Source organism: Saccostrea cucullata, unplaced genomic scaffold (assembly GCF_032062105.1).
Source record: "Saccostrea cucullata isolate Sc308-1 unplaced genomic scaffold, CSIRO_AGI_Scuc_v1 ctg194, whole genome shotgun sequence".
Lineage (NCBI taxonomy): Eukaryota > Metazoa > Mollusca > Bivalvia > Ostreida > Ostreidae > Saccostrea > Saccostrea cuccullata.
This window is the reverse complement of record NW_026939778.1, coordinates 318,200-424,225: the sequence shown is the minus strand read 5'-3', so window position 1 is coordinate 424,225 and position 106,026 is coordinate 318,200. Positions and strand designations below refer to the sequence as shown.

Below are 106,026 nucleotides of genomic sequence, written 5' to 3'. Positions count from 1 at the left end.
ATCATACCTTTAACTATTTCTTATGCTGTGTATATCGTCCCCCAAACTCAGATGGCAGTTTTTGGACCAAACTTTCATGGAGTATTGATAAAGTTGGTGAAAAATCCAATAAGATAGTAATAGTTGGTGACATTAATGTTGACCTCTTTACAGCTCCACAAACACATATCATCCGTGAAATAATCGCAACACACAATTTAGTTAACAATATCCATGAACCTACAAGAACTACGAACACGTCGAGCACGCTGCTTGACCCAATTTTTTCTTCTGTTGATATTCAAGTATGCGAATCGGGCACGTTAGTAATGGAATCATCTATAAGTGATCATAGAGCTACTTTTATCTCGCTTTTCTCTAATATAAACTACAATCGCTCTTACAAAAGAAAAGTGTGGGCCTATAAAAATGCGGACTTTGGTAAATTAAATACTTTGATAGAAAACTGTAATTGGGATAAAATCATCAATGAAGCTGATACCATAGATTTGGCCACTGAAAATTTCACATCTGAATTTCTCACTTGTGTTCGAGAATGCGTACCGGAACAAACAATCACAATCCGCCCTCGTGACAAACCATGGTTCGATTCTTTATTAAGGAAAACAATTAGAACTAGAGACCGTCTTCATAAAAAAGCACATAAAACTAAAAGAGAATCTGATCGGTCTGAATATAGAAAGGTACGGAATTCGGTTAACAATATGAAGAAACATGCTATGGCTAATTATTACGACAATATTGAAACATATTTAGAGGACTCAAGTAAGAATAATAATAAACTTTACTGGAAATTGATGAAGGATTCATTCAACATTAAACTATCTAACGAGATACCACCTATTGAAATATATAATGATAAAGGTGGTAAAAAGTTGGCTTACTCTGACTTAGACAAAATTGAAGCCTTAAATTCTTATTTTTCATCTATTTCTACTATTGATGATACAAACGAAACACTACCAAACATGTACAGTCTATGTAGTAGCACATTTTGTAAAATATCAATTGAAGAACACGAAGTATCAGACATTATTTCAATACTTCCCGTGAACAAAGCTATAGGTCCCGACTGTATAAGTCATAAAATGTTAAAATCTACTCTTCAGTCTGTTGTTAAACCACTCACTATGTTATACAACAGGTCCCTGTCAGATAGAATATTCCCATCTTTCTGGAAAATAGCTCATGTTATTCCTCTTTTTAAAAAGGATGACCCCTCTTTGGTTTCAAATTATAGACCTGTGTCGCTGCTATCCTGTGTTAGTAAAATTATGGAAAGAATTATTTTTAAACATGTATACAATTACTTTCACGGTAATAATCTGTTTTATCGATATCAAGCCGGTTTTTTACCCGGACATTCTACTGTGTATCAATTACTAGAAACATATCATAGTATTGTACAAAATATTGATGAAGGAAAAGTATGTTGTATGGTTTTTTGTGATTTGTCTAAAGCATTTGATAGAGTATGGCACAAGGGTCTCATTTTTAAATTACAAACTTATGGTTTATCCGGAGATATCCTCCAGTGGTTTTCTAGTTATCTAAGTCATAGGTCACAAAAAGTAATGTATAAGGATTTGTTCTCTTCGAAACTTGATTTATATGCAGGTGTACCACAGGGCTCTGTATTGGGGCCACTTTTATTTCTGATATATGTAAATGATGTTGCTGAAAATATGATGTCCATGTGTAGATTGTTTGCTGATGATAATTCGCTTCAACAATGTTCATATAATATTTTAGACATTGAATACAAGCTAAACCACGATTTATACATTTTAGAATCATGGTCAGATAAATGGCTTCTAAAATTTAACCCATCTAAAACAAAGGTAGTCTTCTTTAACACAAAGGCCATTTCTATTATGCCAAAATTATTTTTTAAAGGAGATAGGCTAGAATGCGTACCAGTCCATAGACACTTGGGTTTATTATTGTCACAGAATCTCAGCTGGTCTGCATATATTGACGGTATTGTAAACAATGCATATAAAAAACTTGGGCTTTTGAAAAAACTTAAGTTTAAATTGAGTAGAAATAACCTTTCAAAATTGTACACTACATTTATTAGACCAATGCTCGAATACGCTTCTGTTGTATGGGATGGGTGCTCTGAACAAGATTCTGAAAAGCTGGAAAAAGTACAACTAGCTGCGGCTAGAATTGTCACCGGACTTCCTATTTTTGCATCTACAGAAACACTTTATTTAGAAACTGGTTGGGAAACTTTAAAATTTAGGCGTTATGTTGCAAAAATGTCTACTATGTTCAAAATACATAAAGGGACTGTCCCTGAATATTTAAATAATATTGTACCAAACAAGCATGGAAATGTATCAAAATACAATACCCGAAATAAAGATCAATTCATTATTCCAAGATGTAGATTAGATCTATTCAAAAAGTCATTTGTGCCAGACGCCGTGAAGCAATGGAATTTATTGAAATTAGAGACAAGAGAAGCCATCTCAATTAATTCCTTCCGTAAAAACTTAAGAGCTTGTACAAAAATCATCAATCCGCCAACATATTTCTCTTTTGGTAAACGCTACACAAACATAATTCATACTAAACTAAGACACAACTGTTTACTTAATTATGATCTATATAAACGCAATATTATAAACAGTCCTCTTTGTTCCTGTGGAAAGTACGAAGATGTTTATCATTATTTTTTTGCTTGTACAAAGTATGCAAATGCTAGAAACAATCTTTTTAACCACCTGTTCATGCTTGAAGAATTGGTTACAATTGACACTAATTTACTATTATGGGGTGACAGAGATTTGCCTGTATCAATTAATATTAATATTTTTGCTGCTGTCCATAGATTTATTACTGAAACATGTAGATTTTAAATTGATTTGTAATTTAATTGCATCACTTGAAAATATTATAATTATTATATTTAAATGTATTTTTTGCATGACATATTGTTATATTTATGGAGAGGAACTTGTAAGTTGCAAGAACTTGTTTCCAATCCATTTGACTCGTTCAATAAAATATGTTCAAAACAATTCGTAAACATCAACTGCGTTATACTATGCTTTATATATATACACCAAGATTTCTTTTAACTAAAACCTAGAATTCTCCTTTGGGTTTGACTTCTCTTTAACTTTAATTTTGCATAGTTATTCAAAATTCAAAAATTTTCATAAATTACATGGACATTTTTCATTTTTTGTATTGTTGATATACCGACTTCCTTTCGAATTTTATTATATTCAATTTGTTAATTTTGAATCTACTTTGTGGCACAAAATTAACACAATATGTAAAGATTAGGGGTGTACAAGGCAAGGACAATCCCCCCGCTCTGAGATATTTATCAATTTTCAAAGCTCATTAAAGATTAATTTCATACTCATTTTTAAGTCTTTTTTACCATTATGCAGAAAGAAGCTTGAATGCTTGATCGATCTATTCGTTATTTTCAAAAACCAATTTTTAGGGTTATTGTACACCCATTTTCCATTATACAGACTTGCACCAACAGCAAAACCTATCAAATTTATCGCGATCTTTTAAAATCTTCTTTAATTATGGACATGAAGCAAAATATCGACGTTTGTACATGTAATAAGCATGGGGTTCTCGATCTATATATACATATGTAGCTATCAAATTTGTAAAATTTATGGACTCAGTGTCAGGGATCCTAGCGTTAGGGTGGGGATTCTATTGGTCATATAGTGAAAATGCATGAATAATTCAATTTTTTTCTGCTCCTGAGTTTTAAAATTTTAGCATTAATAACCTGGAGCCCGTTTTACAAAAGAACTTACGACTTAAGACCAAATTTCATTCTTCGTGTAACTTTTTAATTAACATTATATCGAAAAGTATTTTAAACTGTTTAAAAGGAATGTGGTTAGATATATTTACATGAGCAATTTCAAAGAGAATGATTAATTTTGCAAAATTTTACAATAATCTGAAGTTTTTGGTCTTAGTCGTAAGTTCTTTTGTAAAACGGGCCCCTGGCCCCTGAGTCTGGGGTTAATGATGGAGTACGTTTTGGGTTGCTTTGACTATAGATGAAAATACATTATTTCTTTGAAAATATTCTTCTCCGCTCGTGGGTTTTAGCAAACACCTAAGTGCATAGTTTTGATGAACAAGGGTGTCTTTGTTAAAATTGTGAATTAGAGATGCTGATGTTAGTCGGGGCTCTATTAACAAAATACTTGAAAGATCTAATGAATCTCAAAAAGAGATAATAAATGTCGTTTCAAGACCATATTTATTATGGTCAAAAATAGTTCGGACGATTATGTCAATTTATCGGCCCTTTATACTGCTATACGTATCCTGCCTTGCATGTACAAAGAAAACTGAGGAAACCTTATTAACATTGATCGAACATCGTAACACAGGAAAAGGCACTGCAACTTTAATTTACTGTTAAATTTCCGACAACTGAAGAAGCCATCCAAGTTAATTGAATTCGTCTGTATGGAAAAACGCATGCATTTCCTGGCAAACTTATTATCAAGACTTGTATAAATAAAACTAAAAGGATAATGAAATTCCTAAACTGTTAACTGTAAATTCTAAAACATGTCCAAAATGACATCTAGAATGTTTTGAAAAACGCACTTTAAAATACTACAGTTTAAAGAGGTGGCACTTTGTTGTTTTTAAAGCCATCAGATCCAAGAATCCAATTCAATCCTTTTTCGTGTAAATGACAGAATTTTAATACAGCCTTTTCTCAAGCTCAGAGGTTTTTTTTCCAATCCTGTTTCAAACATGACATATATGTGCATGATCATTTGCGCAATGCAGAAAGTGATATAAAGATTATTGATCAAATTCTTTTTGATGGAAATGTATTTCAGTCCTCCTTCTTTATAGCCATCTTTCCACATTTAATTTATACATGTATATACAGTCAAACCTTTTTATTTCAAATTTAACGAAACTGAGATAAAAATTTTGAGATATCAGAGGATCAACAAATCATGAGTTAAATACTCAAAATTTAATTGGTTGCAATTTCAAATCACTTTATCATATCCCCAGTATTCAAGGTATCCATGTGTAAGATTCAACTGTACACTGTACATATTTGACTTTTACACACCTGTTTCATAAAAATAATATTTGAATATAACATTAAGTAAAAACAATCTGAAGAATGATATGCACAAGTTTTTAATTATTCTAAGTGTAAATTTATTGGAAAAAAATACGACAATAATGCATTTCCATTCATTCAACATCCATTCATTTCCGTTCACTCAACATTCACACAAATAAATATGAAAAATGTAACATAAAATATACATGTATTTCACAATGTAATGTTTATCCCCCTCACATCTTGCAGCAACATGGAATGGTCATCACTGAACACTTGAGCTTGGTGCTGCTTGGTCTTTGAATCGATGTCATCCAACTATATTGTCATTTCACAGTACACAGCACACAAATATAAAATCTGAATTGAATACAGAGTCTATAGAGAGCACAGAGAGAAAAGAGAAAAATCTAAATTTCAAGAAGTGATCTCCCTGGTGTGTTGCTGCAATGTTTGTTGTTCACGTTACAAGTGCAGTCAATTTTCTGGAGGACTTCTTCATCCTGGGAATTCTTCAGTTTTATTTCTGCTGAGTTAGAGTATTCGCAAGCCTGTAAAAAAAATACAGATGATAGTTTTTTGTTTTTTTAAAAATATTGTATAATTTTTCTTTCCACATCAAAAAGTGCGCGCGGCTAAATATATGTAAACTACAGATCTGAAACAGAAAATAAAGCCATGTGTATTTTGACTGATGTGACCTTGAGCCTTAATGTGACGTTCACATCTAATTCAAAATCTACCATACCCTGATGACAATCAAGAGATTTAAAAAAATATATTTATTGAACAAACAAAAAGGTATTCCTTTGTAAGTCAAAAAATCAAATTTTTGTTTCACCTTATTTTTGAGAAATAGCAACTTTTGCAAAAAGCCAGTACCTCCTTATTAAATTCTCAGAAATAAGAAGCGTGTCACCAATAAATAGAAGTGTGCCTCCAAAAACACAACAAAATATGTGAACAAAATATGTGATGGATATCACTGACAAATGAATCTTTTTGTATATTGTCATGAAGTAACCCTTAAAAAAATTGTTTAATGTGTGCTTGCATGTCTATTACTTATATCCACCCAACTGTATTTCCATATTGAGCCATAACAATCACAATTTATTAGTTTACATTTGCTACTCAACAGATAATCAGCAGTATCAGTCTATTATCATCAAATCTTAACAAAATCTGCTGCTTGCAGAGATAAGAAAACATTCTAAAATGCCATGGATTTATTTCCAATAGCAAATAATATACAAGTTAGTATTATTTAATCTATCAATCATACATGCTAGACTTATTCTAAAAATGCTTGTGCATCCTTAAATTGGCTGTATCAAAAGCCACTTGTGTGCACTAATGAGAGACAAATTGAGCATTTTTCCAGTGAACAGTTTTATTGCCCTGAAATCAATGAGTAACCAATATTGGGGACCAATCACAGGCCATGTGCTATTTCCTGGAGTGACCACTCCTTTATACAGCATTCACTGAGGCTAGTGACCCCCCATAACGAGGAAGTCATCTCCCTCAGAAATCGACCTGTCTCGTTGTGGAGATCTACTGGGTAATTTACAGGCTGACTGGAGTTCTGTTTAGGGGACATTATAAACATTCATCATCTAGAATTTGCTGTCTGTGACAGTCATTCTGTAATCAGTTATTAATAAAATATTGTGTTTAAAGAGATCATAATAGTTTCCCATCTATACGTTAAATCCCATAATGCTCTTCCTTGTTTTAGTGTAATTTCAGTCAATAACATAATCTATTTTAAGTAAAATACTAATTTAAGAATCTTTTTTTTCGTAATAGCACATTTTCAAAGTGCAAACTAAATTTGAAAACAGCTTAATTTATTAAAGTTTACAAATGTTTAATTTCTGAGGGTTTTTTTTCCACACAGGGGGGGGGGGTCAAATTTATTAGCAAATTTAAAAAAGACAGCTACTTTTCTGTCACAATTTAAAAAGATTATTTTGCTCATCATCTACCCAGTAGTTACATGATTCATGAAAACAATGAAAAATTAAAAATTCTATTTGATGATGAATCACAACATAGTATATCTTCAATCAACCAAGAAAAGACCCCAAGATATCCAGGGTAAAATACCTTAAGATAAGTGGGTGGGACTTTCAAATTACAATAACATATCCTAGTTTTTGAGATATCAGTGTTAAAGATAAAGAAGTTGAACTATATATTACTATTGTTTTGAACATACATGTACTTCATTGTATAATTAATACAAAAGGATTGGTTACAAGTTTTTAAAACTTAGAAAAAGATTACAGTGGACCTTCAGATATCCGGACGCCAGATATCCGGATGCTTCAGTATCCGGACGCTTTTTCATCAGAACAGAATTTCAAAATGTTATTATGTCTTATTTAACTGGTGATTCAGGTATCCGGACGCTTCACATATCCGGACAAATTGACTGGGAACCAAAGCGTCCGGATAAATGAGGCTCCACTGTACTATTATCTACAATTAGGGCTAGCAGTGTTCTAGTGTTCACCTACCATTCCATAGCCTCATCTAGCCCCGTGCCTTTAATGGCTGACGTCTTGAAGATCTGGTATTTATGTGTAGTAATGGAAGTCAGGCCTAGAGCACTAGCGACCTCACTGGGGGTCATGGCTCCTTCAATGTCTTGTTTGTTAGCAAATATCACTAAAACAGCTTTCTTTAATTCATCTTCCTGTAAAGACAGTGAGAAAAATAAATATTAAAGAGGAAATACTGTAGCTCCAAAATATTTCATCAATTATCATAATTAAAAGAAAAAAAATCGCATGTTTGCCATGATAGACCTGCATGAAATAACTGCTATACAAGGGATGTGAGATTTTATCAGTTTCCCGATATATCACGATTTTTTACTGCGTGATACTTATCGTGATACCGAGATTTAAATACCGGTATTTAGGTACATATTATAAAGTCCAGAAATTATTTATTCTTTTGTTCAGTCTTTGAAACTACAATTACAGAAAGTCTACAGAATGTTGAATAAGGTAAAAAGAACAGCATCTTAGCATCCAAACATGCCAAATACAATATTTATTATGTAAATAAAAATTTCAAAAAAGTGAAATTTTTTGTTTTTCTAGCATATTTTTAGGGAAAATAATGAATATTCATTTAAAATCATTGTAAAAATTGCTTGTAAAAATATGAATTATATTATGATAATCGTGATATCTTGGGACAAAAATCGTGATATATTGCAATATGAAATTTTTGGCAATACTCATCCAGATCCCTATGCTATATGTTGCATATAATTTTGTTCCTGTTTTATTCTTCAAAAAGTATATATTCTGAATATATCTAATGCACCTAGATAATTTTTCACAATATATATTCACTTGTCTTTATTTCATTTCCTTGATTTTGACAGTAGTGAAATATTGGAGATGAATCTCACCTCTAACATAGAAAATAATTCTTGTTTGGAAATTCCCATTCTTTCTCTGTCCATGCTGTCTACTACATATATGATAGCATCTGTATTGGAATAATAACATCTCCAGTATGGCCTGAAACGGACAATAGAGAAGGTAAATATGAAACAGGAAAGACAACTCAAAACTAAAACAAATTCTGATGAAAGTATCAAATCCTGACTTTACTAGCAAAATTAAACATTTGTACTCATCATATTCATGATGCTGTATAGTAAAATGTGTGTTCATCTTGGCATATTCAAAATTTAAAGCAAAAGTAAAGTCATAAGCTATTAATTTGATTTTGTTGCACTGTTCCTCCTTGCAAATAATCACACTACAATTTCCTCTTTGACCAGTGTCATTTGTTCAGTATTTGAATCATGTTAAGTCTATACTGCTTTATAAAAATTAACCCAATAGTCCCATTTAGTGTCCTTTTAATGTAACTGTACAAGGCTCTAAGAAACTAAGAAGACTTTAGCTCAAACTGAATAAAACTCTGTCGAGAAACAGTCAAGAGCACACCAATGTCTAGAGTCTAAATGTTAAAATGTGTTTCATTGTGATATATTGTGATATACAGTGTGATATATTGTGATATACAGTATTGAGGGAAGAACTTTGATTTTTTTTAATAATTCTTAAAATGCTTAAGTGAGAAAATATTTCTTACTGAAAAATTTCAATTCTTTTTTTCCCCATATCAATCAGCTACATGTATAGGGATTAGAGAAGGCATCTGCCTTTCATTGATTGAAGAATTAAGAACACCTGAGAATGAATTCTGCTTACACAAGTTTGGATTAAGAAACACAGTTGATAATATTTAAGCTAATTTGATCTACATAATATTAGTGCTACAGGTTCATTTTCCTGTAATATGTGCCTGTATTTGCCTAATTAACTAATTAATTACCTAATACTTGTTTGTCCTCCCAGATCCCAGACCTGGAATTTCAAGTTCTTGTACTGCACAGTCTCCACATTAAACCCAATAGCTAAATTTAGAAACAAACAGTATCTTGAGTATTAGAAGGTATTTTGTGCATACATTTTTCATATTTATAGCTATGAACAAGCTTAATTTAATTGATTACTTGAAAAATCAACAAATCCTAGAAAATTTATGCTAATAAAACATATTTACATTGTAAATGGTGAAGGTGGAAATTTAATATATACAATGTATTTATCAAAGTTTATAATTGCAAAAAAAAAAAAAAAAAAAAGAATTCAATATGATTTCAACTTACTTGGAATTGTTGTGACAACTTCTCCAACTTGTAATTTGTATAGAATAGTTGTTTTTCCTGCACCATCTAACCCCAAAATCAAAATTCTCCTTTCCCTTGATCCAAATAGTCCAGAAAAGTAACTCCATATACCACCTGTTAATGTATAAACCAGTTAGTAATTTTCATTCTCTAATTGTTTTGTGTTTTCAAGTAGGTGTTTTTTATACCCCCACTTGAAAAGCGGGAGGGTATATAGTAATCGGTATGTCCGTCCGTCCGTCTGTACGTCCGTCTGTCTGTCTGTCCGTCGGTCTGTTACGCTTTGGGGTACCCATCTCTTATCCACAACTCCTCTCATACCGCTGAATGAAATTTGATGAAACTTTCAGAGAATCTTTATTACATATTGCCATTGTGCACCTCCTATTTTACTTTTTGATCCGACACATATTTTGGGTTTCCCACAGCAAAACATAGACACCCCCATTATATTCATATGGGAGGCGGGGGGTATCATTTAGTGAGCTCATTGCTCACAGTACCTCTAGTTTTACAATTATAAGAGGGGTGATCAAAAAGTTCGCGAACTAATTGAATAACTTCCAATAAAGAAATGATATAGGGATTCATCATTCAGTGTTGAAAATTTTTCAAAGTAGTCCTCTCCAATTTTAACGTGCATCTGCAACCATTTTGCCCATGCGCGGATCACGTGACATGCTCCTTGGCATTCTGTCACAGAGGCTTGAAATTTTTTCAGACACTTATATTTCTTACCATGCAAGTCATTTTTTTGCAGCAAAATCAGTCTATTTGTCAGAAATGGCCTAATCTCCACAATAGTATGGATGGATAATGATATCCTTTTGCAGAATAAGCATTACAGGTGACCATCAAAACCCAAGTCCTCTATCTTTTTAGTGTCGTTTATTTCATGTGGATAAAGTATGGGTGCCTTCACTTTATCATATCTGATATGTTTAAAGTCTAAAGTAAACGATATTTTAGGGATTTGATAATTATATTATTGTAAAGATATTCATCTATTTTTCTAACTGTAAGTTGGCGATCTTTCATATCAAATTGCTTAACAAAAGACATGTCTCTCTCCCAGTTTGCTTTCACTGGGCAACAGAACAAACATAATTTTTAAACATCTCCCTACCTTCACTTAAACAATCAACCCAATTAATGACAGTCTTTTGTCTTCGTAAACCGTATACAAATTATTATAAACTTCTACAAAGGAATTTTCAAGATATACGTTTAACTTCACAGCCATTCGTTTCTTGAATACGACTGAGTCAACCATTTTTTGTCATGAGCGACCTACCTTACAACGTCATTTTTACACTGTGACGTCACAAACATGGGACAAACCGTTTCATTACATTCTAGTATGTTATTCATAGAACATGTGTATGACTCTATGTGTGCCAAATTTCATTCTGATCTGAATTGTGGTTTTGTAAATATAGAGATGGTTCGCGAACTTTTTGATCACCCCTCGTACATAGTCAGACTGTTTAGTGGTGTTCAAATCATCATAATCGAAAATCAGAATATTTTTTGCATAATCCTAGCTGCAGAACTGTAGCGTCATGGATTTATATATTAGTCTTTGACCATAATGCTACAGATCCTGGAATGCAAAAAAGGTGCAATTTTCGGCGTAAGAATTCCTGCGCTCGGTTGAGAGAATTTCTCCACTTTCCAGCATAGGTCAATCAACTACCTTTTGCTCCCTAGTTCTGGACATTTTCTCTAACCACTGAATCTGTATATTCTAATTACTTCCCAGCTCTTTATAGTTGTCTCTACATGGGGATAAACTAGCTTGATTACAACTGTCTGTTGGGTTGCAGAATATTCAAATCAAGCAAGTTTATCACTTGTAGAGACAAATATAAGGGGTTGGGAGGTGGATAAAAGATACAGATTCGTTAAATAATATATCTAGAAATAGGGATCGAGTTAAAGGTAGTTGATTGACCAATGCTGAAAAGTGGAGAAATTCTCCCCAGTAGTGTGCAAAAAATCTTTGCTTTACAGGATCTGTAGTGTGATGGTCAGAGACTAATATATAAAACCATAATGCTATATGATTACAAATTTTTAATTCTGATTCATCAATCTGTTAATTATTATTTTATTTTACAAGCGTTATAGTTTTAAGCCAAATTTTTCAGCCACTGCTTCGCTATTAACTTATTTGTGTATCGTAATTGTGCAGATAAACAGACAATTGTTTTCCTAATCAGTTAACAAAGCACATTCCCAGGTATGGACTCTACAAAATGAACAAAGGACCAGCTGGACCACCACAGAGAGTAGTCATATACTTATTGAAATTGTCTTTTTACTAGACTTTTTAGATGTCCAATTATAATGAAAGGTGAAAATCTGGAAAGTGTTATTGCAAATGATCTGATTATACAACTTCATGTCAATACTAGCAATGGCAGCCTGCTCTGAAGCTTATTAACCATTGCCATTTTCTCTCTAATGAGTGTCAAACTATTAAATTGAGATTAACCCAATCTATTTCAAGGAGTAACATGCAAGCTTTATTTTTTTAAAAATGCATCGAACTGAAAATCAAATATTTAACCGTGCAATAATATTGAACAGTATCAATATTTCAGTGAATCGTTTCATCCCTTCTCGCAATGCAAGCTCTACAGACAATGCCTGGGCAAAGAGAAAATATAGACTTCCATATTGAAACAAATGATTTTTTCCCAGTAAAAGTAACTTCTGGACCGTGAATACATTGCTTGTTTGAGCTACATTTTCACAAGAATAACAACAAAAAGTTCAACAAAAAATAACTTCACTTTGAATTAGTGGATAAATTGCACCGGCATACATAAGAAGCAATTTAAGTTGGGGGGGGGGGGGGGAATAGCTGCAGAAATTTTAGCTCTTTGACCCTAGTGCTATACAGATCCCGTAATGGAAATATTGTGCAATATACCGCGCAAGATTTCTGTGCACGATAAGTGTATTCTCTACTTTCAAGCATTTGGGAAATCAACCATCTTTCTTTATTATACATGTACTGTATGCCTATATTTAACTTCCAGTGCCCGTGTCTTCCAAGAGATAATTCGGGTCGCACAGTAGCTAACATTATGGACACAGCATAAATAAATCAAATATGTTTGGTTAAATATCATGATATGTATAGTAAGATTCTCTGTTGTTTGTATAAATATACAGAAAATTTGATATTTACCCATTTCGAAGAAGATGTAGAAGATGATCGAATGATGTTATCTGTCAAACGTGTACACAATTTCTGCGCATGCTTAGATAAATAGTAGGTAAAGCTATAAGATTACTTTCGGACGAAGATATTGAAAACACGGACCCGGTGTCATACTTTGTTGATGTCTAACATTATTTATAATATTGCATAAGCTGTTATTACTTTTTGAATTATTGATAATATAAACAAATAAATTTAAAAAAAATCCCATTTTCTCTAGGTGTAGAAAATAATCTTATAATCGGATAAATACGGAAATCAGTGATTGTCAGAACCACGAATAAAATTTATTACTATCACTTTTGATATTATTTTGCCCCCGTAAACAATGGTAAACGAAGTTTTTGCTTTGTCCGTCCATCTGTCTAGCTGACTGTTGGTCCGCAAAAACTTTAACCTTCCCATAACTTAATTTTGAATGTATGGTGAGGCTATGGCTTTCATATTTCACAGATATATTCCTTATGACAAGACCTTTCTTTTGGTACCACCAAATTTGACCTCTTGACCTTGGAGTTTGATCTTCTTTTACTAAAAAATACCACAGTTTTACTTTGGCCATAAGACCATAACCTTTAAAAACGGTTGGTGCTAGGGCTTCCATACTTCTCATACATGTATGTATCCTGTGTGGCAAGACCTTTCATTGGATTCCAACAACTTTAACCTTGACCTCGGCAGATTTAACTACTTTTTAAAAAACTTTAACGTTGGTCATAACTGTTTAGCGGTAAGGGCTATGGAATTCATAGTTTACATATGTAATCCTTGTGAAAAGACCTTACCTAGGATACCAACAACTTTGACCCTTTAACTTTGAACTAGGAGTTTGACTTACTTTAAAAAAACCCCTCAAATCTTGGCCATAATTTTTGAACGGTTATAGCTGCAATAATGTAGCCCTCTCCGATTTTTTTTATCTGATATTTTCTGGAGAGGGCTACAATTCCATCGCATCTCCGTAATGGTGCAAATATATTTTTTTGATACGGGTGATTGGAGGCAAAATAAATTATTTTTACATTAAACTTACTTCTTATAAAAATTTTTATTCACTGTCAACAACATAGCCTGTTAAACTCGAAAACCATGTAAAATAAATCTGTGTCTTTCCCAGCTGCAATATTCAGCAGCCATGACAGTTCACGCGTGACGTAGTGAGACTTTCGCTTGAAATTTGGAACAACCAAATAAAGCAAATGTCGATGTTTATAAACGACTGTGCTATAATATATTACAAAAACATCGATAAATAAAACATTTCAAGTTTTATTTTTGCGCAAACAGCTTTAACCTTTAAAATAAGGGAAATCCTAGTAGATTTATAGAACCTAAATTCTTTGGCTGTCCCAAAATAAATCCATCAAGGTCAGTAAACATGGCGGATAAATTCAAGTTAAGCTGTTGACACACACGAAAAATAACCGATATATGGATCGTTGTGAATATTTTTGGATATTTATGTTTTGCATAATTACATATATTCCAGTAAGAGATGATAATAAAATAGCCGTTTACTGATAATTTGAGACCTTTCCGTGCGGGAGTGATCCACTGCCGCATCTGCGCCATTATAACTTTGAAGTTTTAGCCCTCTCCCAAAAAAAAAAAAAAAAAAATCGGAGAGGGCTACATTATTGCAGCTAGAACGGTTAAAGCTAGGGGTTTCACACTTTAAATTACATGTATGTAATCCTTGTGACAAGACCTTTCTTTAGAAAGGTTTAGAAACAACTTTGACCCTTTGACCCTTTGACCTTGACCTAGAATTTTGACCTACTTTTTAAAAACTTAAACTCTGGCCATAACTTCTGAACAGGTGGTGCTAGGGCTTTCAGATATTTAACAATTGTGTATTTTTTGTGAACGAGAAGGCTTTTTGGTACCAAAGTACATGTATTTGATTTGCATTTGAGAAAGTTTAATCTTCGTTATGTTCCTATACAGGGGGTGGGGTGGGGGTGGGGGCATCAGTGTTTCACAAACACGTCGATCAACACATCTTGTTCATTTAGTAAAAAGGTGTATTTCGCACGAAAAGCCTCGAAGAGTCAAATGAGGAAAATAAAAAAAATAAATAAATAAAATAAGTATAACAACGACTTTTTATCTCGTAATTGTGACGATTTTATTAAGTCGTACTAACCAGGCTAAGGACTTTTTTCCGTCGGAGTGAAAGCTAGGGGGTCTACCCAACCCGTCCCCTTACAAAAATTTGGGGACTAACGTTGAATATCATTATTATGCCCATCTTAACAAAAAAAAGTGGGTTTAAAATTGTTGTTCGAACCAGGGATCAACCTATACGTAGTATATTAGGTCCCTGTAAGAAAAAGTGTTCAAATGTAGGACGACAAATCTAATACAAATATAAGAACCTAAATGGAAACCTAAATGGACCCAAATGGAAATCATTTAGGTCCAAATGGAAACCAAATGGAATATTAAATATGTATTGTTACTCATTTATAATGATGAAAAAGTGAACTTACAAATGGAGTTTATTAATTATTCATATCTAATATGTATTTCGAGATACGTACGAGTTATTTTTGATTTTATTCCAATTTCGGCAAAATTACGGGGAGGGGGGCATGGCCTCTTGTGCCCACCAACCCCGTTCGGTTCTTACGGCCATGGGTACTATGCACTTAAATTTTTGTATTCAAAGATTGTAAAAGTTATTACAAATAGAAAAAAAATCACATTTTAAAAAGTTTTTTAAGTTCTTTTTTTCAATATTTTAAATAAGTTACAACATGAGAATACGATAAATGATACATTAAATATTCCATTTGGGTCAATTTGATTTTCATTTGTCCATTTAGGCTCCATTTGGGTCCTTTTGGGTAAATCGACGCATCCGTTCATAAATATCCGAAGAAAACTTTTCTGTTTGGATTCGAAAATAACAGTTCAAACTCAAAATGTCGCGCAGAGGAGAAGGCAGTTTGTTTATTGGAAGACTCAGTAAAAATACCCAACCTCGGCATTTAGAGGACGTTTTTGAACCATACGGACGGTTAGCAAGATGTGATGTAAAATATGGTATGCACAGATCCAGTCTAGAACATTATATCTTTAAATTAAAGGGCACGCATGCTTTCAGTTGTTTTGTCAGCCATTTTGTTTTGTTCATGAAATGAATAAGAAAATTATGTCTTATTTAATTTATTACTTTTCAAACTTGTTTTTATTTTATGGGTTGACATGGGAAAGGTATTATATGAGTATTAAATGAATTTAATTGAATTAAACTTTCTTTTGTAGGTGCTGAAATGGGTAAGGCATTTTTAAAATGAGATCTACTTGGTATTTTCTTTCTCTTCCTCATCAAGTTTAAAACAATAACGAGGTTTGATTTATTTAATACTGGATATTATTTAAGAAATAAAATATCATTTTTAGAGTTTCATTGGGGTATCACATGAAGTTGGTCACGTTCAAATTCTATAACGCCTGAAGGGCGTTACAGTAGATTTGATCACGTACCAACTTCATGTCATACCCAATGAAATTCTAAAAAAGATATTTTACTTCTTATATTTATATTTTATGTTTTTAGTTGTGTTACCAAGAAATATAAGCATTATTTATACTGACTTTGCAACAAATAGCAACATACAGAGTTTTTGAAATCCACCGGTCCCACCGGCAAAACTGGTAAATATTTCAAAAGTCCGGTAATTTTCTTCATGTAATCGGTCAGAGGGACCAGTAAAAAAAAATTGAATTCTCCGGAATTTTAGTTTATTTGTGAGATTGTCAAAAGGATTGAATCTGTGTGTATGAAGGAATAAACTCAAGGGCTTTTACGACAGTTAGTCATGATTTTTTTCCTGCCATATCTGTGTTTGTTCGATGAATCAGCTGATTCAATTTGTACAGAAATGTTAATTGTAGCTTTATTTGGGGTGCAACATATGTCAACCGAATTGCTAATCATCATTTACCTTGAATTTAAAGGATTTTAAAAGAATCATTTTTGTTACATTAAACATTTTCCTCACATTTTGTTTTTAGTGTTGGGTTTCTACGTGTTACACCTGGTTAAGAAATATAAAGCATTAAAACGTTTTTTTTTTTTTTTTTTTTTGAGTTTGTTAAAAGACTTTGTGGACTTTGAAATAGCAACATAATGTTTTTACGATGTCATTTGATGCACAATCGGAACTTTCCAAATGGCTTGTGCAGTTTGCTTTCCATACTCAAGAAAGTCTGATCATGTGACCAACTGCATATCATTGGAAATTGAATATCCATTTTATTAGCTTTGTTATATAAGGAAAGACATCAGCAAATGTAAATATTTACTTTTAAACTTCTGGCTTCCTCTTCAAATTGCATTGTTTAATGACCTTTTTTTATTGCGGTATGGTTTTGATAACAGCCTAAGAAGGAAAGTTTTTAAACATATTATCTTGCTGAAATTTCTATTGAAGCAAGATAAGTATCCTTTTATATGTAAAGTTTTTTATGGTAATTACAAAATCTTAAAAGTTTGAACAAAAACACTTATAAAAAGAAGTCTTTTGTGCATTGTTTATACTGAGAAATAGAAATAGCCGTTTTCTCTTTGCCCATGCAGGCATTGTCAGAAAACTTCTGCCAGCAAGTGTGTCTCAAATTGCCTTTCCTTCAAAATACAGTAGTATAAATATTTCAAATATGCTAAAAATCTTGAGAGAGAAAAAAAATGGATAAAGCATGTGAAGTGTGACTATGTACTGTATTACAGATTCATTTTTTGCAGCTTATGGCTTTGTTGACTATGAAGACAGAAGAGATGCAGAGGTATAAAACAATACTGTAATATAATGTAGCAATGATGTGATGATGAAAGTCGAATGCTTTAATTATTGCTGTTTACTGAAAATATAATAATGCTTAGAATAGTTTTTTCACCGTCTTTTAAATATATTTAAATAGTGATGTAATATAGTGTACTATTTTACATGTCATGTAACCAAGATATTTTGGATGTGAGTATATTGTGTAAATGCCAAATTCCAGGAGGGTTCAGAGAGGTAAAATGGAGAGAACGATCATAGGCATTTATGTCTGCTATTCAATTCATTTCATTAATTTGAATAAATATATTTAAATCATAGAGGTAAAATAATGCATTTAACTGTCAAAGATTAAGAAAGGGTTTACAAGTGAAGTAAGTATTTAAGGTAGATCTGTGATGAGAATTCAAGTTTTATACAATGCACAGAACCAATTTCTTGTCTGTCCAGAGTCGGTGGAATTAGCTACTAGAATTTATGTTAACAAATTAAATTTTAAAAGGATTTTGCTAATTTTAATGATAAAGAGAAAAAAAAAGTTTACAAAATTATCTTTAAATGTACAAAGTAAAGTAAATCAATCTTAATATATTTGCGAAAAAAAATTTCTATTTCTCAATATTGTAACCAAATTAGGACATTTTTGCAATTTTTTTTACACACTGTAATGTCTTTAAACAGTTAAATAGACCAGTTCTTGTTTTGTTTTTTTTTATGAAGTTCCCTTTGCTTCAATAGGGGGAAAAGGAAAAAAAAATATGTAGAAAATTTTGTGTTGAACATTGCATGTTATGAGATTAAGTAGTTTGAGAGATTTCCAATTGAAAAATGCAAGAAACTTAGGCTAGCTGGAGTATGTTTATTCAATTGTTTTTAGCAATAAGGATAATTCAGTTTTGGCAGTGTGACTGCATTTTCAAGCATGCTGAGTCCCAGATTAAAAGAAAAGTTACAAAAAGTTATGCTCTTTAAGGGTTTTTTTACTATGTTCGTTATTTTACTTATTGTAATAATTTTCCGACATAAAATTTATACAATGTATGTGGAAAGACATTACTGAAGGCATTGTTTTAGTGCATGTTCAGAAAACCTAGAGCTCTAATCAAATTTTGAATTTTCTTATCACATTGTTTATCGGTACGGTAACTTAGCATCAGTAATTAATTTGAAGTACCCATGAGAGAGTTAAAAGTTTTTAATTAGATGAATGGTATGTGGGGGTAAGTGAATTTATTCACACAATTACTATTTTTACAGGATAAAGAGATAAAGATATCTAATGTATTGTGTATGTATATTAAAATATTGATTGCTATAAAAATGACAGTGCGACCATTATGGCCTAGCTGTGAATGTGGACAATTAAGTATTAGCCCATTGTTGCCATCACCGATTTAAAACTGGTGTAGCGGGCCATTATAGCTTCCACCCGAGTTGTTTCCCCTGGCAGCTGCCCAGGTCATCAGGTTCCTTAGTTATTTGGGAGTTCATGCTCCATGCTTTCCTATGCCTGCCCACCCATAGGGAGCCCCTTAGCCAGTTCCTAGTCAGTCATGTCCTATGAGCCATGTTCTGTTTGCCATTTGCCATGTTTGCCATAGTTGCCAATGCCAAAATTCAGGGTAAAATCTTCAAGCTTTGTTTTCTCGAAGCAATCTTATCTTTGGAGTTCTAGTGGTAATCTTTTTCTTAAACAGTCTTATTGTGCTGTAGAATTTCCAAAGATAATTCAGAAAACCAAAAAGTAAAAGTTATCTTTGTACAGTTGTGGTTGTGTGGTAATCTATTTTTCCCTCCACTGCATGATAAAGAAGACTGTTACTGACAAGAATTATAGAAGGTTGTGTTAAAAAAAAATCTTATTTTAGGATGCGTTAAAATATGAAAATGGAAGGGAGATTTGCGGCTCCAGTATTCGTGTGGAATGGGCAAAGGGAAATCCACGGAGGCCATATTCATCCTCATCAAGGGGAGGAGGTGTTAGTATACTTGATTTCAAAGATTTTAAGAGCATATGTATTCACTTTCAATTAAATAAACATGTTTAAAAAAGTTCAAGTAAACTTTTTATGTAATAAATATTGTACATGTACTGCTTACTTAGGGAATAGGCCTGACATTTGATTTTTTTTGACAGGGTGGTATGTATGATGAATGCTATCGCTGTCACAGAACTGGACACTTTGCGAGAGACTGCCCCAATGACAGCTCGTATGGATTCCGTCGCTCCAGGGGTGGGGGAGGAGACAGGAGTGGGGGTGGGGGACGGTACGGCTCTCGTCGAAGAAGCAGGTAATAATAACTGCTGCATACAGGTGAATTAGTTGTAACAAAACAATGTTTCAGATTTGTTCCCAGTGACATCTTTAAAAAGTTTATAGATTTTATGTACTATTTTCTTGTGTTGTCTATAACTCTTAGGGCTGGGCAAAAATATTGATATTTCAATATATTGCGATACAATGACAAAAAATATCGTATTGCAATATGATTTTGTAATAATGATATATTGGCAATATGCTTATAGATTAAGGAATTTTGTCAATAAATATAAAAATGGACTTGTGAAAGGTTTGTTATTAAGCCAAACAGTAAGACAGAAGTTGTTTTGTGGGAACATTTCAGAGCATAACTTAAATAAATCGACAAGATTTTTTTCCCGTGTTGGTTGCTTATCATAGTTATGTACATTCTGCATGTAAATTAATGTAAATATAGTAAGAAAATGGCATTTTAATTACATTGAAAATATTGCAATAGATATCGCAATACAGTAAAAAATATCACAATATATTGCAATACAAAATCTCGGGCCAATACCCAGCCCTAATAAACTCTATGGTATAAACTATAGAGATTGGCTGGAGGCTGTTTATAATAGGACTACTGGAGTAGAGAATGTGTAGTGAGAGTAAAGTGATGCGACCAAAAGAGACTCAGATGGCTTCAATTGAAGTAAAACAAAAACTCGTTTTCATTTCAGGGCCTAGAGTTAATGTTATTTTTAAAAAAAATCTGTAAAAATAAAAAGTGGAATTATTCCTGAAAGCTTGACCAGGATTTCAAAATTGGTATTTACGGTTTTATAGATCAAGGTCCAGATCCCCTTACAGACGCAGAAGGTCTCCCTCCAGAAGTCGCAGCAGAAGCAGGGATAGGAGAAGGTAAACCCTGTGTTTGTTATGGATAAGTAGACTAGAGGTACTGTGAGCAATGAGCTCACTTAATGATCCCCCGCCTCCCATATGAATATAATGGCATTGTCAATGTTTTGCTATGGGAAAATCAAAATATGTGTTCGGTCGAAAGTAAAATAAGAGGTGCACAATGGCAGTATGAAATAAAGATTCTCTGCAAGTTTCATCCAATTTCATGCAGTGGTATAAGAGGAGTTGCAGATAAGAGTTGGGTACCCCAAAGCGTAACTGACGGACGTACAGACAAACGGAATGAACATCCCTATTACTATATACCCTCCTGCTTTCAAGCAGGAGCTATAATAAATAAGTGGTACCACGGTAGTGTGTTGTGTGAATTAACACAGTGTTTGAATTGTTTCAAAGTAGTCTCTGTTTCAGACTTAGCTTTCTGTTGTAGGTCTAGATCTGGCAGCCCTGACAGGAGGAGAAGTCGATCCAGGAGCATGTCAAAATCTCGCAGCCGCTCCAGATCTATCAGTCGGTCAAAGAGCAGGTCACCAGTTAATGAGGGCGGTGACGCCAAGGGTGGATCTCGATCCAACAGTCCTGCTTCAGATCATGAGTAGTGCAGCGGTTTCTGTATTTAGTCAGATAGGATCAACAGCAGTGACTGGTGGTGTAGAAGACAGTGTTTCATTCTTTTCATTTGATATCAATATTGTCATGCTTTCTGTTTTGGCATTTTTAATTAGAAATCTCACCATTTTAGAAAACATATCTTCACAATAAATGTTTTTTAATGAATTTTTTTTCAAGTTTTTTTTTGTGAAGTACCATGCTTAGTGCCATGCTAGCAGAACTAGTATTGTGCAAAAGCAGTGTATTGTGCCTTGGTTGACACTTTTCAGTGTTCAGCTGTAATACCAGTAGTCATTCTTAAGACTGGATCTACATGATAAAATTATTGTCAGTTCTGACACAAAATTTATACTTTTGTCTGGCTAGTATTTGACTGAGGAGGAGGTCACTTTTCTAAAGCAATATTTTAAGCCTTTGTACTCTAACAACTGATGTAGAAGGCTGCATGCCTTGACTTTTCCAGTTGATTGGAACTAGAGGAGTGTAGTACAAACAGTATACAAAACAATATCTTTAAAATGCTTAGCAATATTATCAAAGGTTCAAAGAGTCATTGAAATGAAGTATTAAGATTGTGGAAATAGTAAAAGAGATGGGTTACCAGATTTTTTTAATCTTTCCTAGTCTCTGTAAAATCAAATTGTACCAATATACAGTCTGGAAGTAAGTCACATTTAAACATGACCTTGCATCAGATTAACTAGCTGAAGTCCTCAACCAATCTTTCAAATAATTTATTTAGGTGAAAGAGAATGTCGGGATATGATTTTGAAACACTTGGAAGCTCATTGGCAAGGTTAAAGCTTTTCAAACTATTACTAAGGTAAAGAGTTCAAAAATGGTGTTACATGTATCGAAATTAAGGTCTTATCACAAGAAATGCAGGTGAACTTTGAAAACCCTGACATTCGGAATAAAATTAGTATCAAAGGAAAGGTCACAAGAAGTGACATGAAAGCTCTATCAGCAACTTCCATGAGTTATAGAGAAGGTTCAAGTTTTTGCTGTGTTATTTGTCAAACTCGAAAGGTATGGACAGGAGGTAAAATATAATTAGGGCCCCGCAAGGATTTGCAGCACTGAAGACCTTCCTTGGAATACCGACAGTTTGAACTTTTGACGGCGGACCGTGATCTTAGAGTTTTGCATACTTTTGAAAAAAAAAATATACTGGCCATAACTTTTAAACCCCTGGTGCTTGGGTTTTACCCGATAATATTTAACAATGATGCGTGTGTCTTAATTGTGACAAGGCCTTCCTCTGGGAGTTTGACATGTATTTGAAAACCTTTAAAATCGGCATTAGTTATGGTACGCCATATTCACAAAAATGAGCTAAACATAGTTTCACAATTCATAAACTAGGTTTATTGATTGTAAACTATAGTTTACGGACTGTAAACTATAGTTTACGGACTGTAAACTATAGTTAACAACGTTTGATCTAAATTTTACATCAGTAAACCTTAAAGCCCACATCAATGATGGAATTTTACGAAATTATGAAAAAATAATTAAATTTTAGATGACTTAATTAGGAATTGACCACTGCTCTATTTCTTAATACAAGACTTAGCTGACATTTATTTCTCAACCCATGAAAATCATTTACCCAAAGTTCAATCTATTTTTATTTGTACACCTCATTTTCATATTTTACATGCAATCCTTAAACAGATAGGGTTATGCAATAAAACAGTGACCTACTTATCGAGAACAGGTGAAAATAAACACGAGTATGTTTTCAGCGTATCAGGCATGAAGGTGCATTTTTGTGAAGAAAATTATTTTCATTGATAAAAATCAACGATTCTGTTTACTGAGGTAAGAATAAAACATATAATTATAGTAATGTAAGCGATCCGTTATGGAGTAAAGTTCTGTGATAAATCTTGAGAAAAGTAACGATCGATACTGTAATATCTAATTTTAGTTTCACACGACAAGCACGTGCATGATAAAGCCAAACAATGTTATAAATTGTGAAAAGAAAACGAAAGTTTACGAACGAACGGCACTAGGCGATGTGGCCAGTCAGCAGGGGATGCTTACTCCTCTATGGCATCTAATTCCACTCATGTTTTTTTTTTTTTTTCGAAATTCGTGTTTTCTCTGCTCAACTTGTATTGTTTCAATGCACTTTTGAATTTGATTTTTGTTCCTTATTTTGATATTTTATTACTCATGACCAGGGATATATATGATTCCCCTTTATTGTCCCCGTAATCAAAGAATCGGGGGTCTATAGTTTTTGTCGTGTCTGTCCGTCTGTCTGCCTCTCTGTTTATCTGTCTCTCTATCTGTCTGTCTGCTGGTCCGCAAAAACTTTAAACATTGCCTATAACTTTTAATTTAGTGGAGCTATGACTTTCATATTTCACATGTGTATTCCTTGTGACAAGATCTTTGTTGGGTACCACCAATTTTGACCTTTTGTCCTTGTAGTTTGACACACTTTTACCCCAAAAATCCAAACTTTTACTTTGGCCATGACTTTTGAACGGAAGATGCTAGGACTCTTGCTCGTACTTCATATATGTATTTTTTGTGACAAGACCTTTCATTGAATACAACAAGTTTGACCTTTCGACCTTGATCTTGGGGATTTACGTTATTTAAATAAAAATTAACTTTGACCATATATTTTGAAGGGTTAGGTCTAGGGCTTTCATACTTCTCATATATAAACCTTGTGGCAAGACCTTTCTTTAGCAACAAACAACTTTGACCCTTTGACCTTGACCCTAGAATTTGACATACCTTTTAAAAACTAATCCTGGGCCATACTTTTGAACAGGATGTGCTGGGGCTTTCAAATTTCACAACTGTATTTCTTGTGAGAGGACCTTACTTTGAGTACCAACATATTTTAATTTGCATTCAAGAAAAGTTTAATCTTCACTATGTTGCCGACATTGGGCATAAGTGTTTTACAAACACATCTTGTTATTGTATTCTATTCTTTAAAATCTATTTCAGATGTTATGATGCAGTGAAACATTTTTAGCTCACCTCAACGAAGTTGGGGGAGCTTATGTAATACCCTCGGCGTCGGCGTCGGTGTCGGCGTCGGCGTCCACGTCGGCGTCGGCGTCCCAGGTTAAGGTTAAGTTTTTTGGAGCAGTTTTCTTTTTAAGTACTTCTATGTCCTATATTGATTAGACATGCATGGAAGATGGTTCTAGTGTGTTTCATTGTACCAGTCAAAGTTTCAGATGCTGCAATTTCAGCAAAGGAATGACCAGGTTAATGTTTTTGGACATTTTTGGTGCAGTTTTTGGTGTAGGTTTCATTTCCAAGTAACTATAATCCCTATGTTGACCAAACTTGCATGGATGATACATCTTAGTATGGATACTACCGGGCTTGCTTCGGATGCTGAATCTGACCTACATTTTCTGGTTGAGTGAACAGGTTAAAGTTTTCGATGCAGGTTTCATTTCCAAGTAACTATGAGACCTACGTTGACCAAACTTGCATGGTTGATACATCTAAGGATGCATACAACCGGGCTTGCTTCGGATGCTGAATCTGACCTACATTTTCCGGTTGAGTGAACAGGTTAAAGTTTTTGGTGCAGGTCTCATTGCCAAGTAACTATAAGCCCTACGTTGACCAAACTTGCATGGATGATACATCTTAGTATGGATACTACCGGGCTTGCTTCGGATGCTGAATCTGACCTACATTTTCCGGTTGAGTGAGCAGGTTAAAGTTTTCGATGCAGGTTTCATTTCCAAGTAACTATGAGACCTACCTTGACCAAACTTGCATGGTTGATACATCTAAGGATGCATACAACCGGGCTTGCTTCGGATGCTGAATCTGACCTACATTTTCCGGTTGAGTGAACAGGTTCAAGTTTTTGATGCAGGTCTCATTGCCAAGTAACTATAAGCCCTATGTTGACCAAACTTGCATGGATGATACATCTAAGGATGCATACTACCGGGCTTGCTTCGGATGCTGAATCTGACCTACATTTTCCGGTTGAGTGAACAGGTTAAAGTTTTTGGTGTAGGTTTCATTTCCAAGTAACTATGAGACCTATGTTGACCAAACTTGCATGGATGATACATCTAAGGATGCATACTACCGGGCTTGCTTCGGATGCTGAATCTGACCTACATTTTGTGGTTGAGTGAACAGGTTGAAGTTTTTGGTGCAGGTTTCATTTCCAAGTAACTATAAGCCGTATGTTGACCAAACTTGCATGGATGATACATCTAAGGATGCACACTACCGGGCTTGCTTCGGATGCTGAATCTGACCTACATTTTGCGGTTGAGTGAACAGGTTAAAGTTTTCATCAAGAGATGAAAATTCTCAAATTTGCTTCAGATGCTGGATTTTGATTACATTTTCATGAAGAAGAACTAGTTTAAATTGTTTATGTAGGTCTATTTCAAAGTATCAGATCAAAATTGCTTAAATATTTTCATTTTTGGAATGTACACTTTTTGTTGGTTAATTGTGTGACTTTGCCTTACTTAAAGACAACATTCGTTGAGGTGAGCTCTGTAATCTCTGATTACCTATGTTTTGACTGTACCTTCAACTCATATTGAATTCACCATCTTTATCTTAATTTATGAAAGAAATTTTTGCAAAGTACATACATTATATTTTAATACTTATGTTTATTAACAATAAAATTTCCGAGCCTTACAGATAGAAACAAAAATGAGCTTTGCCAATCCTCCAGCAAATCCGGTTTCTACAACACGTGTCATTCTAGAGTACGTTTTCACAAATCAAACCAATTTCCAGTTTTTGTCCAAATTCAAAGTCGTAAATTTTGAGCCAAAGAGTGCAGAAGGTAAGGGATCAAATAAAATATATTTTAAAACCTATTAAAAAAGACAACATATAGGCAATTCAAATCACTATATAATATAGTACTGTTCTATATACAGTGCTACATGTATATAGAAACAAATAAGAAACATTCTTTCATTTGTTTAATTATTCCACTTTTTTAATTTCTTCCATTCCTAGATTGCCCATTAAATGACACATACAGCTGGAATGATGCATATAGAAAAGAACTTACTCTAATGATCATGAAACCGGTAGCCATGTTTGAAAATCCCTTTCTTAGTAGTCCCCATAAGTTAGTTCTGTGTGACTTGTGGCTGACAATGGACAAACAAGCTGGTATGTGTCTCATTAAAAAAATAACATGCACTAGGCTAATTAGTATTTTTTCATAGTATACTAATTTTTACACAAAATTTTTAAGGTATTTTTTTATCTTGTAAGTTGTATGTACATTAAAATATTTATCTTAAAATGTTTCATTATAGGTAATTTTGTTTGTTTGTTTTTTATTTGTTTTTCCCTTTTAGATATTAACACAAGGGTCATATTAAATGAAACATTAAACAGACTACAATATGATCCGACAACTGGACATGGTCCAAACAAGCCTCACGAGCCGTGGTTTGGATTCGAACAAGAGTACTACGTGGTGAATGATGAGGGCATTCCTGTCAGCTACGACCCGATAAAATTTGACTATTCTACACTATGTATGTACATCTTTATGTTAAAGTCTACATAAATATTTAAAGACTGATAAGTTTTGAAGTATCTCACTGAATCATTTAATTTCCTTCTAGCTAAGCGGTGGAAGTGTGGTATGTTTGAACCGATCCACTTCACAAATTGATATCGCAGTTTTTCTTGGAGTTCTCAATGTCTACTTTCATTTATTCAATTATCCCTGTCAGCAAATACATTGAGTCAAATGACGACTAACGTTTTTCATACCATTTGTCCATTATTTATAGACTGAATTGACCGACGGCTTTTTATACCGAGCGGTCGGCAGGGTAATCTAACTCCTCCCTGGCACCTGATCCCACCTTTGATGTTTCGGAGGTCCGTGTTTGCTCTGCTCCTATTTTTATAATGTTTTATGGACTTTTGAGGTTGAATACTGTTTGTTATATCTCCATATCCTTCATTGAAATTCTATTTGCTGACTTTCCTGAAACTTTTAATCACATTCTAAGAATTTGTCAATACTTCTTCACAGGAACAGAACAGAACAGAACAGAACATTTTATTTCTAATTTAGAGCCCATAACAGACAAGTATGAAATTGTTACAATAATTAAGGAAAAGATAAGCCAATGAATAGCAAAACAATTATACAATTAGCAGTTGACATAAATCATTTCAACAATAATCCTGTCTAAAAGGAATACATCAAATATGCATGTTACTATAATGTGCTATCATTTATAAATTTGCCCACAAAATTAAGAGTTTCCTTATCTTCTGTATTGAGTAACCAATAAAGTTTTTGTTCATCATCTAAAGCTGAAAATAGTGGAAATTTATGATTAATTAACTGAAACATTTCTTTTCTTTGATGATCAAATTTTTTACATGTTATTAAAAAATGAGTTTCATCATCTATGTTGTTAGAATTACATCTATTACATAATCGATTGTTAGAATTACATCTATTACATAATCGATCTTCTCGAGGAATATTGGTAAATCTTCCCACTTCAATTTGTAATCTGTGACAGGAAATTCTTAATTTACATAAAGATTTTCTGTGATGAAAATTTTTAACAACTGATAAATAATTCTCATAACCCCAATTTTGTTTGAGTTTCACATATGTGGATAATTTGCCATCGGTGTAACTTTTATAACTTGTATACCATTTCTTCACATAATAATCTAATAAAATTTTATGACAAAATGACTTAAATTTATATTTCCCATAACAAATAACTTCATCTTTAATATTCAGTAATTTTCTTAATTTCTGTATAAATGCAAACCATGAGTTCTTTCCATTCACAAAAAGCTTTTTACTACATTCATATGCATCTTTAAGTAAAGGAAATTCTATGGACAAATTCTCAAATCTATACCAACTTTTAATCAGTAACCTGGCAATATCATAATGCAGAGGGAACCTTCCCAATTCAGACAGTACTGCAAAATTTGTGCTTTTCTTATGAACGCCGAGAATATATTTACAGAATTTAAGGTGTATTCTTTCACAGGGTAGATTTTTAAAGCAGTCTTCAACTGTTAAATTTTGGCAGTTTAGGAATTTTTTAGTATTTATATTACTTGCACCCCACACCTCTGCATTATACAAAAGAATTGGTTTAATGGTAGAGTCAAATACATGTATACTGGTTTTAATCCCAGGGTTCAAATCAATAAAATCCTTTCTTAATTTATAATATGCTTTTAATGCTTTTTTATAAAGCTCTAATCTTGCTACATGAAAGCTTCCAGATACACTTAGGTGGACTCCAAGATATTTGTAGCTGGGCACACATTCTATCATATTATTTTGAAACATTAGTTTTTGTGTAATATTACGACCAGCCTTATTAAAGATCATGACTTGTTTTTTGAATGTTTACCTTTAAACACCAATCAGAGCAATACTTTTCAAGTTTAGCGAGTCTTGCTTGTATACCTTTAGCTGATGAGGATAAAATAACAATGTCATCTGCATACATTAAACAATTAACAGTTTGTGTCTGAAGCGATACTTCATCAATACATGAATCTAAATATGAAGGAAAGTCATTGATAAATATTTTAAATAAGGAGGGGCTCAAATTATCCCCTTGACGGACGCCTATAGCTATTTGAAATGGATCTGAGAAGAATCTCCCAATTTTCACACATGCTTGACTATTTTTATATATATTACTAATGATATTATAAAATTTAGATCCAACATTCATGTTAACTAATTTTAGCTTTAATCCTGTATGTATAACACTGTCAAAAGCTTTATGAAATGAGGTGGGGCAATGCAATGTTGCTCTAAATCACATTGTATTATTTTTATTTTAACGTGTATGTGTTACAGTTCCGTTTTACACCGTCGGACATGAACACGATAAGAACACGGGGGTGGAGAGAGATTTGTCCGTGAAACACCTACAAGCCTGTATCTACGCAGGAGTTACCGTTCATGGTTCTGTACGAGAGAATGGTCCATCCCAGGTACGCCTAGTAAAACTGTCAATCAAAGGTGGAATCCATCAGTTAGGTCTTAATGTTGGGTAAGTATGATGCAACAAGAAAGGGGGACGAATCAAAATGATATATTGAAGAAAAGATAACAAAAAGGGAAGTAAACAAAGAGAATACAAACAGAAAAAAGAGAGACCCACGCATATATAGACCAGAATGCACTCTTCAGTTACTTTGGGAAGTAGCTGTTTGGCCTCGTTTTTTGCTCCCAACAAATATAACAGATGGATGGAAGGAAAATGGAAAGAGGAAAAATACTCAAATGAGCCCTTGAGTCAGATATGCTTGAACGGAAAAAAGAAAATAAAAATGTTGTGAGGCGAAACTGTTAAGAATAGAAAAAAGTGTGATAACGGTACTTTCGATAATTTGTGCGTACAATATCATGAAGCTGTTACATTATGTTTCACCACTGGCTTCAATCTAAGAAGGAGTGCTCCTCTGCGTTCTGTGTAGAAAAGCAGTATTTTCGAGAGATGTTGAAGTTTTTTTCATTCAATTTAAACTTTGTTGTTTTGGTGTCTGGGCTACTGTAAAAGTGGTTATTTACACTGGTTAGCTCTACTGGTCAGAGACCAGAAGAGCTTATGCGATAGTAATGCGTCCGTCGTCCGTCCGTCTGTCTGTCTGTCAGTCTGTCCGTCTGTAAACAATTTTTCAAAATGCTACTCCTCCTACAGTTTTGGTCTGATTTCAATATAACTTGGCACACAAGTAGACTAAACTAAGATACATAATTCTGTGTATCGGTTTCTGATTTGGATGAACGGTGTTGCCGTGGTTACTAAAAATAGAAATTTCTGTTAAATTCTTTCAAAATGCTACTTCTCCTACAGTTTTGGTCTGATTTCAATATAACTTGGCACACAAGTAGACTACACTAAGATACATAATTCTGTATATCGGTTTTTGATTTGGATGAACGGTGTTGCCATGGTTACTAAAAATAGAAATTTCTGTGAAATTCTTTCAAAATGCTACTCCTCCTACAGTTTTGGTCTGATTTCAATATAACTTGGCGCACAAGTAGACTACACTAAGATACATAATTCTGTGTATCGGTTTTTGATTTGGATGAACGGTGTTGCCGTGGTTACTAAAAATAGAAATTTCTGTGAAATTCTTTCAAAATGCTACTCCTCCTACAGTTTTGGTCTGATTTCAATATAACTTGGCACACAAGTAGACTACACTAAGATACATAATTCTGTGTATCGGTTTTTGATTTGGATGAACGGTGTTGTCGTGGTTACTAAAAATAGAAATTTCTGTGAAATTCTTTCAAAATGCTACTTCTCCTACAGTTTTGGTCTGATTTCAATATAACTTGGCACACAAGTAGACTACACTAAGATACATAATTCTGTGTATCGGTTTTTGATTTGGATGAACGGTGTTGCCGTGGTTACTAAAAATAGAAATTTCTGTGAAATTCTTTCAAAATGCTACTCCTCCTACAGTTTTGGTCTGATTTCAATATAACTTGACACACAAGTAGAACACACTAAGGTACATAATTCTATTTATCAGTTTCTGATTTCGATGAACTGTGTTGACGTGCTTCTAAAAATAGAAATTTCCGTGAAATTCTTTCAAAATGCTACTTCTCCTACAGTTTTGGTCTGATTTCAATATAACTTGGCACACAAGTAGACTACACTAAGATACATAATTCTGTGTATCGGTTTTTGATTTGGATGAACGGTGTTGCCGTGGTTACTAAAAATAGAAATTTCTGTTAAATTCTTTCAAAATGCTACTCCTCCTACAGTTTTGGTCTGATTTCAATATAACTTGACACACAAGTAGAACACACTAAGGTACATAAATCTATTTATCAGTTTTTGATTTCGATGAACTGTGTTGACGTGCTTCTAAAAATAGAAATTTCCGTGAAATTCTTTCAAAATGCTACTCCTCCTACAGTTTTGGTCTGATTTCAATATAACTTGGCACACAAGTAGACTACACTAAGATACATAATTCTATATATCGGTTTTTGATTTCGATGAACGGTGTTGCTGTGGTTACTAAAAATAGAAATTTCTGTGAAATTATTTCAAAATGCAACACCTCCTACAGTTTTGGTCTGATTTCAATATAACTTGGCACACAAGTAGACTACACTAAGGTACATAATTCTGTGTATAGTTTTTCACTTCAATGAACGGTGTTGCCACGGTTACTAAAAATAGAAATTTCTGTTTAATACACTCAAAATGCTACTCCAAATACAGTTTTAGTCTGATTATAATGTAATGTGGCATGCAAGTAGACTACACTAAAACATAAATAGACGAAATCAAGGATCATTTTTCTATTGATTGCTGTTGAAAAGTTTCAATTCCCAACTGCCTAAGTACTTTTCTCTTCTTTTGCTATAAGTACAAACCAGTAGAGCTTCAGTCTCGACAGAGACTTCTGGTTTTTTAAGTACGCGTTTGTGACCATCAAACATTACAGTGTATATATTGATGAAATATTTGAAAGCAAATCAGGTACACATAGGCGGGGATTCTCTTTCTTTGTTTATGCTACTCTCAAATTCCATGAGCCAAATACATGTACTACTATCTGGGTTTTTCATAAATGGAAAAACTTCTGAAATCGCATTTTTTAAACTGTGTATGAATTGAGAATTCATTTTGAATGAGTAAAAACTGCTTAAGTATTCGAATTATTGTGTTTCTGAACAGGGATGGGGTAATTGAAAAAAGTAATTGTAATTGACTGTAATTAATTATATTTTTTGATGTACATGTAATTGGAAATAATTTGTAATTCGACATTTTTTCAGAAAATTCTGAAAGTGATTTGAAGAAAAGTTCATATTGCCTTTTAATAAATCTGAGAGAGAGAGAGAGAGAGAGAGAGAGAGAGAGAGAGAGAGCTGAGTACTATGAGTGTACATGTAGATGGTTAATGTTCTGCCTTTGGTAAGTAACACATAGAATGAATTCATATAGATTTTGTTTTATGCTTCTGTTCATGATTAATTTTTCTTCATCTCTTATTTTTTTTAGTGGGAATACCAAGTAGGACCGTGTGAAGGCATAACGGCAGGAGACCACCTGCAGATGTCACGTTACATATTATTAAGACTTGCAGAACAATGTGGACTGAGGGTCACACTAAATGCAGTCCCTGTAAAAAGGGGGATCGACTACTCCTCAGGGCATTTGAATTTCAGTGTCATGAAAATGAGGGAAAAAGAAGGAATAAGGTTCGTTTTTTTGTTTGTTGTTGTTGTCTCTTTTTTTTCATTTCAATTCATAAGAAAAAGTTTCATTTCAGTATGAGAAAAAAAATCAAATTAAACTTAAAAAGCATTAAGTTATTCTGAAAAAAAAAATATAATGCGTAATGAACTATAGCCAAACAATAATTGTATATGTACAATATTCAATAGTAAGATAAAATATCATATAGTTACTAAGTCAAAGCATCTACTTTAAGATTTATCCATCATGCAATCGATGTACTGTCCAAATCTGACCAAAAGCCTCTATTAAAAATCTACGACCAAACTATTGATGAAGCTAACACAGTCAGACTGTCAAACAACAAGATAGAAGGACACCCCATCATTGACGACTTTGTATTTGACGGGGCACATAAAAGGGTTTCAACAGTCAGGATCCCCCCTCTTGTGGCCTGGGAGCGGCGGGGGTACATGGAGGACCGCAGACCCCCCTCCTCTGTGGACCCCTATGCCGCGGCAGCTGGTTTGATCCGCGCCTGTATATTTGGGGATTTCTTAAAGCCTGGGAACGAGTCATTGAAAGATTTGTCTATCTGGGATAAGGAGGCACATGAGTTAAAGGAATTTCCTGACCCCTCATGAACAATGCTGCTTGTTTTACATATACCTAAAACATATCATAAATATATGCAGAATAATATTACACTTCTGGAACTTTACTTTTTTTAGTTAATCGGATAGATTCAAAATCACATCATTTTGTATTTAATGACACCCAGTAAATTTAAAATTTTTGCATGATGCTTTAAATAAAACTTGTCTTGTTTTCTTTAGATTTGTTGCTTAAAAAAATGTTCTTTATTTTTATGTTAAACTTAATACAGTATAAGCTACTTAGATTGTAAAAAGAGCATATTAACATACCTTTTTCTATAATTAAAACAACTTGTATCAGCCCCCGCAAAATATCGTCATTTAGGCCCTTGGTCTCTGGCCTCTGGCTGATATTGGTTTGTGGGGCTGATACAGAAAACAGAACAGGTTGCATATTTCAGGACTAAAGAAAACTTATGATTTATTTAAGTTCACTGAATGTCAGTCCCAGCATCATTTTTGCGCGCGCGCGCGTGCTTGTTTTGCTTTCTTAATCGAAAAAAGAAACATTTGAAGTGTAAAAAATGTTTTTATTTTTCTAACTCATTTAAAGATCATTTGACAATTTGTAAACACAACTTCTTTTTGTTCATGGCCTATGGCTCTACTCCTGAACATATCCAGGCGGGTAATTAATAAAGTAGTTGGCGGGACATTTTGGTACCTTACAGCACTTTCCAGCAGCAGGAGGTTCAAGTTTACACGCAGACGGTAAATGAAATTCAACACATCTAAAATACATGTAAAATTTACAAGTAATTTTTTTCCTTCCTTCATTTATTTATTACCGACATTTTTTTCTCGGAAAATCATAATGTATGTACAAGAAAAAATGTCAAAGGAGAAAATGAAAATTACGATGACACTAATTAAAATTAGGAGATATTTTTCCGAAAAGCTTAATATCTTGAGCCTTTAGTATTCCTTACCTACTCTCACAGTTGTAAAATCTGTTATTCTGACAATAACATCTCAATAGACAACCATCATACCACATGTCCCCGAACTGATAAACCGACCCGTCCTTATAAACGCATCCATGGAAGTCACCTTAATCAAGAAAAGACTAGTTAAAGAAATGACAATCTTCTGATTTGATATCGATCGTTTGACAGACAGAACTTTCTTAAACGATTCGTTTTCTTATCGTTAGTGATGACCCTGGTCTTACTTGGTAGGGCTGATGTCGTGTTTATATTTGGTATGTTACAAACTGATTCTGGACAACACTTTCCGTTTTTCTTCACCAAAGAACATCCGGCGGCTGGTTGAATTTGAGGACACCTGTACATCAAGAGGGTCAAATAATATTTTGTACAATAATTTACAATGAATTGGTTCATGATTTTTGCCAGAAAATAGGAGCTAGGTGCATTTTATGATTCTGCACACAATGAAAAAGGTTAAAATCATTATAATCTTAATAAAAAAAAAAATTCAATCTTGATCTAATTTTGTTTTCTTATGTCTTTGAGGTTATATATCTTGTCATTTATTCTAAATATTGTTATTTGGTAGATATATTGTCATTTGATCCAATTGAATATACATGTAATTTAAGAGTTCGGCTCATTGATTATATGATGTATTATATGTGTACATGTATATTTGATAAACTCAAGGTACACATAGGACATTAACGAAGTTAAGAGATGTTACTGTAGTTTGTCTTTAAAAAAAAAAGAACAGTTTCTTGGGCAAATGGGGTTTTTCCTTTCTCAGAATGAAGGGAGATATTTAATTATTTAAATATTCCAGTATCGTTGTTATTTTGTATAATTTTGGTTTACAGTTCATTAATCAAAGAGAAGAAACGTTAAATTAAAACAGCTTTTCATCAAATGTAATTATACAAATGGAACAAATAAGTAATTGATTGTTTTTATGAGAAGTATGTTTTGAATTCAAATTTACAAGAAAGCAAAGTGACGTAAACAATAAATAACATCACGAATTCATGTTGATTTAAAGATATCTAATTTATTTCTGGAATGAGTTTAAGATTTTATACAGCTTTAGTTATGATGTTAATTGTATTGGTTGTATTTTACGTACGTGCTCATGCAGTTGTAATGTCCAGTTCTACCGTTCTCGCATGTGCAGTTGATGGAACAGCCATCTTGCCAAGTCTGTCCTGTCTTGTAAGTCTGATTTTTGTATGTACAACCTCCGCGGTCAATAAGTGAAGCTTAAAACAAAATTATAGATGACTCTTTATATTTCTCATCATCGTAAAAAGGTATTTTTTAATATTACCAAATTATCAAAGTTTCCAAACAATTTTAAAATTTCAAGTTATCATGTACATGAATAACTTTCAACCAATCAGAATACATACAACCACATTGACAGTAATTGTAATAATGAGCATATGAATAATAATAATAAAAAAAAAACTGTGGATATATGACATTTCCCTCACTATCAACACCCTTAACAACTTTAATTGGAACAAAAAATTAAAGGATGGTAGATACATACAGCTTGTTGTGTTCAGACAGACCAACTTCTTACAACATTGACCTGGGACAGTCTCGTAATGACAACTTGGAGGAAGGTGGCTGAACAGATTGCATCTGTAAAAGGTTTAGAATATACAGCCATGCAAACAGGGATTCGTTTGTTCTAATGTTCCAACTACTAGTCTATTTTAAATTCTAGTACATGTACCAATTTCTAAATTAAGTCTCGAATAGAAATTGATTTGGCTATGACCATGTTTATTTCCACCTACAGAGTTGTACAGTGGGTAGTAAGGCCAGCCAAACACGTGCAGTTGTAGTCACATCCGTCCTGCCACCACTCTCCCACAGCATACGACCTGTCCTTGTATACACATTTGTCATTGCCTTGTATAGCCCCACTACCACTGCCTAGAATAGAAAAAAATGTTTGATAACTTTACGTTTTAGTTCACTGTGTTGTAGGCTCATATTCTTCAAACGTAATGCGATTCTTGAAATACAAAATAGTTTTAATTACCACTTAATGTACAGACAACTTTTTTGCAGCAATCCCCGGGAACCGTTTCATAATGACAGGATGAGGGAAGGTTGGTGTAAATAACACAGCTTCAATATTAATCAATTTTTTTAAAAACATGTCATTTCTATGTACATTCTATATTATCAGTCATGTGATTTCCTTTTTTCCGTGTTACAGATATTCTGTAACAAAGATAACATTTCAAAAAGTCAGCGAGAAACTAAGTACTTGCATGAAGAAAAAAACTACTATAATTATACTCACGGCGTCACACACTGGACAATATTGTTTCTCTCGCACGTACATTTATAATCACACCCATCCATGAATGTTTGGCCCCTTGCGTAACTTTTATTTTTATACAGACATCCCTGATCTAGATTCAAAGAAGTATCTATTGGGCTCGCCGATTGATCTGTCGGTTAAAAAGTGCTTTAGTTATGCATTGTGTTTACTTATTTAAAAATAGGCATTAAGAAGTATATGACTAATAAAGTTGAAGGTATGCCATTTTTTCTTATACATGATGTCTAATCAAAAAATGTTCTTTTATACAATAGAACATTCTTTGAACTCATTTTCAAAGAATGGACTTTTGCCTAAAGGAACAATTTTAATTTGTTTAAAAGTCAATTCCTTGAACTCATATTCAAAGAATTGACTTTTTTCTATAAGAACATTTTTATGTTTAGGCATAAGAAAAACATCATCAGTTTTAAATCTTTATAAACACTGTAGTGTAATCGAACAAAGTGGATGAAAATGGGGTTAAACTGATGCATCTTATACATTCATATCAAGATTTGTAACTTGTCTAATACACGTATGTTCATACTTACTATAACTACATAAAACTCGTTTACAACAATCGCCAGGAACAGGTTCCAGCCTACAGTTGGTTGGCAAATTGGAATACACCGCACAACTAGATATAATACATAGATTTAGATGAAAGAAAGCAAAACATTGTTGAAAGACGATACATGTAGTTTGCTCATAAGATATTATTGGTGACTATGGATTAAATTTCAAATATCAAATAATTTAAAACATATATCTTGGAAAATGCTTGGAAGATGCTTAATCTATGTTACTTTTTATGAGTTTTGAATCTGAAGTGAAAAAAAATAAACCGTTGATGATTGCATATCAATTAAAAATGACTTAATCGCGTCATTTTCCTCAAATCCTGAAAATTTCTATAAAATAGTAAAAAATTTAAGCTGTTTCCCCCAAAATTTTGCACTGTCCCTACCTCTGATCTAAAATGTTTTTAATTATAAGAAAAATAATGAGAGAAGTATTTTAGAAGATTCTTATCTAGGAGAACTTCTTTTTTGATCGCAATGTGGGATTGTACCTTAGTTATTAGCTGAAGATGCTAAAATCCATCCATTTTCTTTTAAAATTCAAGAATATTGCAATTTCACAATAGCTTATTTCACAATAGATAAACTCTCAAATAAATTTTTAAAGGAAAAATAAAGCAGTAAGTTTGTACTTTATATTGATGTTTAAAAAGCAACATTGGGACTTCGTCAGTTAATTTGTATAGGGACAAGGTCATTTGATGGAGTTATTGAAGCTAGCTTTTAATAGTCATAAAGATAATTGGATTGTAAATTATTATTAAAATGATGAAAATTTGTTAATGTTTCTTTTCTCTAAAGATGAGTAACGTACGGTTGCACACATTGTGTAAGACCCTCATTCGTACACGTGCATCTATAATCACATCCATCTAACCAGGTTTCTCCTACAGCATGAACTTGTCCTTTATATGTACAACTTCCATTGGTCAGTGCTATTTGAGCGCTTTGGGTGGTTGCAGGCTTTTTTGTTGGAACTGATATGTCACCTTTTCATAAGAAAGTTTTTCAATGGTTAGTGATAGTTGGCTCTGTAAAGGAGAAAGGCCGAAAACTGTCCATTCTGTGAGAGAAAGAACTAATCGAGGGCCGTAGTCCCGAGATTAGTTCTTTCTCTCACAGAATGGATAGTTTGAGGACTTTCTTCTACTTAAAACATGCTAGTATTTATATAAGAATGCAACTCGTCAAAATTAGTTTATATTTTGCGTTGTAAAGGCAAACATGTTTCCCTCCGCTGGAAAGAAAATATGACAGAATCGAAATCGAATTGTTGAAACCAAAAGATGCATAAAACCAGTGATATTTTGACCTGGAATCAGAGAATAGTAAGCGTAAAAGAAAATATTGTCCAAACTTTGATCCAAACTTCATCGACGACAAATACATGTACAGATATTTCAAACCGGAGATGTTACTTTTTTAATATTAATTGCAGCAGTGTAAAGGTGAAATGCAAATTGTGTTCCGAGTGTTGGATAGCCATGAGCCAAGCTTCGACCTGAAAATGTATTTAAAATCAAATCTGGAAATGTTTCAATTTTATTTTCTACCGAAATATTCACTACAGCATTGTAGTTTTCATTGTGCAAACTGTTTTCTGGGTGATGGACTTAATATTAGCCAACTTCAAGCTTAAAATGGATTCTTCTCGAGGGAATGATACTTCCAAACTCTTAATCAAATGTGTGAAAAATGTTTTCAGCATTGAAATAATGTGCACTATTCATGGCTTTAAATGTGTAAAATCAAACAGATGCGATGCAGACACTGTGTTCTGGATTAACTTAAATCTCCAAGTTCTTTTTGTTATTTACATGTACATTAAATCATATTTAATGTATTTGTTTTTGTTTCCCTCTTGTGCACATGCCAAGGTTTACCTGTAACTCTCCATTCTGTTTGTTTTAACTGTCCATTCTTTTTGAAAAAACTGTCCATTCTTAAAAAGAATGGACAGTTTTCCAAAAAGAATGAACACTTGCAGGTGACTTAATGGATTTCTAGAGGAGTTAGCTCAACACTAAGTTATAGAATGGACAACCCAAACAAAAGGTTTACGTCATAATCATGTTTTAACATACATTTAGAGTTTTTTTTAGTGGAAAACATAGAATAGAATATAGAATTTTAGCTACTCTCAATTGTTTATTAGCGTTCATAATTTGATAAATAAAAATTTAAAGTTACTCACTGCACAGTCCGCAATAACTTGCACAGTGACTTTTGGCCCATGTCAAATATGGCGCCACACAAGCTTGCTTCCCATATTCTGAACAATCTGATATTGCATCATTGCAACTGGGAGCTATGGTAGAATTAATACTTTTGTAAGAAATGTAATAGCCAAACAATACCACCATTGTGTTTTGAATACTTTTTGTTTGAAAATATAATTCAAAGGTAAATTCAATATTACGTAGAAGAAAAACATACAAATGTAAAGATGATAAAAAATCGTATTTTATACACATTTAAATGTACTTACTACAAAATCCACAAAAATTTGCGCAGTTTTTCCTTGCCCAAGAGTCGTACGGTGCTTTACAGGCAGATTGAGTATATTCAGCACAATCAGGTAAAAGGTCACGACAAATACCATTGCATGTGCTTAATGTAGCTAGAATATAACAACAAAGAGCACATTTGCACAATCCTCCAATTACTGGCAGAATTTAGATGTTCCATTAATTCTATTTAGTTGTGTAACAATGAAATGGCTAACACAGATATAAATTTTCTTTGAGCAAAGTACATTTCCGTTTTTGAACATTTGCAAAAGAAAAGAATGTAACGTTTTACTTACCTGTGATCAAAAGAATGCTTATTGTGAATTTTATCATTTTTATAAAATAGTACACGATCACTTAACACAAATTAAATGCACAAATTAAAGGTTTATCAAGGACAATGTACCTTATCAGTTGTTCAGACAACCCACTTAAAGATAAAGTATGTCAATGTCTGTATGGATGCCATTTTAACTAAGACAATCTTTAATCTACTAAGTAGCCAGGTTTTTGTAACACTTTTTCACTCAACTTTTGAAGATCTCATAAAACGATTTTCTGTCCACTTCAGTGTAAATGTTTGACCTTTACTGCATTGTTTGCATAGTAATCCGTTAAATGTGTTCTTATATATTTCAAAAAGATTCTTAAAGATGAAACATTTTTTTTAAATACTTCATCCAAGACCCTTTAAATACTTGTCTTCTCTTCTACCGAAATGTGGATTTATATAAAAAAAAAAAACCCAATACATATTAGTCACTTTAATTCATATATCGACTCGACATATCCACAGAAACTCAAAAATAAAATACCACAGAGTTGCAAAATTTGTTTCATTTTTGGATTCCTTTTTATATCAACTGCATATGTTAATGACAAACAAGTGAAACGAAAAACAACTGGTGGACACATGTGCTATTTCACTGATAACTTTTCTTATTTATGTAGTATCATTCCACTATCACCTGCATGTAATGTTTATATCTCTTAGATAATGAATTGGATACAACAATTTGAAACCGAGGACGGCTACTGACAAATAAGGTGTTGTTACAGGGTTTTCCACAGTTTCGTTTGAATTAAGTTAGCATTTTTGAATTTTATGGCTATAATGACCTTGTTTGCAAACAGAAATTTTTCTTCCATTGTTTGTTCGTTCCCTGAATTACGTGTGTTTTATACTACTTGTAATGTTTTTCGTTAATTTTGTCTACAGCTAGAGTACTCAGTTAACACTATCAGTACAAGGGCTGACGGCGGATATGACCAGTAGAAGAGGGTAATTCGCTCCTCTCAGGCACCTCATCCCACTTATTGTGTTTTCAATGCTCTGTTCACGTTTCAAATTGTTTACAGGATTAATTAAATGGATTAAAGTTATTTTTTTTACCTTTTTATTTCAATACAATTTCCAGATTTTCCGGGACATATTCGCTCCGTTTGACGCTCTAATGGGACGTGCGTAACTAACTAAAGTCTTTAATTCAGTTATCTCAGTTTGTGATTCACATTTTAAGTTTTTCAATGGAAATTGCAAAGATTATACTGTTTTATGGAACTTGTCAATAAAACAAAAGGGTTTTTAAAAATATTTATTTTCAAAAAAATGCAGTATAAAAAACTATAAGACAATGATTCATGTCATTTAGAATACATATCAATTGCACCTGTATGCATGATTATCTACAATACTTATATTATTTAAAACCAATAAACAAGTGCACACAACATTAGACAATGTTTAAAGATGATGTAATAATGATCTGGGTTACGAGTCCTAACTGCACCTTCAATCTGATTCCAACCTAAAACAAATCACAAGTCCTTCTTCTTGTAGGTACAAGTCTTATCAAAAGTCTTGCATCACTCTAGTATATATCCTGGAGGGTAGTTGTAAGGGTAGGACGCTGGACAGTTGGGTACCTGACAACATTTACCTGCAGGTGCGGGGTCCAGGTGACAGATTTTTGGAAGTAGTAAGTCCAAACATCTGTGTTATATTGAAAGACATTTAAAATAGTTTCGCAAAAATTGAATATAGAGAAACACAGAAGTTTTATATGGTATTTTTAATAATTAATTTATAGTAAAAAAAAAATAGATCACCTTGGCTGAGATGTATAATATCCCGTGGCTGCGTCTTTACAGTTTATTGTGAGACTACATCCATCATGCCACTCGTCGCCTTCCTCGTACACGAGTCCGTTGTAGCGACACCCAGCAACTGAAAGAATTTTTATTTCCAATTCATAAATCGGTAAATATCTTTCTTGAAAATTATTTTAACAGTGACATTCTTAATTGATAATAATAGTTTTACAAAAGAAAGCAATGCAGTAAAAAAAAAGAATACGGAAATTTATGAGGTACTATATATGTACATGTGTATTTAAGAATTCCCCTTTTCTCTTTTTTTTTTTCTCATGACAGATGGCCAGGTGTTAGTCTGATTATCTTTTGTTTCTTTTTCCGTATGCTTTGCTATTTCGTCTTTAATATGTGTGGTTTTGTTTTATTTTTTGTGCGTTTCATCTTATGTGTACATTTGATTCTTAATTGCTTTCTAATCACTTGATTTCTAGACAAATATAAACAACTTCGTTCAGAGAAGAACATAGTGTAAAATGTTTGAGAGGGAATGCATAAATTTTGATACCGTTTGTTTCACTAGCCTTGTGTAGGTTACACACAGATTCAGGACAACAGCTGCCATTTCTTTTCACAATAACGCAACCATCTGCTGGTTTTACATCCGGACAACTAAAGGTAAATTTATGTGATGATGTACCATAATTGCAAGGAACTGAATATTGGTAACTGTTCAAAACATTAGTTGTCAAATACAAATTTTGCAACTGTATTTATTGCTTTATATGGACAAGACAAAATTTAAATTTGCGCATGCTCACGTGTTAACACATTTGTACTGTCCAGATCTTCCATCCACACAAGTGCAGTTGACAGAACAGCCATCAGTCCATGTGTCTCCTTGTACATACTTCCTTTTGTTGTAAAGGCATCCCGTATCACCTATAACTGGGGCTGTAAAGAAAAGTAAGACATGGATGTACGATGAAAATCTCAAATGAGCCTTCGACGCTATTGTATATAAGAGATTTGTTTTATCGAAAGTTAGAGGGACTTAAACATTCCCGTATCTTTTTTTCATGAGGATAACTTGTTTATTTTGTTCCATTTTACTGGATAAAATTTATAACAGTTTTTCCCATATCTTACTGTTAGGATTGCCCGAACAAACAAGCTTTCTGCAACACTGTCCATCGATGGCTTGGTAGTGGCAATTAAGAGGTGGATTTATAAATGTAGGGCATCTGAAAAATAAATGGATAAACCATCTTCTTTCTACATGTATGAACTGATATTGGTTAATATTTCTCTGCCTCCAAAAAAGTAGCGTCATAGTATATTTATTCAGAATGTGTAATGAATGTACACATGTATGTAAAATTAGTTACACAGTTGCAAAAGTATTCCATAATCTTTTCAGCCACATTCATGTACATGCAACAGAAATGTATGCTGCAGAGATGATATATGGCCACTTGGCCCATTGGTCTTTTTAATCCTAAGGCAATTATAAAAATTAGAAGCTTTTTTGTATGATTATTTAACTCATCCTTCTCATTAACATCATTCACAGTATATCACATATTTTTGTGCAAAAGAAAGGCAAGATTGTTGCTGCCAGGTAACTTTAACCTTGTTTGAGATTTATGAAAAAAAAAACATAGTTTGCGAAAAGGTCTAATTTGTTTTATGAGCAAAGTTAAAATTTTTTCGAATGAATGCTAATTTTTCAAATGCATGTACAAAGTTCAGCTTACGTAGTTTTGCATCGATATGCCCTCCCTGCCTCACAGGTACAGTTGTACTGACAACCATCGTTCCATTCCTCCCCGAGTTGATAAGATTTACCCCTGTATAAACAGTCGGTTTTGGCAACTGCCTGAGTAGTTGGGGATGTAGCAGATGGAGAAACGTTAGCGCCTTCAATTATTATCAAATAAAAAAAAGTGTGGGGAGGGGAGTTTCGGATTTTAAAAAATGTATCTCAGTGTAACTACACTGTTTCCAATCAAAACAGCGACATGTTTATCTCATATTTTTTGTCGTAAAGATGATCATTCATACATTTGTTAAAACAAAATTTAAAAGATGTTTATTAACAAGTGTTTATCGTGAGAAAATTCAAAAATGTTCAACAACTTGGTCTTCACAGATTGTTTGTATTTAAAGAGATAGCGATTACTGATATTTAACCCTACCGCAATATCCACAGGTTTTGGCACAGTTTTGTCTTGCCCATGATTCATAAGGTGCAACGCACGAAGACTGACCATAATCCTTACAGTCAGAAAGCTGGTCAGCGCAGGCAGGGGCTGTACAATACAGAATTGTTAGTGTTTAAAAAATGTTTATAAAAATCCAGAATTCCATTAAATGAACAAACTTCGAATTAAAAGAATCTTCTGAATAATTTATTCCATAGTAATGTTGAAATCATATATGTTTCATCAGCAGAAGCAGGTTATTTCCCGTATTTGAAATGTTACAGTTAGTGTTTTTATTCATTTTATTAACTCTAGGAAATCAAATATTGGTAATTTGTATTTGGATATATTTCAATGTTTCTTTCAAAAGTTAAAGAAAAAAATGTATTCACTTCGAACAAATTGACATTTCGTTGAAGTTAAAGAGCTGTTAAAATGCATTTAATGAATCAAAAACAATTTTTCTCATTTCGTCATTGAGTCTCATTAACATTATACATATATGTTAATTTATGATCTCTGTGACCACAGACATATGCACGATTCCTCTACTTATGCAAAAACCAACGAATTTTGCACAATTCTTCTTCTTACTACAGAAAGCACGGAATCTTGCACATTAGACTTACTGCAGAAATTACAGAATCGCGCACAATTCTACTTACTGCAGAAACCACAGAATCGCGCACAATTCTTCCTTCCCCAGGATTCATATGGAGCTTGACATGCACTTTTTGTGTACTCATGGCAGTCCGGAAGTACGTCACTACATGTGTCACCCTGACCTTTACTTCCGGTCAGTGTCACTGCAATATCATATAATTTGTACATTGGTAGCAACATGAACGATTATAATTATTAAACTTTTAAACTAAAAAGAAATACATATCTTTTTACTAATGAACCTTACCTAGTGTCAAGATCATGCAAAACAGAAGGGAATCCATTTCTTCGTTTCAAAATACTTTGCCTCAGTAATATCAGAACAGCTTTCCGTTTTATACGGGCTGGCTTATCATAATTTACTAAAGATGACCCGAAATGGCAGGAAAATTGGGTCAAAGAGTGTAATCTTCGAAAGATAAATATCCGGTCACATCGTTTGGGTGACGATGTCCTGTTTGCCAAGTTGCATTTTCTGGTGTACTTGATATTCCATGTTTGCACTAAGTTTTCTAAGGTATTTTAGTGCCTTTTCCATTGTATTTATGCAACTTGAGTTAATAATCAAAATAAAATAAAAGATACAATTATCAAGAAGATGATATTCCTGGTGAAATAAAGAATTTATATTCAGATTCATTTGATAAAGAAACCACCCAAAATGAATCTTCAATTTATTCCCATTATTTACTATTTTGTAGTGATGCGTAAACCACCTATTTATGTACATTATATTCCTCTAAGTTGGCTGTTACTACGTATCTTTAGAATGTTCGTCTTCTGAGGCTAACATGGGTTATCGGGTGGGTGTATTTTTAGCAAGAGAAGCTATTTATGATGTTGATTATCCATTTATTTGAACACGTCTATCACTGTTCCTTTCATATTATTCAGGGACTAATTTTAGGTCTCAGTCGAAATTATTCATCGTTTATAAATTATTTTAGGTTCAATCTCCACGATACTTGATGGAGGGATTGTCTGCTTTTTTTTTTATTTTGTTTAGCTGTCCTCATTAGAATAAAAAGATTTAATCATATTTTATTGAAAGTATAATTACACTGATGCCAGAATAAACAGCATCGAATTTGTATCCGAGCTTAATACTATTTCCATTTTGAAGATTTTTTCCGGAAAGATTTACTCAGTAACAACCAGAGTTAACGGTAATTTCCCCTTGCCGGAAAAGGAATGAGTATCCAATTAAAGCAATGGTCTACATGTGTGTGAGTTACATAAAAGAAAGACAATCATATTTAACGCCAATACCTATATATCCATTTTTTCAAAAGGACTACTGAAAAAAATATTTCAAAAGTTTATTATATCTTTTATATAAATGTCCTTCAATGAAACATATGGAGGTAACGAACAGTATTCAAGAACAAATGTCCATAAAACAATACAAAACAGAAGCGAGCTAACACGGGCCTCCAAAACATCAGAGGTGGGATCAGGTGCCATGGATTAGTGAACATCATATAAATGTATTTATAAAGGCTACGGTATGTGTCTAGAAGACCTACTATACTAGTTTTACTGTTTAAGGTTAACAAGAAATTGTGTATTGAATGTTTATGCTGGGTGAATAAGACACATGCATCCAAAGTTATACAGTATCGAACAATGAGGAAAAGGTTGAAAAAACTTTCATAATGCCTCTGACGCCGAAATTTTACTTCACCGTGACTTCAGTACCTGTTTTGTTTAATCACCAAATATTGATATTAATTTATACACATTCTAATATTTTAGTATGAAATACTGATGACCATAAAGTAAAAAAAAAAAAATTCTTTTGACTTTTTATATTTTTCTGCTGAACAGTTTCAAAAAAAAAAATTAACAGCCCTAGCTGGTATAAATGTAAACACTGAAACTGTGTGAAGATTAATAAAACAGCATTAATGAACAGTTAATGAATTGAAAAGTTGATTGATACTTCATGGTCCTTTAAAAGCTTGATGATTGTTCTTATTGCATATTACGTACTGTTTTATTTGTTTGGTGAAACATCGTTACATGTTGATTGATAGCTGCGTGAACTCCCGTGATTTCATTGAGTGTTGTATATGTCACGACTCTGGGAAACTTGATTATTGTTTTTCTGTCAACCAAAGATATGATTTAATATCATTTAATATCATTTGTAAGCAGCAAAACAGATTAAATTTGTTTTACATAGGCATTGATAACCTGAAAATGACATAAGGTATACGTAGATTTCCTCTAACATGAAATATTCATTTTACCAACAGTGCTAAGTTTAGTTTTTGACTTTGAGGTCATATCTTAGTTGCATGAAAAATTAAATACAATGACCCCATTATTCATAAAAGTGAAAACTTTTTATAAGTCAACTGTTTATTTGTGACAATGCAATCTTCCTCATATCATTAAGTATAAAAAATAACATTTAAAAATCAAAGTATATTTTTCAATTAGTTATCACCCTCAAAAACTATTCTTATCATTGTCCATATAAGCCTATTTAAGGCACCTTCTTAAGATGAGTTTTAAGTATGATACTTTACATCTTTACATTTGTTTAATCTGTATATAGAGATTAATCAAACGCTTCTAAAGCGGGTTCAAGATATGATTAAATTATGTTTTTAAAAAAAAATAGTTCAATATACATATATCAAATACCCATTTGATTAAACAACAACAAAAAGTCTTATATATATATACCAAGGAAATTTGAATAATTAATGGAATTTTTAAGTAACTTTTTAATTTATATTTAGATCTTAAATATTAAATAGATTTCATACTATAAGTATTACATTCTTTCAAATGAAGAACTAGTGATATGAAGAACTAGTGATATAGAGATAATTAACTCTATTATATTCAACCAATTTGCTTTTTTTAACAAGATATATTATTTCACTTATTTCTGTACATAACATAAAAATGTAAAATCCCCAGAAATTCACATTTCATTAAAATACATTATAAGAAATAAAATTGCCACTCTAGCACAAGTCTACATATAGATGCATACGAAAGCCCAAAAGGCTCAAAATAAATGCATTCGAGGCAGTCCACCGAAAAACCAGAGTATTCGAAATTCGAGATGTGAGAAATTCGATTTTATTGAAAACAACATCAATGTATCCAAATTAACCAATCAAAAGGCAGGTTCAATTTTGTATTACTCCTTTTCTTTATTAAAAATGTTTTACTATCAAGAAATCGTTGAATATATTCATATCAAATGGGTCATTTGCTTAGATGATAATGCAAGAAAAAATGATGTATGTATTAAAACGAAATAAAAAGGAATTTTAGGTTACATTTTAGAAAATATATATAAATTCTTATTTTTCATCATTAAACAAAACAATACATAGGTATATAGAATATTATATGGTCTTATCGTTGATATTTTTTTAAATAAGAACATTGATGAGGGAGAAAATTATTATTTATATGAAATACTAATGAGGATACATTTCTTTACATTGTGCCCCCCCCCCCCCCCCCGCCATAATTTTATAATTTTGCCGATATATAAAATACTATAGAAATCATAACTACTATATGCTTGTGCCCCCTCAATAAAACATCTGATGACTTTTTTTGCTTTGTTTTTGGTTGTCAAGAAATTTTTGGTAGTTGAAAACTGAAAATATATGGCTTGCCCCCCCCCACAACCCAATGAAATGAGCATTATGGTTTTACTAGTATATTTGAGTCTTTGGGGGTCGGGCGAGACCACACGGTTTCCTTTTAAATAATTATCGAATATATATTATTGTATCTATGCATCGCAAGATTGACAATTAATTGTTAACCTTTTATGGTCCCCTAGATCCGCCACCATTTCTTCTCTTGGCCATTCTCAATATATTTTTCCGATATAATATATTATAGAAAACAGTAACTTCATGCTTATGTCCATTCAAAAATAACTTCCAATTATATATGATAACCCGTCATTTTAAAATTAGGGTAGGGAAAGGGGGATAAACAATGATTTTTTTTAATATTATTCCCAATGGGTCATTATCTTTATTAAGCAACACATGCATGTTTCAGCCATCCACGTACTTCATAGGGGCTGTATTTACCTCATTCTTTCAGAAACTTTTATGTTTATGGCCACTTTTTAATACCGTGTCACAAACACTATCCATTTGAAACCCGTTTTATTTAATTATTACAGAGACGAAGCATCGATTTTGAAAGTGGGGTGGGGGTGGGGTAATTAGTTGACGATACAAAAATATTATTGTAAATGTGAAAATAAAAACTGAATAAAAATATATTTTTAACACAAAATCTTATTTCGGGCATTAATTATTTAAATTTCCTTTAATATATATATTTCTTTTAATACACTACTACTTAAACTTATTTGACTTATTCTGCACCACTGTACCAAAACGTGTGTGTGTTTTGGGGGGGGATATTGAATCTCGAATTTCGAATTTTGAACATTTTCAACAGTAAAAAAATTACGTGCTGTTAATCTATTTTAAGTTTACTATTATGTCAACAACCCTCTATCCAAAGTAGATAACACGAAATATATATAATTCTTTATATTAATCTCTATGATATTTAAGAAGCTATTATAAATTGATTAAATTATCTTGTGGAAAACATATAGCTCCAAATATTTCATAAAATTTCGTTTTGAACTATATATATTTACTTTTTTGCGTTGTAATTTAATCAATTGACTTCCTCGGTATTAAATCAACTTAAGATTTCATTCTTTACAAAATAATAAAGGGATATGAAGTAATTGATATAGAATACCGCCTTTTGATTGGTTATTTTGCTTCCCTCTGTTAAAAGATGTATTGTTTCATTAATTCTGACATATCATAAATAAGAAGATGTGAAATTCACATTTTATTAAAACAAGAAAAAATAAAATTCCCGAGCACAAGTCTACATATAGAAGCCATCAAAAATCGCAATAAATACTGTTCAAAATAAACATCCACTGTATAACTTTTGCCGAGGATAAAAGATTGATTGTTCATAAAAATAATGAAATGTTAACAAAGTATGGACATAAATAACAGATTAAATTTGTAGTATATTGATCCCTATGATTACTTTTTCTACGTTTCTGAACAGATGTGGTTAGTAAAGAATGGTAGTACAAAGACACGGTGGTAAATATTCCTGTCACAGAAAAATGGCGGCTATAAAAATAATCTCTTTTTGTATTGGTTCCGTGCCGGACTTCAGAAAAATCAATCGTAGTTGTCATTATTCATATATTTGACCTAAATATTTCATAAACGTGTTAAGAATCTCATACATTATCATTATTTGACATATTTATAAAACACATGTTTTTTTTTTTTAGAAACCAAAACCCTTCAAAAGTTTGGAAATTAATGAGAAACATTTCGAAGATGTGAAAACTGTCCTTATATCAGTAAAACTCTTCACGTTCAGTCACTTTTTATACATAAAAAACAAATAATATGTAAGTAAAGGTAATGTACAACTTTGAACTTTGGACCAGTTTAAACATTCCTGTCACTATCAAAGCTAGCAATAAAAAATATTATTACTAATTCATGGAATATCTATACTGGACCCAAACAAATATGATTGTAATATTTTATTATATATTCAATTTGGATCTGATATGTCAACCAAATAAAATATGAAGATAAAAAAAGTAATCGAGATTAAAAGTCATTAGAAACAATTCAAATTGGGAGCAAAGTTAACATGGACCTCTAAAAACACTGAAATGGGGATCAGCTACCTTTAAGGAGTAAGTAATCACTGCTGACCAGTTCAACTCACCGTGTGTTCCTCGTCATGATTAATTGGGTAAACGGAAAATCCGTAGACAATTCAGTGCAAAATAATGGCCTCGCAACCATTACTGAGTTAGTATGAAAAACGCCAGTCAACAGTTGACGTAACGGCAGATTGTGTACAAAGACAAGGTCATTGTGTCGACCACAGGAAATGGCAAAAAAAAAAAAGAAGATTTTATCGAGTTTCCTAAATGTGAATGGAAAATGCATGGTAACAATTTACAAATGAATTTACAGACGTGTGCATTTTAAAAACAATCAATACAAATATACTCGTAAGTAAGTATACGTATATGATTAGTCCCTGAACCTTCGATCTAACGTGCATAGTTGAATGATACAAATGACTGTGGTATTTGTTTATATATAAAGCGGAAGAAAGAGTATTTTTATGTGGCACGTCTACGAAAGATAGAATGTGTTTATAAATAGGTACAGACCGTTCCTATCGTGTACATGTCGTACACGGAATAATCTACATAATATACATGTATATTACATGTCGGTTACGAAAGCAAATGACTAATTTACGTCAAAGTCGGAAAATACTCCTACTAAAATAATTCTAGGGTATGACAGGCATTGTTGAATTAGGATTGTTATACCAAAAGGAATGCACTAGAGCTTATCCATTATTGTCCATTATCATTTTATTAATTATGTTAATGAGGGTACTTATTTCTTATTTATGGTGAACATTAAGGTAAACACAGTTTGTAAGTGGTTGAAATTTGAAAGTTTGAAATATATGATTCATGAAGAAAATAGATTTAGTCGTTCACATTGCTTTTGAGAATATTAAAGTCACAGTAGCTTTATAAATTAAACTGTAAAATTTGAAATTTAGAATTTTGTTTTTCATTCTCCAATGAATATTTTGTTAAGCTGTAAATGAAAAACCAACATGTACAAATACCCCCCAAAATAAATATTTTCATTATGAATGTAAATCTATTTTTATACATAAACCTAATTTTAAATTCTTATGTCCAAGTGTACATTTTACATATATGTGGCAGTGCATTTTGACTTCAAGAGGTGACATCGTGACAAGAACATTCATCATTTCGCCACTTAATTTAGTAAGTTCCGCCATGTGTGGTTAATTTATAAAGTTAATTTGATATGTTGATTTCAATTGAAATTACAGAACACATTATGTTACATTATAGTATGCTAACACTTTTGTCACATTCTCATGATCTTATTTTTTTATTTATTACAATTTTATATCTCAGCAAGACGTTTCCTTTTTGTGAGGGAACAAAGAAATACATTGTTTTTATGATTTTCAGAGGGCTCAACGTATTTATTAGACTTCTCAGAGTCTAAAAATATTAAGACTTTAAAACTCACTTTCTGTATACATTTCAATCAGTGCAATAGATTCAATAGATTTCAGAAACATTTTACTACTTATTTGTTTACTATTTAATTCCCTTTTCAAAGAAATTTTTACGTTACTGATTCTCTTGGACTAAAACAATATACCTAAATGTATTTCGATTCTTATTACACTGGAAAACCTTAAATATGGGGAAAAGGACTTTAATGTTGAAAGAAAGTGAACATTTAGGCAAACCCTCTTTTAACAAATCATGTCAGATTTAAGCTGTATTCAGCTCGCAAATCCCATTTTAATGACACATTTTGTACAGGAGGTAAACTTAGCAGGGAATCTTAGATTTGTTGTATCTTAATAAAGATAAGGTAAAACTGAAAAGTTTAAACTTGATTCATACAAGGGCTGTTTAAGAAATAATGTCCTCGGTAATCAGAAAGAAGCAAAAGACGCGTTTCAATGATTTAGTCTTAATAATTTAACTTAATATTCTCTTTCAATTAAAACCCATGTCGATAAATTTTTTTATACAACTTCTGATTGTTTTTAGAACTCATTTTTGGGTATGACCCTTAGTATACTGGAAAAGGGCAGATCTTATGATTTCCTGGACTAGTTTCTTCGTTCTGAAAGGTGTTTTTTTTTTCAAGTTTGGAAAGTGAAACAAGTCAAAAGGCGAAAGATCCGACGAATATTGTTAGTGTGAAAAAAATTCACTTTCTGTTTATCCCAAAAACTCCTTTTACTCTTCATGGCGTGCGGGTTTGGACGCTGTCATGAAGAAATTTAATGTAGTGGATTCCTGATTCTGGTTCCTTCCTCTCACTAACCTTTCGATTTTTTTGGCAAAAAAAATTCTTTCTAGACTCTTCCAGAAATTAAACTGCCTCCCCGAATACGATTTTCAGCAACAAGACCACTAATATTTAAGAACATTGCATATAAAACTGTCTTTGTGCTCTTGCAATTCTTTGCTCTTCTCAGACCTTTGCTGTTTTTGTCAAGTACGTCTTATTGTAAATTTTGTATCGGGGGTTTTAAGCAATAGATTCAAGTTTCATTATCTGTTTGATTTTCAAACAAACATGGATAGCTACAATTTTTCATTTTTTGAAATAATTGTTTAGATATTCTTACACACTGTCGTTTTCATTCATTTTTCAAAACATAGAGTGACCTTTGAGTACTAAGCTTTTTTACTGTCAAACGATTCTTTAAAACAGTTTGAACTACTCCCGAAATGATGTCTATCAAATTTGCTATGTGTCTTAAAGTCAATCACACATCATCAGTGATTATTTGTTGAAAATTGGCAAACAGTACATGAGTTATAATTTTTGTTGGCAAGGACGGTACCCATTTTTGATGCACATTATATAATTTTTCATCATTTAAATCCACCTGCTCATTTGTCTATAAAACAGACATTGGTTGCCGTAAATGTTACATATTTCAGTGAATATTTCTTTGGGATTCTTAACGACTTTTGCAGCAGCTTAAATGAAGCGTTTAATTTCACTCTAGTTTACTGATTCTTTACCATTTATTTTACATGCAGTGTCTCGAATAGCCCTTGTTTTCCAGCTTCTCACAGCGAAACTATGTGATGAAAAGTGGTCACATAAATTGTTATAAATTCATTAAACATTCAATAATGCGAAAAAGTCAAGCTTAAAACCATATGATATCTGTATTGTATGTCATACAGTTCAGGACATTATTTATTGAACAGCCCTCGTATATCTAAATATTATTGCAGAGCGGGACAGGTCTTAAGTGGAATTTTTTTCATAGAGAAGTTAAGGATCTTAAAATGACATTAACGTTGATATCGTTTTGCTTTAATTAAGCGGCCAAGACTGTGTCTTTTAAATAAATTTCCTACATCCAAAACTTTAATATTATAACATTGAAACGACAGAGCACTGTCACTTCATTGGTTCGATTCTTAGCAGGGCCCTAAATATGACACTACAGTTTAAGCTGTTGACGTCTCCTTGTAAGAAAAACATTCATATATGCAAACAATCAGTCCTCTAACAAACTGTACTATTTTATAGACATAGGTTTAATATTACCTATTTTTAGGTAATTGCCCAACCAAAATTTTGCAACCCTCAACCATCTTCTACGCAAGAAGTTACATTACATGTGATTCGCACTTACAATATGCTTTGAAAAAAATATACCTCAGTATATAATAAGCAAATATTTAGTGGATTAAATTTATATCAAGTCAGTCTCTAAAGACTATTGTAACAAATTATTATCAAAGGAAGTATTGAGTCCTATTTTTTTTTTTTACAAGTATGTTGTATGGACTACATCCCCCTCTCACCTGCACGTACACTATGCACTCCATGAGACTGTTGATAGTCTTGATTGATTAACTTTTTTATCAATTACCTCGTTTTAGAAATTGTTCATAGGTAGAACACATCTTGCGTAGCGAATCAGCAGATATATATATAGACCAGTATACAGTTGATAGGGGTATATTGCTATATGAGTAAGGTAAGTGGACGAAAAATTGACGTCATCACGTTTATCGTAAGGCTTTGTTTTCGGGTTACCAATCACACCTATATCAAGTAAAATATCCAAATATAAAAGAGATGTGTCAGACTCTGTGATATCTTTTATTTCAAGCTCTCTGGAGTATATTATGCTGACAAATAAATGGAAATAATTATTCTTAATTTATAATATGTCGTCCTCGATATATTTTAATGTCGAATTGATTGATTGATTGTATGTAGTTTTACGTCCTATTCGAGTATTTTTCACTCATATAGAAACGTGAACATCTATTAGTAAAGGTCTTCACATAAATCCTTTACTTGTGCCAACGTGATACGGAATCCCGGTTATTAAGGTCTCATCCGAAACACCCGCAACTTTCACTTCAATGTACCGAATGAATGCCGAAGGATTAGTTGCTACCTATTCAACTTTAGTTAGTTGCTGCCATGATTCGAACACACGACCTTCTGATCAAGGAGCAAGCGCTCTGTCGACTGTTAAATGTCGAGTTGAAGGCCACAGCAAGTGTTTTCTTCTTCACAGGTATTAGATTATGTATAAATTCTATCTCATATTCAAAATTAAGTCTGTAAATAACTTGGCGCATTTGGTACCCAATCGAAGCCTATTATGCATAAATTAACCCATTTCCAACTATCGTTGATCAGGACCTGTTGATTCCCTGTACAATTTAAATGTAAAAAGGTTAATGTACTAGTAGTGTACTGATGCTCACCATCATGTATACTGACTTTTTAAAAAAAATCATTGATTCAACATGTATCAGGAGTGATATGTAGAAATTTTTGATAATCATGTGGCTAGTAATTAAATGACAAACAAGCTATTGCAGTGTCATGCCTTAAATAACAAAATCCAGGATATGAGATATACAGACACACTGATTAAGGTATTTTCCTTGTTTCAAAACACACCTTTTATTGAAATTTCTGTATATCATTGCATTAAATTGTTACACAAATCTGATATAAATTATGATTATTAAAAGTTATGGAATATATAGCCATTCTTTAAACGAACTTTGGCATCCGTTTCAGCACACAATGATTGCTGATAATATTATTGCATCTAAATTTTTTAATATATTATTTGTCTCGAATAATGGCAAGTGTATCAAAATTAATAAACAGTTTGCGAACTGATTCGAAATTACGCTAGAATTTCTTTTTATACTGTGAAAAATTCCAATAACGAGACAATTGTTAATGCCTGAAAAATGAGATGTAAAATGTGATACAAATATATCATTTAAAGGATGTGATACAAATGTATTATTCAGTAATTCTACAAATTTCCAAAAATATATTTTTTCCTCTGTGCATACATTTCATCAATCTGAAAGTAGTTCTGGATGTGATGTTCATTATCAAAATCAAGAACTATACATATTAAGCATGTATTTAATATCTCAATTTAAAATATTCTTGAGCAATATTAATTTGCATGCAATCATGAAGCTGCTGTAAATACATTAATCAAAACTATGTCAACAGAAGCAATTTTTAAATCTACAGATCAACAATTTGCGTGTTTTATAAACAGCATTCTATATTTTACGTTCCATGTTAATATAAAACATTAACAAAGAATTAAAAGTTTTTATAGTTTATTGCAATTTTTGTTGCAGCCTAATATGCATATATAAATTAATAAGAACACTGCGTAAAAAATGATAATTATTTACTTCTAAATCATAATATAAATTTCTTTTCATTATGAAAATTGCCACCTTTTATCTTATAGCATTACAAGACCTTCATAAAAATTGTTAATAGCCTGTTTTGAGTATTACGCCTCATTCTTTCCAGTCTTAATCTAAAACATAGATGTATTTCACAACGACATCATAGATTACCAATATGCAAAATATAATTACGGTTTTAGTAAATATTATGGTTACTTATAAGCTGGAACATCTTTGACCTTAATCTCACATAGTTGGAACAATTATAATTTGAATGTTTACAGCATAATCGAGGAATTCTCGATCATGTTTATCTACACGAAAGAGTAGTATATACATGTAGCTATTTATGTTGTAGAATTTGCTATGATATTTTTGGATAATTTTTATTTCTCGAAATTAATATTGTCTCTGTTTGGTCATATTAGTGGGAAGGAGGGTAGGGGATTTGTGAATCACCTTGGAATAAAATGATAGTTTTCCTGACAACGATAAATGCACATCCCATGAAAACCAACAAATCCTGACTCACATTAAACATATGGAGATAACGAACAGTATTCAAGATAAAAGGTCCATAAAACAATACAAACTAGGAGCTGAGCAAACACGGACCTTCGAAACATCAGAGGTGGGATCAGGTGCCATGGAGGAGTGAGCACCCACTGCCGACCGGTCACACCCGCCGTGTGGTCCTTGTCATGTTCGGGAAATAACGAAAAAATCCGTTGTCAATTCAGTGTACAAATAATGGACTAACAATAAGTATGAAAAACGTCAGTCAGCATTTGACTCAAATTGAATCAAATTGTATTTGTTGACAAGGTTATTGTATCGACCATAGAACTTACGAAATGATTACTTTAAACGAGAGAGCTGAAATTCTTGTTTCATCAACTTGTTTGTCAATAATTTACCTTATTAATTTGTCATTAATTTACCTCGTTTTAGAAATTGTTCATACGTAGAGCATGCTCTTGCGTATCGAATCAATTGAGATATATAAACTCCGTATGCAGTTGATGAAGGTGTATTGCTGCATATGTAAGGGAAGTTAACGATAGAAAAGTTAAAGTCATCACGTTTATCATAGAGCTTGGTTGTTAGATTACCATTAACGTCTTTTTCAAGTAAAATATCCAAATATGAAACATATGTGTCAGACTCTGTGGTAGCTTTTATCTCACTAGGATATATCGTATCGACATAAGAATGGAAATTACCATTGTTCATTGACAGTACGTCGTCGATATATCTAAATGTCGAGCTGAAGGCCACAGCAAGTGTTTTCTTCTTTTCACGCATAAAATTTTGCATAAATTCTCCTTCATATGAATACAAAAATAGGTCTGCTAATAACAGGGCGCAAGTGGTACCCATGGGAATTCCAATAGATTGTTGGAAGACCTAGTCTCCAAAAACCACATAGATATTGTAAATCAGAGACTCAAGCATCTTTTTGATATCAACTTCAGAGAACATGTGTGTTTCCAACACTTTCGACATTGTCGTTGCATCCATAGGGAAAGGCTGTCCTTAGTTTTCATTCGAATTTCAAAATATTGCATCACTTTAATAAAAGTGGGACAGATTCATAATTTGACACTTTGCCGATTATTACTTTGAAAATTCTTTGCATATTTTATCTTAATTCAAACGTCTTAAAGCAAAGAATTACATACATCCAACTAGGGGTATATTTTTATTCCAGTGTGCACTGTATTTACCATAACACAAACAAATAAAAATACCTCAGACCATTCTTTCGTAGGCTAAAACATTCGGTAATCTTCTCAAAAAAGAACTTTTAAATGATATTTTTTTCTAAGAAATATCTTTGAATGTATAGCCAGGTATAGAACCTTTATGTTAATCTACAGTTCCTGGCCATAAGTGAGTCATAATTGTATTTTTTTCCACTTTATATTTCATTGAAAAATGCATTTTTCTAAAATATTATTACAGTGTCATTTGTTGCTCATATCTATGACTACAACACTATCAAATGCAGAATTCTTTTTCACAATTTCACAGTTTTTTCACATTATCTCAAAATAATTTTACCTGTAGGCATTGTGGTGATATCACAGGTCAAGGAAGAAATATAAAATTTAAAACTCTAATTTGTAATTTGAGGTTAGAAGTTTTTGTAGTGACAATTTCATAATTTATTCTCAAAGATCTGTGTTTCATTTTGTTTAGCAGTTTAAGATAAGAAAATGTTCTGCATGATTCAGTGGAAAAATCACGGAAATTTAGTTAAAACTGACCTCACGTCAAGTTTTTATAAAAATTGGTTTTTCAATGAATTACACAGTATAAAAATGTAATTATGACTAACTTATGGCCAGGTACTGTATAATCTAGAAATCTTACTATCTTTATTGTATGCTATTTCAGATAATTTTCCTGTTTGTTTTACCTAATTAGCTTTTAAAGTTTTTGTAATACATTGTTCTAAATTGTATATATTTTTTGAAAAGTACTTGTAATTCTTTCAATACGATATAACAAATGCGCAATAGAGTGTCCCTTTGATTTATCAATAATCAAAACAAAACTATTTTTATTTATTAAAAGATCAGAATTTATATGCGTGAAATTATACAGCTGTGCTTTCATTGACCATTTCTGATCTTAAATTACATTATTAAATTACAAGTGATGTACTGGGAAAAAAGGTTAGCTATTCTACAATAATAAGCATTTTTTTTTTACCAAAGAAATTATCTTCAAGATTCAAATGTAAAACTTTTTCACCCATTATCAATAAAAAGGCAGAAATATTTGATATTCATTTATTAGTTTAATTATCATAATATAAGTATGTTTATACTTTTAATTATGGAATATTTTTGTTATATGTTTATCTTCCATCTCCATCTTTCTTATAAATCCATAAAAGCCTCTGGTTTTACGGTTGGAAAGTAAATTAAGATAGTCCAATGTATGCATTCTCAGATGTGCCACATCATATATAAAATGTTAAAGGAATTCATTGCGGACAGGCATGAGGTCGTGTTTGAAAATTAATAATGCAAAAACTCCATTTTATGATAAGAAAATTAATGCCACAAAAGCATAATGATGCTGTGGTTCTATAGTATATGCAAGTTGCATCGTAGACTTTAATTGGACCGCATATTATATTTTACATATGCTTTGCACAAATTATAGCTAATGAAATCGCCTCACTTTTACTGTATGTATATCATCTATCAATGATGCGCAGATAAAAATACTATTCTATATATGTTTCCTTAAACAAACCATCACCATTTCATGACTTCTGCAAAAACGAAAATCGTTAATTAGTACAATGCAGGGTGCGGACATGATGACGTCAACAACTCTATATCCAGTGACCAATAATTATGAATACAGCAATTTATATATGTTCATTCAGATGACCGTCGTTTGTAATAGTACAATTAGTGCTTAAAGATGTGTCAATCTCGGACCTGAAAGATTGAAAGATAGAAGTGTTGATTATAAGACTCTTCCCTACCTGTTCATTGACAATTAATAATTTTTAAAAATTATCAAAAAAAAAACTGTGCTAGAGAGAGAGAGAGAGAGAGAGAGAGAGAGAGAGGCGAAGAGGAAGATCCAGAATGAGGAAACTGCTTCTTTGTGGTCATTTCAATTTGCTTTCTGAAAAAATAATCATCCTAAAAAATAAAATGTGGAGATAAAAACGGAGATAATTTCCAAATCCACAAACAGGGCATAAACAGAGATAGGTTTATGTGTCTTGGGATAGCAAGCATAAAAAAAAACCCACACTATTAAGGACAATTAATAATTTTTAAAAATTATTTATTGGCAAAAAAAAAAACTGGTGCTAGAGAGAGAGAGAGAGAGATAGGAAGCGATGTAGTTGGAACTTTATTGGCTTCTTCCCTGGAGAATATAGGAAACTTCTTCCCTGCTTCCAGTATAGGAAGCGATGTAGTTGGAACTCATTTCAATTGTGCTTTTCTTCCCTGGAGTCGAAAAATAATCTTTATCCTAAAAAATAAAAGCGATGTAGTTGGAACTTTATAAAAATTCCAGTATAGGAAGCGATGTATTGGAATTTCCAAATTCCACATGTAACTTTAGGGCATTCCAAACAGAGATTTAGGTTTATGTGTCTGTAGTTGGAACTTTAGCTTCTTCCCTGGAGTCGAGCATAAAAAAACCACACTATTAAGGACATGTGCGATGTAGTTTGAACTTTATTGGCTTCTTCCCTGGAGTCAAAGAATTCCAGTATAGGAAGGACAAAGTGTGCAATACTTTTAATGTCTATATATGGAATTCCAGTATAGGAAGCGATGTAGTTGGAACTTTATTGGCTTCTTCCCTGGAGTCGAAGAATTCCAGTCGAAGAATTCCAGTATAGGAAGCGATGTAGTTGGAACTTTATTGGCTTCTTCCCTGGAGTCGAAGAATTCCAGTATAGGAAGCGATGTAGTTGGAACTTTATTGGCTTCTTCCCTGGAGTCAAAGAATTCCAGTATAGGAAGCGATGTAGTTGGAACTTTATTGGCTTCTTCCCTGGAGTCGAAGAATTCCAGTATAGGAAACGATGTAGTTGGAACTTTATTGGCTTCTTCCCTGGAGTCGAAGAATTCCAGTATAGGAAACGATGTAGTTGGAACTTTATTGGCTTCTTCCCTGGAGTCAAAGAATTCCAGTATAGGAAGGACAAGTGTGCAATACTTTTAATGTCTATATATGGTGTTGTTCACCTTTTCTTAAACAATTTTTGATGAAAAAAATCTGGAATTTATATCAAGTAATTTCTGTATACTTTTCTTTGAATAATGCAAGAATTTTCATCATTTGATATCTGCTCAAAATCCCTAGTAACACATTCTGATTTTTGTCTAAGAACATGTGACTGTGTTATAACTTGAAATGTAAAATAGCTTGAAAAAATTTTAGTAGGTAAGCTAAGTTGCGTTTGCCTTAATGCTGCAAATAGATCTTTATTATCTGCTTAAAGTTTTTTTCAAGAGTTTTGCTTCTCTTAAAGAATCTTTGGTTACATATTACCAGTGGGAGGGAATTGGTTTCATTTTATACACAGATTGTTTAAAAATAATTAAAACAATTACTGTTAACCATAGTCAATTATCACTAGGGGAAAGAAGATAAATGAAATTGTCTGAATTTGATTTGAATTCCCTGAATGCTGTTTCGTAAAAGTATTTGGTATCGACCGAGCAATTTTCAATTCCAGCACAAACAAAATAAACACCAAGTTTTCTTTCCTCACTTTGGGAACCTATAAAGAATGTAAAACAGTTAATTCCACTGCATTTGGTATTTTTATTGATCATAAATTAAAAGCATTTGCTAATGAAATCCAATTTCAAAAATCGTATAGTCGTTCTATGGTTTTAAATCGTCGAGCAGAATGCCTATAAATCGTTTATAATTGCGATTGAAGAAGGATTTTAAATTATTAACATGAAAACTATTTCAAACATTGCCATATTTATGTCTTTTTTGCAAGTTTATTAAGTGACGTGATACAATTGTATTTTACAATTGGTCTCAAAAGCTCTATTAAGCTCCGATTAAGAACGATTTTTAATCTGATTCTGTTTTCAAGGCACAAAAAGACTTTTATTTCTTCATAATAAAAAAAAGCATTTTCAGATATATATATATATATATATATATATATATATATATATATATATATAAAGTCAGTAAATTCAAAATATTGACTTTTGTTAAACTTTTTAAAAGTTACTTCATTATAAGGTGAGATTTAATTGAATAGAACAATTTTGTCTGAAATGTCACATAAATTTTGAATTAGGTAGACTTTATATCAATATATGATTTTCATTTACGTTGTAATATTTTCACACATAAAGAGAACAAATTGCCCTTTTCAGAGAAATACTTTAGTACCACCATGCATAATCAACAGCTATGATTTTTTTTTATACAGATACTTTGGGCATAAACATGGAAAGCGTCGTGTGTCACGTTGATGCGCATGTGGTTGGCATAAAAGATGCCATATATTACGCACATTATGTCTATCAGAAATTAACAAGGATGACTTTGAATTTGTTATTTTTTCCAAACTCATTTTGACACTGCAATTTCTTTACGCATTTTCAATATTAAAATATTATTTGGGTTTAAATTATGTTCTTTATCTCCATATTTAATTTATTTTCTTGCCTTATTAATTCTGTTTAAAATTAATTATTGCATAATATATAGCTTCACTGTTTCACGGTTTCTTACAATAAAAAAGGTGAACATATCTAACATCGGTCGATCTCATAAAAACTTCAAACAATTCAATTCAGTGAACATGGAATAAATATTGACCCTCAGAAATCCCAGAGGTGGAATCAGGTGCCTGGGAGTAGTACCGATAAGCACTCCCTCCTAACCAGAGACCTGTGTATAAATCAAATAAAGGAAACACTCCATACTCAAATGTGGTTAAAAAATCGGTATGAAACAAGTCAGACAAAATACGACCAATGCTGGGTTATAATTGCTCATTAGGTTATTAACACGACCATACGATTTACCAAATGCAGGTTTTAAATGAATGAGGTTGTTCAAATCCCTGAATCATCAGCTTATGTGTGTGTGAATGTAGCTGCCTCGGTTAAAAAAAAAATATTTCATACGTGCTTGAGAATCAAATAAGTTGGGAGAAAAAAACACCATATGCAGGTGATAGCAAAATACCCGTATTTAGTATACGAATAAGGAAAGCTGATGCCATGGTAAAATCTTAAGCCATGATATCTTTTGTCATACAATTTACTGTAAAATCATATATTTTCATGGGATCAAATTTTTGTGGTTTGAAGAAAAACTGTAGGTTCATGTGGATTTGATTTCGTGAAGAAAGAGTTGTTGAATAGTTATGTCCGTATCATTTTACATTTCGTGTTGGACATGAACTCTGGGTCCCTTCATATCTCGAAAACAACAAAATTAAACCCCAATGAAAATTAGTGATTTTACAGTAGTTGTCAGCTGGCATTTATTGTCAAATATCTTCCAAATATCATTCAAACACGTTTTTAATGTCTCGATTGAATTGGTAACTTCAATGTTCATAAAAATTATGAACATTCTATGAAAATTGTAAATTATAATTTATGTGAAAAGAGGAACGCCTATAAAGTTACATAGAGAGTCAAAATCATGTGTTTCTTTTAAGATAACTATATCATAAATCATATAAAATATTCGTTTAACAAAAATATGTCTAAACTGCACTGCAAATCAAGTAAAGGTTGTATCTACCGTTTCGTTCTTCTCGTGCACGTCAAGATTACTCCACTTTTATTTATAGCGTAAAATACAGCATTAAATTGGATCAGTGCAAAGGTGAAAAATATGTTCTAATAATCTTCATTTTAGATAGGATCAAAATTCTTTGTCTACCGACATTTGCTATTTTGGTACTTGAGACAATACATGGTATATTCAAGTTTTACATGTTTACGCACAAGGAGGAAGGAGTAAAGCAATATTTTCATCTTGAGCACCATAACAATTCTCTTTTTTCTATCCACAAAGGTAGATTTTTTAGGTTTCAAATCTATATATTTTTTAAACTTAATGCTGTCAGGAATTAAAAAAAAAATTACAAGGGTCATGCAAAAATTCTACGTTTGCCATTGTCTGTTTGTGCTTCACCATGCCGCTTTAAAGAGAAATGTTCCAGATTTTGGATCTGTACTCGTCTGTTTTTAATGATGCAAATATCATTCTTTAAAGTATTAGGAATGAGAAACATCTTTAAGATTGAAGGTCTATTCTTTTGCTGTCACCTTTATAATCTTATCAACTTTTCATCACTTCGTATGATAATGTTACTTTTAAAATAATTAATTAAAAATATATGCGGATATGTCATTTTTATTACATGCACGAGGCCCGCGTGGCACAGTGGAAGAGCGTCTACTCTAAAGTCATGGAGTAAAGAACTGATCTTTACGTCGCAGGTTCGAATCCCAATCCTTCGGACGAGACCGTATAATCTAGGTCCCGTGCCGCAGTAGATGCTGGCACCTGAAATACCCCTCACTGCTCAATGGCCCTGAGTGCCAAGTATAGGACAAAATTTGTTGCTCTCCACCGGTAGGTGGTGGCGTCTTAAGATGAATGAAATATTTTTTCGAGAAGGACGTTAACAGCAAACGAACACAAATATTACATGCATTTAGCCATATACAAATAATTATGTTTGTTAATAAATTTCATGATTTTGAAGAAAATTTGTATCATCAATGGAAAGACAATCTGTCTAGGTTAATCAAAATAATTACTGAGATAATTCATGAAAAGTATGCGTTCAATCACTAAAAAAATATTTGCGATTTTAGGCCAAGGTCTTGTGCTCAATTATCTGTAAATATAAAAGCATAAAAGTACAACTATTCGGTATCTTTGCACGTAAGAAGTTGGCAACAAATATTAATAGCCATTCTCTGTAACCACTTAAACTTCGTTGCCAAGCATGGTCAGCGATTTTGATGAAACTTCACCCATGCTTAGTACTTGACACCAGAAACAAATATCAAACAACATTTCGTTGCTATGTGTCTCTGTTGCTATGACAACAGCCGGAAAAGTTTGAAAAATCGAGATTTTCAGCCACTTTAAATCTTAACTGTGGCTTAATAAAAACTAGAACAAGAGGCCCAGGGGCCACAGCGCTCACCTGCGCACATCGGGCTTGAATTTATCCCCCCCCCCTTCCAGGCGTTCATCATTTGAATCTACACTACCTGAGGATGATTCCATATAAATATCACTAATCATAGCTTTGAAGTACTTGAAAAGAAGATTTTAAAAGGTTTCCCTATATATCCCTATGTAAAACTTGGGTCGGCCATTTTGGCCCCACCCTTGCCCCAGGGGTCATGATTTGAACAAACTTGAATCTACACTACCTGAGGATGCTTCCACATGAGTTTCATCTTTCCTGGCCCAGCGGTTCTGGAGAAGAAGATTTTTAAAGATTTTTCCTATATATTCCTATGTAAAACTTGGGTCGGCCATTTTTACCCCACCCTTGCCCCGGGGGGTGTGTATGATTTAGAACAAACTTGAATCTACACTACCTGAGGATGCTTCCACATGAGTTTCATCTTTCCTGGCCCAGTGGTTCTGGAGAAGAAGATTTTTAAAGATTTTTCCTATATATTCCTATGTAAAACTTGGGTCGGCCATTTTGGCCCCACCCTTGCCCCAGGGGTCATGATTTGAACAAAATTGAATCTACACTACCTGAGGATGCTTCCACATGAGTTTCATCTTTCCTGGCCCAGCGGTTCTGGAGAAGAAGATTTTTTAAAAATGCCATTAATTTTTAACAAATTCATGATTATCTCCCCTTGGAAAGGGGCGTGGCCCTTCATTTGAACAAACTTGAATCCCCTTTACCCAAGGATACTCTGTGCCAAGTTTATATTGAAATTGGCAGTGGTTCTTGAGAAGAAGATGAAAATGTGAAAAGTTAACGACAACAACGACAACGACGACGACGACAGACAACGGACAAATTTTGATCAGAAAAGCTCACTTGAGCCTTCGGCTCAGGTGAGCTAAAAAGCAAACAAACCATTCTCACAAAAACATGACACCTTGAAGTCACTTATACTGTAAAGAAACTGTTCAGAATATATCTCTAAGTAAGTGGTAACCAAGGGTACATTTGGAATACATTTAAAATGCTGAAATATGCTGAAAAACACTTCGTATCCGCTAATGGTAGGTGTTACATGCTCAAACTCAATCAACGACTTCAGAAAAACAATGAAAATGTTTGACCTTAAGTATAAGCAATATTATTCTATAAATAACTTTTATGGTTGCCATGGTAACACAGTGTAACCATGCAAAACCAGTAACTAAGATTGGGTTAATGCTACTGTCTTGAGGAAAAACATGAAAATTCAAGACTGGCAAATATGCATCCTTAGGACCTTGCAACACCAAAACCATAAGAAAAATTGGGTATAATTGCTACTTTGCAGTGTTACCATGGAAACAAAGTACAAGTGTTAAAAAGTGAATTATTTTTCGCTGCATTAAAAATTAAACTGCCATTTAATCAAGAAACAAATTAAAGGACTCAGCTTGAATAGTACTTATCTGTTAGAACTGAAGTTGAATATCATATATTGATAAAATTTGATGGAGAAAACAACACTGTTGCTATGGTTACCAAGAAGAGAAAATGTTCGATTTTGTAAACTTTATATCAGTATTAAACCATGTGTGCCAACTTCTTGCATCCACTTAGAGATCGGTTGTTAGTCAAAATTAAAAGTCAAGTTAGCTGTTAATAAATATCAATCATAAAAGTTTTGGGAATCTACATTTAAGGGTACGTATCCAAGGAAAGAAAATATTTTTCAGGTTTTTAAGCATATATTTTCTGCTCATTTCCATAGCAACGCTCTATTTAAAGAATCCTATCTGATTTTTTTCAAATGGGAAAACTTGGAGCACACCAACATCTTTAAAAATTGATCATTAGTTATGAGAAAATGTGCTTTTTTAAAAGATAGGATCGGATTTAAACATACAGAGTGTTACTTTGAAGGCTCTCTGTGGTATAAAAACCTTGGCAACCATTGCCAACTAAAATGAAATATCATATTTTGTTCTTGGTATATGTTTCAAGGCTCTTTTTCCTATTATTTGGTCACATTTCATCTTATAATTGCTTTTTATTTTTACGTGTATGACTTTATAAAATTCAATGAATATTTTTTTTTACTTTTGAATACTTTGTTACCATAGTAACGTATGTAATAGCTGATTTACCAAACATGTTTATCATGCATTTGAGACATCTGACCTCCAACTTTTGGAAACAGTCATTGCCAATTGTTTTCTTTGCCGCAAATGTTAACTATGGGGCTCTAAACATGTTTAAAAGTGCCATTTTTCGAACTTTAAGACATGTTGCCATGGTAACTATAAACCATAGCAACCAATTTTTGCCTGACTTCAGTTAAGGGTATCAATGACTTTTATCATAGAGAGTTTGGAGAAATTCTGAGACTATGCGTGCCACAGCTCCTGTATAAAATTTCAAATCATTACAGAGAATGGCCTTTAATTTCTATAATCATTTTTATCATTCTCAATTTTATACTCAATGAAATAAAAAAAAAATGAATTAAAATAATATTTCCCTTTTAACCATTTAAACATCAGTTGATAATTACTTGCTGACCAATAAGATCAAAACCTTTTACTTGGCAGAATTATTCCGTGAAATTTTAAGGATATCCGATCCTCAGCCAGGAAGGATAACTCCAAAAATTTATAATGCATTTGAAATGCATCAAAATGGGGCTTGAGAGTGATTTTTTTTTTTGGCAACAATTTTCATTTTATTCATCTTCATAAGATTCAAGGTCTTTGGAAGTCTTAGAAAAGATCTTATAAAAATTGGCATTTGTACCCTACCAAAGGAAAAAAAAATAATACAGTTTTAGAGAAATAAGATTTTCTTGAATCCAGGGTTAGATACCAATGTTTATTAGCATGACATGAAATGAGAAGTGATTTGTGGTGTATTGCAATGATAGTAAATGCCTTTTACACTGTGTATTATATAATATATAACGGGAAAAGAAGACAAAAAATACCAAATAAATATCAAATTCATGACAATTTCTCTGAATGCCTGGATACCTATTGTTTTTTAACCTAAAATATGTTTGTTGATCAATTTGCAATTAGAAAATGCATTTCTAATGTTCTAATTCGCTTTTTCTGCAAAAATATTGGACATTTGACAATTTTCCCTATATGATATGATTAACTTTAATCTTTTACTTTAAAGAAATACTGTGGATAAATTTACATAACTTTGTGAATTCAGAGATACGTTTATGAGTATTTTGGATTACTTAACTGCTAATTTTATAAACCTGAGGATCGGACTACCTTAAGGTGTGTCCCAACATATAAGGCTGTCGTGGCCATAATATATCAATCTGAGAAATATAACTTCGTGCCGAACATAAATATTTCTAAAATTAAGAATTTTTTGAATATTTGAGATATAAATCAAAGACATGTAATTTGAAATAGTCAAATGTTCTTTGTTTATTTTTATGTGCCTACTTCACAAAAAAATGTAAAATGTGTTTTAAGGAGTTTGTATCCTTATTTGTTTGTGACTACTTCACAAAATAATGTAAAACGTGTTTTAAGTAGTTTTTATCCTAACTCACGCGCGTTTGATTGCGGGGTGTGTGTTAAATGCTATGATATAGTTAACTAGCAGTTTGATATGTATAAGCTTCATGAAAAAAATCATGCCTTAAATAGCAAGTGTTAAATCACTGCTTATTAAATTGATAATTGTAATGCATTTGCCACAAAAGTAGTTAACAGTAAAAATTAATCATATTACGAAATATTGTTATGAAACCCTGTACTCTTTCTTGCTACACATGTTTAAATTATATATATTTATTATTATTTTCAGTCTTCGTTGTCAATAGAGTTTGAACTTTCCATTTGTTTAATTACGCTATCAAATCTGCCCATCCTGAATACAAGATCTATAAGGAATTCAAATCATTCATCAACAGTTGCTACTTAGTATACAAAAAAACTACCGAAAATGCCCTCTTTACTGAAGGTAACGTATAGTATACTAAATTTAATAGGAAACTATTGCGTATTTATATTCTGAGGACAATTAAAGTTAAGACACCAATACTAATTTCAATGATTGGATTTGCATAACGTACCTTTGTCAGTTTTTATGACAAATAAGTGAAATCACACAAAGTATTTGACATATTGTATTAATTTTCTAATGATAATTTTTTTTTTCTCACAATTTGTTTTGTGGAGAGGGCTTATATAGGCTATGCCTGCTGCCCAATCCATTTATGTATTTTACATAATAAAATATGTTCAAATCAATTTGTTTTGTTCTTTTTTATTTTCAAATGCATTAACATGTGACATGCCATATTCAACACTTTCTACAAGTATGAATGCAAATTCATTTATAAAATAAGATACGAGTTTTAATAACGGATTAATAGACATTTATTTAAAATTATGTTTCCCTTTTGACATGACACAGATGTATTTAAAAAAGCACACAATGAAACTGTTTAGTATAACTTAAAATGGAGCGTATACTCAGTAAATTGTTTTACTATTAATTTAACATATGTTTGCTTCCTTAAAACATTTTATCGTCTTAAAAGCTCCGTAATCCATCATTCTACATGTATTTCTTCTACAAATTAAACTTCTGCATCTCTTTCACGGTAGGCAATTATAAATTGAAACGTGTTCGAATTAATTAAAAAGGAAACATTTTTAATATAGTTTTTCCTTTAATAAATACAAAATAAAATAGGTAATGCGGTGAAGTATATTTTCAAATACAAGAATAGGGAGCTTTTTGTTGAATTTTAGACAACTGATTTGACAGGAAAGAAACAGATATTTCCTATAATGTTTTAGGTATATAGAAATAAAATTGGAAATTTACAGATTTTAAATTTTAGTTGTCTAAAATGCTACCTATGATAAACGATGTAAGGAAAGTTTTAAAAAAATAAAACATGAATAGACAAAAGAGCTCCCTATATTTAAAGAACTTTTAGTCTTGTATTTGGGTCCATGTCCACGAGAAGGTCCGACCGAGTTTCCTTAATCATTTAAGTTTTACATTCCAACGGTGGGTGTGACTGGTCGACAAGGGGATCCTTACTGCTCCATGGTATCTGATCTCAACTCTGACGTGTTAGAGACCGATGTCTGCTCTACTTCAGATTTATATTGTGTGAAAAGACCTCTTGGGATAAATACTGTTCGTTTTATAGTTCATGTAAATTCAGACAATAAACAGCATAACAAATATTTGTGTGCCAAATTTTTTTCTTGATTATTAGTTTAACCGAATTGAATTTTATAAGCACACTTTAGAATTATATCATTATATTTAACACACAACAATTTTCCATGTAGCAAATGTATCTTGTCTTTTTTTTAATTTGTAATTCATAAAAATTTTTGAATAGTAAGTTGAGAAGATATATTATTTTTGGCATATTGAGGTTATATTTAGTTTAAGATGTTATCATTGATGAATTTTAATTTCAAACAGATTTGACCTAAATGTGATCTTTACTTAAATCTGTGAGTTTTAAAAACAATAAATAATCCTGTGACAGTAAAAATATATATCATTTTCTTCTACCTCTTCGCTTTAACTATGAGAGGAACAGTTACTACTATTAAAGGTTCAGAGAATTTTTTTTTCATAATTAACACTTTTATGTCTTGATCATGATAGGTAGATAAGGTAGAAACTTTTTAAACAAACCACTTGTGACCTTTAAATATGTAGCTTTAATTGTACATTATTCCAGATTTGATGAACTTTGTAAAAATTCGCGAATTATTTCTACATATCTGATTTTTTTCTGCTTATTTTCAAAAAGAGGTGAATGTAACATACATTCAATCAAATAAAATCCTATCCACAATTTATAGGACAAAAATAACCCCTGACATGAGAGATCAGATTAGGTGAAAACAAAGAGGAAGTACCGTATATAGACTGGTCACACCCCCGATGAGCACTCTGTATCGACCAAACAGAGCAATCATCAAAATATATTAGTGTAAAAAAAATATATCCCAAACAATCGGTGTGACAAACAACAGTTTAAATTGTTGAAAGTTCTGTTGCCAAATTGTTAAGAGCAACAGTTAGAAAAATTGATACGTTATTGGTGGATTTTGAGAAAAGAAATTGTTTCTGATTGGTGAAAAGAGGAAAGAGATTTCCACGCTTTTTTCTTTTGCCGGAAGATACATGTAGACCAACTGACGATGGCCTCACCATTTACAGGATATTTAATTGTAACACATAACAGGAAACGCAAGGCATTCCTTTCTTAAGCAATAAAATATATGTGGTTGGAAAAGTTTGCTGAATAGCAACAGATATTTTTTTTCCGCTGTAAGAATAATAAATTATCGCAGCTGGAGGACAGTAATTTTAATTTTAAAAAAAGAAGCATATTTTTATTCATGAAATAGTTGGAAATACCGTACAGTACTAGTATTCAAGCTCAATAGACCATTAAACAATACGAAATTGGAGCAGAGCAAACACGGACCTCCACAACATCAGAGGTGGGATCAGGTGCCATGGAGGAATGAGTATCCCCTACCAAACAGACACTCCCACCGTGTGTTCCTTGTCACGATCGAGAAATAACGAAAGATTCCATCGACAATTTAGTGTGCATATAATGGTCAACATTTTGTATGAAAAACGTCAGTCAGCATTTGACTTAATGATAAATTGTATTTGCGAACAATGCCATTGTATCGACCATAGAACCTTCGAAAATGATGACTTTAATTGAGACTGTTGTTATTCTTTTTTAGAAGTTGTTTTTGCACAGAGCATGCTCTTGTGCTTCGAATCAACTGAGATACATGTATATAAATACCGTTTGCAGGTGATGAAGGCATACGCTGCATAAGTAAGGGAAGTTGACAATTGAAAAGTTAAAGTCATCACGTTTATCATAAAGTTTGGTTTTTAGATAACCATTTACGTCCTTTCTTAGTAAAATATCCAAATATGAAACAGATGTGTCATCTCTGTGGTATCTTTTATTTCAAGGTCATCGGGATATATCGTATCGGCATAAGAATGGAAATAACCATTGTTAATATTATTGACATTACGTCGTCAATATATCTAAATGTTGAGCTGAAGGCCACAGCAAGTGTTCTATTCTATTAGATTTTGGGCAGTCTTCTCCTTATTAATATAAAAATAGGTCTGCTAAAAATGGGGTGCAATTGGTACCCATGGGGATTCCAATAGATTTGATAGAAGTTGTCACTCAGAAACTCAAGCATCTTTATAATATCAATTTCAGAGTTCTTGTGTGTGCAATCAGAATATTTTTTAACAAAATAATTTTGCAAATGACCAATTACAAGGTAAGTACTAAAAAGCAATTTAGACTTTTGACTATCTAGCATGTGTTCAATTACACTGAATTCTGCAATTACATCATCAAACTAAGGCTTAACATATAAGCTTAATTAATTTCTCCGACCAATTTTGTCATTCAGAAAATTTATATGTATACGTCTATACTACATGTACCATACTTAATGTTAATCACAGTTCATTTAATTTGAATTCCTTGTGTTTTCATAGATTTTTTTTATGTTTTTAAAAACTCGCAAAGTCGCATTATGCATGTTATGATAGTTAAAATAAACAAGTTGTGGTAGTACACTGTGCACTTTTAAAATATACAAATGAAAGATCAAGCTTTTCATGAGTACCTCTAAAACATAAGACGAACTTTTCTGTACAGTATATAGCGTTCAGTATATGAAAGCATGGTCGTTTAAACGCAATCTATTTGTTTTGAATATCTGTCATGTTTTGTAAGATAAATTGTTCGTTTTGCATTAAGGTCTTTTTTTTTACTCTCTCCGCCGCCCAAAATGTTTCGAGTGTGTTTATCTTTGAGAATCACCATCGGTAAAATAAAAGATAAGGTTCATTTTCATTCATCATACATCAATTCGATTTGGTACAGTTGTTATTTAAAGCCAAGTTTGAAATGATAGATCATTAATTGATCACTAAATAAATGTTTTACACCATGTATATGTCAGGATGAAACTCAATAATTTATATCGCGTTCTGATTGATGGCGATTGACTTCAGAATGTGTACTCAATACTAATGATACATTATACATGTAAAAACAAAACAATCATTCCAATCATCCATGCATTAGAATAAGCAAATAATGTATCGAAAAAATATTTTACTGCAGATTTCATATTAGTCTTTCTTTCTTAAACCGTTTTTCTTTCATTTACAACTTATGGAAGGAAGTCCCACATTCGAATATTTTGAACCTTCATCCATAGAAGGACATATATAATATATATCCCTTATAGATGGTAAATCGGAAAGTTCGCCAATGCATTTAGTTTCAAACTGAAGTTTGTTTAAATTAAAAGACCCATTAACTTTGGGTTTAGATAGATTCTATTTTAAAGAAACTTGGTTTAGATAGATTCACAACTCCATATTTGTGTGAATTGTCATTTATTGAAAATGACTATTTTTGTATAAATGTCAAAATAATGTACGAAATAACAGAAAAAATTGTAAAACATACATACATTACAAGCAAAAAGTTTTGGTTGTCTTGATGCACGTTTTCCGGTTCCGACGTGGCTATGTTAGGCTTGCGGTTCAACTTTCAAACGTTACTTTTTTTTAAAGTTATAAACAATTTTTTGAGTTTGCTTTGATATTGTGAATATGATATATTAATTGCGTTATCAAATTTAAGAAAAGAAACCAAATCTAAACGATTTATGTATTGATTAGACACATGTTTCAAAGTGTGAGTTTCACTTTACATATGAGCATTAAATCAACAAACCATCCTTAAGTTTCGTCTATGATAACAATTAATATACATCTAACATTTAATTTCTCAGACTGGTGCCATAGAATGAAATTCTTTTATCGCAAAATTTATGTTCTGGCGAGGAAATGCAAACTAACTTCCACCTTAGCGGTGACAAATTCTAGTTCTGGGGAATATTTTAACCAATTACGGGGAATATTACAATAATAACTCCCTAGAGAGCGTATATATGTAATTAACATAACCGGTTTGATATATATATTACTTCTAAACGTTCATTCTATGTTCATCTATTTGTTTCAAACCATTTTTAAAATAACACATCCATATTTTTCTGTGGTTCGTAGTTCTTGCCTTTTGACTGGCAAGATAATAGTGGTGACAGTGAGAATGATCAGAAAATAGTTTAATTTTTCCTCATTTATTCTCAGTTACGTATCTTGAGTTTGTAAAATATTTAAAATAATTGAAAGTTTGGGTTCTAGTGAACACAAAGACAAAAAATAAAGGAACTACATCATTTTTTTCTGGAAAAGAACCATTTCAATTCACTGTCATTTTCTTACGATTCTAATAAATTGAAGAGTCAAATAGTGTGCTTCTGCTTGATTTATAATATCATGTATTCTATGCATTTTTCCTTCTTGTAAGAAACGTCTCAGACCGCAAATTCGTCTTCAAACGAATAAGTTACAAACGTAAAGATTTAAATACTCTTCCGGGTTTAACTCTTCATGTATTAATTCTTAAATGTTCACACTTTATATGTTAACGTTGAAAAATAAAAGACGGAAAGTGGTATTGCTGCATTACATACTAGTATATTAAAAAGTTTGCTGTATTTGAAAGAAAATGCAAAAAAAAAAAAAAAAATTAAATGTCCTAGTGCGTGATAGGTTTTGATATTGTTTATTCTCGCGTTTTTTTCTTTTGTTACACTTGAAGTAGAGGTCATCATTTGACATATTTTTGTTAAAGTCATTTGACAAAACAATATAATATTATTGTAAGTAAACAACAATTTTCGTTGAATTACAGTTTATCTTTTGTCTCAGTTGGTGTCTAAAGAAAGTTTTTTCGAGAGCCTATAGAAATAACAGATTCATTTGCAATGTTGTTTTTCTTGAAAATCTCTGAAGATACAAATTCCATTTATTAATACTGCACATGTTCAATTCTCAAGTAAATGCTATTCAAAAATTAGACAGTCTACATAAAAAACGATTCTTCTGTCTACTAAAAGTAAAGTCTTGCATTGTTGTATTGGGGTGTTAACCAAAACTGATGAAATTAAAAAGATAATTGTTAGACCACTTTAAATGACGACAGAACATCAAATACATTTTTTGTCTCTAAAAGAAGAAAAACCATTATTAATTTTAGAATGCCATAATCAAATATTTGTCATATCCTGTTCTACAAGTAATATTACGTGTTGAGAGCCGTTTTTTACTCTGTGTAACATAATATAATTCATTCTGTCCACAGTATCGTACACCTACTGTTGAGTCATGTATGTCTCTGATAGCGATCTCAGCGACATATGTCCATAACTATATATACTCAACACTCAACACAAAACTGTTCAATTTGCAATCCCACGAATATTGTGCAAACTTTAAAGCTATATACGGTGTACCTAAGCTTAAAGATAAAGATATGTGCAATAGATTAAAATTAGATTCACAACTGAAGTGATTTGTAATATACGTTAAAATAAAAAAAAAATCTCACCGATTTTGAACATTTCAATAGTTAATTGGGTTTAAACTATGTTTGTTGTGGATTCTGTAAATTGTGTAATTTGCAGAAAAAATTCTATCCTTATTTTTAAAAAAGTTATAAAGCAAACAGAAAGATCTTTTTTATTTTAGTAATCTGAACTTATCAAAAAATACGCCCATATATGGCTTTTTGAAAGAAATATTTCACAAGCATTATACTTATTTATCAGCTTACTGTAATATAAATTATTTTCAAAGGATATTGAACCCATTAAATGGCCACTTAGACAAATTTAACAATTTTAAAAATGAAAATCACATATTTTTTTAATGACAGAATGTAGTCGTTTATTATCAATTAAATGCTAAAAAATGTCTAATCACAGTAGAATTTTACCTATTGTAGCCCCCAAAACACTGTTTGTAAACTTGTTGCAAAATTTTGGTTAAAGTATATATTATTTTGAATTTGATAAAATGAAAAAGTCTACGATGAATTGGTTACTAGTACTTTTATCTGATTATCTCCATAATATATTAATAGAAAATCTACGGACTCCATAACTTATATTATTAATAAACTACTCTGGGATAAATAAATTTCATCTTTACAATATCCCTGATTATATTTCCCTTTAATATTATATGCACTTATAGACTAAAGACATATAAATACCAACAAAATTCATTTTCATAGTCATTAACATTATGCAAAAACATTGCTTCATTTTTGTATATTTGTGATTTTTTTTTTGGGGGGGGGCATATTTTTATCTCCAGGAAAATTGTATAAACAATTTTTGCTTCCATTTTAACAATGTAGAATTTTTTTTAATTAAATCGTTTGTACGATTTACTAAATCGTTTGTACGATTTACTAAATCGTTTGTACGATTTACTAAATCGTTTGTAAATAAAATCGTACAAACGATTTATTAAATTGTACAAACGATTTACTAAATCGTACAAACGATTTACTAAATCGTACAAACGATTTATTAAATCGTACAAACGATTTATTAAATCGTACAAACGATTTATTAAATCGTACAAACGATTTATCAAATCGTACAAACGATTTAAAAAAATATTTCTACATTGTTTAAATGGCACGAATACGCCGTCGTACATTATCAATTGAAGGTAAAGAAATATAATTTTGGACTAAACTTTTGTACAATACAATGTTTTATCTTTGAAATTGGAATTCGTTTTTAATTGGATTTTTTTCTTCTTAAAGACAGTGTAATTTTTAGTATGACTAAAAATGCCACTGTTTATTGCCAGATTATTAAAGAAGCTACTTTTACATTTGATCGTCACCCAAACCAATCTAAAAAAAAATTCTCTAAGGTCTGAACATCAATTATGTATATCATGTATATATGTGATGTGCATACTAATTTGTTAAAAGTTTAATTTTTACACACGTTACAGCACAGTTTATGTATTTTAGTCTGGTTTTCTGAGAAACAAAGGACTTGTAGTGACTTGAACAGCTTTCAAGAATGCCTCTATTAATTGAATAGTGTTGGTATAAGCTTTCGTCACAATGACGTTTCATTGCGTCAGCACTTAAATATTATCACCCGATAAACTCACCTGACTTTTTGCTACATCTTTGCTACAGATTTGTATCTTGTCCGTTTCAAATCGTCTGTATCTTTTCAACATTTTCATCTGCTTGTGTAAAAAAAAAATGTTTATCATGTTCCCAACCTCCTGGGACCGGAAAGTTGAAGTAAAAACTTCCAGACATTTCGCAGGTTGGTCTGGGGATGAGTTTGAGTAGTCAGCTAGTCTTCTACACTGTAGAAAAACAGCGAAATAGGCAAATAACAATTCACTCTCTCGGATATTGCGCAAATTTAAAACAATACAGAACAACCATTTAATTTATCTGCATACTGTCGCATTAGTCATTTTCAAAGGATATTGAACCTAATAAATGGTCGCTTTGAAAAAATCTAACAATATTAAAAGTTTAAACCACTGATAAATTTTAACGAGGGGATATAGTCGTTTATTATCAATTCAGTGTTAAAAATATATGTCCAATGCGGGATGTTACTGCGTAAAAAGAAAATCTATTAGCATTTTTTCAGGAGGTTTTGGTGTTAAGTCTTATTTTTATTATCTATTTTTTTTATCATAGTTTACAATCTTATTCTTGAGAAAATTTGGTGGCAAGAAATTTTATTTTCACTCTGTTCATCTCCATGATTCAGGAACAGCAATGTTTAGAACCCTTTTTACTAATATACACGTATTTAACTACAGGGAGATGATATTTTTTAATATTTTCTTTTAATATTACCTATAGTAGAAAAGCTTATAAATAACTCCTCATCCATTTTATAGTCGTTGACTTTATAACGAAAAAAACGATATGATATTGTACTTGCAAACTTAGGGTAAAAACGATTTATATTTAACTCCCTATAATTCGCTTTTACAAATTTTGCAGAAATTTGATTAAGTAAACGCTATCAATGGGGATTCACAAAAATTTATACAATAATTATTGTAAGTTTTACTCAAAAGAAACTGGAAAATGTTTTAACTGATTTTTTTTTTCTTTTTTAAAACAGTCATTTTGTTAATTAGGGCTTACAATTTTAAAACTCAACACCGACGTATGATAGAAATGAAATTCAGACGGAAATAGATACCAAAGAGTCTGATACATCTGTGTCATATCGGGATATTTTATAAACACAAGACGTAAAAGGTTACCTAACAACAAATTATGATAAAAATGATTTTAGCTTTTTAATTGTCAACTTTCGGATCACTTACTTGTGTAGCAATATATCCTTATCACATTTATACGGGGTAAGTAGCTCCCAGCTGGCTTTTTTTTCACTAAAGAGCATGTTCTACCTAAGAACAGTTTTTAAAACGAGATAAATTATTGACAAACAAGTTGATGAAACTTGAATATTAACAGTCTCGTTTAAAGTCATCATTTCGCAAGTTCTATGGTCGGTACAAGGGCATTGTTAGCGAATACAATTTACCATTACGTCAAATGCAAACTGACGTTTTTTTTATATTAATTGTACGTTATGCCATTATTTACACACTGAATTTCTACGGATTATTCTTTCCTTTCTTTTATTTCTGATCACGACAAGGAGCATAAGGCAGGTGTTACCGGTCAGCTGGGGATGCGCACTTTTACATGGCACCTACCAGTACTTCATACATTTTGGTACTTTATTTACTACGGAACGGTCAACAGATCAATTCGATCAACAGATAGCTAGACTCCCGGTGGATGTGAAAAGTCAAGGAGGTTGTTAGGTACCCCGATATTCGCACCTTTGCAATTTCCAGTGGTTCGTGTTTATGCCCTGTTCAAATATTCAAATATTTCCCGCCGAAATTTGGCTGAAATATTTGCCGACTCGGCGTTAAACAATATCAATCATAGGTTTTTATGAGATTAATCACATTTCCTTATTTTCATCCTTTTTTATTTATTTATTTTTTTTTTTTTGCTTTATTAGAAACATGTGCATGCCATATGTCAATTTATTGTTGGATTATTGACTTAAATTAGTTCATGTTAAAAATTTTGTCTATTTTTCTGCAAGCAATAGAGGATATCATGTAAAATGATGAGCTTTTACATTTGCCTCAACAATTTAAGACGTTTGCTGAAATACACATATTATTACGTTTACGTACTTATCATTTCATTCACTCTCACATGACCAAATGTTACAGTGAATTTTTGCTACTTTTCTGTTGTCGTTCGTTTCGACTTGTCTGTACTTCTTTAACATTCTCATCTGCTTCCCTAAAAAAAGCACAAACTGACTTAAAATTGTGTTTATCATGGTCCCAGCCTCCTGGGACCTGAGAGCGGAAGCCAAGACATCTACACTCCTACAAGACATCTATACTCCTACAAGACATCTATACTCCTACAAGACATCTATACTCCTACAATACATCTACACTCCTACAAGACATCTATACTCCTACAGGACATCTATACTCCTACAAGACATCTATACTCCTAAAAGACATCTATACTCCTACAAGACATCTACTCCTACAAAACATCTATACTCCTACAAGACATCTATACTCCTACAAAACATCTATACTCCTACAAGACATCTACTCCTACAAAACATCTATACTCCTACAAGACATCTATACTCCTAAACATCTGGCAAGTTTGCACCTGCATAATGATTGATTTTAGTGTTTATATTCAATACATTGAATAAACTTATTTGTTTCTAGATATTCTGCAAGAGAGCTTTATGCATGCATGCTGTAGGTATGTACTTTTATCAAACTGAGAAATGTGATGTCCAATTGATTGTGCAGCAATGTTGATTGATTGATTGATTGTATGTTGTTTAACGTCCCTCTCGAGAATTTTTAACTCATATGGAGACGCCACCACTTGCCGGTGGATGCAACAAATTTCATGTCATGCTCACACTTAGGGCCATTGAGCAGTGAATTTTTGCCAGCACCTACTGCTGTTGGGCCTCGTTTGTTTCGGTCTCATCGCAAGGACCGGTTTTACATTCCCAACCCGCGGCGTAAGGAAAAACTCCTTACTTAGACTTAAGCAGACGCTCTAAGCACTGCGCCACGCGGGCGACGCAGCTATGTTGATCATATAATTGAATTGTCTTCATTTCTTTCTTTCTTCTAGGGTATTTGAAGACGATTCTTTAAAAAAAACCACAATGTCGTGTCGCATGAATCTTGAGTTCGGATTTCCAAGACCAATTACGCATAGCCTCGAGTTTCAAATGGCCAAAAAATCTATGAACTAAGGAGACCGTCATAGTTCATAGGCTTTTTCTTTTTTTCTTTTCTTTTTTTAGATTTTGAAGCTTGCTACATGAAGTACATGAAAGACATTCCTAGGAAAATAAATGAACAAAATATTTGCCAAAAACCATGAAAATTTTACTTACACTTGTTTTATTTAAAATACTGTTCGTTATCTCCATGTTTCATTTAATATAGCATCATTCATTCTTAGTATCAAAATATATCTATACTTCGCCAACTATATTTGATATATCAAATTACTCTACTAAGGATATAAAACAAGACATTCATAAATACAAGAACAACCCGTGTATAATTTAGAATGAACATGCATCTGTTTAGAATCTAACATATCCTGTTTAATATTCATTCTTCTTATAAACTATCCTGCATATATACTTTCCTCTGCTGGAAGTCTTCAAACTATCAAATTTCGTGAATGAATATAATGCGTACATTATCGACTTGTGGCATTATAAATCTAAGTCGTGTATTAAATTAATGATTAAAAAAAATGATATATATGTTGATGTTCAAAATTGATATATCACTACAGTTGAACATAATTTGTAGAAATTTGCTCCTCGGAAAAATAATTACAATAACTACCGCAAAATTGAATATGCTAAGCGTGACAAACTACTACTAAGTAGCAAGGCATGATGATCAGCGTAATTAATTTAATTAGTCCATTTGTTTCTAGCCGGAAAAAAACTTTTGAATGAATCTAAAGTATGAAGGTGTAGTTCACAACAATTCGTCAGACGTATCTCCGCCCATGCGTAAGAGAGGCGCAAGAATATAAGCAATAATTAGCCATGATACAGGTTAATTGCTCCAAACATTATTTTTATGGGCAGGAGGAGAAGTAGGCCGTCTTACTTCTTTTGGATTAATATTTAGTGCTGACAGCTTTTACATTTTTCTTTTTAAAAGCTTTCATTTCCACATTTTACAGTTTTGTATTTTTGTGGCTATGGTCCTGTAGCAGACAAGAGAAACCCTTTGAGGTAAGCTCTTCATTTTTGATAAATTTAATATAATTGACCTCAGACTTTCTTGTTTGGTCCATTTTTCTGTATTAACTTTCTAACCTCCTGAATACACTGTCTTTTTCTTACATGTATTTTCTGTAAGGTCAATGAAAAAAGTAAATTAATGCAGTCTTTGTTTTATTACTTCTTTCCTTTTCACCGTGTGGGTTGAAACACCTCATGGAAATATGGTTGCAAAAAAATCAAACGGCTATATCAAGCATTACAAAATAAGGAACAACAAATTTATGTTTATTTACTTTGTCGACACATGGTACAAGGAAAAGGAGACTGTATTCCGTGCTGGTCTACGCAGCCTTTATCATGCCAGTGAACTATAAAAACTGGTACTGGCGACGTTGATGCTAGGGATTTAACCGCGAACGTGTGACTCTTAATTATTGCAATCAATTCTATAAAGAAACACATGGACAGAAAGACTGTATCTCCGCGTAATGAAGTAAAATGTTTCTGACCTGTAGACAGTGATCATATCCAAACTACGTGTCCATAAAGAGAAAATTTAGAAATCTCTAAATATTTTTTTTTAAAATCAGTAATGCATTTATTTTTTGTGCTATACAAATATTTTACTAAATATAGATTTTAAATTCCATCAAGGAATAAGTCGTTATGGTTTCGTATTCAATTCGCATTTTCTGCCGTTTTTTTTTTCACGAATTCTGACATTCGTATATATATACCCATTTTCAGTTCATACAAATATTCAATGAATCATTATATGAAATAAATCCCATGCTGGTTTATTGCCTTTATTTACGCCTATATGTCAAAGACTAATCTATGAAAAGTCAGTGTTAAGTAGGCGTTAACTGTGCACCGAGACATAATAGCATTCATTTCTATTTTTATGACTGAATGAAGTGAGACAAGGGCGTCTTCTTTGCCATCAGTTTTCTGTGTTAAAATGTTCAATGTTAAAATGTTAAAATTACTGCAGACCTTTTTGAACCTGAAGAAAATGGGACATTTCACTTCAATGAGAGCTAGTATTTCGAATAAACTATTTTCTAAAGAATTTAATTGTATGAAAAATGTGTATTTCGCATGCAAATGTGTAATATTACTGGTTTTGACCCTCTGGGCTCGACTTGGTGTAAAACATGAAAGAAACATCGTTTAACAGTGTTGTCAATTCTTGTATAACAGGATGTTAATAATTGTATTCCTGTCTTTAAAAACAATTGTAACCTGCCTAAAAGCATTTACTACATTACAAGCAATTGCTCAAGAAGCAAAATTACTTATTCGTGTTAGAAACAGTATTACATTTATATGTTCACTCGTATATTAGCATTAAGGTCAAATTATATAAATTCTCTATACGACAAAGTCGTTCATGTTTTGTCATAGCTTATAATTCTTAATTTCATTAACTCGGGTTTAGTCATTGTTTTTTTTTTAAAGAAATGTACAAACGAGGATTCTCGATATTCTTGAATTGAATAATAAATAACTAGTTTATATTAATGATTTGCAATTAAAATTGAAATCATGGTTTATATATAGACGTTGAATACTATTCATAAATGCTGTGCCATATCAGTTTGAATTAACCTTTTGTACAGTTGAATTGATTTTATTAGAAACGGTGTAAAGGCACTAATTAGATTTCGTACATTAATGTTTTGTTTGAATTGTAGTTGACCGAGGGTTTTCCCCGCTGAAATTCATAGGTGTATTTTTATCTTTCTCAATGTGTGTAAATATTAGTCTGAATTTAAATATTCCTTAGTGATTCGTTGTCATTTCTAGCTGGATTTTTAATTATACCAAATAGTAATAATTATTTCACTTCATTTTGAAAAATAAGAGAACCAGGCGTTTTTATATATATCATTTACAGTTAAAAAAAAAACAAAAAACAAAAACAATCTCACTAAGAATCATGTGTACCTAGGTGAATTCTATCAAATCATTTTATAACAATTTTTTTTCTATCCACACGAATTGTTCCAAGATTGAATAGCTGACCATATTTATTACCAACATTTTACACTATAAATTACCCATAAGGTGGGTCAGAAAAGAAACCTTTTCTTCATGTGGCAGATTTTTTCTAGGTAATAAGATACATATTTACTTTCAGCATCTATTTATAACTCAGTTTGTTGCTACATTCAAAGGAAATTTCAAAGCAAAAATTACAAGGAATCAATTGCCTTACTGACAATTGTAAAGGATGCAATGCCATATAACTATCATATATCTATGAAAAAGAGAGTTTAATTAACAGGGGAGTAGATCTTGTTCAAAGATTCCATTCTTCTAGTAGCATATCAATATGTCGTATAAATATTCCACATAACTGACAACAAGTGGAACAGTTCATGATTGATCGAACCATTCATGTCAATAAAAGGGGTCACTTTTTATAGAAACAACAATCTCTCTCTCTCTCTCTCTCTCTCTCTCTCTCTCTCTCTCTCTCTCTCTCTCTCTCTAACCTTAATAACTACATATGAAAAAAAAATAGTTTTTTAATATATTATCAAATTTGAGTATTTAAATGAAGTGTAATCTTCTTACATGTAACATCAATAATCTGCAATATTTCATATTTCATGAATAATATAATAATAATTAATAAAATGTTAATAATTACTAGTTTTTATATAAACTTTGACATCAAATCTATTCGTGCATTTGCAATTTTTTCAATAAGATAAATTTACGTTTTATCATATAAATATAAATTATCTTTTTATGCTTACTTTTTAACCAATTACAAAAACATTGGTTGCTTTATATTAAAAATTTATGATAATGACTTCTATACGGTGTGTATTACTTTTCTAGTTGTCAAATGGTGCTATCATGGCTTCATTTTACTGCAATTGCATTACTTAATTAAATAACTAAGATTAACATACATTTTGTAGAAGATTCTGTGGTTTCACTTGTCCAATAAGCTTGAATATATACTTTACGGACTTAGTTTACCATAAATAACAGTGAAACACGGTTTGAAGACAATTTATAATTCAGTACACCAACGATTACAATATGCTTAACATCAGATTGGACATAAAACCAAGCTTAACAAGTGTCAAATATATTTTTTATTATAAGTAAGTTAAGAAAAGCGAATAATCTGTGAGGTTTTTGATGCTCTTTCTGCAATTTACTTCGTCATTTATTTTTATTCAAGTCATAAACATTTTCTGACTGTTGTTTCAAACATGATCCTTCGAATTCTAACTTCCGTATTCAGATTTAAGCTTTAATGTAAATAGCATGCATTCACAGATAAACACAGCATTATAACCACATAACTTTATTCTCCAATGAAAATAGACGTCTATTTTGTTGTTAAATAATTTACTAGTAATTCACACCAAGAACAAAAAAAATTAATACAATAAATTTCACAAGAAAGGAAAGAAAATACGAAGAAAAATTACAGGTAGCATGAATATAGAAATATGTATGCAAATGTCATCTAGGAGGCGAAAAACAAAAGAATAATATGGAAAAATATGTCAGTATGAGGGATGCAAAATAAAACATCATAACATCCAATAATATTGTAACTGGTTGTATCTAGCTTCGGGCAAAGCGGAAATAGTATACGACAGTGTGATGCTTTCCTCAGAAATTTCCGAAAGTTGTCTTAATGCCATTCAAATTGATTCAAAAAGATAGCCTTTGAAAAACAGAATTGATGGTGTTTGTATAAAATATAAAAATTCTATCAATTTCAAGTTTGCCCATACGTATGATGAGTGATATCCATACTTCGCACTGCCTCAGACACAAAATGTTTCGTATTCATTTGATCTAGAGTGAGGAGTCAAAGACATTTAGATATACGAAAATTCTGTTAAACATATTTAGAAAAGTAGTTATTTGTTACCAATAGAAAGATACCTGTAATGGAATAAAGTTTGAAAGTTGAATTCGAGGACAATCTGTTTTCACTATTAAAAACAGCTTGATACAGACCTTTAGACAATTTTAACCTCTGCACACCATCATTTAAGAAAATAAATATAAAGATACATGAAATACGCCAAGATGACAGTAATTATTTAAGAGAGTATTACTTGTAAGACTTAATTTAAATATGAGATAGTATACCATCACAAGTAACAGCTGTGGATTGGTTCATCACCTGTATAAAATAAAAAGAAAAGAAAAAGAAGAGGCATCTAAATGTCTCAGCCCTTGAAATTAGGTGTCTCTTGGGTCGCTAAAATTGAAAGACTAATGAATAATTTCGGGGCATTGTAATAAATGATATGTACATGTCAGTTCTTCGCCAAAGGTTGGGGATGAGGTATACGAGAGATGGATGACGTATGGAGAGGGTAAATAATTACTGTAATAGCAAAGCAAGATATCAATTTGAAAAGAGTCGTTTTTTTTGGTAATTTAAGCACCGTGACTTTGGAGTCACATCCCTACAACAGCTTCATTTTGATGCACTCCTAAATCTGGTAAAATGATTTAGTGCAGTTTAATGCGACAAAGACTGTGAAGCAAATTACGAAGTCAACCTTAAGTCAACCTTCACGTAAATCAGGTGTCTCAGTTATGAAGAAAGGTTTTGAAAGGAAATATTGTTTCTGTTTGAGTCAGCTGAAATCATTATAGTTATGTAGGAATTCAAAACCAGCTACCGCTTACAGGATATTTAGAATATAATTTTATTTTTAACCTATTACGATGACTGATCATATTATATTGTGAAGTTAATCTTATTCAAAAATGTGACAAAGGCAAAAACATTGCGGACAAAATATAAATAGATCGGTATAAATTTTATATTTAAATAGTTAGTACTAATGGTAGATAATATGACTGGAGTTTACAAGGCGAATTTAAAACAAAATCAAGAAGACGCTTCTTCAATCTTGACTTATGCGTTTTTAGAAAGGTAGAACTATGTTTAAAACAATAAAAAAAATCAAAACAATTTAGGTTCTGGCCCTACAAAGATGTTGAAGATCTAGACGTCAGAATTCCAGTCTACTGGAGGATGTTTTTTTTTTTTAAAGGAAAAAGATAGTTCTCTAAATTTTGCAAATAACGGCAAGTTGGTGAGACAATGTTCATTGACATATATATGTTCTGAACTGTTTGATTTAAATTACATCATTTAGATTTTGATAGTATAATTTCAAAATCCTAGGTCCAGGTGTTGCAAAGAATTCCGAAAAATAAAGATAAATGATGTACTTCAAAATAAATTTCAAATTGATATTCTAGTACAAAAGTATACATGTGAAAATTAATTACCAGTTAAACGTTGATTGGATATGTCATGCAAATTTCTTTGATTAACATAATTAAAACACATAAATTCTAGAGCAAACAAAAAGCTCTTATCCACGTTATATACTTTGGTAATATTTTTCTAAGAAGTGTTTTCCCCTTTACCTCACCTGTTGCATACTGAGACGTAGGCAGTGACGGATTAATAAAATCTTGGGCGGCCTATGAAGTCTCGCCAGATCTCGTTGCCTTCTCTGTAGTGTTTAAGGTGTTTGCCCTCGGAGGTGTCGGGTCATGGTGCTCGCTCCTCATTTGTATTTGTAAATTGGATTTTTGGATTTCAATATCTAAATTATTTGCAGATATCTATTAGGTAAGTATGGTTGCATTAATTTACAGTTGATTTTATAAATTAAATCGTCTTCTTGTGGGTTACTTGGAACAGAAAGATGATTTTGTTATTTCATTAAATATATTATATTAAAAATTAACTTTCAGAAATTAAATTAGAAAATTGTTTAAAAATTCAACCAGAAAACAAATTAAGATTATCGTATGCTTATTTTTGATAAATGTTTTATTAATTTCAAATAGACTAAAGGAATTCTCTTCAAGATCTCATATGAAGTAAGCTCAGATTTGCTTTCACTTTATGTTAACTTGAGATAAACAGGAATTTTTAAAAAAGATATTCAGATACGAAGACCTTTCGTTTTATCCCTATTTCGTTTCACTAAATAAAATAAGGTTATGATATTTAGAGTTTAATCAGGTCCTTTATAAAAAGTTATTGCCAAGTTCTTAAATATTTTTTTTTAAATTCTGATTTACATTATTTTCACAAATGTATGGTGAAATTGTCAAAAAATTATTTTAATATTATTCAAAAAGGACATCTGATAGTTGTGTATTTTGAAGTCAAACCTAGGATCACCCAATATTTTTAAGTCAATACATAAGCAAACACAACTTTTAAGGATTGCATTGTTTTAGATATGACCACACCACTCTTCCCCCTACCCCATCTCCTTTCGCCTCTTAGGATGCTAATGATTAGATTCTATATCTGCATTTTGTCCAATAAAACACAAGTCAATCTTTATATCCAAGTTATCTATGATTGGTGACTTCTTATGTGCCATGGTGTAATAAACGTAAAAGAAATAATGCTCTGTACTTATTTCAATATTCTGCTCGCGAGGTTTATTTTTAATGTTACAATTACATCCGAGGATTGTTTGTAAATGAAGTATAGATTAAAAAGACGTACGTGTTTAGCATAAAAATTATATAATCATCTCATTTTATGCATTGCCATCAACAACTATAGGGTATGAAAAAAGAGATATATATTTTCATATCCCATGATTTATTACGAGGGCCATGTCTCTCCATCGTCGTCAAATCTTCGTTAAGGATTTTATAGAAGGAAGTTATGTGATGTGGGTTTTCTTTTTATTTAACCTTTGATATTATAATAATTAAATCAAATCTATCAATGAATGTGTTAACTTAATTTGAAATTTAAAAAGAAAAATGTCGAATTTGCAACAATCACAAAAGTGTTCACAACATACTCCATTTTCAAATTGAATGCATTTTTAGTTAAGAATATAACCCACACAAGACAAGGATTTTATTTACGTTACAAACTAGAAAGAATATCCAATAATTTCTCATTCTTTAAAAGTAAACGTATTGGTTTTTGAAAAACGCAAGCTAATTTAAAGATGACGCATATTAAGGTATTTTTAATTATTTTTATTTGGGGAGACATAGTCTTAATAATTTATTCTTTTTTAGTCTTTTTTTTTCGACGTCTTAGTAAAAATATCCGTTTCAATTATTCTTTTCATTTACTCGTGTTATTCTATTTTTATGTGGTTTGTTATAGCGTTTTTGATTTGGTTTTATTCATTTTTTTTCAATTATGTTTAAAATACATTCAATCAATCATTTCGGTTTTTAGGTAATCAGTAAAAAGATCATGATCAGGAATTAGGTAACATTTGCTTAATTGATTTAAATAATTACAATTTTGGGGTCTGTTAGGAAGATTTTACTTGATCATACTTAAGCTGTGTAGATACTTTATTAATTTTTAATTTAAACATGGGTCACCGCAGAGCTAATAGATTTCATTAATTTGAATACCGGTGAAAATAGCAAAAAGGTAGATTTTTTTTAAAATGTACAGTAGATTAAGTTAGGTTTCATTCAAATGCCTGTTGTGAAAAAAACCACATTCCGGCCAGTTGGAATCTCAACAAGAAAATAATTTATGACTATGACAATTAACCATAAGACAATTTATTTCTACTTCGGATCTATCAATCATGAAGTAATTAACGCTAATATCAAGATCTTCAAACACACAGAAGTTTATGATATATACGACGTTGCTGATTTTTTTGATGCATGCAGGTCAATGACGGCGAAATTATTTTTGACAGCTCTGCGCTACCAAATACTTTGTACTGTCTAAAGAATCAACAAAGTATGTTAGATTTTGCCAAGAATTTTGACCAAATATATAACGCTGAGTAGTTATTCACCGCAAATAACTCTTCAAAGTCGATTAACAATAGCAATGTCCATGGAGAACGGTTACAATCCTGAAAAATATATTTAAATAGGTGTAAAATTTGAGAGTTGAATGACATATCATGTACAAACTTTCACAATTTATCAAACAGTATAATCCAGAAAGCTTCGATTAAAATCCATGTCTTAAAATACAATCTGACAAAAAGCATCTCTAAATGTTTAATTTTGTCACCTTTTGAATTATGTTTTTTTTCTAACTTTCCTCATTACCTATTTTATATTACAGAGTAATTTATTTACACGTTTTTGTCATAGGTTGGAGGCCTTTAGCAAAATGAGCCAGATGTTATTTAAACTGAACGTTTACCACGTGACATAAAAGTGCACCAATCACACAGTCACATTGACATCAACACGTCAATCAATTTTGGCTTTTGACTTCTCATTTACATGCCTTCATGCAAAAATTATAAAGATATTAATCAATATGTTTTCTTCATTTCACAGCCTTCGTTGATGCGATCATAAATAACAATGCGTAATATTTTGCGACAAATAATATTCACAGCCGTTTTCAAGTAACTTTATTTTGATTTCAGATATGGCAAAAATGGGAGTACGGAAGAATATTTTCAAAATTGGAATTTTCTTTGTAATGTGTTGTGGTGTTGTGTATAGTGACTCCGAAGATGAGGTCGGTACTACATCCGATAATAGTGATTCGGTGATAACACTCGCAACAACTGTAGCATATTCTGGTGGTGAACAAACACCACCTCCACAACCTACAGAGGACACATATTATAAAGAGGAGGATGATAATATGAATTTATTCGGAGGGTTTTTGACTGATCTGTATGAGAAAGAAAATGTTGCAAAAGTAGACGACGGGCAAATCACCACAGTCGACGAAGTTACAACCGAAAGCACGGTGAATCATGCTATTCAGGAGTCTAACGTCGTGCCTGATGTGTATTTGGATGATTCAGAAGAAGCAGAGGATTACGAGACATATGGAGGAGATTTTAACATTCTTGACAAAATAAGTTCCCAGTCTTCAAAAAAAGAAAGTAGTTCAGGTGGATCCGGCAGTTCGTCAAGTGATGAATCCTCATCTAGTGAAAATAATGAAGGAGTAAAGGATGATGGTTTGAACGTAAAATCAGACAGTATGTTAAGTTCAAGTGAAGTGGCACGCAGCTCAAACGAAGGATCAACAGGTTCGGATAGTTCAAGTAGTGAATCTAATGGTGGAAACAACCACGAATCAGGAGAGTTAGATGGAGATGTGAAATCCAACAATGGATTCAGTCTTACAGTTCCATCTGGAGACAGCAGCGACGATTCCTCCAGTGAAGATTCAGGTGATGGGAACTCTGAGAGAAAAAAATGCAAATGTAAGGATAAAGAAGGAGATGGTGATAACAAATCAGGATCTAGCGAGAATGGAGACGGGTCTAACAGTGGTGAATCAGGTAGTAGTAGTGACTCAGGCAGCAGTGGATCATTCAGTGGAAATACGGACGAAGATTCGTCACGTGGTGGAAAAGTCGGAGACCAAGGTGACTCAAGTAGTGGAGGTAGCTACTATGATTCTTATAGTGAAGAGTACAGTAGCAGTGAAAGTGTTGAAGAACCTGAGATCCCAACAGATAGCCCTAACACTCCAAACTCCCCTAAACAGGGACGGGACCATGGCCTTGATAAAGGTAATCTTCAACTTCACCTTCTAACTTTTATATACAAAAATGTTTACCTATTCGTTAAGGTTAAACCATTTTAAAAAAAAAATACATACAAAAGATGTATCATTTGTTTTATGAATTTCTGTACTTTTCTGCGAAAATTAGAAATGTTAGATGATTTTTCGTATTTGGCTTCTAGTAGAGAATGATGTGTGATCGGTGACAGCCCTATACATCTTTCAGCGTTCAAGAAATTATGATGGTGGTAGCTTTAGCATGCTTTGCATAAGAGAAATATGCTGGGACGTGAATTTGCCTGTTCTTTATTGCATGTACACCTTTCTTTCAGAACGAAAAGACTACGGTACTTCCATTCACCGTCTTTTCCAACATAATACCAACACTCTTGTAAAAGTAGTGAATAGATATTCCTCTGATACTCCATCTGGTCCAGGGGGAAATGATCTTTCTCGAAACTTCTTCCCTCGCATATCAACTCATCAGTCAAAATCTGGGCCTCCAATAGCATCTTATATTGTCCCACTTTCCACCACACCACCTCCAGTAAGTGGTGGACCGCCTAGCATCACAGAAATCACAAGAAAAGTACATATACGGGAATATCTTGAACCACCTGTTATCCGTGATTACAATCTGACCCCAAAAACCTCGTTCTGGTTGCCACCAGATGTCGCTAAACCTCCAGAGTGGCAGGATCAGAAAGAATGGATAAATATCAAAATTGACTTGGAGAAACCTGCTCACTGGATAGAAGATCCCAACTCTAATGGAAGCATCCCTCGTTGGAACATCCCATATATCCCTCCCGATTGGTTCAAAAAACAAAACGAAGAGAAACACACTACTCAGCTTCATTTCGAACTAACAACACCTGATCCCAATATGGTTCATTGGTCACCGAGGCCAAAGGAAGATAGGACGACACATGTTCCAGAATACTTAGCCAGGAAACGAGGTATATTGATATGTTGTGACTTCAAATAAAATATCTATTTCATTTTTAGGGAGACGTTATATTCGAGCGATAAACAGACATAGACGATGTATTTTGAAAAATATATTCGGTAAACTTTTTTAAAACGCACGAAAGCATGATTGCATGATTTTTTTTTATTTATGCATTTTGCATGGTAAACCAATTAAAGCAATGTTTATTTTTAAGCTTTGAGAAAAAGCGAAAATCGGTGTCCTTTTCATTTTGATTTTGTTAAATCCGTCGTTTTAGCTCCAACTTCCATTTATGTTTGATTTTATTAATCTTAAAAAGGTTTAGTTCTTGTATAGGGTTTCGTATAAAACGACGTAATCTCTTTTTCTTCTTCTTCGTCATCTTCGTCTTGCGTTTAGAACGATAACTTAAAGAACAAAATCAAAACTGCTTGAAGAAAAAAATAGACCAGAAATGTTTTAAAACGACAAAAAAGCCTAAAATTAGAACATCTATTCCAATTATTGCAGCAATTCAAATACTAGATATAAAACACAGATAAACATATGCATAGTACCTGCAATTTTAAGAAAAAGCAGAAAATATATAGATGACAATCAAATTAGCAATGATTTGCAAATAAGGTTGATTAACTTTAAATAAATTAAAATAAAATGAATAAAGTTTAAGAATTGGTCGGTGGTTGATAGATTCTATTACGTTATGTAGCACAAAGACAAGCGACAAGCTATTCCTCTAGGAACTATTAGCTTAAATGGCAATTTAGGAAATTGTTTTTGACATGTTTATGAAATGGAAAAGGCAATTATGCATTCTCATATGCCATATTTTATACAGAAATTTGAAATTAATAAATTGTGTGGTTTCTAATTACAATGTTTACTCAACTTCAAGTGAACATCCAGTAATATTTTCGCGTTATGCAATAATACAGCATTAAAAATGTTTTGTTTTCAACCATTAGGAAAAGACTACATAATTTACATTTTTAAACTTGCTTGACTTCAACAAACTTCGTTTCTCCGTTTGAACATGCAAATATCTTGATCATATACCTTCTAGTAATATATTAAACAAACGCTTTTTATATCAAAAAAGTGCCGTATATTTTTTTTTAACTTGAAGTGTTAAAGGTGATTGATTAGAATACATTTTTATGCTGTGTGCCGAGCTCTCAAGTCAATCAAAGAGTTCAGTTACATATAAAAATATTAAAATGTCACTTTAAAAGCAATTCCTCATACATTTTCTCTCAAAAGAATTAATTAAGCAGCCATTGAAGTTTGGTGCATGTAATTATTCATACTTTTTTTTATTAACAATGAATTTAAAAACAAACTGATTTGTTTCATTGACAGTCTGTGACAGGAAATTTGACATCGTGCTGGCAATAGATGGTACAGGCAACGAAAAGGACTTCGGGTATTTGAAAGGAGCTCTAGTACAACTCCTGGACCGGCTTATCATGGGGGAGAACAAGGTACAGGTGGGCGTGGTGTTGCTAGGTAATAACGACGCTCTACAGATACCTGTCAGTGGGGATCGTTCGGACCTGGAGGACAGGATTGCTCGATTAGGTTTACCTGAAGACAGCAACAGATATGATATTGGTACGCATGTTAAAAAGAGGACCGTGGTTTCTTGTAATTTTACCCCATCCTTTTTGCTGAAAGCTTGAAAACATATTTTATTCGTCTGTCTCCCTGTCCATTAACCCTTGTTATAATTTTTTGAATAATACAGGACTCACATGTTTCACATTTGCATTTCCTGTGACCCTTCCAAGTTAACGTATGACCTTGGCCTTGAAGTTTTAACTTGGCTTTGAAATTTTGCAAACTATTAAAAATTCATACAAAAAATAATCGTAAGATGGACACAAAATACAGTTCAAATGAGTCAACGATCATTAGTTCAGCTAATATGATCCTGAGAGCGGGGACCATTCTTCTCCAAATTAACTAGTTAAAATTGGAGTAAATTGTAAGAGCGTGGAAATAGTAAATGCATCTGAATAACTCAATTGACACTTTCTACTTATACATGTATGTCTTTTATAGCGTTGAAATCAGCTGGGGAACTTGTTGAGACACAGGGCAGGAAGGGCGTCTCTAAAGTAATAATCGTGATTGTCAATGATAAATCCCGATACGACTTTTACACCCAAATGGAAGCAGCACGTCTTCATAGAAGAGGAATCTCCGTATTTACCGTGGGTGTTGGATACAATACAAATGAAGAAGAATTAAAACTCATATCCTCTAAAGAAAACGAGATTATTCGTGTGAAGAATTACGTTCACCTTGTCTATCTGATGACTGGGTATGTCCAGCTGTTTTGTAACGTGGACGATAACTATCTTCTACCACCAACCCTAGCCCCACCTCATCAGACTGTAACGCCAAGAGGCAATATAATCACTAAACTGACTACAGACGTGAATTCAGAACCGACTCCTAGGGAAGCAAAAAGTAAGATAACAGTTTTAGGGATCTTGCAATTATAACGAATGTGTCTCTTCGTGAATCTTGAAATATAAATCTTATTTTTTATCTTTCAGTACTCTGTGAAGGTTGTAAAATGATCAATGGTGCTGGATTCAACAGTCATCCTAATAAATGTAACTTGTTTGTCCATTGTTATTATGGAGAAATTGGGCGTCTCAGAGCAATGATACAACGGTGTCCATTTGGTCAATTTTGGAATCAGACTATTCTATCTTGTCAGTATTCACAAAGATCCTATTGTCCTGTGGGTAAGTCATTTCCCCTCAAAAGAAAGAGGATAGAAATTCTATCATATCTTCGATGACCATTGAAATTATTTTAAAATTATGTACTGTTAAACAGATCGCTGCAGCAAGGTACGAGAGCAGGAGTACGAAGAAAAAGAAAACTGTCGCGCATTCTGGGAGTGTTCGAATGGCTATTCCATTGGAAGATGTTGCCGATTTGGATTTCAATATGTGAAAGGCAAAGGATGTGTCAGGGATGTTGATCAGACCTGTCGTAAAAGCTGCCCATTAAATTCACCTGTGGAATTGAACTCTTATAACAGTAAGCACATGCACGTAGAAAGTCGTTTAACTGCTGAACATAATATATTTTTGGTGTTATAACTTTGTTTATTCAAATAGTGTTTCGAATCAAATTTCACACAAACTGAAATAATCGTAACTATGTCTTTTAGCACCTACAAGGCCAGCTTGTGACAAAATTCCAATCGCTAACGATAGAAACAATTACAAGCAGCTAATGATGGGAATCGGATACGTCACAATGCCTTGTCCAGAGGGGACGCAATATAACGAAAGAAAGTGCACATGCTCAGTAATAGAACCCGGTTACCCTACATTTAAAGCGCCTGACGTCCAGAAACCGGTTGCTGGTAAGTTTCTAAGAAATATGCAGTTGAAGCATATATTTGTTAAGAGTGTTTTGAAGAATTAGTAAAGTACATTTGAAGAATTAAAATAATGATATATTAAGTATATTTATTCTTAAAAAGTATTTTTAAAAATATTTATTTTACAGGCTGTACACCTGAGGTGAAATTAAACTTCAATAATGGTGTCACAGATGCATCCGGAAAATGGACTTATATTAGTAATGAAAATGTAGGAGTTCAAGATGGAATGGGATTCTTCAATGGGAAAAGTCGATTGCTCATTCCTAGGTTCACAAATGTTGACTTCGGCAAAACCTTAGTAATACGTCTACGTTACAAGGAACTTGAAAAATTAGGGTTTAATGACTCACAAGCATTAATTAACAACGGAGATTGCGGCGATGTTGGATCCATTCAAGTTTTTACAAAACGCAATTTCGTTGGATATACGGTGAAAACAACACGACAACCCGGTCACGTGGCATTGCAACTTCACAAACCAGTAAGTTTATCTAATTATACAGAGCCTGGTGCAATACATCTATCATGTTGTAAATTTTGAATTTACCAGGGGGAAAAGTCATCGTGTTGTAAATTTTGAGGTAAATGCAAAATATACAACATGATACACGTACCTACATTTACCGAGATCATTTACTAATTTTATGGGCATAAATGAATGTTCTTTTCTTACTAATTTCTAGCTTTCGGAGTGGAAAGATGTCGAATATATTGTGTCTGATGGAAAACTTGAAGGTGTATTAAATGGAGCATACGCCTCAAAGAGTTCACTAGGTGCATATACATACCATTTATTAATCAATTTCATTTCAAATCTTAATTTCAAATGAAATTCAAAGTAAGGACAAGTACTTGAATAAACCAATGAATTTTAATATAAATATTTCAGGCGATGTAGAGTCAAGACAATGTGCTCTTCAGGTCGGTTTTGGACCTGGTCATAGAAACTTTCGAGGTTACCTATCTATGGTAAGTATATGTGTAAATATTCCCGATATAGTGGACCCAATGATTGTCCATTTAGAGAGTTTTTCTTCGCTTTGTCACGGCCTATTTTTGGTTTGTTATTCTGACACACATATTACATTTATTTATTTGGGGGATCTCAGTAGATGGTGATTTTATGGACGCATCGTAGAAAAGATATGTATGATATTTGACACCATTGTCAATCAAGTAGAACAATTCAGACGTACTTTTTCCGATTCACCAATCAACCATGAAATCGATAAAAAACTAAATCTCGCAAATAACTGATGTCTGCAATAATTATAAATAAACCACTGTATTAATTATAAATAACTGATCTACAAATCAAATACAAGATTAGACTATAAAAAGGGGTCCATTGGGTTTACAGGGAATATTTCCTGAAGTTTCATCAAAAAGAAATGGTTAAAAAAAAAATTAAGGTAAAAAAAAAAACTTTAGAAAATTCAAGTAGAGAACAATTTACGGTGAAACAAATTCATGAATAAAATTATATAACATGCTTCAATATAGTACATGTATATGTATTCCACGTGAATGTTCGTGTTGTAGTTTATGAAGTTAATTTATCTTTCATCTGTTTCAGTTGGAAATCTACCTATGCAAACCAGAAAAAGCGATGAAGTATTCTTGATAGGCTCTTCGTCCTTTACATGCTTAGAAATCCAGGTTTTAAAGGAGAACAAACTATATACAAAGTATTAGTATGATAAGACACGTTGAAAAATATATCACGAGATTATTTCAGTCAAAGTGCCTCTGGATTCCTATTTTTAAAATGACATAAGAAATCCTTCACTTTGAAAATACCTTTTCGAACACGCACGCCACAATCTGATTTGTTTTGTTTTTATATATATGCTCTAAGACGCAGCTGTGTTTCCTGTGCATCTTTTATACTGTATTTTCTGTGTACATATACCTCATACGTGTATCAACTAGCACACTTGTATATAAAACATCCTCCATATTAATATCATTATTTGATCGTTATAAATCAGGGATATAACAAGGCAGAATTAAAAAGTGATAATATCCGATTCCTATAAGTGTATATTACACAATAAAAAAGCGTTGACCATTGTGTTCATCGTGTGAGTTCTTTACAGTCACAATAGCATTAAGTTAACATTGAATTATGAAGTTATGGTTGTGTACAATCTGTGCTCATGCTGTGAAAAAGTTGTTTTTGTCTCATATTTTATATTAAATAATCTATGAAATCTCACATTATTTTCTTTTCTTTTTTTTTGCCTTGAAGCAATATACGTGTACATGCATTTACAGGCGTTTTAATATGAAGCAATTATAAGGGTCCTTAAACAGGTCGACACCACTACCTTATATGGAAGCCAATTTTCAACACGTGACGATATCTTCGTCACACCCGTTGCTAATCAAGTGAATGAGTCCCAAAGCATGACACTACTACGTGTTTTCGATTCAATGGCGACACGTGGTTTTCGTCGGTTTCTGCATAATATTCACTTCGTCAACGGAAAAACCGTAGAGCTTCTTTATCACTTTTTAAGTCCGAAATTAAAAGATTACATTCCCAAGACATTGCTCCATGCTCACATTTAATATTGGAGTTGTTTTAGATGATTAATATAGTTGCTTCGAAGGTTCGATTAATGTGCAAACGCTTTGATGTTAAAGTTTGCATGTACATTAAAAACTTTTTGATAACATTAGGGGTTAAATAATAATAGGGCACCTTGTACTGCTGTCTAAAACTATGTACACGTATATCACGTGAAAAAAACCTCAATGCTTTATCGACACGATAGCACGTACTGTACGTCTCTTCGAACAATGGTTTAGGCCGATGTATTAAAAGGTTGATATAATGCTTCATAAAGCAAATTTTGTAAATATGAGCATAGAAATGAAAGATTATACATCATTTTAAATATTTTTCCATAAATCTAAAAAAAGAATTGAAAATAAGTTTCCAAGGGACAATTAAAGTTGGCCTATATTTACAACACAACTTAGTACTTGTAGTAGCCCACAATGCATTGCGACCCATTCATCAGTGGGTAAAGTAAACAGATAGCTAACTTACATGCAAATTTATGCTGACGTCAGAAAATCTAGTGGTCTCGACCTGATCAACGATAGTGGGAAACATTGGATAATTTGCATAACAGGCGAAGCCCGTTATGAATAAATTATCCCATGTTTCCCACTATCGTTGATGTCCCTGGCATACTATACTAACTAGACCGTGACTCCTTATATTTCCATTTCATTGTGAAAAAAAATTGTAGATTTAGACTTTAAAAATGTAGACATAGATTTGATTTACACGAGGACTCCCATGCCAATTTAAATCGTCCTTGCCCACTGTTGTCAGCAACAAAGGCAGCCGCACGAGATTTACATGCATATTGGCCTCCTTGGCGTCAGACACAGAGACATGCGCACGAGATTTGCATGCATATTAGGCCCCCTTAGCTCCTGACCTAACTACTTACCTAATTTACATTCCGGTAGAATTATCAAAAATCAATTCTACTAACTTTCAAAGATTTATCACAGAGAAAAAAATTAGAAATGGAAACATTACTTAGTATATTATTTTTTCAAATAGTTAACGTTTGATCAAATTGAACTGAATATTTTGGGGAAACTAGACTGTAGAATATCAGGGATTTGTGTGAGTATGTCTTTAAATTATTCTTTTAAAGTTGTTTAACAATTTAAAAAATGAACGGGGAATAAAATCCCTTGTCACAAAGCTAATTAATTCAATGCTCTCTAATTCTAAAGCAACAATATATTTTACTCTCAAGAAAGAATAAAGAATCCAATGATAGATGGAGATTTATAATCCGAGTATGACAAATATATGATAAACTGTGACGGCACAATCGTCTTTTTTCAAATTTTGTTTCTTTCAAATAATTCAAAGAAAATCTATTTGCAGAAATTCCCACATGTCCGTAGGCCAAAGGGATTTTAATTAATTTACACTACTGGTTCTTGACTGGTTTTTCTGACCAAGTTTTGTTTTACTTGGTAACCTAGAAGTGACAGTTTGATTTATTTTTACATTGCACGAATGGAATACCCAGTAGTGTTTTCTTCACTCTCAGCACAAAATACTCTAATGAATATGACATAAGCGACCCTACTTTTGTATAAATTAATCACTGTCATATTAAAGCAATGCATGTGGCCTTTAATTTGTGCACTGTTACATTTTTACACATGTTTTTCAAAAATAAATGTCATATTACTGCATCTCTCTCTTTCAATATGGTTGACACGTTATTTACATATTCTAGCAGGATCTAAAAAATCCCTTTTAAAGCATGTTGGCATTATCTTTGACAAACTCGTCAAGAATCATGTTCAAATTTAATCAACACACTTCAGGAATTCATCAACTTTTATATTGGGTAGCAGATAAAAACAACATAAAAGTTGTCAGTGTTTCACATTTTATATGTTGTCAAAAGAATTAGTTAACATGCAATGGCATAATTTTCAACATTATTCTGACACACACCCATTAAACTTGGTACAAAAATCTACATTAACAAACGAGAATAGAAAAAAAACAAAAAAGGACAAGAAATATTGCGTAATTGAACAGACTTGATTTGATTATAAAAATATGTTAGTCAATGTACGTGATTCTCGAATCAACTCTCTGTGGTACTTTAAAAAGTATAGCAAGGAAGCCACATGAAGCTGAAAGAGGTCTGTGGTAGAGAAACTCACATTCTTCAAATTTTAAAGCTTAAAAAAGTTTGTGTGCAGATAGTTGAATTTTTTACACTTTGGTTAGTTTTTGTTCAGATAGTTGGCTTTCTAAGCCTCTATTCGTCTTTGTTCAGTTAGACGACTTTCTAAACTAAAATTAGTCTGTGTTCAGATAGTTGGCTTTCTAAGCTTTAGTTAGTTTTATTCAGTAACTTGAGTTTCTGTGTTCAGATAATTGACTTTCTAAACTTTTATTAGTCTTTATTCAAATATTTGAATTTTCTAAACTTTTAGTTGACTTTCGAAACTTTTTATTTATGTTCAGTGGTTGATTTTTTTTTTTTTTTTTTTTTTTTTTAGCTTTTATTAATCTTTGTACATATACCAGTAGTTGACTTTCTGGGCTTGAGTCGATGATCAGTTAGTTGACTTTGTTCAGATCGAAAGATTAATAGGAGATTCTTCTGCAATAATGTTACAGAAAGGATGTTACTAACAAGTTAGTACTCTGTTCTGGAGAATGGTTAAGAATTAGTTCTCTAAGCATCTCTCAGCTCATGAATCAAGGATATTGATTCTATTAAACATGTGAAACATTAGTGAAAATTTTTTTTCTTAATCAATATTAAATTCAGTACTGCGTTAAGTGTAAAATTCATGACTATTTACCTGTATATGTATAGGTATAAGAAGAAAGCTATTCCTACATGATCTGACAGAGAATTCGTTTGAAAAAAAAGAAGAAAAATTTCAATAATTGTGAAAACACTTTAAAACACATATTTATGTTATATTAAGTATGCTGTAAAATACATAAATGTATTTTGGATTGCTCAAAAACTATTTCATTTAAAAATCATCAAATTTAGTTCATATAGGCCTAAAAAATTCCTAAATAAGTAGATTATGCATTTATGTCAATGTGGGGGAATGGTAAGAGTCAATGAAGATTACTTAGCTCTCCCATTTTGATATTCTTTTTTTAACTTTTAATTTTTTTATATTTTTATTTCAATGTTTTTATGGGCCTCCAAAATTGTATTTTTTAAAAACTCATGAAAATTCATACAAATTAATTTATTAATCAGGGTATTCATTCCTGTCAACCATCTTAATATATGAGTTCATAATAAACCACACAAGAGCCATCAAAATTCACATCGCACAATTTGTTCAAACATTAATTACAGATAAGAGTTAAATATGACACAGATTTTCTCAAAAAATAAAAACACACCCATCTAATTCCTTGTAACATACATTCCATGCCTGATAAAACTCTATGTCTTTGAAAATGAGTTGATTAATGGAAAAGGTTCACTCTGTCATTTTTCATCATGTTCATGCAATCAAGTCAATGTCTCTTTTATCAGAGTATTTTCCGAGGTACACATTTTTTCTTACAAATATAATTATCAAAAATAAAGAGCAACAAACTAAAAGGAAAAAAATCTTGAAATTTTCAGTGCAGTCTATATGAAAGTACAAATATTTGAATTAGTGTAAAGAATAATTTTCCATATCTTTCTCAATCTCTTAGAATGCTTAATGAATACATGTAAAATATTTAGTAATCAACACTGCATTTACTGATAGTGTTTCATCAGTAAGAAATTAATATTGTTAACCAAACAGCACTGAATTTTTAAATTTTCTACCTTTTAAATTTAGTAACAAAACTTATTTAACTGTTTTTGTAAAACTCAATATCAGTTCAAAAAGTATCATCTGACATTAATTTGTTAAAGTATATTCTACAACAGTTAGTTATTCCAGTAAGGAGGAACAATATAATTGGCACATCGGCAAAGACACATAATTAAGTACAGGTATTTCAAAGAAATATTACTTCAATCCTGGGATTTTTTTAAAATTAAAACCAATAAAAACATAATTATTATAGTTAAACTCTAACTACACTAGTGAAAATTAATCCATTTTAATTCGATTGTCCACTCGCACCACTATCATAGCAAACCCGAGTAAAATACACAAATCGTCTATGATAAGTCTCACTTGATTCCAGAATAACATTCCCTTAGTCTCCACCCAAAAATTAATGTCACAGTCCACGAAGATTGTTAAAATTCCAAACACACCAATCACCGTTATAGACATGTCTCTCAGGAAATGGCCAGAGAAAAAACTAATGGCACCAGCGGCCAGGACCAGTGTGAAAAAATACCTAGTCCAGTCCCCCCCAGGAATATGTGAGAGGAAGGCCCGTCTATCCTCAGCACTGTTGTTGAGGATGTACACATAAGCCATGAGGAATATCCCAACAACTGTCTCTCCCAGCTTCTGTAGTTGTTTAGATGGTAAGTTTTCAAAGAGGGATGAAAATAGGAGGAATATACCCACACAGCCAATGTGACGAGAGGCTATTCTGATCTGAATAAATATAAATAAAAACATCAATTATTATATATAAAAAACATAAATCTTTTGAGTTAAAACAATTGAATTAATTCCTAGCTCTCTGATTCCCTGAGATCCAAAACTTGACAAAGAATAGTTGCTCCCCCCCCCTTCCCCACTTTCTGAAAGTAGAACAGATAGGTCATGAGCCAAAGTACTGTAGATTCCTAATAATATGCAAGGTATTAATTTCGCGAGAAGCCTCACTCGCAAAATAATATTACTCGCTTTTATTTTTAGGGTGCTGAAATCCATTTAAATTCTATTGATCAACTTGGATTATTATTCTCGCAATTTGATGTTAAAGAGCCAGTATGTGATAAAAAGTATTTGCAAAAAATAAGGAATCTACAGTGTGAACTGAATAAGACACATCTTGGTTCATACTTTGGCTCATGACCTATAGCTCTGTTCTACTTTCAGAAAATTTCCTTGGTTCTGCATTTCAAGGTGTTTCACTTTTTTACACTAGGCCTGCTTAAATGTGGTCCTGTCCTGTGTGTTCATTGATTACACAGGACTGAATGTCAAGTGTGGTCCAAAAAACTTTTATATAGATCGTCATTTACTCATTGAATAAATAATAAAACAATTATTGAATTTTTTTCAAACAATGCACTGATTTAGCCACTTTTGATGCACATGACCCTTCTTTTAAACAAGCTTGAATCTTTTTCACACAAGGATTCTATGTGACAAGTTTGGTTGAAATTGACCCAGTGATTCTTGAGAGGAAGTTGAAAATGTAAAAAAAAAGTTTACAGACAACACAGGACAAACAACAGAGAGATGGATACAACTTTTGATCAGAAAAGCTCACTTGAGCTCTTAAAGTAATGTGCAATTAATGTCATAATTGCTGTTGGAGATAATTAATTTTAAAATATCTTGTTCATAAATTGGGGACGCCCGATGGCCCTCTGGTAAGAGCACAGATTAAACCAGATTTGTACCTCATTCAGAAACTTCAGGCCTATTTACAGGGACTGACTTGTAAGATTGATATGATTTCACATCTGACTCCAGTGTTTCATTTACATTGTATGATTTGTCATATATATATGTAGTTCATTTATTTTCTTATTGTTTTCAATTTAATAATGGAAAACAGCAATTACAAACCCCCTTTCTGTTTCCTAATGAATGCAGCTACATATCATTTGAATACAAGAGGACATGGGCAAAACCTTGGCTAGATTATGGTACTGTAAATATTATTCCATAAGTACGGTATTGGTCATGGGAGCTAAAAATAGGTTTCATTTTTTTTTCAGACAAAACTGTATGTATAATTTGTTAACCAATAGGTCTGTTCAGTTTTACTTTCTGCAATTATTAATTCAAGTACATGAATATAATGAATATTCCCATTAGAGTTGCCATTAAGCTTAAATATATAACATTAATCTGGAGCAACCAACAAAAAAAAACACTGGTTAATTGTACCTAATTCAGATCAGCCTTTCTGACCTTGCTTACTGTAGATTCCTAGATATACACATGGAATTAATTATCGCGTAATTTCGCAAGAAGCACCATACGCGAAATAAAATTACTCGCCTTTATTTTACTGGAGCTGAAATCTATGTAAAATCTCTTGACCAACCGTCCATTTGCAAATTATTACTCTCGCGATTTGACGTTGAAGAGCCCATTACTGATAATAAGTACTTGCGAAAAATAACGAATCTACAGTATCATGCTTATGATAGGTTAAAACCATCTGACTTGCCAGAAAGAAAAGAACATGCCTCTATTCCATCTGACCTCATATCTAACTTATGATTTTTCTATTTACATGGTATGATTTGTATGATGTATGTGGCAAGTCACATCTTAAAATCAAACCTTCAAAGGGGAAAGAGCTGGGCTTTTAAAAAGTCATCAAAAATACCAAAATACAATGTATGAGAAATTCTAAATGATAATCATTGATTTTTACTGAATCATTTAATGGAAAATTATATTTACTACTCCCCTGAGATAACATATTTTTAACTGGGGTATTAAACAAAGAAAGACAACTCTAACTGTTCTACAAACAGGAACATACAAAAACATAAAGGAAGACAACTGTAACTCATCTACATACATGAACATAGAAAAAGAAATTATCTTTGACTCACCTTCTGCCACTGGGTGTAGCCAACCTGTGGGTTTGTAAACATAGTGTACACAAGGTAAAGTATTTGTCCACAATAGACCAGGGACACTTCCTTACATTTGTATCTGAAGGACAGCAGAAATCCACAGGCCACAAATATACCAATGTGTGTGTAGATCACTTTGGGAGGAATTGGTGGGTAGCTGTAAAAAGAAATAATTTTTTTAAAACTGTAATTACTTAGGCCATCTTTATAAGGTTGTTTGGTTGTCCTTTCCTGACAGACTGACGAACAATGGTCAAAACTAAAAACTTTTTTAAACCAGGAGACAATATTTTTTTTTCTTTTTTATTCCTCTTATCCTGTCAACAAATATGTAGAAATTTTCTGGAAAAAAAAAAAAAAGATTTTCCAACCCACCTCCCAAATAATTTTATCCTGAGTCCTGAGAGGGCAATCAAACTTTTTTTTTAAAGACAATCTGATTAAAATTACATGTTAGATCTGCTCACATACTCGCTACACTAACATCTTAATTAGACGACCTTATTGTGACAGATTTTCCTTCAAACTTTAGAGACATTCAAGTTTTATTTCTTAGGTTATGATAATTTTATTCATTCATCAATGTTGTACAAAAAAATTGAAGAAGTTCTTCTTCTAAAACTGCTTGAATGTAATTCCCTTGGTTTTTTTCAGATATGCATCCCGATAATATATATGTATGGTGAATATACAGCTATAAACATTTACTCTTGTTTACCCCCGAAAAAGACTAAGAGAGCTAAAACAGCAAAAGTTATATTAAATAACACTTGATTCCCTATTTTATACATGTATGAGTATTTAATATCCTGCATTGATTCACACACATTAAGAGCCATTCTCTGTAATGATTTGAAATTTTATATAGGAGCTGTGGCACGCATAGTCTCAGAATTTCTCCAAACTCTCTATGATAAAAGTCATTGATACCCTAAACTGAAATCAGGCAAAAATTGGTTGCTATGCTTTATAGTTACCATGACAACATGTCTTAAAGTTCGAAAAATGGCATATCTTAACATGTTTAGAGCCCCATAGTTAACATTTGCGGCAAAACAAACAATTGGCAATGACTGTTTCCAAAAAGTTGAAGGTCAGATGTCTCAAATGCATGATAAACATGTTTGGTAAATCAACTATTACATACGTTACTATGGTAACAAAGTATTCAAAAGTAAAAAAAAAATTCATTGAATTTTATAAATTCATACACGTGAAAAGAAAAAGCAATTATAGGATGAAATGTGACCAAATAATAGAAAAAAGAGCTTTGAAACATATACCAAGAACAAAATATGATATTTCATATTGGTTGGCAATGGTTGCCAAGGTTTTTATTCCAAAGAGAGCCTTCAAAGTAACACTCTGTATTTTCAAATCTGATCCTATCTTTTAAAAAAGCAGATTTCCCCATAACTAATGATCAATTTTGTGCTCCTAGTTTTCCCATTTGAAAAAATTCAGATTAGATTCTTTAAATAGAGCGTTGCTATGGAAATAAGCAGAAAATATATGCTTAAAAACCTGAAAAATATTTTCTTTCCTTGGATACGTACCCTTAAATGTAGATTCCCAAAACTTTTATGATTGATATTTATTAACAGATAACCTGACTTTTAATTTTGACTATCATCCAATCACTAAGTGGATGCAA

At 32.3% G+C, this 106,026-nt stretch overlaps 7 protein-coding genes across 9 annotated transcripts in view; 3 read left to right on the top strand and 4 right to left on the bottom strand.

Moving 5' to 3' along the window:
• Window positions 1–5,156: 5,156 nt before the first annotated feature.
• On the bottom strand, window positions 5,157–13,109 carry LOC134253921 (ADP-ribosylation factor-like protein 1). Its single transcript, XM_062736497.1, has 6 exons — window positions 13,027–13,109; window positions 9,807–9,941; window positions 9,470–9,551; window positions 8,532–8,643; window positions 7,624–7,802; window positions 5,157–5,649 (listed from the first exon to the last, which is right to left on the bottom strand). The coding sequence occupies exons 1-6, from the start codon at window positions 13,028–13,030 to the stop codon at window positions 5,619–5,621; spliced, it is 543 nt and encodes a 180-aa protein (XP_062592481.1). The 5' UTR covers window positions 13,031–13,109; the 3' UTR covers window positions 5,157–5,618.
• Window positions 13,110–15,963: 2,854 nt separating this feature from the next.
• On the top strand, window positions 15,964–21,793 carry LOC134253938 (serine/arginine-rich splicing factor 6-like). 3 transcript variants are annotated; one of them, XM_062736511.1, is made up of 7 exons: window positions 15,964–16,107; window positions 16,330–16,341; window positions 17,813–17,853; window positions 19,718–19,828; window positions 19,987–20,141; window positions 20,939–21,013; window positions 21,447–21,793. In XM_062736511.1, exons 1-7 carry the CDS (start codon window positions 15,987–15,989, stop codon window positions 21,613–21,615), a joined length of 684 nt encoding a protein of 227 aa, XP_062592495.1. In that variant the 5' UTR covers window positions 15,964–15,986; the 3' UTR covers window positions 21,616–21,793. The 3 variants fall into 3 exon arrangements, with proteins under 3 accessions (XP_062592495.1, XP_062592497.1, XP_062592498.1); XM_062736513.1 differs by lacking the exon at window positions 16,330–16,341; XM_062736514.1 differs by lacking the exon at window positions 20,939–21,013.
• A 1,537-nt stretch (window positions 21,794–23,330) lies between these two features.
• LOC134253932 (glutamine synthetase-like) lies at window positions 23,331–33,689 on the top strand. The gene is made up of 7 exons (XM_062736506.1): window positions 23,331–23,452; window positions 26,300–26,447; window positions 26,627–26,785; window positions 26,977–27,159; window positions 29,490–29,626; window positions 32,680–32,879; window positions 33,113–33,689. Exons 2-7 carry the CDS (start codon window positions 26,312–26,314, stop codon window positions 33,498–33,500), a joined length of 1,203 nt encoding a protein of 400 aa, XP_062592490.1. The 5' UTR covers window positions 23,331–23,452; window positions 26,300–26,311; the 3' UTR covers window positions 33,501–33,689.
• A 380-nt stretch (window positions 33,690–34,069) lies between these two features.
• Window positions 34,070–40,292, bottom strand: LOC134253937 (putative epidermal cell surface receptor). The gene is made up of 13 exons (XM_062736510.1): window positions 40,173–40,292; window positions 39,855–39,986; window positions 39,561–39,674; window positions 38,181–38,355; window positions 37,337–37,422; window positions 36,762–36,912; window positions 36,495–36,583; window positions 36,247–36,385; window positions 35,994–36,088; window positions 35,568–35,700; window positions 34,684–34,796; window positions 34,442–34,562; window positions 34,070–34,243 (listed from the first exon to the last, which is right to left on the bottom strand). The coding sequence occupies exons 1-13, from the start codon at window positions 40,207–40,209 to the stop codon at window positions 34,117–34,119; spliced, it is 1,512 nt and encodes a 503-aa protein (XP_062592494.1). The 5' UTR covers window positions 40,210–40,292; the 3' UTR covers window positions 34,070–34,116.
• Window positions 40,293–41,723: 1,431 nt separating this feature from the next.
• On the bottom strand, window positions 41,724–45,206 carry LOC134253940 (kielin/chordin-like protein). Its single transcript, XM_062736516.1, has 9 exons — window positions 45,082–45,206; window positions 44,837–44,977; window positions 44,166–44,279; window positions 43,725–43,887; window positions 43,117–43,211; window positions 42,789–42,921; window positions 42,536–42,639; window positions 41,986–42,103; window positions 41,724–41,869 (listed from the first exon to the last, which is right to left on the bottom strand). The coding sequence occupies exons 1-9, from the start codon at window positions 45,116–45,118 to the stop codon at window positions 41,743–41,745; spliced, it is 1,032 nt and encodes a 343-aa protein (XP_062592500.1). The 5' UTR covers window positions 45,119–45,206; the 3' UTR covers window positions 41,724–41,742.
• Window positions 45,207–86,717: 41,511 nt separating this feature from the next.
• LOC134253916 (uncharacterized) lies at window positions 86,718–97,318 on the top strand. Its single transcript, XM_062736490.1, has 12 exons — window positions 86,718–86,863; window positions 89,637–90,746; window positions 91,072–91,698; window positions 93,051–93,302; window positions 93,753–94,163; window positions 94,253–94,447; window positions 94,542–94,748; window positions 94,882–95,079; window positions 95,226–95,581; window positions 95,784–95,874; window positions 95,990–96,069; window positions 96,677–97,318. Exons 2-12 carry the CDS (start codon window positions 89,639–89,641, stop codon window positions 96,722–96,724), a joined length of 3,573 nt encoding a protein of 1,190 aa, XP_062592474.1. The 5' UTR covers window positions 86,718–86,863; window positions 89,637–89,638; the 3' UTR covers window positions 96,725–97,318.
• A 3,238-nt stretch (window positions 97,319–100,556) lies between these two features.
• LOC134253922 (transmembrane protein 101-like) overlaps window positions 100,557–106,026 on the bottom strand; it is a 9,885-nt gene continuing 4,415 nt past the window's right edge. The window contains exons 2-3 of the mRNA XM_062736498.1: window positions 104,349–104,529; window positions 100,557–102,195 (exon numbers count right to left, since the gene is read on the bottom strand). Coding sequence (XP_062592482.1) covers window positions 101,734–102,195; window positions 104,349–104,529 — 643 coding nt within the window. The 3' untranslated portion in view covers window positions 100,557–101,733. The remainder of the gene's footprint in view (window positions 102,196–104,348; window positions 104,530–106,026) is intronic.

Bases quoted from the DNA above. Each gene is read 5' to 3' on its own strand.
- LOC134253932 (XM_062736506.1), top strand. From the start codon at position 26,312: ATGAGCTTTGCCAATCCTCCAGCAAATCCGGTTTCTACAACACGTGTC. The intron at 26,786-26,976 runs GTATGTGTCTCA...TTTCCCTTTTAG, and splicing joins GACAATGGACAAACAAGCTG to ATATTAACACAAGGGTCATA. The intron at 32,880-33,112 runs GTTCGTTTTTTT...ATCTACTTTAAG, and splicing joins AGGGAAAAAGAAGGAATAAG to ATTTATCCATCATGCAATCG.
- LOC134253916 (XM_062736490.1), top strand. From the start codon at position 89,639: ATGGCAAAAATGGGAGTACGGAAGAATATTTTCAAAATTGGAATTTTC. The intron at 94,164-94,252 runs GTAAGATAACAG...TTTATCTTTCAG, and splicing joins GACTCCTAGGGAAGCAAAAA to TACTCTGTGAAGGTTGTAAA. The intron at 96,070-96,676 runs GTAAGTATATGT...CATCTGTTTCAG, and splicing joins TTCGAGGTTACCTATCTATG to TTGGAAATCTACCTATGCAA.
- LOC134253937 (XM_062736510.1), bottom strand. From the start codon at position 40,209: ATGATAAAATTCACAATAAGCATTCTTTTGATCACAG. The intron at 38,356-39,560 runs GTGAGTAACTTT...TCTTATGAAAAG, and splicing joins AAGTTATTGCGGACTGTGCA to GTGACATATCAGTTCCAACA. The intron at 36,584-36,761 runs GTGAGTATAATT...TTAATATTGAAG, and splicing joins ATTGTCCAGTGTGTGACGCC to CTGTGTTATTTACACCAACC.
- LOC134253940 (XM_062736516.1), bottom strand. From the start codon at position 45,118: ATGGATTCCCTTCTGTTTTGCATGATCTTGACACTAG. The intron at 44,978-45,081 runs GTAAGGTTCATT...ATGATATTGCAG, and splicing joins TTGCATGATCTTGACACTAG to TGACACTGACCGGAAGTAAA. The intron at 41,870-41,985 runs GTGATCTATTTT...AATATAACACAG, and splicing joins TATTATACATCTCAGCCAAG to ATGTTTGGACTTACTACTTC.
- LOC134253921 (XM_062736497.1), bottom strand. The intron at 9,552-9,806 runs GTAAGTTGAAAT...TTCTAAATTTAG, and splicing joins AGTTGTCACAACAATTCCAA to CTATTGGGTTTAATGTGGAG. The intron at 5,650-7,623 runs GTAGGTGAACAC...TTTTTTTTACAG, and splicing joins CTAGATGAGGCTATGGAATG to GCTTGCGAATACTCTAACTC.
- LOC134253938 (XM_062736511.1), top strand. From the start codon at position 15,987: ATGTCGCGCAGAGGAGAAGGCAGTTTGTTTATTGGAAGACTCAGTAAA. The intron at 20,142-20,938 runs GTAATAATAACT...ACGGTTTTATAG, and splicing joins GGCTCTCGTCGAAGAAGCAG to ATCAAGGTCCAGATCCCCTT. The intron at 21,014-21,446 runs GTAAACCCTGTG...TTTCTGTTGTAG, and splicing joins AGAAGCAGGGATAGGAGAAG to GTCTAGATCTGGCAGCCCTG.